This window comes from Nelumbo lutea, chromosome 1 (assembly GCF_056320005.1).
Source record: "Nelumbo lutea isolate HS-2025 chromosome 1, American lotus-T2T, whole genome shotgun sequence".
Taxonomy (NCBI): Eukaryota; Viridiplantae; Streptophyta; class Magnoliopsida; order Proteales; family Nelumbonaceae; genus Nelumbo; species Nelumbo lutea.
In genome coordinates, this window is record NC_142684.1 from 84557827 (window position 1) to 84702005 (window position 144179).

The 144179-nt window shown below is 37.8% G+C and overlaps 6 protein-coding genes and 2 long non-coding RNA genes across 8 annotated transcripts; 5 read left to right on the forward strand and 3 right to left on the reverse strand.

Annotated features, from left to right (window-relative positions):
- The first annotated feature begins 13490 nt into the window (after nt 1-13490).
- Nucleotides 13491-23225, forward strand: LOC148875805 (uncharacterized). Its single transcript, XM_088986112.1, has 7 exons — nt 13491-15856; nt 19562-19652; nt 19785-19942; nt 20060-20111; nt 20768-20850; nt 21008-21101; nt 22209-23225. Exons 1-7 carry the CDS (start codon nt 14147-14149, stop codon nt 22802-22804), a joined length of 2784 nt encoding a protein of 927 aa, XP_088842238.1. The 5' UTR covers nt 13491-14146; the 3' UTR covers nt 22805-23225.
- Nucleotides 23226-33808: 10583 nt separating this feature from the next.
- On the forward strand, nt 33809-34579 carry LOC148875806 (uncharacterized). Its single transcript, XM_088965776.1, has one exon. The coding sequence runs from the start codon at nt 33809-33811 to the stop codon at nt 34577-34579; it is 771 nt and encodes a 256-aa protein (XP_088821902.1).
- A 10231-nt stretch (nt 34580-44810) lies between these two features.
- Nucleotides 44811-46862, reverse strand: LOC148875807 (uncharacterized). The gene has a single exon (XM_088966283.1). The coding sequence runs from the start codon at nt 46151-46153 to the stop codon at nt 45203-45205; it is 951 nt and encodes a 316-aa protein (XP_088822409.1). The 5' UTR covers nt 46154-46862; the 3' UTR covers nt 44811-45202.
- A 15421-nt stretch (nt 46863-62283) lies between these two features.
- Nucleotides 62284-63087, forward strand: LOC148875808 (uncharacterized). The gene has a single exon (XM_088965788.1). It carries the CDS (start codon nt 62284-62286, stop codon nt 63085-63087), a length of 804 nt encoding a protein of 267 aa, XP_088821914.1.
- An 8824-nt stretch (nt 63088-71911) lies between these two features.
- On the reverse strand, nt 71912-72802 carry LOC148875809 (uncharacterized). The gene is made up of 2 exons (XR_016105256.1): nt 72626-72802; nt 71912-72074 (listed from the first exon to the last, which is right to left on the reverse strand). It is a non-coding gene; the product is annotated as an uncharacterized LOC148875809 (long non-coding RNA).
- Nucleotides 71980-75763, forward strand: LOC148875810 (protochlorophyllide reductase-like). Its single transcript, XM_088965405.1, has 7 exons — nt 71980-72758; nt 72883-73018; nt 73247-73563; nt 73684-73779; nt 74321-74858; nt 74955-75313; nt 75406-75763. Exons 3-7 carry the CDS (start codon nt 73510-73512, stop codon nt 75559-75561), a joined length of 1203 nt encoding a protein of 400 aa, XP_088821531.1. The 5' UTR covers nt 71980-72758; nt 72883-73018; nt 73247-73509; the 3' UTR covers nt 75562-75763.
- Nucleotides 75764-87383: 11620 nt separating this feature from the next.
- LOC148875811 (uncharacterized) lies at nt 87384-118193 on the reverse strand. Its single transcript, XM_088965412.1, has 18 exons — nt 117838-118193; nt 117343-117465; nt 117037-117159; nt 116879-116941; nt 96647-96754; nt 96033-96110; nt 93271-93363; nt 92510-92596; nt 91370-91471; nt 91157-91276; nt 90976-91038; nt 90006-90142; nt 89821-89902; nt 89353-89411; nt 89197-89242; nt 87941-88032; nt 87788-87857; nt 87384-87703 (listed from the first exon to the last, which is right to left on the reverse strand). Exons 1-18 carry the CDS (start codon nt 118066-118068, stop codon nt 87632-87634), a joined length of 1749 nt encoding a protein of 582 aa, XP_088821538.1. The 5' UTR covers nt 118069-118193; the 3' UTR covers nt 87384-87631.
- A 21458-nt stretch (nt 118194-139651) lies between these two features.
- Nucleotides 139652-143816, forward strand: LOC148875812 (uncharacterized). The gene is made up of 3 exons (XR_016104329.1): nt 139652-139798; nt 143398-143477; nt 143684-143816. It is a non-coding gene; the product is annotated as an uncharacterized LOC148875812 (long non-coding RNA).
- The last annotated feature ends 363 nt before the right edge of the window (nt 143817-144179 follow it).

The window sequence follows — 144179 nt, forward strand, 5'->3', positions numbered from 1 at the left end:
ATTTTACAGCTAATGGTGACATGACAAAAGAAAGGTTTAGAATAAAATGCTTATTAAACGGCCTGATTTTTAAAAACAATACTCCAAAAGTTCATTACATCTTTTGCTTGGCAAAGGGCACCAAAGCATTTTCAATGACTATCAGGAAAAGAAAAAACAATTAAACCTCTTATTTTCTAAATTCTATCATTCCAAACAGATTGTGTTAATGAAATAGATTGATTATTCATCACCATTTGCACCGGTCACCAGTAATGAGACAGTACCCTTTGTTTTCGAATCTATTCACCAGGCGGCCTGTACGTACTTTGTATTTGTATGAAGGTACAATTCCAGTAAACTGATATAGACATTTCGAGTGACGGAGCGAGAGCCGTCCAAATCCTCCAGGGGAGGGAACAGTACGTACGATGTAAGACCAATCATCATAGGCCACATCACCCTGATGTGTGGGTCCCATGTATACGAATCTGACAGTGTTTCCTGATTGGCCCGGCCCGGCAGTATGAGTGGAACCGTAGGGGGATTTGAACTGTATCTTAAGACTCTTCTCCAAAAGACTAAAACCGTGATCTACAAATTGAAGTTTGTGAAAATAGAATAATTCTTCTCCATATAAAGAAAAAAAGGAAATAGAAAATAAACACATACACCAACCAATCAAGAAACGATAATTTATTAAAAATTCTTTCACCTTCGATATTTCAGGTATATGGCCGCAATGAAAGAAAAAGAACTATGGTTTTCAAAACTGGACCGGAAAAACCGAGAATCAGTTTCGTTTTCCCTAAAAATTGAATTTTCTCTTAAAACCGTTGATTTTGGTCAGTGAATCTTTGAATCGGGTGATTAATTGTTCGAATGGTTTTGACTGTTTTTTATTTTTAATTTTATTTTTAATTTTTTTGTCAAAACGGGCCAAGCGTTTAGTTCCAACGATCGGACTGTTCAACTTAATAGCCGGACCCCTGACCGGTTCAATCTCCAAATCGATTCTAAAAACCATGAAAAAAATATAATGTTTGTTTTTTTAACTAATTCAACTTTTTTTTTTTTTTTATCTTAACTGTTCAACTCAACTAATTCAACTTTTTTAACTAAGAGCCAGATTATTTTTCCAGGACTTAGAATTTAGGGTCCACTTGGTTTGTGCTTAGGATTGGAATTAGAATCGAAATTCCTAGAATGAAAATCAAAATTACCTATTCCCGATGCTTGTATGGTCTAAACGAGAATTAGAGTTGAATTCCAATTGTTGTTTGATTCAGTTGGCGCTAGAATTGGAATTAATCGGAAACTTTCAGCTTTGTATTAGTTCATTATATTATTATTATTATTATTATTATTATTATTATTTATTACAATACTTTTTAATTTATTATTACTTTGATAATACTTTACTATTCACTAATATTTTATTTATATTATGGTTTTGGGTTTTTTGTCAATGCAAGTCCATGCTCACACTGTTCGAACAACCTCTTGCAACCTTACATGATATAAAGCAGAAGTATGGAGATATTCTCAATGCAAAGTTGTAAAGGCAGTTTAAATAGGCTTTGCATTGATTGAAGCCAAACTCAAGGGGGTGCTAGAATGGTCATTTCCCTATACAAGAGAATCTAGAGGTGAGCATTGTTCGGTTAACCGAAAAAACCAAAATTTATTATATATATATATATATATATATAATATAATATATATTATATAAAATATTAAAATATATAAAATCTATTAACATATACATATATTATAATATACATAAATATATTAATATATATAATATATAATATGTATTAGTACAATATTAATAAAATTAGGTTTTAAAAAATTCAGTTTATTCAATTCGATTTTTAATCGAATAAACCAAATACTCACCACTAAGAGAATCCTATTTCGCCAAGAATGGGAATTAGAACCCTATCCAACAGAGGCTGGAATTGAAATGAGCCTTTCCCATAATTTCACACAAAGTTTGAATGTCCCATACTATGTGACATGTGTTCCATCATATACTCTATAAAATGTCTCTGCTTTAGAGTGAGTTCACTTTTGCTATGAGGTACCGTTAAACACAACCTTATGATGTGGGAACTAAGGGTGTCAATGGACCATTTTTGGATTGGACTCAGTCCAGTCTAAAATCAATTTGGATGGACCAATAACACATATTGAATTGGATCTGGTCCAAAATATTTATTAGATTGGATTGGATTTGATTCATCCATAACAAATTTATATTGGATTGGGTTAGGTTAAGCCAATATCTGGTCCATTGATATAAGATAGAATATATGTATCAATAGACTGAATTTAGGTTAAAATCAATCTAAATCAAAATGAATTGAGTTGTTCATAAGAAGGCCCAACCCGACCAAACCGACCAATTCGGACTGACTCAACCCGAGTCGGCCGGGTTTTCATCAGCACCGGTCAGTTTTGGGTTGTACAAGTTCATAAACCGATGGTTCGGGTCGATTTTCAGTTTTCTTGTGTGAAAACCGAAAACCGATCCGAACTGAACCGACTTAGTTCCTACTTAACTAAAAGCTGAAATATCTGAAAATATATATTCCAATATATTTGTATGTATATTTTTGTTTATTTATATATATATATATATATATTTAAAATACATATTTCAGTTTTAAATATATTTTCAGAAAACTAGGTGGCCATGGGGGACATGGATGAACTTAGAGCCGAAACCGACCCAACCTGACTCAAACCGACCAGGTCGATTTTGCTTAACACTGAGTCGATTTCGGTTTCCATCTCAGGTAACCCGACTAGGTTGGGTCGGTTGGAAAAACCTCAATTAACCGACCCAACCCAATCCATGAACAACCCTAAAAATGAATTTGGGGTCAAATTCTGCTGCCACCAGGGGCTGGGGGTTGTGGATATGGGGTGTCTTACGGGGAGCCCATCGAATTCCATTATTTAGCCCAATGAACCACTAAGATGTAGGAAGTATAGGAGATCTGGACTCTTACCAACTTCAGATCTTCTACAAGTAAGGTATGTACAATGGACTGAATAACCTAATCAATAGTAAATATAATGTTGAGATCTCCTGCCAGCTAAACCTGTTTCTAACACTTTCAATATAATCTGACACTGCACATCTCACCATGAAACTGGACCCACATTATATAGATGTGTGGTTTTGAATTATGTTCGAAACCCGTAACTACAATGGGAGTTTGGGGCTCTGTATTGTATGTTTTGTATGAATTATTCATGGCAGATCATGGAATGAATATGAAAGGGGAATTGGGGCAGATCCCAGTATAAACGGGCCGGGCCTATCTTCACCGAGTGAGAAGACAAAGAAAGTACTGTTGATTATAATACAAGTCAAAACATGGGGTTATTTTGTCTTCTGATGCATGTGTTGTTTTTAGGGGTGGGGCACCTTTTATCATAAATTAAATTAAATGAGCCCAAAGTCTAAACATCAATTGGATCCTATGAGATATGGACTACTATGGTTTGATTCGAAAGATTTAGACTACTGTGAATAAGATATCTTCATGGCTGGATATAAGCAGGCATTTCCCTCAGAGTTGGCTTATGCTCCATGTGGTTGCATGGTGGGATATGTACTAAATTATGATTTTATATCACAAACTTCAATATTACTAGCTACCAACATTTTTATTTGGAATATTTCCAAATTAAAGCATGTTTCAACGGCTTCACCCTTGGCTCCTTCCAAGAAGGATGCAACTGCAAGTATTCCCTCGTAGCAAGAGGTCGGATTTGTTGCACTTAATGGCTGTATTAGGGGCTAGCTGCTTAAGCAATAATAGTGCCTTGTTTCATCCATATGCATATGCCAATTGCCAAGCAAAAGAGTAGAATGGTTGTGGGGGTATACACACTTGACATTGATGAGGGGCGTCACTATTGTTTAAATAATTCCCACCTAACACAACCAGCTAAACCAAATAAATTCCGATGGATTGGAAACAAAATCACACACACCAGGCTGGACACCCATCTCAAGTGAACACGCCAATATTCTGTATACATGGAGTCCACATGGATCCACGTGTTGTGTGCATTCGGAATGCTGATGTGTTCACTTCTGATAGGTCGCAAGTCGCATGCATGATTTTGCCTCCAACCCATCCGGTTCCAATCCAAACTCTTGAGTGCAGCAGTGACAATTAGGCTATCAGCTCAAACTTCAAAGAGTGTGTTCAGGGGGCCTTGGAAACCCCTGATAATTACGTGTCTATAAAGTTTACTTTGCATTTGTACGTTCTTGTGTTACTGTTACCAAATGGGAAATTTACATGAGTTATTATTCATGTAAATTGAAGCTCTTGCAATAGAGCTAATTCCACTGGAAACCTTATTTATGCATGCATGTTAGAATATGTGGGAATATTAATTATACTCTCAACAATATTGCACATAGCTTTCTCGCCCATTAGTGGTGTTTGGCATCCGAGCATTTTACAAGCATTTCGTTTTTGCTGATGTGCCATTTATGCCACATCAGTAAATAAATGGAATCGGTAAGAAAATTACGTTTTGGTAGTCTGTTTTTCAAAATAAAAGAAAGAATGTTTTTGCCATTTTGTTCTAGTATTCAGGAAAGGATCCAGGGGTTTCTTGAATCATCGAATTGACAATTCTTGAATTGCATGGTGATCTTGAATCGCTAAGGTGACATGGCACGTTGACATTTGAAAAAGTTGACTTCTTTTCTGAGATGTCATACAATTGTCATTTGTCATTATAAATAAATTATAATAATAAGCCAAATCACTTTAAATGCCCAATCAACCTGCATCTTGATTTTTTTTTTGTATTAAAAAAAACAGTTGAAACGAAACACTTGTAGGTCAGGGCCCACTTATGAAATGCTATGGTGTCAAACAGCAAACACCCACTAAATCTACCCTATTGCCCAATATAAGAGTTTAGAGTTCTGCTTAATTCCATTACAAAGCTTCTATTGTCACTCCTCTTTTTGCTCAGGTTACTATTGAGCAAAAAAGGCAGTGGGCAATGTATAGTATAGCATCTCCCCTCTATTTTGATGTTTCTGAAATCAAACTGAAATCGGAAATCATAAGGTCGAATGGCATCACTAATTGCCATGTCTCCTATCCTTCTTGCTATTTTACTATTCTCAGAAGTTTACCAAAGAGTTCAATGCGAAGCACTTACCAAAAGTTCCAGGCTTCAGTGCTTAACTACGTCAGTGGTCCTAGACTTTTTGCTTGGTGTTAATATTTCTCCGATATAAAGATGGACCAAAAGCTCCTACTTATTAAAGTAGAAATGGGCTTGCTTTCCTATTAGTGACCATTTATTAAGATATATATTTTTTTTTCAAAATTCCACAGCAAGCTTATTTTTGTTCGATATTCAGTGCCATGCAGCATTAATAATCTCCTTTTAATTCATTATTTCCTAAAATGTTAGTTGTGGGATTGTATTCCATGTCAATGCTGAAATAAATCAATTAATACACTAACGAGCAAGCCATCGGTCCACACCAAGCTGAGGAGGGTCCAATTTAGGCTTCTGATTTGAAAAGCAGTAGCCCATGGGAACAGGGGCGGAGCCAGAGGGGACCAGGGGAGTCATGGCCCCTCCTATGGTTCAGAAGCTCCCCACTGAAAAATAATTTTTCATGTAAATTTTCTCCTCTTTCCACCTTCCAACTCAATGGTTGGCTCTTTCTATGGGTTCATCAATATTTCATTTATGTTTTAGCCCCCCTTACAACAATTTTTTGGCTCAGCCCCTGCATGGGAAGATACTTCCTCCCAACTTTCTCACCCACAGAGGCAAACTAGACCATAATAACAAAACCTAATTGTACCGACTAGCTAGACTAGGGTGGCCCAAACACCAAAGCACTGTGACTTTGGGGAAAAGATCAGATTCGACACATCAGGGGGTGGGGAGGGGGAAGGGGGGGCTTCACAGATGAAGTTATTCCCTTGTCTCCAACTCAGATCTGCTGCATGAAAGTGGGTGCCATAACAACCAGGCAAAAAGAGGGTTGGGCATCATAAAGGCCTGAGATCAAACACCAAAACGCCATAAACCAGAAACAAAGTGAGTTCTTGAATAATTTTACCACAAGGTGGATGGATTTATTTTTCTTTATTTCCCTCCCCTCACTCTATAACATTTTAGGATGTAATTAGCTTCCACAATTTCACAGTGTGCTAGCTTGAGCACCAAACAAAAGATTATTTTACATCAGTAAACATGATAATTCTATTCCAATTCAACAATTTTCTCTCTCTCTCTCTCTCAATCAAAAGAGAGAGCAAATCCAACTAACCCTCTCATTTTTCATGTACAACTGATCAACTGAAAGCTCATCCCAACAGCAAAGAGCAGTAAGGTCATGCTGAATCAATTGTATTTAGTGTGTCCAAAGCCCAAAGATATGAAAAAAAAAATAGAAAGGCTCATTATTAAGAATATAATAGATATATGTATATAGGTCTTTTATAAATAATAAAATACTTTAGCCAAAAAAGTAAATAAATAATTAAATAGTGTTACATATACATGGTGGAGTAAACTATGTATTATTTGTTTATGGACCACTTGTTTTATCAATAATAAGATATTTCAATAAAGATCGAATAAATGAATCGTGAAAATTGATGATGGGTACGTAAAATTTTATTTTATTTGAATTAAAGAGCATAGAAGAAATATCGCTAGCTATTATGATCTGATGCTCATCTTTTGTCTGTTGTTATTTTAAGTAAGGAATCCCTTTGAAGCGGAAACAGGCTGTTGGGAATCAAGCCGCGTGGTCTGTCTGTCCCCTTTTTAAATTATCTTTATTTGACCCTACGTAGGTGGTTTTAGATCATCAATGATTTTTATTAAATTAATGCATCCTTTCCGGTGAAAAATTAAACCATAATAAGAGGCTAAGGCAGTGGTAAAGATTTATAATGTGCAGGACTCAGCCAATTAAGAGGGTTCTATTCCATCTGTTTCATGGCATCCCTCTTGCATTAATTTATCCAACCCCCATCGATCTTATATATAAATTTGAAAAGTAGCGGAGTGTAGTGCTTGAGCCACACTGAGTTTGACATGGCAACGCTTTGGAAAACAGTCCTCTCTACCCATGAGCCCATCACTTTAATACATTCCAAAAAAAATAAATAAATAATAATAATAATAAATTAGTTAATTAATAAATAAAATAATCACTTTAAAACATTCCAAGATCAAATGACATGGACAATTCACTAATGCAGACCATCCCATCTGATGGTCATGTGGATTGATATATATATCGCATTATTTGAAAAATCGATATTCCCCATTTCTTAGGGTGTGTTTGATAAAATGGTTGATTTTGTTTTTAAAAGCAAAAATAATAGTAATAATTGTTTTTGCTTTAAAAACGAAACCAATCATGTTATTAAACACTCCCTGGTGTTTCATGTATGGCATATTCCAAAAACCAATGCATATAAGATCATGCAATACTTTCTGTACTTTGAGCCTTGCACTGAAGCTAGCATGCCTAAGAAGTCTTTTTTGCAGATTCCATGAGGAAACTTTATGTATGTACAATAGTTGTGTTTTTGTAAGTTCTTTGTTATGCATTATGAAACACACTGTTTTCTTTCTTTATCCTTAAAATGATTGATTGAGTCAATGTCAAATTTGTAATTGTGATCTATAGGCTGCATTTGATTGCAGTGCATATTTATTCACACTAATGCAAAATTATGGTAATAAAAATGATTGGAGTGCAAATTCTAATTTACTTTTGTTTCAAAACTTATCTTGTTTTGTTTGATTACAATATAAAAGAGACCTGAGACAGAATTAGTAAAACCCAAAACAAAAATAAACTAGATTCTGCATCCTTGTACAAACATTTGTACTACTGCAAACAAACAAATCCATAATATTTTTACATATATATAATACCAAACACTGGGTCTGGGCCCCCAAAGCGACATGTGGGCCACTTTGGCACTACCATCTCAGCTTCCACTTGTAACAATCACGTATAAACAGAAGATGGGCTTATTGTTATCATGTACACAATAATTTATGTAATCAGTACTAATTTTTGTTGGACGTCCATGTACCAAAGTCGGGCCGGACTAAAAAAGGCCGAGGTATCTTAAATGTAGAGCAGCTGAAGTGGTGGCCACAGACGGCTTTATATGTTTGTCACATGACCACTTCCTTTCCTCTTTCTCTCGATCATCCTCACTTTCCGTCTCCGACAGCCCTATCTTGGCTTGGCATAACAAATTACCCTTTCTTGGGGGATTCCTTGGTTCAAAGGTGGTGACTGAATTAATGAAGTGAATGGTCAATTCAGGCGACAAAGCGTGCGGCCTGAATCAGTTGGAAGGGCCACGAATGCCTGCTTGCGAGGGAGAAAATGATGGGGATGGATGGGCCGATGGGTTGAGTAGCAGGGAATGAGATGACTTATACGAGTCTTTAATTTTAGGAGTTTTGCTTGTTAGTTAGGCATTGTCTAAAACAACACTCCCATCGAGGAAACATCGATACCAGTCTAAGCTAAGGGCACTTTGCCCTCCAACAAGGAAATGGAGGACCCACCCTTAAACGTCAACCCCCCAACACCCTTCAACAATCAATTCCATCGATTTTGCCGAACTCAACCCACTACTGACATTTCTTTAATTTCTTAGATTTGGATTCAATCATTGGTTGGATCATTTGATCCAAAAATCATTTAGACAACCGATTCCGTTTTACTCTTAATTTATATATTGGCCAAGATCCATTGATTTGATCAATGACATACTGACCTGGATGATCAAACCATCAATCCTTTCGACCTAGATAATGGTTTATAATCATTTTTATTGTAATTATTTTTCTAATTGTTATTTTTTTTTTAAATTAGAATAAACTGTTAATTCAAACCAAATGGTTAAACCACTGACCCAAAATTGTGGCCAAAGCGGTTCCGATTCTAAGTTCGTTTTTAAAACACTAGATTCAATAAAAGGAGTTCTGGACCCTCACATGAGAATTAGATCATCTGTCTACTAACTACCCTATCTATATTCAAGCTGAAACTTTTATTCATTCTCAGTTTCTCACCTAGTGATAGATCTAAGAGGGAATTTAATTATGAATCCAATTGCGGGTCCTCTCCATCCATGTGCACCACGTGGCCTGAACTATTGTATGTTTGTACCTTATTCTCCCTTTCTCAGTGACGAAAGATGCTTCTTAGCCTTTAGGTAGAGCTTGAGGAAACTGATGAGAGATGGGGAGAGTCCAGAGAGGGGGTTCTCCGGCTTGTGTTTGATTTTTGAATGAAGGTTATTGGGATTCAATGCTCTAAACCGGATTCAATGTTCTCCGGCTCTTTACTCCTCAAGATTGTCACCCATGCTGCCCAACCTTGGGCTGGGCCCACCAACCACCCACTTAATTATTTGCTTAAAAAGACTAACATGACTCTTTGCATTTGTAGTATTAGAGGAAATTAAAAGTATAAAGAAAAAGAAAGGGTTGTTTATTAAAAATTTATCCTGTATTTTGTGTTTATTTTTAAATACCATTGGTAATTTGCAATCATTCATTTAATGGACCATCCACTAGATAACAGTTTTGATCCTAATGTCCAATTGAGTAGATTTAATTAGAAGAAAATAAAAATAAAAATAAAAATATTATTCTTGTTCTTTATAAGACATGGGCAATCATTCTGTTTGGTTATTTGGCTCTATTTTTGATCAATTTTGTTTTCTATACAAAATAATATTAAGGGTATTTTTGAAATAAACAATAATGAGTTCATATGATTGAACATTTTCCACTCAGTTTATACAATAATATTACTATATTCAGATGGAAAAACAAACAATTTTTTAATAAAAAGATGGATTAAGTAAATAGGTTGCAAATTATAGGAGGTATTGTTGTAAAATGAAAATTTTAAGATAGGTTTAAATAAATTTGTGTAAATATAGAGGGTGTTCTAATCAATGACCCAAAAAGAAACTTCTTATACACCCACCGATTTATGGATTTTCAAACTAGGCTTTGATGTGAGAATAGTCAATTAGTCATCAGTCTAACATATTTGTCAACGGGAAAGAAAAGTCCACCAATCCAAAGTCTGTGAAAGTGATGGTTAGACCAACAACCTCGCCATACCCTAAATCCTCATTCATTAGTTGCAGAATTTGGTTTCACCGACAAAAATCACGCCAAAAATTTCGGTTACAGATGTAATATTTGCATTATTTGACAAATATATATGTACATATGTAAATATGTTCCAATTCCAGATCAAATGGCATCCACCATCCAATGATCTAAGAAGTAGTCTGCCACTTAAGCCTATATGATCTGTTTCAATTATTTTCTGTGTGACTGACTGTTGCATTAATAAAATAAGTAGAATGGGTTGAGGAGAGAGCATCCCATGTTTCCCTCGAACCCCTTTTTCCTTCGCTGTGTGCGAGTGAGTCCACCGTCTCCCACCGTCCCTCCCTGATTTCTTAGCAGTTTCTTCCTTTAATTTCCTTGGGTTTTATGAGAGAGAGAGAGAGAGAGAGCTGCATGCTCTCGACGGCCTTCAGTACAGGGATGAGTTGTAATGTTGGGTTAATTATAAGGTTGTGAACAGAGGGTCTCTTGGAATTTTCCTCCCTAAACCCGCAATAATTCAAGATTATATTTCTTAATTAACCTTATATTGGACTTTTCATCCCTGCACTTTTTCCCTTTTAGCGTGTTTTTTGTTGCCATGTTGTTGAGTAACATCTAGACCTGGCAATCGGGTTGGGTGCGTCGGGTTCGGGTTGGGTTAAGGTTTGTCGGGTCGGGTTGGATTTCAGGTTGGGTTGTTAAATGCTAGACCCTAGCCCTAAATGTCTGGGGTAGGATTGACCCATGGGTTAATTCAGGTCATCCCAAAAAATAAAGAAAAATGTCAAAATTAAAAGAATTAACCTTAAAATTCCAAATATAAAATAAAAATTTGAACATTTAACAATTTAAAGAGTAAACAATAAAAAGTAAACACTAAATAGAAAAAATTGAAGAGTGGAAACTTCTAACAATGCATAAATAATCTCAATTAGACTTGACAATCGGGTCAGCGGGTTGACCCATGACCCAGCCCAACCCAACCCATTTTTTTGGGGGTTGGGTTAGATCGGGTCATTTCACATTCGGGTTGCTAAATATGAAACCCTAACCCTATTTTTTTGGGTTGGGTTGGGTCAAATTTTTGCCAGGTCTAGTAACATCTCACTTGCTCGGTTGCTTTCTTTTGATCACATCATTATACTTGCAAGGATTGTTTGGTTTCTTAATTACCTTCTTTTTTTTTTTTTTGTTATGGACAAATTGCTGAATCTTCCCTTGAAGTTTTTGTGGTAAACTGGTAATTGCAATAATCTATGCAGTTTTAACTTTCAAGTAGACCCTTTCTTTTAAAATCGTCTAATAAGAGGCATGAAATTATCCAAAATACCCATACAGTTATTATAGAAGCTGATTTCTACAAAAAAAAAAAAACAAAAAGAAAAGGAAAAAAGTAATACAAACTTTTTGAACAAAAAATGGAGTTTGAAGTTGCAGTTTTACCCTTGATCGATAGATATAAAGGATAAATTTGAAAAATAAATCAATTTCAGAATAAAGATTGGAAGAACTTAAGGCAGTGATTGATATGAAGAAAAAAAATCAAAGAATAAAAATTTTGGTCAAAAGTAACTATATCAATATTTTAGACATTTTCATGCTTCTTATTAGAGAATTCTAACATAAGGAATCTACTTGCAACTGGTAATTTCAATTACCAATTAACCTTTTATTTTTAATTTCATTCAGTAAGTCAAACAAAATCCTCCATCAGATTAATATTATATTTTAATGCGGAAATTGGATTTAATTCACTATTGAAATGGGCCAGATGGACTTGTACACATCTATATTTCTCCTTTATCATTCGGTCTTTTACGGTTGTAGTGCATGATTACAGTCTCAAGCCCCGAAAAATATTTGGACCATTTATTGCTTTGCAATACTGTCCTTACTAGCCTCCCCCCTTCTCTCTCATTTGCTCCCACAGATTTGTAATTAATTCACAAAACAACTGCGTTTTTTGTTATTGATTTTGGAGAAAGCTATTTTGTATTCTTTTGAAAAATAAGTGTTTATTCTAATAAGTATTTATGAGTATTTGGTGAAATAAATGCTTATTTTAAATAGAAGTAGTATATGTATTTTCAAAATGATGTGGCAAACCAAGATTGAAAAAAAAGGAAATAAGCACTTAAAATTAATCCCAAAATGTGAACTTGTCAAATGTAAGTAAACGATTATTGGTATTGATATGGTCTTATCTTCCAATAAGTTAGCTTTAATTACTTTTAATTTCCTCTGATCTGCTTTTAAATTTCTGCAACATCAATTTTCTGTTGCAAATGTCAGAAGAGGGTGGTTGATAAATATTAAGGGAGGCGTAATGGGTGAGGAGGTGGAGAGTGATTATAAATGGCGAAGTTGAAAAGAGAACATTGATGTAGGATTAGGATGGTCCCAACCCAACCAATTAGAACCAACAACCAAGCCGTAGCCCGTAGGGCGTCAGCATTCAGAGTGGAACTGGAAGGTGGAAACTGAACAGTTATGGGCTGGACATCATCGGAGAGAGCACAAGAGCAGATGGGTGGAGGCAGAGATTGAGCTACGGCCTGCGTCTGCGTATGTGTACTCTGAATTTCACCACGGGCTACGAAGCTTCGTAAATAGGCCCAAGCCCATGGCCTGCAAGAAAACCATAAAATATGAATCCAGCCAATTTGGAGTTTTGGACTTTTACGTTGCGTTACCAACTTACCATTGGCTCTACAACCCGCTACATCATATAACTACTTTTTCTACTCCATCAGGCGATCCTGTCCGTCCAAACGGGGCATAGTAGTAAAACAAAAATAAATGTATCTCGTTCATTGGATGGAAGTGGGTCCCATCTAATCTAATCTAACAGTGAGAGTATGACACAAGCAAGGGAAGGGGAACTCAAAACTGGGGAAGGGAGGGCTCCCCACTTCCAGAGAGAGAGAGTAGACAGACTTATTTCTTTCCGGTTTCCACCTCGGGTCCTGGGGGCCCGGGTTGACGTGAGTGTGTTACTTTTGGTGTCTGGCGGGTTTGGGTTTCTTTTCTGTTTCCCTTCTGCCTCTGGGAAATTTAAACATTATTAATTATTTAATTATTTTTAGTAGTAAATAATAAGTGAACTTCTGCGGTTTTGGCTTCACTTTTTCTTCCTAATTATTCTTCATTTGTCATCGGTTTTTCACATTTTAACTTCTTGATTTAATAATAATTAATTCGAAATTAATGAACAAGTTGAAGAAAGACGAGAGGACAACGAAACCATTTCCCTTCATTTCTTGAAAATTTTAATAATTAATTTTACGTATTTAAAATTTATTGAGAGAGAGATGGATTATGGATTATGGAACGTCAAACAGCGGAGACGACACGACCCACCACTTCCATGGTTGATAGTTCCATGTTTCCACCCCAACAAAGAGAAAACAGCATCAACTTCTACAAAACACACGCACCACGGACCCTCTTCCTTCTGCATAGGGCTTCGTTCCTTTCTTTCCGCTCTCTCTCTCTCTCTCTCTCTCTCTGGAGTGTGAAGTCTATCTCTGTCTCTCTTTCTCTCTCCTTCGATCTCTCTAAGCCCAAAGTCTCTAACATCATCTGATCTGAGAGATCATTGGGCATCAACCTCTTTTCGTTAATCTTGTCGGACCTCCCCGAATTTCGATTGGATTTGCACTTCTCTTCTTTTCTCTTTTGTCTTCTCTTTCTCTTTCTCTCTCTCTCTCTCTCTCTCTGCCTCTCGATAACAAGAAAAAGCAAAGAAGAACAATATCTGTGCGTAATCGTAATGGCTTCCCTGTCTCCGACTTTCAGACTATTATGACACCGCCTCTCTCTAAAACTTCATACTTGCTGACTTCAGGAACTTACTTCAACAGTTTATTTTTAATAAACACAACTTGTTCAAACGATCAGGTCGATTAAATAGGTGTTCGTGGGTCTTCAGGCAGACGCATTCGCTGTTGCCGTCGGAAATGCGAATGCCGGAACAATGAGCATCACCGGCGACGAGGAAGAAGAGGAGGAATGCTTCTACGAGTCACTCGATCGCATCCTCTCTTCCTCCCACTCTTCCACTTCGTCTTCCGCCGTCGTCTCTGAAGACGACGAACCCTCCAATTCCCCCAATTATGCTTCTGACCATCCCCCCTTTCCCAGATTCCCCACGGCCGTCTCCAAGTACGACGTCTGGATTGCCGAACCCTCCTCCATCGAAGAACGCCGCAAGCGTCTCCTCCGCGAGATGGGCCTCAGCGGCGATTGTTCCCTCTCCCGCCTAAAATCCTCCAACGATCCCAACCACCAAGGTGGCACCAGCCGTAGAACCAAGGAAACGGAGTTGTTCGGGAGATCTGTTTCTGCCGATCGCTTACCAACTCAACAACACCAGGATGCCTCCTCTCTTGGTAATTCCAATTCGGGCATCGTTCGATCCAAGTCAGACGGTTCCGCCGATTGCACCTCTTCCTTATGTCCTCCGCCCAACACAGATCACTATAATTCTTCCACATTTTCTTCTACTTCAATTCATTCAATTTATTCAATTCAGTCTGTCGGGAACTCCGTTCCCCTTGTACATAATCCTCTTCTTTCTAAATCCCGGAGCAGCGGAAGCAACGGATCCCCTAATGCCAATGTTACCCCTCCCAATAAACCCCCTACCGGGAAACCTTCTAGGAGGGTGGAAAATTTCAGAAGTGATCCCACAAATATCAACCCTAGCCCTAACTTCAATTCCATGACTCCTGTGTCGGCCAATGCTGGCACTACTGGTAGGGAATTCGATGATGATTCGGATTATAGTGGCAACGGTAAGGTCCCTGATCAGTTCTGCACGATTAAGAATTTGGATAATGGAAAAGAGTTTATAGTCAACGAATTCAGTGAGGATGGCATGTGGAACAAGCTTAGAGAAGTCGGGACTGGCCGGCAGCTCACTAGGGAGGAATTCGAGATGTGTGTTGGGCATTCGCCCATTGTTCAGGAACTGATGCGGAGGCAAAATGTAGACGAGTTGAATGTTAAAAACGATGACTCGGAATTGAATGAAAATGGCAGTGCTGGCGGTGGATCAAAGTCAAAGAAGAAAGGAAGCTGGTTCAGGAGCATAAAGAATGTTGCCAGTACCGTGACTGGCCAGTGGGAGAGGCGGAGCAGCGATGAGAGGGATACCTCGTCGGAGAAGGGTGGGAGGAGGTCAAGCTCTGCCACGGACGACAGCCAGGATGTTACATTTCATGGCCCCGAGAGGGTTAGAGTTCGGCAGTATGGAAAGTCCTGCAAAGAGCTCAGTGCACTGTATAAGAGTCAAGAAATACAGGCCCATACTGGATCTATCTGGAGCATCAAGTTCAGCTTGGATGGGCGATATCTTGCAAGTGCTGGTGAGGATTGTGTCATTCACATATGGCAGGTTCAGGAATCAGAGAGAAAGGGTGATTTACTGCTGGAGAGACCAGAAGACGGGATTTTAAATCCATTCATGTTAGTCAATGGTTCGCCTGAACCAACGTTGGTGTCATCTAGTATGGATAACCATTTGGAGAAGAGGAGAAGGGCAAGGACATCAATTAGCCGGAAATCCATAAGCTTGGACCAAGTCATTGTTCCAGAGACTATCTTTGCACTTTCAGAAAGACCTATTTGCACTTTTAGAGGACATCTTGATGATGTGCTTGACCTTTCCTGGTCTAAATCACAGGTTAGCAAACATTCTGTCAATGCTGAAATGTTTCTGCCATTCATCTTAACTATTATTATTGGACACAGTAGTATAATGACTAATCTTAATTTACCTTTTAAACAAATTGCATCAGTTCATCTCAGCTTACTCATTCCTGTTGCATTTTTATATAAAAAATATCCAAACTTTATTAAAAATTTCATCCTTCTTTAGTTGGGTCTTTGGACCAAAATGCAGTTTAGTTGACCTTTTAAATCCCCCCCTATTGGGCACTTTATAAACATTGGCATAGAATAACCTGTTTTACTTTTGGAGGATGTTGTGTAAAATTATTTGTCAAAGATGAATTTCCTATATTGAGGATTCAGTGAATTGACTATGCATATCTGGAACTATGAACATGATGAAACAGAAGTTTGCTTTAGATTGTTCATATCTGGAAGACTGGAACCATAAACTTGATCAAACAGAATGTTGTTTTAGCCTTTTTCATATCCAGAACCATGAATTGGGAAACAGCTTTACTGATATAAGGTAGAGAGTTTTTCCTGAATGCCTTTATTCCTCACCCCTTTATGGTGCCTGGCCATTCAGGAAATTCTCAGCAGACTTAAGATAACCACGAGACCCTTTAACTTTGTAATCATTAATAGCTTTCTAACTAAGGCTATGCATAAGAAACAGAAATGGGATTGATTTGATATTTACCTCATGGAGGCACACAATTGGCAGCACTATTTTTCTTGTTAGAGTAGGTGCTTAGCTTGCTACTAAACAAACATATATCCATGATAATGAGATTTCATGAGCAAATTAGTATAAAAACAAAGTGGTAGCCTAGTCTTGAACTAAAGTCAACATTACAAAGAATGCATTCAACTCAGTCATGGCAGCCGTTACAAAACAGCCCCTTAAAGAAGACACTGACTCAATAGCACTTTCCACTTTATTATTACATTAATTAGAAGCTGACTTTAGGACTTGACAAACTACTTCAGCTGGAAGGAGTCAAACAAAGCCTTAACTTTTAGTTATATATGGTCTGAGTATTTTGACTTGGGAACTGACCAAGATACGTGTAAACGAGCAAAGGTTTTGCTGACTGATTCTGAAATTAATCGAACTGCAAGAAATATTGTGCAAGCACGGTCACCAACATTGAATCTGAATGCTCGTTTCTAGGGTTTTTAGAAACTATGAGCTTAGACTCATATATGGAAAAATCTATGCTGCGGGAAAGACACGATACCAGAAGACTTTGACCAATCAAAGCCCCCTGTGTATATTGATAAATACCACCTGATTGATTACCACTTTTATGATATCGGTTGATTGGTTACAAGTTTTTCCGGTATCATAGTCAAACAACATAGAAACATCATCATCTTTTTCTGGTTGTGGCATAACTTCATTAGGGTTAAGATCCTATTTTTGTTGAAAGTATCAACTTGCTAAAGGGCTTAATCTTTAAGGTTCTCATATAATGTGTATTTGCTCATTTATGTAGTCTGTATTTTTATGTTTTCTTATTAATAATAGATCGATCAGAAAGTTATTGGTGAAGACAGTCAAGAAAAACTAACTCTTTTACTTATTTAGAGCTCAATTCAACTTAACAATGTCTTATCCCTTTTTGGCACTGATTATGTGAAACCGCTCCCATTCCACTCTGTTAAGGGTCATATCTTTTTGTTTTTTCTTTTTAGTTTTTAAGTCTCAAAATAATTTAGGTGCTTTTGTATATACATATATCAATATATTTATCTAGTTATTTTAAAGTTTTCTTTTTCATATTATATATTTTTTTTGGTAAAAATTTTTCATATTATATATAATATGTGATGCAGTGGTCTATGAATCTATTTACATGTATGTCTATCTATGCTGGTGAATATTTTTCTTATAACAAGGAATTCAGAGACAATCCATGTTTTGGGCTGTTTTCTAAATATTGGAATTGCTTCTTGGGCTTGTTCTTTGCCCACAACTCCTTGTTGTACTCCTTTTTAAAATTACTATGTTCACATGTGAGTGAACATAGTAATAACTTACATGTGAACATAGTAATAACTTACCACTCATATTCTCTTCCAATGATCTCCATTAGTTTCCCTTTGGTTTAGGGTATGAGCAGTTTGAGTTTTTCTACAAGGATACAGTTGAGGGAAGCCATTTGTGGCAATTTGCAATTGTCATGTATTTTCATGTGGGACAAAGAGGTTAAACTAGTAAGCAACATTTAGGACCACCCTTCCTAGGGCACCTATATTCTTTTATGGGAATTGAGCATATCATTTTATGTCTTTGAGCTGTTTTTGGGTTATAGCCTTGTCTTCTTAGAGAATCCAATTTTAAGCTGCCTTTAATTTACTAGAAAACTTAAACTTTCTGCTTGTAATCTTTTACTTCATTCTTTACTTTCTAATGTTCATCATTACTGATCCAAAAGTACTGCAACTTAGTAATTTGACAATCACAATTTTGTCATCATGGAATATCTTTGTCCTGGCTAGTGGAGCATTGTGTTAGAACAGAAAATGACCCTTTTTGTTACCTTAACATAACTTTTAGAAGTGATAAAGTTATTTTGTTGGCTACTTGTACTTTCAAAATAACAGTACTTTCACATATACAAGGAATAGCTTTATGAAATTGCGGATAAATAAATATATTAGTTGAATTCTTTGGTAAACATGTATCATGATTGATTAGTCCCAGGCTGAGATCATAAACAAGAGTATATCACTACAAGAATTGAGAAGTTGCAAGGACTGAATAAAAACACTGGATGATGATGATAAAATTTCTATAAGAGTTGCACTGTAAGGACTAAACCATTGCACAAATGTTGTGTTATATACAAATAGACATGCTTTTTTTTTTTTCTTTTTTTGATGAGCAATGCTGAAGACATGTTATATAAATCTATGAGTACCTATCTAAAAGATATATATGATTTTACATGAATTTAATTTATATGGTACATGTTGTATATTATGACATAACACATGAATACAATATTATAGAATTTTATTTGAGATTGTTGACAATTTGGCCTTAGATGGTCTTTCTCCCTTTCAACCTTATTTTCATATCAGGGTGGTAGGGTTCTTGCAATTTCTCATTTTTGTCTGTAATTTCTTATTCAAGTTTGGCTTCAGTAGATAAGTTCTACTGATATTCTGATGGTGCATGTTTTCCACAACTGTATTATTTAAGGACTTGAGGTACACAACATGTAAAGAAATGTCTTTATCACTATTACTGCAAAACAGGCTCAGGATGGAAGCATTCCATCCTTTTATTTCCTCTAACATGTTCTTAATTAGGACATGGTGATCCTCTTGGAATGGAGACTCTATTCAATTCTTATTCCACGGCTACAAACATGCCCCCAAAAAATTTGAAATTTCTGAGATCCATTTATCTGATTTAAATAAATAAGATAATAAAATATACGCATATCTAATTATGGATTGATGATGATATACTCTTAATCTTTTGGTATGAGGAACTCTTACAATGAGAAAATTCATTAAATTCATCATGGGACATCTTGATCCTTACACCAAGCCCCACTTCTGACAGCACCAGCAGTGTCATCCTTGAAAAATGGATACATGAAGTTGAACATTCTGGCTTTCTTAGAACTATGCTTGCTTACTTCTCACTACTGAAATGCTTTACCATGACAGCTTATAGCTTAACTCTTCTCATTTTCAGTATTTGCTCTCATCTTCAATGGACAAAACAGTTCGTCTGTGGCACATGTCTAGCAACTGTTGCTTGAAAACATTCTCACACAGTGATTATGGTAAATCTAGTGAGGCCTTTTTTTTTTTTAAGTTTTCTGTGGTTTTATGGTTGTGCAACTTGTTTGCTTTTTTTTTTTTTTCATTTTTATTTACTAATTGTGTTGCAATTTTGTGGATTTGCCTTGACACAGTGACCTGCATCCACTTTAATCCTGTAGATGATAGATTTTTCATTAGTGGGTCACTAGATAATAAGGTCCGCATGTGGAGTATTCCAGATCGCCAAGTTGTTGATTGGAAGGATCTACATGAGATGGTGACTGCTGCTTGTTATACACCTGATGGCCAGGTCTAGTCATGTTTGATGACCTCATTAACCCTTCAACATACAGGATATGCAATTATTCTTAGAAACAGTATATTGCATTACTATATTTTACTGAAATATTTTTGTTGACTTTTGAAGGGTGCACTAGTTGGTTCATACAAGGGCAGTTGCTACCGATATAACACTTCTGGTATCCCTCAAGAATTTCTTCTCTTTTGCTTATGTTGGTTTTTTGTTCACTATTTTCATTTGTTTGGTGCTTCATTTCACATCAATCTTTGTTAGTCTATTTATGTATGAGGGTAGATTTTATTAATTATATAAGGCTAAAATCCCACATACAGATGATGCTATTAACAATATATTTCACCATAGAATTGGGTGAAATTTGGTTCTGCAACTTCACTCTATGGAGTTATGCTTTAGTCCTTAGTACGTAACTTTTATGGGATATGGGGCCATGATTAGATTAGATATAACTTTATCTGAGTGCTATCGGATTAACTTTTTCTAGATATGGTTCAATTCGGGATCTTTCAGGCATTAATATCTTAGACCCAAAATTTTATTAGATTGGATTTCCATCCTTAATCCAATATCAAGTTAACATGCCACTTGAAATATTTGAACCACAACCTTTTTGTTATTAACGCATTCCTCTACCCAACTAACTGATTCACCTATATAGATGTTCATCCCTGCATAAATGTAAATCATATATTTACATACTCTACAACAACAATAACATGGTAACTTGTCTTCATATATGCATGAATTCTCTTGACTGCTAATCTGTGTATTATTAACTTGTCTTCTTATAGTTTGTTCTCATTCTCTCCTTTCCAGAAAACAGGTTGCAGGAGGAATATGCAATTGATTTACAGAACAAGAAAAAGAAATCCCATCTCAAGAAGATCACTGGTTTTCAGGTAATATCAACATCACTAGATGTGTGCTTCAACTTGTTTGTAAGTGAAGCCCTTATCGTTTGTTATTTCCATGCTTAGACATTATATTTTCTTACACTGTGGAGTTCATACTTTGAAATCCAAGTTTCTTAAATGGCTGATTAATTTCACCGAACAGTTTGTCCCAGGGAGTTCCTCAGAAGTGCTTATTACATCTGCAGATTCACGAATACGGGTTGTTGAGGATAAGGAGTTGGTTCACAAATTCAAAGGTATGGAACTCAAGCTCTGTTTTACCAATGTTTTTAGCTCTCTTGAATGCGTTGTTTCATGCATGGCATAGATTCTACTTGACTCTTCTTTAACGTTAGAGGAACTAGTAGAAGCCAGCGTCTGTTTGTTTTACATTATTATTTTAAACGCCTGTTCCATGCATGGGGAAATATTCATTGACCTGAAATTTTGGTTCAGTGAACTGCAGTAGGTTCAAATTCTAGTATACTTGATGCGAAGCCTGAGTTTAACTAATTCATTTTTCTCATCATATCAAGTTATCAACACAATACTCAATCAAGTTAGGGTTTTAACTTAAGGCCAACATTTTATCTGTTGACATATTAAAATGTTGTGAACAGCAATGATATTTTCCTCTCAGTTCTTTACTGGCTAATATTTGCCTCATTTTGTCATGCTGTTTTTTTTTTTTTCTTAATTTTATTGAGTTATATAGATAGATAGATATAAAGACTTTGTGATTCCCCCAAGCCTCAGCTTGGTTTGGATTATTGCCTTTAAGGGGAGCTTATGTTTCTTTGTTTATTGATCAGGTTTTGAATTTATTATTAACTGCAGTTCAATAATAAAGTAGTAAATATCAGATTTCAACCATTCTTATATAAAACATCCAAATGTTTTGCTCATCAGACCACCAGAATTATGACTTGTAGATGGTGCGATGGTTTGGGAATTGTTCTACAGGAAATGCCTCTAGGTGTGTCTAGGAATCTGATTGGGAAAGAAAAGATGTGGATTTTGAGGCATATCCAGGAAAGGACATTGTAAATCAAAAACGTATTCTGTTAACTAGGAACATTTTATATGGAAAAATGATAGTTATTATTTACACTAGATGTTCATTTATGTCATGAACAAAGAGACGGGAATTTTATGTAATATTTTTTGACAATTCATGTAGTGCCAGAATTTGTCTGTGTCACAGCACAGACACTTCTTCCACATAGAAGAGTTCATGCAACACTGCTTTACGGAGTCATTTTCTTACATTTTCAGTACAGAGTTCATTAATTTTCACCATCAAATTAAGATCTCATGTCTGATTATTGCAAAATGTTGCTTATTTTGTGTTATTGGTTGGTCAGGGTTTCGCAATACAAGCAGTCAAATTTCAGCCTCATTGACAGCAGATGGGAATTATGTGGTATGTGCCAGTGAGGACTCTTCTGTGTATGTGTGGAAACATGAAACTGGATCCCGACCAGGTCGAAGCAAAGGTGTCACAGTCTCACGCTGCTATGAGCATTTCCACTGTCAGGATGTATCTATGGCCATTCCTTGGCCTGGCATGGAAAGCCCCAGTGAATTGCAAGATACTTATGGTGGAGAACAGGATGGTATTGATAATCTGGATGAGGTTCCTGCAGCTAACCATCCACCATCACCAGCCAAGGAGGCTAATGGGAATGAGGGTTTATCATCTACACATGGGTACACCAACAGTCCACTGCATAGTATCATTTCTAGTTCAAACAGCAGTTACTTCTTTGATAGGATATCAGCAACATGGCCGGAAGAAAAGCTGCTTTTGGCAACCAAAAACCTGAGCCCTCATGGCAGCTCCGATTTCTCTAATGGTGTTATGCAAGGTAGAACAGCTTGGCGTATGGTTATTGTGACCGCAGGACATAGAGGGGAAATTAAAACATTCCAGAATTTTGGACTACCGGTTCGAATATAAAGGCACTTCAATTCAAGCCTGAAGAAATGGGCCAGAGCCTGGGTGACTTGGTCATATCACATGATAGGGCCCCCATATTCTAACCAAGCTTAAGCTGTCCAAAAAAATGGTAGTTTTTTTTTTTTTTTTGTGTATAGTCAGATATATGGTGAGGATTGTAATATTTGGGAATTTTCGTCCCTTGCTTCCATGTTTTCGTGTTTTCTGGATGTGGGAGACGTAGAGTCAGAGAGCCAGGAAGAATGAATAGAAAGGCTCCTAAAAGAAAAAACCACACAATGGATTTAGAAGAATCCCAAGGATTAGTGTAATGGGAAATTGTAGAGTCAAAGAGCATGAGAAAAAAGATCTTGGAATTCAAAGGATTCTTTTTTATTTTCTTTTCTTTACATAGAAAAAAAATTACATTTCTGTTTCTCTATTTTGATTGAGTCTATGCCCATACAGTGCAGCAAAAGTTATCCAATCCATTCAGTTACCCTTATTATAAGTTAGAATGGCTATTATAATCTCTCTGAAGTGGTTTTATGTTATCGTAGGATAATTATTATACAGCATTGATTGCTCTTCACTGTTAAGTAGTTAGATAACCTTGTCCTTAGGGGTGGATTGGAACCGAGCTAAGTCGGGATGTTTGGTTATTCAAGCTTGGTTTGCCAATAAATTACGAGGCTTGAGCTTGAGTTCGAGCTTGAGCTCAATTCAAGTTAGAGATGAATTTGAATTTGGCTCAAGTCAAAAGCTTGTAAGTTCAAGATTGATTTGGCTCGAGTTCGGCTGTGAGCCAAATGTTTTATAAAAACAAAAATTAAGAATTATAAAAATTAGTTAATATTATGTGTGCATGAAAAAACTCGATTAAGCTCTCAAGCCTCACAAGTTAAATTTTATTGGGCTCGAACCTAGCTTAAAATTCAATTTCGATTTAGATTTTGAACCAAATAGACGAACTTCAATAACTTGTAAAAAGCTCAAGTTGTAGCCACCTCTATTGGGCTTGCCTCTTATCCCTTGCGCTCTGGGAAATTTTTTTTAACTTGACGCCTTATAGGGAATACGCATAGCACTTAGACCCTTTATTTGGGAGAAGGCAAAGTTATTTCTTTCTTTTTCTGGGCCGGGGAAAGGAAGGAATGATGTTTGGGAGAGGAGGATTATTGGGAGAATGGGTTACCTGTTGAGCTCGTTTGTACCATTCTACTTTTCCAGTTTCAAGTTTCAACCTGCCTGACCTTTGGCTTTGGTCAGAATTCTATATTGGGGTAGTAGCAACTTCTACCAGGAACATCTACCCTGTTGCTGTGCAAGATCAGTGCAATGTTCACCGATCAACCAATTCGAAATCATTTGGAGGAAGAAATCTGGGATTCACCCTTTTAACTAATCGCCCAAAGATTATTCCCCGAAAACAACAAAATACTCTGCAGTTATTTATGATACTACATTAAAGCTATTTTGTCTTTTTACTTAGGCATGTCCCTCCATTTATGTTTAGGTCTCAACTATCAAATAACTAGATTGCTGCTGTTTTTGTTTTGAGGTAGTAATCACCCACTAAGAAGTGGTGGATGTTCTCATATATGGCGCGGAGCTTGCGCTAAGAATCCTCCTATTCCAGGCACCAGGCTAGCTTTGCTTTGCCACACTAGACAAAAACCAAGAATGATTGATTCCTAAGATGAAACTGCCTTGGCATTTTGTTGTTTAAACAAACAAAAAACTTTTCAAGAAAATCAAGAGTTGGTAAGTGCTGTTAAATCAGAGGACAGAGGAACAAATCTATTAATGAATCATTGGCGTTCAATGCTTTTCTCTGTTGCTGTTCTCAACAAGTTAAGACATTTTGTCAAACATCTATATGACCACCAACACGAACTGGGATATTTTTAGTTTAGCTTTTGCACAGTGTTTGAACAAACACTTGTTTACTTGAAATGGACATTCTAAAGGGTGTCAAATAAAAAAAAATGAAAACGATTCATTTCTCCCCTCGGAGACCTGAAAAGACATTATTCAAACCACAAATGGGCCAAAGTGAACACCCAATCCAGTAAAGTAAAAGAAGGAAATCATTTCGTTTCACATGGCATATCCAAACAGCCTGTTGAATAATCCCCATTAATTGCGTTGAGCAGATCATGACTGTCTCCATGCCGGATCTAATTCATCAACCTACCTTCTAGCTATGGATTGTCTTGAGAAAATGGAAAGTGATAATGACACAGATCATTTGTCTTGTGATGGCCTATATCACTATAAAATTGTAAACAGTTATCTGGTGATAGAGCTTACGAGTTGCTAATTTGACTAAGTTACATCTCTTCTGATATCAATGACCTCAAGAAGTCAGGGACGGACGTGTGACCAGGTCATGGATAGACTGTGTCCAAAGGCAAAATGGGCAAAGCCCATGGGCCAGTCTATTACAAAGACGAGATGGGCTAGTGAGAGCACAAGAAGGAATTGGGTTTGGGCCATTTTATGTCTTTTGAAACACATAACCTTTTGAATAACTAGTATAAGAGCACATATCAGGTACATATGCAAGTGATATATGATAATTGGATGGATTAAACTTTCATAACCTTTACGGAATCCAAGGCAAATATCCGCTTTGTAATATAGATGATTAGAGGGATTATTATCCATATTTATGAAAATTGGAGGTGCCTAAATCCCTTTCCCTCAGCGGTTCAACCATTTGGGTCAAATTTATTATTTTTGATATCTCTAATATTATATATTTATCATATTAAAAAATAATTTTAATAAATAAAAATCATTTTTATTAATGCACAATACAGAAAAAAATTAATATTGGACCCATAAACCACTAACTGGGTCAATTAATTCAGTGGTTCAACCGGCCAGTGCAGTGAGTCATTGAACTAGTAGACAATTTTTTACAGGTAAACAGGTTGGTAGTGAAACAGACCCAACGGATGCCAGGTCGACCCATCTGGTCGCAGGTTGAAAACACTGTAGTAGACAATGAGTTAATTTTATAACTACTTTATAAACCACATGAAGATCTTGTAAAGGTTGTTAAATTACGTAATTTGCTTGAACATCGAAATGAATATCAAATTACCAACTAATCAAGTTTTGTTTTTAGCTGCTGTCAATAGAATCTACAAGACCAAAATGGCTCAATCGAATCAGAAGAGTCACACATACTTAGAATCATCTTCACCAGGACTTTCGTAATTTTGTTGAAGCAATTTGGTGGAATTTATGCAAGGTGCCAACTGGCTACTTGGTAAGGTCTAGGTGGTCGTAGTGGGCATTTGGGATCATATTCTGTGTGTACAAGGGTTGGGGGTAATGTGTTTAGGCCTTGGGGACCCCACTTAGATTTCCTACCCACAAACTCTTTCCACATCCATATCCATAAGATACCATTGCCAATTTTCCATGTATTAGGAATAGGAACATCACCCTATAAATATGTTTTTATAACAATTTTGGGTACAGGTTTGTAACTATGAGTATGGATTTGTAGGGGTCTATAACAGTTTATGGGTTCATAAGAGTTTTGTTACTGTTGAATATTAGATTGTAATGATTATGAGTTTGCAATAGTTGGGTATAAGACTATATGGTTTATAAAAATTGAATACGGGTTTTTGTGACAATTTATAACACGTACGTATAGGATGCGGTTTATAGGGGGGGCTACTGGTATACTAAGAGGGGTGGTAATTTTAGATTTCTGAGGTGGATTGCAGTGTATTTGTCCCAATTATTATATTTTATTATTTATGTATATATTTATCTATCTATACTGTAGACATGTGAATTTTTAAGCCAAATAAATGGGTTTAATTTACATGACAGCTTCTTAATTAATATGGGCCTCCATGGGCTCAAGGCCCAAGTCTACATAAATATGTCTTAGTGGCCTAAGGATTTAAGTGTATTAAGTCCAATGTGGCCCATCTCCTATTGACAAGACCACTAACTCCTACATAATGGTGTATGCATGGGAGTTAACCCTAACCCAGCACCCCACTCACATGGATTGGTTAGCTAAGTGGGCTGAGGTGGCAACCTTAATCCTTGGATATAAATAGCCTTGCTTAGGAATAAAGAGGGTCCCTTTCTTTCGGAGAATCACACTGCAAGAAGCTCTTAGACACCAACAATGAAGAGCGTAAGCAACCACAAGCTCCTGCAAATTCCAACAACTACAAGATCAAAAGAGAAGAAAGAAGGGAAAAACTTCTTCATTCTCTACAACACACTTGGATTCAAGTTCTCCCAAGAAGATCAAGCCACCACAAAAGGGCCCTTCTTAGGGAAGCATACTTCACAGCCAATCAAGCATGAAGCCCAGAGTGAAGAAGTCTACACCAAATCTCCTAAAGCACCAAAATCAAGGAAATCTATGACAATACTTCAAAAAGTACGAGAAACACACCAATGGCCAGCGTTTTAACCAAATTCGACTGTTAATCAAAGGTTGCTCACGTCATCGAGTAGAAATCAAAGAGAGTTCATTCCCTTGTTTGTTTTTTATTACAAATTTATTTTTATAATTTGTCTCCATATTTTGTGTTAATTGAAATACACAAAATTTGTTTTGACAAATTTCTGGCATGCCTGGTGGGTCGCTCTCTTCCTCTTATCTTTTGAGTTGACAACTGCAATATTCATCCAATGGCTACCAAGAAGGCTTCAACTTCCTTCCACAAGTCCTCTGGCGTTTTCGGTTCTTCCTACAATTGCCCTATCACACATGCCATGGCGAAATCCAACAAAGCACAGCTAACGTCTCTAGTGGAGCTTCCTACACGGAAAATCACCAAGGCAACTACTCTACAAAAGGAAAGCCTCATCAACTCTCCACACATTGATGTGAAAGGAAAAAAAACACTTCCTCTCAGATAATTAATCTAACACTGGGTCGAGGGCGGAGTCATATTTCTGTCCATCATCCAACTCTTACTCTGCTTCTAGTGGCATCGTACTAGAAATGATGACAGGAGTCGTGACGATGGAAGAATGACTCTAGAAGATGGTCGAAGCTATTGACAACCTCAAGAGATCCAATGCTGAGAAGGATCTCTAGATTGCCTTCCTGATGAACAAACTAGAGATACAAAACCACCAAGCAGTATCCAGTCAAGGACCTTCTCACCCTCCAAGATTCACTCCTCCAATTACTCCCAACCTTCAAGAACAATTGAAGCAGCAACAAGAAGAACATGATCATGTCATTGTGTAGAACGTGATGCAAGATACTACCCAAGTCTCTATTTCTTCTCTGATGGTGCAACAGCTCCAGTACATAATCACTCACACCATAAGGGCTCAATATGGAGGAGTTCCATAGACCTCTCTAGTGTATGCCAAACCATACACTCACCACATTGATGAAATGTGCATTCCAGTCGGCTACTAACCTCCTAAGTTTCAGTAGTTTGACAGGAAGGGCAATCTGAAGCAGTACATAGCCCACTTCATCGAGGCTTGCAACAATACGGAAACCTACGGGAACCTACGAGAACCAAATGTTGAAGCAGTTTATTCGCTCCCTCAAGTCTATAGCGTTTGATTGATACACCGACCTCCATCCAGGCTTCATTGATAATTGGGACCATCTTGAGAGAGAATTCCTCACTCGCTTCTACAGTACACATCAAACAGTTGGACTTCCAGAACTCTCCACTACAAGGCAAAGAAAGGATGAGTCCGTCATTGACTACATCGAGCGGCGGAGAAACATCGCCCTTCAAAGCAAGGAACAAATCAATCAATCCTCTGCCATAGACACATGCGTCCAATGGATGCATTGGGGACTACTCTACAGCCTCAAAGGGAACATGCCTACCACCTTCGAAGAGTTAGCTACGAGATCATGACTTGGAGATCTAGATAGCCAAGCATGGGAATCCCCAACTAAGTGATCCTTGTAAAAAGAATGATGGTAAGAAGTCAAGAAGGACCTTAATACCTCCTCCTCCTCCAAAGGAAAGGAAGTCATGAGCACTACCACTACACCAGTTAAGATCTCTGGCAAGAAGAAGAAGACGAAGATTTATGAGAGTAGAATTTATCATATTTTTATACCAAATTATTATGTCTTTTGTACCAAATTAGCATCTAATTGGACTCATATTTATGTCCAGGGCATGAAAGAAGGCATCAGGAGCAAAGAAAGACAAATCGAATGATTTTTCACAGTTTCGACATCATTCAGTAATCTGAGCCTAACTCGCGTATCCGAACTCCGAATGGGCTAATTCAAGATCCATTGAAAAGATAAGAGAAAAATCCACAACTTTCATGTTTTGGGATTTCGAAGATTCAGCCTAAATCGAAGTTAAATTTGGGCCCAAATTTAGGGCAAATTCGAAGGAAAGCCCAATCCACAGCTGAAGCCCAACTTGCAGAAAAGCCTGGCTAAAGCCCAATTCACAGAGGAGGTCTAATATGAATCCAAGAACAAGAAACTGAGAAGAGTCCTTCCAGATCTAAATTCTTGATGTAATCTTAGAGAGATAAGAGGATTGAGTTCATTAGATAAAAAGATAAGATTAGAATTAGGATAGGACTTTCTATTCTTATAAAGATCAACTTCAAGAGGAAGTAGGAGACCACCCCTTCCCCTTTAAGCTATAAAGGAGGGAGCGGACCAGGTTTAGATATCACTGAATCACTCAATTTTTTATTTGAATCAAGAAGCAAGGAGCAATCAGTCAAGAAGGGTTCAAGAAAGGTTCAAGAATTCAAGAAACTTCAAGAAGAAAGTGGCGGCAAGAAGAGGAGATCTCAGTACCATGGGCAAATTCAAGAGTTCTTTCTTCCCCTTTGTTTGCTTTAATTCTTCTATCATGAACTGATTTGTTTCTTGTTAGGGCTATGGAAAGCCTAACCATGTTAATGAATATATTTTTATCTTCTTGATCTATCCAAGATTGTGATTTCCATATAGTCTATGAATTATTGTGCTTAATGCAATTAAGAGCTTGGCCACCTCTTAATTGATTTGGGTTATGTGAAAGAATTGAGAGAGGAATTCACATAATTGACAGAATAATTCATAGTGTGAATTGAATGGTTATATATATATATATATATATATATATATATATATATATATATATATATATATATATATATACATGATTCATCTGAATTTTATGGTTTTCTTATACTCAATGCACTTCCATCTTGAGAGCTCTACTCGAGAGATCGAAGGGTTACCTAATGGGCGTAGGTTTAGTATATCTCGAGAGAGAATATTAAATAAATTTAGAAAAATCTCAGCTTATGGGAATGACAATTAGTCTTGGATAATCAAACCCATCAATATTCATTACATTGGTTAGGTGGACCAAAAGTCCTAGCGATTTTCATCATTTGCATATTCGATTAGTGATCACCCATGTTTTTATTTTCTTTGTTCCAGTTTTATTTTCAGTAGTTCTTGCTCAATCCTAAATTTTGATTGTCCAAATAATTAGGAAAAACTGTGATTCAAATACTTATTTTGTTAAATCCCTGTGGGAACGATATTATTATACTACTTGATAACTAGTGCACTTGTTAGGGTTATATATTTATAGCTATCAGAGATCAAAGTGAAATCTTTTGCAAACCAAGGCCAAGAGAAGTCTAGGCCTACTCTAAAGGAATTAAAAGAGGGGTATCCATTCCCTAACTCTAACGTTCCAAAAATGCTCAACCAACTATTCCAATCAAAGTTGATTGAGCTTTCATTGCCCAAGCGGCCTGAAGAGCAAGGACATGTGACAGACCCCAAGTATTTCCAGTACCATCGGATGATAAGTCATCCAACTGAAAAGTGCTTTGTCTTGAAGGAAAAAATACTCCATCTTGATGAACAAGAAAAGATCGAGTTAGATCTTGGTGACAATTTTGCTGCTACTAACGTCACCATGGTGACTTTTGGATCATTTTGACCCAGTACCACTACAACCCTCTACAAGTTCTTCCTCCTTTGCTCAAACTACAGTGAGTGTCCAAACCTCAAGGAACTCTGCACCCATAAAAGGGAAGTCAACACCATAGCACAACTTAGCGGATTCTCCTCAAATTATGGAGATTGGGGGCAAGGTACCTGGACCCCCCAACAATGTCTTTTCCTACGGTATCCCTCCTACAAGGGACAATTCTTATTCATTTTATTGTTGATCAAGAGGTGATCATTGTCTATGCTTATCCTGACATGTCAAGGTTCGGAAATCCCGACATCCCAACTCTCTATGAGTTGATGACTGATGACCTAGACTTTTGGGAAGAGTCATCTATTTCATAAGATGAGGTAGAAGATGGGTGGTCCACCTTCACCAGCAAGAAACCCAAGGAGAAGGTACAACACCAACCTGAAGAAATCATTTCAAATGGGGGCAAGACTATCTCCATCTACTCTAGTGACTCAGAAACATCTCCTCAAGACAAGATCAGATGGACTGTCGTCTCTCATCGTAAGAAGGCTATTCGTCCAATTGTCCCTATGTCAACCAGACCAAAGCGAACTAGAAGACGACGAGTACACAACGCCTCCAAGAAGAAGAAAGTTTCAAAGAGATAAATCACCTCAGGTACCACCAACTAGTGAGGAGGAAGTGCTTCAACAGCCTCATCCAACTTCAATAACCCATTGGGAGTTCATGCCAAGAGATTTTTTTTCAGAGGAGCGTGTAACAAGATACATGGTGACAGTTGATGAAGAGGAAACATCGCCATCAATAGAAGAAGCTTCATCCGACGAGGACGAAGACATGACAAGGCTTCTTCAAAAGTACATGTGTGATGAAGAAGCAACAAAGCAACTAAGGGAAGTGCCATCCCACTTAAGTCTCACCCAAGTATTACAATTACTACAAAAGCTTCACTTTTCAATGGCAAAGCAAAGTACCAAAAGGGGACGAATTTGCGGATTGCATGGCAACAATTACCTTCATAGATGAAGATTTACAACTTGGGTCATGTTCACACAACAGACACTTGTACGTTATTGAATATGTTTGTGAACAGAAGATGTCACGTATCCTCATTGATTATGGATATATTGTCAACATCATGCTAATATCCACTATGCAACAACTTGGGATTGACAATGATGAATTGCTGAAGAGCAAGTTGACAATCCAAGGCTTCAACCAAAAGGGACAATGTGTCATGGGCATGGTGCGTCATGAGATAGAAATAGAGGACTTAACATATTCGGTCCTTCTACATGTCATCGATGCTAAGACATCCTACCAACTACTTTTGGGACAACCTTGGTTGCATGAGACAGGAGTGGGTCCTTCAACGTGACACCAATGCTTCAAATACTACCATAATGGAACACAAAAGAAAGTAGTCTTTGATCCAAATCCTTTCAACAAAGTCGAAGCACATTTTGCTGACGCAAAATTCTATGTTGACAAGGTCATTTCAGAAGCTCTTCCGGCTCTATGTCGAAATCTTCCACAATGAAGGTTCGAAAGGAAGAGGATGACACAACACTGGAGAAGAAAATGCATCTTCAAGTGGTAACAAGAAGCATCTACAAAACCATCATGCATCTGCTACCTTTCCAACAACTCCACCATCAACTTCCTCTTCTTGTAACCAATCAGCCCCCGTGCTTCATTACACACCAAAGTTAAGGAGAAGGGAAGGGCAACTACCTTTTGAGGTCATGGTTGCACCAAGCACAGAACCAATATCAAGGAGTGGCATTGGAGTTCTCAAGAAGGATCTTGTTCTTCCAATCTCCACAACATCAAAGTCATCGGTCTCTAAACCACCTCTAAAACAACATCAAGAAGGGTGGTTTGACCCTAATGCTGAGAAGCTCCTCGAGAAGGTAGGTTACAAAGAAGGTGAAAGTCATCAGTTACGGGACCTTGAGTTAGTCATTACAAGTGGACAAGCCTATGGCCTAAGAAAGATGCAAAGAACATCACAAAGTGAAAGTTCTCACATCCCTTAGCAGAATGTTGGCTTAGGATACCGTCAAAATCTACCAACTCAAATTTCATGAAGAAAGGCATCATCCAACCACATCACCGTGGAAGTAGTGGACAAGAAGGAAAATAAGCATAGATAGTGGAGTTCAGTTTTTGATCGGCTAGGAGAACCGAGAGAGACAATCAGTGTTCGATAGGCTTGGAGGACAAGATGCTACTCCAACATCATCTGCTCAACCACAAAGGACTTCAATACTCTTCTGCATAGGGTCCAAGGGTGCCAAAATGAAGAAAAAGGGCCAACAACAATGTCAAAGCCTATAATGCACTACTGCTACGAAGGAGAACTCAGAGCCTCGAAGTATTGTTCCTTCTTGTATGAAGAGGGTGGCGAACTTGGAAATTTCCTCTAATGAGACCTTGATAGTTAGACAACAAACTATTGTCATCACATCTCCATCATCTTCTCAATCAAAGTTCAACTTTTAAGCAGGACAAGACATGGAAGGATAAAGTGAAGGAATAACTAAGGATGAAGACATTGTCTCGGTTAATCGCATCACCCTTAGAGAGCATAAAATAATACCTCCTTAAACCCCCAATACTTATTGCATCAATCCTTGAGAAGTCACTCATCCTATACATCGCTGCACAAGAGTAGTCATTGGGAGCCTTGTTGGCATAAGTCAATGAGGAAGGAAAAGAGAATGCACTCTACTACCTCAATCAGAGACTAATAGGAGCCGAGTTGAACTATTCACCCATAGATAGAACTTGTCTTGCTCTCATCTTTGCCATGGAGAAGTTATGGCATTACATGTCGGCACATACTATCCACCTCATCTCAATGGTAGACTCCCTCAAGTACATCATGACACAACCTGTACTTTTAGAGAAACTAGCTAAATGGGCTCCCTTCTTGTTAGAATTTGACATCATCTATGTTCCACAGAAGGCCGTGAAAAAACAAACACTAGCAAAATTTCTTGTAGATCACCCTATTCCAGCAGATTGGGAGCTCTCTGAAAACCTTCATGATGAAGAGGTTTTCTAGATAGACGTCTTACCAGCATGGATGGTGTTTTTCGATGGAGCAACACACAAAGATGGTGCAGGTGTTGGTGTTGTATTTGTCTCGCCACAAAGAGAAATCCCCACATACTCATTTGTCTTAACTGATCTTTTCTCTAACAACATGGTAGAGTACCAAGCTTTAATCATTGGCTTAAAAATGGCTCTTGACTTGGAAATCCACCACCTCACAGTATATGGGGATTCAAAGTTGGTAATCAACCAATTGAAGACAAAGTATGAGATGCGCAAGGACAACATAATTCTCTATCACCATTATGCAATCCAATTACTGAAGGAGTTAGAGCATGCTACCATTGAACATGTACCCAAAAGTGAAAACAAGCAAGTAAATGCCCTTACCAATCTAGCAACAATCTTAACACTCACGGGTGATGAAACAACAACAATACCCACATGTGAAAAATGGATTCTTCCCCCTAAGCCACCTCAAGAAGAGACAGAACACAAAAATAATGTGTTTTCTGTATTTACTATGGAGGTTCAAGACTGGAGGCAACCCTTCATTGACTACTTGCATCATGGGAAGTTGCCTGAAGATCCCAAGCATAGAGTTGAGATAAGGCGTCGAGCACCCAGCTTCCTATACTACAATAACAATCTCTATAGACTCTCCTTCAATGATGTCTACATGAGGTGTATCCACGAAGATAAAATCCAAAGTGCACTCGACCAAGCACACTCTAGAGTTTGTGGTACTCATCAATCAAGAGCTAAGCTCCATGATTGCCTTAAGCGGATGGGCTTCTACTGACCAACAATGGTACAAGACTCAATGGAAGACACCAAAAGATGTCAGGCATGTCAATTCCATGGAGATTTTATTCGCCAACCACCAGAACCTCTACATCCTATAATTGCATCGTGGCCATTTGATGCATGGGGACTTGATGTGGTTGGTCCTTTGCCTAAGTCTTCTCGTCAACACCTCTTCATCCTTACAACAAAGGATTACTTTTTCAAATGGGCTGAAGTAGTTTCTCTTCAAGAAGTAAAGAAAGAAGATATTATCAACTTCCTCTGGACTCACATTATCTACTACTACGGTGTTCCACGTTACATAATCACAGATAACGGGAAGCCATTCTCAATAGCATTGGTGACACAATTTTGTGACAAGCTTGGCATTAAGCAGAGATTTTCAACCATGTACAATGCAGTGACTAATGGACTTGCAGGAGCCTTTAACAAGACGCTCCTGGCCCGCATGAGCCTAATTTGTGAATGGCAAAAACAAAAAAAAAAAAAACCTTTTTGCATTGTAATGCTCCTAGCCCACATGAGACTAAACTATGAACAAAAAAACAAAAGTCAAATATGAGAATTTCTCTCTTAAAAGAAAAAGAAGGAAACATCAAGTTCATTTCCAACATCATGTAACTACAATGTAGAGGTTGTTTCATTTACAAGAGAAAGACTATTTCTTGGAGTTTTACATAATTAAATATACTTCTACAAAGAGCATTGGATGCTTTTACAAGTTGTGTTGTCATGTAACATTGACTTGCACCTCTTGCTTGCTGGTTGCCTTCAATTATTTCAACTCGCCATGCTAAGCTTTTCCACTGCAAGTGCTTCACTATCTTCCTACTGCTTCTTGCTAGAGTATTGTCTTTGAAGGTTAAGGAAACGTGTTGCTCTACTTTCTTTTATTACTCTTCTATTCCATGTCATTCCTCCTTAAAGGTATAAGACATTATATCAATGTGGAGTTTCTTGTTGTCAGCAGAAGTCATGTCAACTGTGATTTGAATCCTTTGGTTGCTAGAAAATGACTTGTTCAATTCATATGCATCACCTCAATAACTAGATCTGCCAATTTCCGCCTCCTTCTATTTCTTAGTTGGAGCATGTTTAACTCTATCTCTGTAAGAAATGTACTATTCTCCACATAATGACGAGGAACCAACCTCTTGGACAAATGACAACATGTCAAGATGGTAGACCTCTTCAAGAACCTTGTCGCTATGGGCAGTTTGGTCATAGACATCCACTCATGTGTGTAAAAATCTTTGCAACAAGCTTCCTTAAAGAATTCAAGAGCAATCTCATCCCTTTCATTTAAATGAGTGATCATTTTGTATGATCTTCCAGAAGACCAACATACTCTTAAAAGAAACAGAAAGCTCTAGCATTTTATGATCCATGACAACTCCTTTTGGTTGGAGAGGTTCAAAGAGCTCCTTCTATTTAGCTTTGTATTAACAACGAGGACTTGTCAAAAGGTTCTTCAAAAATAAGCACTAGTGTGTCGAGCATTCTACAAGGAAAGCAGAGAAATCATCCATTCGAAGTTAAGTCTCCAAGGTTTGTTAACCTTCCACCTTAAGGCAATTTCTTCTTTCATGGAGGATGTATAGAAGATGACAATAAAATCAAAGAGAAGAAAGCTTTGTGCATCAAGTCCTCTAGGGAAGAAGTTCTATGCAAGCTAATCCCTAAATCCAAGGGACCTCGGACCCAAAAATCTACGAAACTCTAGACCTAGGGACCCCGGACCATTGAAGGTCTACAAGGGCCTATTGTTGATGAAGCTCCGCATGTTGTCTCTCTGGTGAAGAAACTTTATACAAGCTAATCCCTAAATCCAAGAGATCTTAGACCTGAAAGTCTACGAAGCTTTGTACCTAGGGACCCCGGACCATTGAAGGTCTGTGAGGGCCTGCTCTTGATGAATCTCTACATGGTGTGACTCTCTGGTGAAGAAGCTCTATGCAAGTTAATCCCTAAATCCAAGAGATCTTGGACTTGAAAGTCTACGAAGCTCTGGACTTAGGGACCTCGGACCATTGAAGGTCTGCGAGGGCCTGGTACTGATGAAGCTCCGCATGATATGAATCTCTGGCGAAGAAGTTCTATGCATGTTAATCCTTAAATCCAAGAGACCTTGAACCTGAAAGTCTACGAAGCTCTGGACTTAGGGACCTTGGACCATTGAGGGTCTACGAGGGCTTGCTACTGATGAAGCTCCGCATGATATGGCTCTCTGGTGAAGAAGTTCTATGCAAGTTAATCCTTAAATCCAAGAGACGTCGAACCTGAAAATCTACGAAGCTCTGGACTTAGACCATTGAAGGTCTACAAGGACCAGATGTTGATGAAGCTCCACATGGTGTGACTCTATGGTCTATGCAACCCCATGTAAATAGTGATATCATGGCACATGCACACCATTTCATGTCAAGACCGGAAAAGAAGTCATAGCCATAGTCTTCTTGATCTGTTCAATCAATTAACAAGTCCCATCTACTTCATCAAGTTACACCGTAGCATGTGATTCAATGTTTAATTGCCTCCCACCTCATCAAATTCAAGCATTAATGCTATAACAGTAGATGCCATGATGAGGAATGACAAATACATGAAGAGAAGGTACCATGCTGATGTGTTCAATAATAACCTACGTTGCTGATCAAAGTCCTACCTATTGACTTGGTACAAGATCACCACTCAAGCCTATGCGTGTTTAGATCATTCCTGCATTGGAGACAGTCAATTTACAAGCCTTTGTTGAAGTCTTTGTTCAAAGAGAGAAAAAGAGAACATCAGAATAGCACAGGGAGGTGGTGGTTACTAAAAACTAGTAATCCTCTGGGTACCGCTCCATCACTAGTGATAAAATTTCCCTATGTAATAGACAACAGTTTTTATGACCCAGCCAATGGGGTTGGTGAATGGTAACACCATACAGTTTGTTTCTTGGAAAGAGATCAGCTGAGACACCGGATCGAAAGCCATTTTTCAGCATTAACGTCTCAATTCTATGAGAAGGATATGTATCCACTATCCAGTAAAAGGTTTCTACCATATTTGTCTTAGCGTGAAAGACCCATTTTATGCAGTTGAAGTCAAATGCAAGAGCCCTACCGGTACAGATTTCAAGGTTATAAGACTTTAAGTCAAAGTCGTGGATTATAAGAAGATGAGGTTGTAGAGTTGCCACAAAGTAGGGCTGTTCGTAAGAAGGCCCAACCCGACCAAATTGAACAATCTGGACCGACCCAATTCGAGTCGGCTGGGTTTTCATCAGTACGGGTCGGTTTTGGGTTGTGCAAATTCTTAAATCGATGATTCGGGTCGGTTTCAGTTTTCACTAAAAGAAAATTGAAACCAACCCGAACCGAATCGACTTAGTTCCTAGTTCAAACATGAAGTTCCAAAACCCATTAGGCCACCTAGTTTTTGAATGGTTGCAAGAAACTTTGGATTAGTGAATAGTGATTAATGAACAAATTTTGTGATTAACTTTTCATTTAAATTTTATCATAGGAGATAGCTGAAATGATGTTCAATTTATGACTGTTTTTAAAATTAGCAAGATTTTATTACAATGATGAACTTAAAACCGAAACCAACCCAACCCAACTCAAATCGACTAGGTCGGTTTTGCTTAACACTGAGTCGGTTTCGGTTTCTATATCAGGTAACCCGACCAAGTCGGGTCGGTTGAAAAAACCACAATAAACCAATCCAATCCGACCCATAAACAGCCCTACCACAAAGGAAAAGCCAAAAAAAAAACAAAAAAAAACAAAAAACAAAAGATAAAGGTGCAATTAAAACATTCATGATCATATAATTGAATTGCATGGAGGTGTTGTTGCAACCTCAATGGGACAGTCCACAGTCCACAGTCCATACATACCGTTGGAAAGTCAAGAGTCATTTTAATTATTTCTCATAATGATATATACTATTGTATGAGTACAGAGAGAGAAAGAGAGAGAATACCTAATGGCTAATGCAACAAAGAGAAGCTTCAACTAAAGTTTCCATGATGGTGTATTGACGGCTCAACAGCTTCGGTCTTCAAGGCTTCAACCAAGTATAGATGTCCGTTACGTGGGTTCAACAGCTTCAGTCCTTCAACCTTTGAAAGTTGCCATTAGAGATAATGTATCGATGGCATACTGAGCTAGGCTACCTTTCCTTTTTCTACAGCTAAAACCTTAAAGAGAGAAATCATGGCTCTGATGTATATCTATAGAAGATAAAGTATTTGTGTCATGTTAGGAGCCCTACTTCTTTCATGACTCCCCAATTGACGAGCTCAGTAACCTTCGACTGGGAGATGGCCTATCAAATCAATGTACGTGTCGCATGCGCAAGAAGAATCTTCTTGTTGACGGACTCAATCAATCAACCAAAGATGTGTAAAGTGTCAACTCTATTAAGAAATTGTAAGTCTTCGATTTGTGCTTAGGGGAAAGTGAATACGAATTGTGTCACTCCCACAATCAGAGCCATGATTGTAAGGGACGGAAGCATTAAATACTGCATGAGACCACCTCTTCTTCATGTATCATACTTCGTTTGCAACATCCAGTATTATAGTCATCACAATTTATGGGACAATGTGAAATTTCTGCTTTTCTTGGACTAGAAGTCAAAGTCCACATTGAGCATTTGTTCAAAGAAATATACTTGACCAGAAACCATCACTACACTATCGTCTGGAGGCCATTGCAAGTGGTCAAATGTTCATGTTACTATTCTACATCGGAATCAACACCGTCAAAGGCATTCACATTATACGAATGCAAGGTTGCAAGAGGTTCAAACAATGTGAGCACGGGTTTGATTGACTGAAGTCAAACTTGAATCTTACATGCATCTTAATTCAGAAACTTCAATCCATTATTTTGGAATAAAGTCTAATATGCAGTGTTAACTTCAGGCTTGTGAGTTATATCAGAATCATCCTAAATAACCAAGTCAAACAATCATCCAATATGAAAATCAATATCGTCGAGGATATCAGCGTCGTACGGAGCTCCGTCACCTCATCCTCAAGGGGGCATTTGTAGACATGTGAATTTTTAAGCCAAATAAATGGGCTTAATTTACATGACAATCTCGTAATTAATATGGGCCTCCATGGGCTCAAGGCCCAAGTCTACATAAATATGTCTTAGTGGCCTAAGGATCCAAGTATTTTAAGTCCAATTTGGCCCATCTCCTATTGTAATAGGGTGGTCCTATTGGCAAGACCACTAACTCCTACATAATGGTGCATGCGTAGGAGTTAACCCTAACCCAACACTCCACTCACATGGATTGGTTAGCTAAGTGGGATGAGGTGGCAACCTTAATCCTTGGCTATAAATAACTTTGCCTAGGAAGAAAGAGGGTTCATTCCTTTCGGAGAATCACACTGCAAGAAGCTCTTAGACACCAACAATGAAGATTGTAAGCAACCACAAGTTCCTGCAAATTCCAACAACTACAAGATCAGGAGAGAAGAAAGAAGGGAAAAGCTTGTTCATTCTCTACAACACGCTTGGATTCAAGTTCTCCCAAGAAGATCAAACCACCACAAATGGGCCCTTCTTAGGGAAGCATACTTCACAACCAATCAAGCGTGAAGCCCAAAGTGAAGAAATCTATACCAAATCTCACAAAGTACCAAAATTAAGGAAATCTACATCAACACTTCAAGAAGTGCAAGAAACACACTAATGGCCCTCGTCTTCACCAAATTTAATTGTTAATCAGAGGTTGCTTATGTCATCGAGCAGAAATCAAAGAGAATTCATTCCCTAATTTGTTTTCTTTATTACAAATTTATTTTTGTAATTTGTCTCCATATTTTGTGCTAATTGAAATACACGACATTTGTGTCGACATATACATGTATACACGCATGTATATTTTATGTCAAAAATTTTAAGTTTAAAAACATTTTTTCTCAAACATAATAATTATGATCTTTTACACATAATATGCTAATATTGAATTAACATGAATTCTTACGGTCTAAGAAATAAATATGTTTGACAAATGTAGAGAAATCGAACCAACCTGAGCTGAGACCAATCCAACCCAACCTTAACCCAGGCCGAAGTTTTAGAATTGGGAACTCAACGACTTGGGTTGGGTTAGGGTCGGGTTAGTGATAATTTGTAACAATAAAACATCAGTTTGTAATAGTTGAGTATCGACTGATAGGTACATATAACTGATTATGCAACAGATAAAATAAAATTTTGCCAAGGCATAAGACCTGCTATTGTGATTTATGTCACATATTGATTGCGGAGCTATGATTGCAGTTAACATTGGATCCGGTTGTTATTGGAAGCAATTCATTAGTGATCCAGTCCGAATCAATATTGTGATGTACTCTATATAGTTTGGCCCAATCCAGTCCAATCCAATAACCATAACGGATCATCCAAAGCTAACCCATTGGCATCCCCACAAATGGCATATCCAACCGCCCTTGCATGATGAATATCAATTACAACAGCGTGTTTTTTAAGAAGTTCACATCTACACCCCATTAGGGGTCGCCCCACCACGTCCTACGGTACATTTCTGTTGTGTATTGAGAATATTTCCCAATGATTATCAAAATTGATGATGTTATCATCAGGAAATGTTTTTAATACACGACAGGAATGTACTATGGACGTTGTGAGATGCAAATCGGAATTCTTTTCTAAGTAGTTGACTTACTTTCTTTACTCTACATTGAGTGCGACCCACATCTGCTGCTGCTCACTATACTGTGTATAAATCATTTTATAATCAATCATGAATGAATATGCGAATGTTTCATATACAAGAATATAGGGACTGTCTAATGCATACAGTCAAAATTTTCTCATTAGGTCAGGTCAGGTTAACATGTTTGTATGATGCTTTATTTTATTGTTATCGTAGTTGGACAAAAGTGTCTAACCATCTCTCGAACCTTAAACTCTAAACCCATAAATCCTAAAACTAAAGTGTAAAACACATTTGATTGGATAAACATGTCCTCCAATTCGACAGGAGGCAACATTTCATTTTAGTGGGGTTGGGGCAAGAAGGCAACCATGATGTACGAGAAGCCCACTGACATTAACATGAGACAAAGGCCACGCATTTTCCATTTACATGGACTCAATTTCATGCCTCTTCAAATTCCCAAAGGGCCAATTCACCACCTAAGCTACATGGTAATTGTAAAACAGCAACCCTGCACATTATTACTTCCACTCTCCCACCTTCAATTCAACAATTTTACATTTCTATTCTTTTTACTCTTGTTTATCTCACAAATGACTGTCAATGATACCTGAAAATTTGCCCTCAAATCTGATATCTAATCCAATTAGTTTGCATTGACATGATGTATTTATGTTATCTGATTGGATTCAGATTTTGTAATTTTCATTTGATTAATAATCGGATTTGATTTCATCCGATACGATTAAATTTTATATAATTATATTTGAAACTACAAAAAATATATATTTTTTATATATGGAGTTATATAATAAATTTAATATGTTATATTTACATTAATTTATTATATATAAAAGTTGAAAAAATCACTTTTTTATTTTTTGTATTTTAAAAAATGAAAATGAAGTCGGGTTAAATCCGAATCCAATCTGAATCCGTTAGAATTCGAATTCAATTCCAATATCTTCAAATATGATCCGATTTGGATGCAATTTTTTAACGAACGGATGAGATTTGGATTTTACTGAATCCGATCCGATTACAAGGCTAATGTGTGTATCGGCTTGTGTATGACATGTCCATTTTCTTTTAAATTTTCAAAAAAAAAATTGCTATCAACTGAATTAGGGGAGAGAAGCCAATGTTAGACAGTTTTGTATACCCTTAGCTTCAATCCAATTTGATGTACTTTTGACATTTAGTGTAAATAAATAAAGTGCATGTTTGATTCATGTTGTTTGGTATATTTCTGTGTACGAACCTAAAACTGGACACTTATAAAGACTCGTGTTAATTTTAAATATTCACAGCCATTGGATAAGTCTGGGGAGATTTATCCTACCAAGATTGATACTGGTGTGCCACCAAGTGTTGGGATGGCTTGTCTCGGCCACTAGTGTAAGACCCAAGGCACATGCAGTATGGGATTACATGAATTCTTGAACCGGACCAGATTTCCAGTATTGCCCTAGACCTTGGAGACAGATGGGCAAAACTGGAAAGTTACACCTGACCCCTAGACTCGATTACGACACTTCACTAGGTGTCGGATCGGACTGTCTTTGATATGTCAATTAGTGAGATCCTTAGCGGGGGTCAAAACCTGGGCATGTTGGGGCAGTCTAAGAATTCATCTGAGTGAGTGATCATAGTGACAAGATCAGCCCCTTTGTCGGACAATGGTAATGATCGAGAATGCACTCTCTCTGATGGAAACCAAACTGTCGACAGTTGATTTCAATCGTTGGAATTTTGTTTTACAAAATTAATATATATATATATATATATTATTTATTTATTTATTTATTTATGTATATGTATGGTTTCAAAAGGTTTGCAAATGGTTTTAATTCCCGGGATCCATGTGAGTAGAGAGTGCGGCATTGTTCCTTACAGCCGAGGGAGAGGTCCTCTCTTGTCGGGCAGTGCTTGATCATTAAGCGCTGAGAGGTTAAGTGTAAGACCATTTAGGATAATACCTAATGGGCTAATCTTGCACTTGCCCACAGTCCCTGGGTTTTTATAAGATGGCTTGGCTCAGGGACCACTTAATGTAAGTGTTGGGCCCATAGGGTCCATGTGATGGGCTCAGGGGGTCACTAAGCTTTTTAGTGAATTCGGTTGGGGCCTTGTAATAAAGGCTGGGCCGAACTCATGTAGCTGATGTGTAGATCAATGCTTAGGTCCCACGCCATACAAAGATGCCCAACTGGGCAGCAGATTGGAAACTAGTTAAACATTGAACATTTAATGGGCCAAAAGCCCATTACGAGCTGGGCTGATATGATCACCCATCTATGGGGCGAATCTGATATTAATGTTAGTAAAAGGATTGGGCATTTAACCTTATCCACTCTGGGAGACCAAATCAAATCAGATTTGAATCTGGTAACCTTCTGATAAGATCAAGAGTAAACTAACTTGATCTGCAGATAGGATTAAGATAATCCCCTATCCAAATATTGATTTGGATTGGGATAACTCCTAATTAGGAAGTTTTCTTAATCAAGAAGAAAGGAGGAGAAACCCAAGAGAGAAATATCAGATTTCGAACCAAGGGTTTTTGAGTAAGCAAGAAAGCTTTCTGCGAACAGATATTAGATCTCATAAAACTCCAGAGAGAAGAAAAGTTGTTCAGCCATCTTCGTCCCAGGAGTTCTCCTCCAGCCGCCACCATTCCCTCTTGCAAGATTCGATCTTTGCAGAAGAAAGAAGTCAAGAAATCAATTCTTGACATCAGTCTTGCAGAAAAGGCTGAAAATGATTCGGTGTTCAGAGTTTCCAGTGGGTTTTTGCAAAGGATCCAGTGTGTAGGACGCACCCTGCTAGTTCCGTTCCACCCACAGCTGTGTCATCTTCAGCAGGAGCGGATCTTGGTGTCTTCTTTGGGCGTGAACACCAACTTTGGGAGATACTGTTTCTCCGGATCAGGTATAATCCTCCATTTTTCTTTAGGTTCAGATCTGGTTCGATTATGGTTCAAATAGAATCCTTGAATATTGTATTCTAAATTTAGGGAATATGATTCATAGTTCGGAGAAGGTAGAAAAATTTTTGAAATTCGCCCACCCATTCCGCACCCTTCATAGCGTCCATTAGATGGATCCTACCATTCTTTCAGCCAAAGTGAGTAGAACGGTGATTTTTTTAAGCAAACCGGCGAGTCAACTCGACCACCCTATCGGGTTTGTTTGGGCAAACTGATTCTTCTGCAATTACCCGTCAGCCTTCAGTTTGGCCCAGTTTCTCGAGTAGATTGGCTGAAGTAACCAACGAGTTAGTCAAAAACCGGCTCGATACCTAGCAAGTAATTAATAACCGGCCGATTCTACCAGGTATCGCATTGTTCCAGTCGGATCGTATCGCCCAATATCGGAGTTATAATTTCGATAATCTACTAATTTAAGTTCCAACCAACCAGTCAAAAGTCAAAACCTGACTTGTTTTTCCCGAATTCGGGTTTGTCAAAACAAGGCAATCAAGGAAGAATGGATTGAACAGAGCCTCTTCAACAAGGAAAGGAAGCAGAACCGTGGACATTCAATTCTGAACATTTTCATTTCTCAGGCTTTGAATCCTGGAGTCCAGACTAATTAAAACAACAAAACAGAAGAAAGGGATGAGAAAGTGAAAATCCAAACAATGGAAAATTGAATCTATGTAAACAGGAAATTCGAAAATGTACTTCTATGTATGTCTACAAAATACAAGAATTTAATCACCATCACTCAGCAAGCCCAATCTGCTTGCAGAAAGAGACATGGACGGTTGTACTGGCCTGAAGCCCAAACTAAAAACGACAGCTTCAAACAGTCGATGTCTCTCTCAATTAAGAAGAGCTCCCACATACACCCAGAGAAGGAGAGAGAGAGAGAGAGAGAGAGAGAGAGAGAGGCTTCTGCGTTAGAAACTAAAATTTTCTCTGTTATTGCTGTTGGGTGTCTTCCCTAGGCTGCTTAAGATCAGCGGTGACGAATGAAGTTAAATCGTCCCAGCTCCAGTAGCCCATCGAATCCATGAAACCACTTGTCACGGGTACCTGCCACGGCGGTGTCATGGGCAAGCTGGTGTTCGTCATGGTAATGGTGGTGGTGGTGATGGTGGAGTCCTCGGCGGTTTCAGCTTCTCCGGTGTAACCACTATACACATTTGATGGTTGAAAGCCTCGGATAAAAGAGGAGGATATTGAAGAGGGGTTGTTGTCGAAGGAGCTTAAACTTGTATATGGAAAGCTGGGCGTAGGAGGCAAAGACAACGTTGAATCCAGTAAGCTGTTGCTGTTGATGTTGACGATGTCGCTGTCCTCGTTGTTGCTCACCTTGCTACTATAACCAGTCTGCGAAGACAGCAGTAGCGACGATGACGACGATGGTGGATGAAGAAGAGCCTGATAGAGGATATCAGAGATGCTTTTCGAATCACCAAGAGCAAGAAGAAGATGTTCTTCTTGCAGCTGCAACTTCTGTTGAGCTTGAATTGCTATATTATTATTAGTACTGCGACTTAGACGACCAGTGTTGGAGGTGGTGGTGGTGGTAGTGGCGGAGTTACTGGCAGTGGTGGTTGTAGGGGTGGTCTTCAGCCGCTTATTCTTGTGTCCACCACCAACGGGAACGTTACGGAGCGTACCTCCATTAGTCCAGTGTCTCTTACAGGCCTTGCAGAAATGACGCGGCTGCGACCGATTATAGTTGTTGTAGTAACAAAACTTGGTGTTGGTAGAACCGCACCTGGGGCACTTCAGCGGGGTCGGCTGCTGTTGCTGTGTCACCTCAGGAGGCTTCGGAAGATCCAGAGCTCCAGCCTGCAACAAGCTATGACCACCCCAATCCAACTCCAACCCATCAACGGACACTTGCTTGGAACTCAAACCCATGGCTTAAGAAAACCAGACAGAAGACGAAGCGATAATCGAGTACTGTTCTCTCTTGTTTGATCTAAACAAACCAAACAAGCAACCAACCTTTGATCGGAGTGCTAGAATATAGATCAATCTGAAGAAGAGAAAGGGAGACAAGAACAAGATTAATCTTGGGCGTAAGATGACCCTCGGAAGAGACCCAACAACGGTGCACAGCACAAGTGGATGATTGAACTAAACAGTTGGGATTCGGATGAGAAGAGAGCATGTCGGGAATCTCTAAATCCTAATCTATCTATCTGTAAAGGGTTGTGGAACGGAGTGGGGAAGAAAGAAGATGACCCAAACCCAAACCCACTCGTATGGTCTATAAGAATTCTGTTTGAATAATATATTTGTGGGGTGAGGATGTACTCTGTGGTTAGGGGGTGAGCCTAGCAGAAGATCCCAAATTATGGACCATGTTTTAAGTTTTTAACCAACCTCTCTCTCTCTCTCTCTCTCTGATTCCTCCCTCTCGCCCACAATTTTATAGTCAGACCGCAGAGTACACCAGGCCAGAGTTACTTAATCCTTAAGGACTTGAGGTGAAGGTGGAGAAAATGGGGCAGGGGCCAGGGGAACCAGGGCCTGACACGTGGATGTATGGCCCACAGAGCCCTCAGTGCCTCCCTTTCCATCCTCGGTGCTTTAGGCTTAGGGAAGGACGTATAATCTATTAAAAGTATATAATAATCAAATATAGTATTAACTCAAAGAATTAGGGTATTTATGAAAGCAACTCTGTTGAGCGTATGGATATATGATACTACGGAACAGTCGAAGGTCGCATTCCGTTTTCTTTCTTTGCAGATTGTTAGTGCGCTACAACACAGCGAGACAAGGACTGGGGCTCGACAGAGACCTTTGGAGAGAGAGAGAGAGTCGGTGGGGAGCCATCAGCGATGGATTGGCTAGTGGGTAAGTGGTCTGTTGTGTCGACAGTGAGTGGGACCCTAGAGAGGGGTGGCGAGAGTTAATAGTTGTCATCACGTGATCCCTTGTATGATTGTATAATAATAAGTGGCTATTATCATTCTCAGCAGGTGATAATAAGTTCAGACTTAAGGAGAGAATTCAGCCGAGACTCAGAATTTTTAGGCTAAAGTACAGTTGCGGTAGTGAGCTTGGAATTGATGCTAATTTACGGATAGATATTAGTGTATAAAATGAAGTTTTTTGATATTTTAAATATTTATAGGTCTACAGTAAAATTAAGAAATATGCATTGAGCCTGTTCATACTTTTCCGAAACTTGAAAGTGAGAGAGGGGGAAGGTAAATAGAATTCTACGCATATCTACTCACAATACACCACCCCCTGAATTGAAAACATCTCCCCTCCATGAGATGTTCTTTATGTATGGCTGTGATGTTATATAGGTAGATATGGACAGAATTTGTGTGGGTAGGAAATCCGGATTTGGATAAATCACGTGTATCTAATTGGATTGAAATTTAGCCACTTAGGTATGATCCATATGGAGTATGGTATATTGGAACGTGGGTTTGGACCACGGTCCACAGTACTCTTCTCAGTAGGGAGTTCAGGTTCAGATCAGAGAGGATAAAAAGAATAATAATTTTTATTACTATGATTAAGGTTTTAACATTTAAAAGTAAATCTTCATTAATTTAAAAAAGGATTAGAGAGTATTGGTTGCTGCATAAGGCCAGAAGCTGTAAGCATAATGTGAGTGGGTGGATTTATGTATTTGAAGGTCGTGTGCGTAGTTTCCACTACATAGAGTATACATATGTAGTTTGCATTAATAAATCATCTGCCATTTAAATACAAAATTACAGAATCCTTAGAGTTTGGATCTTTTAAAATATTGATAGGGAGGTTAAGGTGGCGTTCAATAAATCTGAAAGGTTAAAAAGATATTATTTGTGTCTAAAATCTAAAAAGAAGTATAAATGCTTTTTTATTTTTTAGAGGTTTTGAATATATAAATTTATTTGGGTTGGATAAAGGGATTATAGCTGATAAGGGCAATTTTTGGGTCTTATTATCAATAAAAATAAATTTTTAACATAATTTTTAAAATAGAATAACTTTTTTTAAAAAAATATCAAAAAATGATAAAAACACTATTCATCTTCTTCCTCCTCCAGCCTCCCCATATTCTCTCACACAAACTAATCGGACACTCTTCACTATTCTCTCTCTCTCTCTCTCTCTCTCTCTCCACATTCACCTCCAACAAGAATAGCAAGAAGAAGGGTTCCAGCATATCTTCGATGCACATCCACTTCACATGTATCGGCACTGGAGGCTATTTGGTCTTCAACAAATTGGCAAGAGAAGAATGTGAGGAAAAAGAAGCTGAAGAACACACAGAGGAAGAAAAGCCATCATGTCACAGAGACGTCTATGGGGAATCCAACTCCCGTTGTAGTTGTCCCTGATGTTTGGTGCTCTCCTAGGATCGGTTTCACAACCAATTCTACGTCAATCGATTGTGTTGTGTTGAGACGTCCTATAGTGGGAAGAAGGAGGATTGATAGTGAGAGGATAAATCACAAAGAGGTGTGCCTCCTGTTTATGTTATTCGTGGTTTTTGTTCATATATTGAGTTTTCTTTTGGGATTATAGTTGATAATGGCAACTTTTGGAAGCTTCACACAGAGATAGAAGACATACACCTTCTTATGGATTTGGACAGTTTTCTCCACCTAAAGAATCAGCTTGCGATTAAAGCTTTGACTGAATAAGAAAGAGGGATAATAAGGGTTTAAGAAGCAGCAATGAAGCTCTTTCATGACCATCAAAAGGAGGAAGAGGAGGAAAGAGAAAGATAGAGATTGGAGGTGGAGAGATTTGTTGAGTGGTTTGAAGGATGAAGGAGATGAATAGTGTTTCTATCCTTTTTTTTATATTTTTTAAAGAAAAAGTTACCCCATTCTATAAATTATGTTAAAAATATTATTTTTATTGATAATAAGACCCAAAATTTTCCCTTATCAGTTATAATCCATTGGATAAACCTTCAAAATCTGAAATTCCCTAACTTTACTATTCTACCCCTAGAACATACTATTTGATAAAAATTGTAAAAAAATCAAAGTGCCATGTTAATATTGAATGAAATCAATGTTGATAGGCAAAACAAATAAATCTAGCAATGTTATTTAGGCAGGGAATGAAAATAATGAACAAGAAAGAAAAAAATGAAGATAAAAAAAAAAAAAAAAAGAAAAAGGAAATAGGGGGAGAACAAAATTTACCTAGGTCGGGTTTAGCCTAACTGGAACGATGCAGCAAAGGAATTGCAAACAATTTCTACTTCAGATTATTTGTCTTCAATTGATGATAGCTTCTGTGGATTGCAATCGAGAGATTGGTGGAAGAAGAGTGGGCTTCTAGATGGGAGTTGCTTCGACTGATTTAAGGATGCAACCTTGGACGCTCACCGCTGCTATTGTATGCTGAGAGCTCTATTCACTGCTGCTGTCCAGATGAAGAAGATGAACGGGTCGTTGGGGGAGCGTGGGAAAGAATGAGCAAAAAACAAAACAAATAAAGTGACTGGACAATGGAGGAGAGAGAGAGAAGAGAGATTGGAGAAGAAGAAGAAGCTCACCGCTGGAGAGGAGAAAATAGATTGCCGCTGCTGAGAGTTGCAGCGGCTATCGAAAACGAAAAGACAGAGGAGGCGGAAGCCATGGGACCAAAGAGGAGGAGGAGGAGGAGGAAGAAGAAGAAGAAGAATGGTGAACTAGATGATGAACGGTGCCCACTGGAGGAGGAAGCTCATCGCCACTAGTTTGCCGCTGTGTCAAGTGGAGAAAATGAACAGTGCTCGAGAAACACATATGTTTAGTTTAGATCGTTTTAAGGGTATTTTAGACTTTCGGCCAGGTCTGAAACGCATCTACAGCATTCAACCCTGGCGTATGTCTTAATAGTTCAAATCTGAAAATTCACTTCCAAACAGCTTTGACGTCTGAAAAGTAACATTTTCAAATTTCAGACATCTAAAAAGTGTTATCAAATGCCATATAAATTGCTCAATCGATAAATTAACCATAATCTTCATGTTTATTTGTTGTTATATTAGATCCAAGAGTAATTGGAGAGTGGATAAACAATTTACCCGTGCATGCAAATGAGAGTAATATATAAGGTACTATGTGTATATATTAAAATTAATGCTTGAATCGGACTTACATCAGTATGAATCAAATGCACATATCATATACGGACTTTCTGCTGTAAATTTGGTTAATAAAAACCCATGCATATGCATCGCACATGAGGCCCTACTAGTACATGGAGTTGTGTTAGCTTAACTAATAGTTGAAATTAGAGTCAACTTCACTTCAAAACTCAGTGCAGATGATGTTGACCCGTAAATTGGAACCACCCAGCTGGTGGGTTAGTGATAGATCGATCAGCAGGCTGGATTAGTAGTAAGCATTAAGGCTGTGTTTGGAATCAGTGGAAAATGTCATCAGTATATTTTATATCTACATTAATGAAGTTTTACACTGAACAGTTATAATTAGTGTAAAGCTTTATATTGATTTTATCGATGTAGTATTTACATTGATAATCGATGTAAAACTTTACATTTATATGATGAGGTTTAACACTGATTTACAATATAAAACTTCACTCCTTCCAAATATATATAAAACTAAACCAAAATAGAATTTTACGTCAATCAATACTATGTACTTTTTCTAAACGCAAATAAACTGAACCAATATAAACATTTATATCGTTCTTAATTTATACCGATTCCAAACACAACCTAATTGAATAAAGGGGTTAATATGTATTTGTATAGAAAGCCAGCCAACGAGCCAGGCAGATAAGAGAGTAGGTGGTTTTCAATACGTGTGCATATATAAATATAATTGAATCTATCCTTATTCCTTGGCCGACAATGGTTGGGGTCCAGCGACGCAGTCACATGCTTGTGGGGTGAAGAAGACGCCCATTAATTACTACACTTGTTAGAAGTTAGAGACCACATACATTTGCTGTCTAATTCTTGTACTCATACTCACAGATGCATGGGCAGTTAAGTTTATATTAAGTAGCATATATTATTTAGATGGTTATGTAGCGGGAATAACAACGGGGTGGGTTCAAGGCAAAAATTATATTTACCGTCATTGATTCCGACTTCGAAATAAATCTGTTCCTGACCTCGGTTTTCAATGGGATAAAAATGACTATGGAGATGGCTTTTTCACTGAGATCCCAGTTTATGAAATTTTTAAATTAAAAATAATAATTCTTTTTTTAAATATATTTTAATATATAATATAAATAGTATTATATAATATGTTAATATGGTTGGGCCAGTTGTCTCCCATCACAATCTCCTTCCCAGACCTGGTAGGATCAGAGAAACCGGGGTCGGGGGAACGTGCTATTAGAAATTTGCCACCCTATTAACCCATTAAGATAAACGGGAGGTGGGGTGTGCTACAATTGATCGGTTAGGTGAAGGTGAAAAGAACTGCTCCTCACCTACGGCACCTCACATCGACTTCCCAGGTACATTCCATCGTGTTTTTCGAGAAATATTCTCAATACACGATGGAATGTGCCAATTCCACTTGAAGCCGCGCGCCATAAGATGGATTAAGTATTCCACATTCAGAAAACCACATCGTTGTTGTTTTAATTATTTATTTGTTACCATTAATATATATATATATGGTTAAGACAATAAAGAATGGCGGGGTCTCTATTCTATCACCTGCCCCTGCAGGCTGCGCCATCATTCCTTCACATCCTTTCTAGCAAGAATCATTCCTCCACTTTCAAAACCGGTAAAAATATTGTTCTTTTGGTGATTATAATTGGATTATTAGTGAAGCAAATAATAATAACATGTGAAGAAGAATGGTCTAAGAAGATGATATCCACGCGTCGCTGCTCCACATCGATCTGTCCATTAGTTAGTGATACCAATTGACAACGATTCTTCGAGACTAGCCATGATCACGAAACACTGCCCCCACAAATCTCTGGTACAAGTTCAATGCACTTGATAATTGATATTATTTCCTATTAGTATATTGGTATATGTTGGCACCTCACAACCACCTCACAGGCGCGTCTCATCGTGTATTAACAATATTTTTTTATAAATAATAACATACAAGTATAGGAGATGTTTTCCATATAAGTGGGATCAGATTCGATTTCTTTATTATAAATTAGTAAAACAAATCCGAGATGCACCTCCAAAATAGTCATATGGGATGCACCTCCATCACCGTCCACACACACCTGGGCCCCACAAATTGTTCCTCTTGGATGGTGATGGAAAACCATAGGCTGAATGACCTTTCTGCTTCTGGATCTCGTTCTTTGGCAGTTAGGCATGTTCATTTTAAATAAATTTGGTTCCACACCTCAGCTTGGCACCTTGTCAACTAAGGGAGACCTTAGCTCGATACCTCGCTTGTTAGGGAAACCTCAGTTCGACACTTCAATAGCTAAGGGAAACCTCGGTTTGGCACTCTAAAAATTGAGGGAGACCTTGGCTATTTGAGAGGCCTACAATCATAGGTAGTTGAGCTCGAACTTTCAAGCTTTTGACTCGAGCCGAGCTCGAGGTCAAGTCTCTAATTCGAATCGAGCTCAAGCCTGATAGTTTATGAGCTCAAGTCTCATTTTTTTTTTCTATTTAATCATCTATATAAATATATTACTCTGAAATGTGTACATAAGAAGACCTAAGGATGAGGGAAATGGAATCTAATAGTATTTTTTGCCTTTTTCTCTTAGAAATTACAAGAATGCCATTCTCTACCAACTCTCTCTCTCTCTCTCTCTCTCTTGCTTTTTTTTCTTTCAAATTACAAGAATGCCACTCTCTCTTGCCATCTCTCTTTCTCCATATAAATTACAAGAATGTCACTCTCTCTTCAACTGAGGGAGACCTCAGCTCGGCATCTCGACTGCTAGGGGACTTGCAATCAAAGGTAGTCAAGTTTGAGCCGAGTCGAGCTTAAACTTCTGAGCTCAAGCTCAAGTGTTTAATTCAAATCGAGCTCGAGCTAGATGACACCTCAACCACTAAGGGAGACCTCGACTCAGCACCTCGGTTACTAAGGAAGATCTTGGCTCAGCACCTCGACAACTGAGGGAGACCTTAGCTCAACACCTCACGTCTCTAATTTGAGTCAAGTTCAAGCTAGACGACACTTCGACCACTGAGGAAGACCTCAGCTCGACACCTCGGCCACCGAGGAAGATCCCAGTTCAGCACCTCGACAACTAAGGGAGACCTCAATCAACTTGGCACCTTGTCAACTAAGGGAGACCTTAGCTCGACACCTCGCCTGCTAAGGGAACCTCAGCTCGACACTTCAGTAGTTGAGGGAGACCTCAGTTTGGCACCTCAACTCCGCACCTCGGCTGCTTGAGAGACCTACAATTAAAGGTAGTCGAGCTTAAACTTTCGAGTTTTTGACTCGAGCCGAGCTCGAGCTCGAGCTCAAGTCTCTATTTCAAATTGAGCTCGAGCCTAATAGTTTATGAGCGAGCCCCTACAACGCAGGGTCCCCTCTGCTAGTAAATTAGTAAAACAAATTTGAGATGTACATCCAAAATGGTCATATGGGATGCACCTCCATCATCGTCCACACACACCTGGGTCCCATAATTTGTTCTTCTTGGATGGTGATGGGAAACTGTAGGCTGGATGACCTTTCTGCTTTTGGATCTCGCTCTTAGGCAGTTAGGCATGTTCATTTTAAATAAATTTGGTTCCAACATTCTTATGTAATGTAATTTATTCAAATAAAAAGAGAGAGGCAGGAAGAGCAAAACATTACCTGTGAGAACCGGGGGAGACAAAGAAGGATCAGCTAATTAGATGGGAAATAGTTTGTAGAAGGAAGGAAGATGGAGGGCTAGGGTTAGGGAGGCTAAAAGAAAAGAACCAGGCTCTTCTGGGAAAATGGTTGTGGAGATTCTCGAGAGAATCAGATAGGTTATGGCATAAAGTGGTTGCTAGTATTCACGAGCTCTCAGAGAATGGGTGGGATGCTAAAACGTCTAGCAAGGCTTCTTGCTTTTCACCTTGGAGAGTGATTCAGAAATGCCTTCCTTCTTTTCTCAATCACATCAGACTCGACATTAACTCAGGTAACAAAATCAAATTCTAGGAGGATCTTTGGGTGGGTGAAGCCCCATTAAAGGATTCCTTCCCTTCCTTGTTCACCCTATTTGCTCTCAAGGGAAAGCCAATTTCTGAGTTCTTGGTCCCCTCTCCCTCAATTAATGGGCTTGGATGGAATCTTGGCTTTCGTAGAAATGTGAGGGATATTGAATTGGGCCTTGTTTCAAACCTTCTACACATTCTTGAGGGGGTTTTCCTTGACATAAGTAAACAAGATGATAGAATTTGGACTCTACATCCATTTGGGGTTTTCAGTTGTGCTTCCTTTTTCAAGTCATTGCATATCTTCTCAACCATTTACTCCCTTCCTAATCAAATAGATCTGGTGTCATCCAATCCCCCCCCCCCCACAAAGTGAGTGTTTTTGAGAAAGAGACCTAGGTGGTGACTTACCCCAAATTGGTGCTGCTTGTGTAAATCCAATGGTGAACCTGCTCTTCATTTGTTCATTTCCTATCCATTTGCTTGTGTTATTTGGGATTGGTTTTTTTCTCTTTCTAGGTGCAGGTGGAATTCTCCGAACTGTTTGGACAGGTTGTTTGATGGCTACATTTTCAGCTGGCCAAAAAGGAGGGGAAGACTGATGTGGAGGTGTACAAGAGCAGCAGTAATATAGACCTTATGGGAGGAAAGAAATAAACGTATTTTTGAGGAAAAGAAAAGGATCAAATAACCATTAATTGAAGGGATTATGGAAAATGTGGCTTTCTGGATGAAGACAATAGAGTTGTTCTCAGCTTATTGATGATATATTATGGAACTGGAGAACAATTGCAGCCTCAACTTCAGCAAAGCGGAAGGCACTAAAGGACTAGAAACCCCCAGAGGTAGGATTCCTGAAATTAAATTTCAATGGAAGTAGTTTTGGGAATCCAGGGCCTTCTGGAATTGGAGGGGTTTTAAGAAATGAAAGCGGAGTGATCATGAGAATGTACTCATGCCCCACTGGTGTGGGTGACTTTGTAACAGCAGAATTAAAGGCAATAATATATGGGATGCAAAAATGTATGAAAATGGGGATTCGAAAAGCTAATAGTTGAAGGCGACTCCAAAATAGTAATAAGTTGGTTAAAACAGAATGAGAAGGTTCATTAGTTTTTCAGAAATAAAATCAAACAGTTTAAGAGGTTCTCAAGGGATATGCGGCTGATATTTTAATGGACTCCTAGGTCGGCAAATGGCCTAACTGACCAACTAGCAAGGGGTAAATAGGGTAGAACGCTTTTGGGCTCAGTTCTAAGATTGATCTTCAATTTGTCTTTGTATTCTATTGTTGGTAGCCGTGGCTGCCCTTGTTTCTGTACTCTCTTCTTTCTCTAAGTTGTAAAATTTGATTTTAATTACTGACAAAAAAAAAAAGAAGAGAAGAACATTATCAGCGGGAGAATAAACAATTTATCCATCCTGCAAAAAGTATAAATTAGATGAATAACTGATACCCTCCGAAAATTTTATTTATCATAAAATCCATTATAATAGCATATAAATATAGAGATAACAATCAATTATCCGTTTTACCAATTTACCTTCCCGTAATACCCGAAAAAAATGACGAGACTCTATATATAAGAAGTCACCACGCCAGATGAGTGAGATAGAAAAATAGGTTTGGAATCGAATTACATTCTCATACAAAACGTCCGTTCCTGATATAGCCACCAGGCCACCCCTCCAGCCCATTGTTTTTGTGCTTTCAGAGTGATCCGACCCGCTATTATCTTTTAGCCCAAGTACCCAACCAACATTATTACACGGGCAGAGAGGCAGAGACTTAATTAGAAAGCTAACTTGACAAGAGATTCATTCTCACTATATAACAAAGCAGAACACGCAAGTGCACAGTTGGAACACCTTTCTGCGTATTCCAACCACCACCTACAATCCAGCTTCCATATAACTTGCTAGTTTCAATCCGACATAGATCTGGCCCAATCCGACCAGCCACTCTGGGTCCAGGCCCAGGTCCGTGTATTTGATCATGAATCGTACTGGCAGGTGTGGTCCATTCCGTAGGGGCTACCCAACATGGTGTGGACTGTGGATTGTGGAAGTGGCGCGCGCGTGAAGACATGATGGCCACCGACCAGAATATATACAACTCAAACCAAATATACCACATTACAGTGCAAATTTATTTGCATTCATATAAAAGTAAAACTGTAGTAGTGCAAATGGTTTTAATGCAATTTTTTATTTTGATCGCAGTATATATAAAAGTAAAAAATTGAATTAAAACTTACCCTCCTATATAAATAAAATCGAACTGCAACCAAACCTAATATTTGTCTGATAGAACCACTAAAAGAGTAAGAAAGAAGAAGTCAGCAACAAATATAAAAAAAAAAATTCAAACTGACCGACAATTGCAAGTACAACACGTTCTTCCTATATCACTTTTCCTATTTGACAATTATACACTAATAAGAATAATCCTCATTAATCTGATATTATTAAAGAAAATTTGTAATTGAGAAATATTCGATGGTTGAAGCCTTGAAGGTGTATTAATTGTTTGAATATTAATTCGTGATCATGGCACGAGGGGTTGGTTCTTGGTTGGTCCAATTGCAACTTTGTTAAAGAAGAAGAATATTCCCTTTTGGGTATTGGACACTGGAGGAGAGCTTATTTTGTTTTGTGGCCATGCGAATCAAGCAGAAAGCTGAATCAAACTATGGCATAAACCCAACCATCTCTCTCTCTCTCCTTTCTTTTCCTGAATCGTATTTTTTTTTTCAAGTGTGGAAAGATCTTGTCGAGTAAGGTATTTAGGTTTAGGACGTGACTAGGACAGTTGTTGAGTTGTGGAATTGGGTTTTGATGGGGATATGTGGGGTACTGTCTTTGACGTGGTCTCAAGGTCTAGGTAAGCCCACATGTACTGCATCTGACGTATACAAGTATAAGATGCTGGTGATCCAAGGGGGGGGCCTTAAATTTCCACGTGCTAGAAGTATCCCGGCATTATATATCCAATAGTTGGGTTAGAAAGATTTAAACGCAACTAGAGGTGGTAATCTCTCACCCAATTCATCTAACATTTTTTTCTTCTCTGCTGGCCACTTAACAATTCTCTCTCTCTCTCTCTCTGGTGCAATTCATGGGTTTAAAAATCGGTCAGGGAATGAATAGCCATTGTTCCGTCCATCCTCACAATTCTTAGTTCTATGGTATAATTGGGGTAGGTGTCAGTTCAGAATTGATGTTAATACATGGACGGGTATTGACATTTAGGGTGGAGGTATTTGACATTTTGAATTATTATAGATGTATAGTATAATTCAGAATTCTGAGGTAGAGTGTAATATACTTATTCGATTATTTTTTTAATCTTCACCTAATCTAATTGTTAGCTTTTTGAGTTCAATCCACCTCAGAAATCATAATATATATAATTGGACAGTTTGGATCGGTGTAAAGGGGAAAAGATTCTCAATTTACAGGGGTGCTGTTTATACATTATAAGGGATGATAAATGCATTTGGAGAATTAATAAATGAACTTTGAGGTGGGGTGGGCTATAAAAAGGTCTTTTTTATGGAAACCTAATTGCTACTTAGTATTGTTAAATTAGATGGTATTTGATTTTATTGCCATTTATCAGAAAATTGATGCCAGTTCAGCGTTAAATAAACATTTCCTTCAATTGGCTCTGAAATTTCATTTGATTAAACCATTTATCAATAAAACCATGGTTTTCAAAACTGGACCAGGCCGGAAAAACCGGGACCGGTTACCTGACCAGTTCTGTTTTTCCCCAAAACCATTGATTTTGATCAGTAAACCGTTGAATCAGCCAGTTAATCATTCAAACCGTTTGAACGGTTGACTGTTTTTCAATTTTTTTTATTTTTTAAATTTTTTATCAGAACAGACTGACCGTCTAAATTAAATGGTTAAACCGTTTGACTCAATAACCAGACCCCTGACCGGTTCGATCACCGAATAGGTTTTTAAAACCATGAATAAAGCATTTTTATCGGGTTATGTGAGAATCATCATCCAATAAGTGTTATTTTAATGTTTCACTTATGTGACGCCTACCTTTCATAAAGTGACAAAGACCATTTTTAAGAAAAATTCATACAAAACGTTCTTGTGATGAACGACAAGGATATGGTTCAACTCAGGCTGTGATAAAGTTGGGTTCAAAATTTATGATTCGTCCAGGAAGCCAAGTTAATTAATTCAAACATGAAAAATGATGCTGGTGATTCGTTTTTGATTGAAACATTGGGTTGATTGGGTCAAGCGTAATTGGTTTGAAGTCAGAAGATGGACCAAAATGTGAGGTCGAGAATTGATAGTGCCTGTCAACATGACCGTCTTGATACAAGCATTAAATTAAAGCATACCTGGTTTCAAAATAAGGACTAAAACCAGTCTATAGATGCTCATTGTTTTTGATGAATACATGGCATTAATTTCATCCGGTCGAGGATATAATAGACATTAATATGTTAAAAATTAGAAAAAAAAAAAAAAAAAAAAAACACTAAAACCTGAACCCATCTAAAAATTTTATTGGATACATTAAACACACTTTCTTTTTCACATTTGCTACCCAAAGATACCGACATGCCGACAAGAGCGAAAGAATATTGCAGGCATGTGACAATGCAAAAGATAAATACTTATAAGAGTTTAAAGATAAATACTTTAGAAGACATTTCAGCAATTTACCATTTTTATTTAAATCCCAATATTAAAAGTAGAGAGAATTTCCACCTCTAATATTTGTCTTTGTTAAAAGGCAGACAAAGATCACAGAAAGCTAGACAAAGAGAATATAAGGCCAAAGGTTGGGTGTGGCGGGGTCCCATAAGCCATAACTTGCTTGCCATTTATAACATAAGCTCAACGTATCAAGGCCTCGATTCAATCAATGGGTTCTATCATTGAAAATAAAATGATTAACCTGATTACACCATTTAAATCATGTGTTTTACTCTACACATGTGGAGAGTAGATCAGAATAAGAGTGCTTACTGAGGTCGATCGGATGGGACAAACTGACAAACAACTGAGAAGCTCATTGGGTCCCTGAGTCACTGGTTCAAACGTCCAATTGATCAGTCCAAGTGTGACAACATTAGTTTCAGCTTCAGCCCAACAAGGCAAGAACTGATGATGTGAGCTGGGGAAGTGAATGCATCACACCTGGCGATTGGCAAACCCAAGAGCTTCCCTTTAAATGGAAGGACTAGGTTGGCAATATCATGAAGTCATTCCTTTAAAAATGTTAAACTATTATTTGATGCAGAACCTGAACTTTGGAGTTACTGCTGGTTCGACAATGCATAGGCTTCAAATCTGCAACTACAAAAGTGGTAGCTGAGTTATCCCGCCAATGAAAAAAAAAAAAAAATTAGGGGGGACTACAACTTCATCAGTTGGCTCAGTCAGAATTAGGGCTGAAATGGAATTGAACTCTAATCGAATAGATCAAGTTTGGGTTTGGATCTCAAGGTAAGTTCGAATAGCTATTAATTAAATTCAAATTCAATTAATAAAAAGTTTGAATCGAAAACTTATAAATTTAACCCTATTAACATATGTAACATATACATACATATATAAAAAACATATTTTTATGTTTCCTTTAATACAAGGTAGGGATCACATGTGTGTTACCTCTAGCAAACAAACAAGACAGAGTCACATCTGAATTTATACTTGGCCTATTTACACTTTCATTCATTTACCACACTAGTGCAAACCAAATGGAACCCAAGGATTGATTTCATTTGGTCCTAATCCACAAGATTGCACCTCCCTTGAAATCAGGGATAAGAATTAACAACTGTCTGATGCTTTATTGTCTAATACCTGACCTTGCAAGTTGCAACGTGCTTCCAAATGAATGTGACTTGTTTGGTTACATGCTAGTGGAGCTTTTCCCCTTTTTCTCCCCTTTCCAACATTAATGTAACCAAACTTAGGCATTGAAGGAATAGGTTGGCATGTTTGCAGAGTGTAGACAAGCAACTTCATGAGGTGCACTGTTGCTTGCATACCTCTTCAAAATGTTCTTCCTAGTCCCAACTATTATTTAAAAATCTTTGAGTCCGTTTGGTTCACAGTCGCACTTGGAATCGGAATTGGAATGGTCTATTCCTGTAGCCTGTTTGGTTCAGACAGGAATAGGAATAGGAATAGAAATTTGAATCAGTAGGAATAAGATTTCATTCCCAAGGAAGGGGAGGGAATGACCATTCCCTCAAATAAGGGAATGTCATTTCACCAAGAATGGGAACGGGGTTCTGATTCCACCCAACCAAATAGTTAGAATCAGAATAGCCCATTCTAATTCCGATTCCATATCCCTATTCCTGCGAACCAAACAGGGCCTTAACAACTTAATTGTGGTTTGATTTCTTAAGGCTCAGTTTGGAAAAAGTGTAAATACAAATATATACAGTGCAAATACATACAAAATACAAGGTTTTGCACTCTACACATTTCTATTTACACTCTTTCCAAACTGAGCCAAATACATAATATACAAAAAACAAGGTCATGCAGTCTATATATCTGTATTTGTACTCCTTCCAAACTGAGTTTAAATACCACAAAAAGCATTTGGTCACTTAAAAAGTTTGTACTCCTTCCAGTCTATATATCTGTATTTGATAGCACCATTTTTGTCCTTCTCTTCAACACTTTGTTAATTTCAGGTAACAAAAGGCATTTGGTCACTTAAAAAGTTTTTTTATCATTAATAAAGTGAAAAAGAAATTGTTATAAATAGGCTCTTTATAGAACAGATTTTTCATTATTCAATTAGGAAGAAAGCATTAATGAAATGCTTTTTTTTTTGTTTTGTTTTGTTAATTTAAAGCAATATTACATTGCCTGAAAAGGTAAATGGGCCCTGAACTTGCATTCATGAGTTTGTTGTCCTTACTATAAATTTTAGCCTGTGGGCCGCTATGGACCAATTTTGAAGCTCCAATACGTAAAATCTGGACAGCCCATTCTTGATGGGCCCAACAGGCCATGGGGAAATGGCTGGAGTAGTTGAAATTTTGAAATAGAGGAAACATGGACCTGGCAGCTTTACATGGACCTGGCAGCTTTACACCGCTAGCTATCTCAATTCTTCACCGTGTCCAAATAAAAGAAACTGGGAAGCTGTGTGGCGATTGATGAGCTAAGCCCATGAGGATTATAATTTTTTAGGGCCATTTGATTCATGGGAATAGGGATTTGAAATCGGAATCGGTTGGCCCATTCTGATTTTAACCATTTGATTGGATAGAATCAAAATCTGATTTTCATTCCTGGTGAAATGGCATTCCCCTGTTTGAGCCTTACGAATGAAATCCCATTTTAGTCGATTCCTATTCCAATTCTAATTTCTGTCTAAAGCAAAGATGTTATAGAAATAGATCATTCCGATTTCAATTCTAAAGGATTTTGATCCCGATTCTAATTTAGATTCCGATTGCAAACCCAAGGGGCCCTTATTCTATTAGTAGTTTGTAGAAGCTTCAATTACCGGATGATTTTATAAACTTTGATGGGTTAAATATTAGAGACTAAACCAGCACCTCACAAAGTTAGTCACGATTAGCCAAACCCAATTGCTAGTCAATTGACATTGTAACAATCATAATGAGTGTCTGGGAAACCCCAGTACTTGAATTTAACTATTTGAATTTATGCCTACTATGAGTCAAAGATTAAATGATCAAATTACCTTATTTGAACTTGTCTGATCCTTCCAACAGGTCCCTCTAGATCAAGATCCATTTGGATAATCTCGACAAGGCTTCCTTGGTGTTGCCTGTTTTGATTATCGGCACCCCTTCGATCTTCCACTTACATCAGTGGGAGATCCTAGACAAAATTTTCTTCTCTCAGAAAATTTTCCTTTGGACTTCAGCTTGCATACATAGATCTCACAAAAATTAGTTCAATCTGATTAAACTTTTCTGCTAAAGTCAGCATGGCAAACAATATTGTGCAACAACAAGTTGCAATTACAGCAAGGCTTGAAGATACACCAAACCCGTTCTACCTTCATCCAAATGAGAATCCATCTCTGGTGTTAGTTTCACGAGTCTTATCAGGACCGAAATTTCATTCATGGTTTAGGTCTATGCGAATGGCTTTACTATCAAAAAATAAACTTGGTTTTGTTGATGGAAGCATATCGATTCCTTCAAAGGATGATCTCACTTATCCAGTCTGGCAAAGATGCAACACTATGATATATTCATGGTTAATCCGTTCCTTATCACCTTCAATTGCCAAAAGTATTTTGTGGTTAGATAATGCTGTGGATATTTGGAAGGACTTATATGATAGATTTTCTCAAGGAGATGCTATAAGAGTCTTAGAATTGCAAGAAGAAATTTATAATTTCCGACAAAACTCATTGTCTGTCACTGATTATCACACCCAATTAAAGATTCTATGGGATGAATATGTCACTCTTAGACCTATTCCAGTCTGCACTTGTGAGCCCCAATGTTCTTGTCAAGCACTCAAAGATGTTAAGAAAGCTTATCAGAATGATTACTTTATCAGATTCTTGAAAGGCCTCAATGATAATTTCTCAACAATTAGGTCACAAATCTTCTTGATGGACCCTTTGCCCAACATCAACAAATTGTTTTTTTTAGTGCTTCAACATGAGAGACAGTTCAATAATCCTATGATTAAATTTGAGGAACCAGTTTCTGTGTTCTTGGCTCAAGGACAAGGATCTAATTACAATCGAAGACCATTTGTTCCACAAAATTCGTAGCAATCTCAGAGACCTCCTTCCTCTTCTAACTCTAGTTCAAGAACCACTAATTCAATAAGGTCCTACACTAATACAGGATCCAAGCCAATCTGTAGCCATTGTAACACTCCAGGACATACAGTTGAAACTTGCTATAAAAAGCACCAATACCCAGTTGGCTATAAAGGAGGAAGAGGCAAATTTGGTTCAAGAGTTGTGCATGCCAACCAAGTTTCTTATAACAATGAATTAGCAAATGAAGGCATAGATGTTTTAGATTCTTCAATTCCTAACTCCACATCTAGTGTCCATAATGGATTCACTTCCGCCAATAGTATGGCCACCTCTCAAATTACTCAGGATCAATACAATCAGCTCATGAGTCTGCTTCAACTGGTCAACCTTGCTCCTGATTCTGCATCAACTCCTTTCTCCATACCTCAGGTCAATTAGTTAACATCAACATTTACTTCAATTGCCAATGAATCAGGTAAATTCATTCTTTCATGCATCATTGATAATAATAAGTCCTATCAAACACAATGGATTCTTGATAGCGGTGCCACTGATCATATAACCAATGACTTATCCAATTTTTCAACCTATGCACCTATCACAAATACACATGTAGTTCTACCCAATAACCAAAAGGTTTCAGTTCCTTACATAGGAACTGTTATATTCTCTTCCAATTTGGTACTTCATAATGTTCTTTATATATCTCATTTTTCTTTCAATCTCATATCTACTAGCAAGTTTACTGATTCATATCCTTATTGTCTCATTTTTCAACACAATCTGTGTATCCTTCAGGATCATCAACGTTGGAAGACGATTGAACTAGCTAAAAAGATTAATGGCCTCTACAGGGTTGTCCTACATTCTGTTTCTCATAATTCTTCGCTTACTTGTAATTCTGTCGCTATTCCCTTTTGTAATAAGCCTAATGCCACTGATATATGGCATTTTAGGATGGGGCATTTGTCCAATACTCGATTGAATCTTTTGAGAGAATTGGATCATACTATTTCACTACCATCTTCAAATTACTGCTCTATATGCCACTATGCCAAACAAAGAAAGCTCTCATTTCCCATCAGTCAATCTACTTCTGCAAACTGTTTTGATCTGATTCACATTGATATATGGGGCCCCTTTTCCACTCCTTCCTTCTATGGCATAAGTATTTTTTGACAATAGTTGATGACAAGAGTAGATATACATGGATATACCTTATGAAAAGTAAATATGAAGCTAGACAACATATTCAAAACTTTTGTCTTTTGATTGAAACTCAGTTTTCTACAAAAATAAAGTGTATTAGATCCAATAATGCTTTGGAATTTAATATGCCTGATTTTTACGCTTGAAGAGGTATAATTCATCAAACTACATGTGTATATACTCCTCAACAAAACTCTATTGTTGAGAGAAAACACCAGCACATTTTGAGTGTTGCCAAAGCCCTCAAGTTTCAATCACAACTTGCCCTTCCCTTCTGGTCTGACTGTATTTCTCATGCAGTCTATCTAATAAATAGAACTCCTTCCCCAATCATTTCAAACAAAACTCCATTTCAACTTCTTTACCATACTACTCATTCATTTGATCATTTGAAAGTTTTTGGATGCCTTTGCTTTGCCTTTACGCTTGATACAAATAGAAGCAAGTTTGATACTAGAGCTGATCCTTGTGTATTTCTTGGCTATCCTTCTACAACTAAAGGTTTTCGTCTGTATAATTTCAGAACTAAGAAGGTCATTGTCTCAAGAGATGTTCATTTCCATGAATACTCTTTCCCTTTTTACTCTAATCCCCTTTTAACAGATAATTCAAACTTTGTTCTACCAACAGAATATGAAGTTCCTTTAGTAGAACCCTCTCCACCTTCCTTTACACCTTCACCTACTAATTTTCCTTTCCTTAATCCGTCACCACCTCTTACCACTTCAGATAATACCACCATTGATTCATCCCCTTCTACTAACATTTCACCAAATGCCATACAAAGTACACATCCTGAAACTCAACCCAAAAGATCATCCAAACCTCATACACTTCCGTCATACCTTGACCAGTATCACTGTCAAATACTAAATCTTAAAGTCAATTCTATTTTCAAAACCTCTAACCCTCACCCCATATCCTCTACCTATTCCACTCACAAATTATCTTCTTCTCATAGGATCTTTGCTACTAAAATCTCTCAAACCAAAGATCCTAGAACTTACAATGAGTCTATAAAATCGCAATGCTGAAAGGATGCAATGGCACTTGAAATCAAAGTATTAGAACAAAATAATACTTGGGTTTTAACCGATTTACCTACAGGAAAACGTCCTATAGGTCGCAAATGAGTTTTCAAAACCAAGTATCACGCCGATGAAAGCATTGAAAGGTATAAGGCCAGATTAGTTGCCAAGGGCTATACTCAACAAAATGGCATTGATTATCTTAATACTTTTTCTCCAGTTGCAAAAATAACAACTATTAGAACTTTACTTGCCGTTGCAGCTATTAAAAATTGGCATCTGCATCAACTGGATATTAGTAATGCCTTTTTACATTACATGAAGAAGTTTACATGACCCTTCCCCAGATTTTGAAACATATGATCCTTCTAAAGTGTGCAGATTAACTAAGTCCATCTATGGTCTTAAGCAAGCAAATAGACAATGGAATAAAAAACTCACCGATGCCTTGTTGTCTCAAGGATTCACTCAAGCAATTTCTGATACATCTCTATTCACAAAATAAACCGGTTCTCATTTTTTAGCCTTGTTAACTTATGTTGATGATATCATTTTGACAAGTGATAACATTGATTTGATAAATAAAGTCAAAGAATTCTTACATGATACTTTTAAAATTAAAGACATCGGCCAACTCAAATCCTTTCTTGGCTTAGAAGTTGCCAGATCAACGACTGGCATCAATCTCAGCCAAAGGAAGTATGTGATTGATCTCTTGGAGGAAACATGTTTTATAAATAGCAAGCCAGTATCTACTCCTATGATTACCTCTCAAAAACTTGATAAAGATACTGGTACCCCTTTACCAAATGTTACCTCCTACAGAAAATTGGTTGGAAAATTAATTTATTTATGCAATACAAGGCCATACATTTGTTTTGTTGTCCAACATCTTTTTCAATTTCTGGACTGCCCTACAGATCTTCATATGCAAGCCGCGCATAGAATTCTTCGATACTTAAAAGCTAGTCCTGGCCAAGGAGTGTTCTTCTCTACTTCATCATCTCTACAGTTGAAAGCCTTCTCATGTTCAGATTGGGCTTCATGCCCTAATACCAGGAGATCTATCACCAACCACTGTGTTTTTTTGGGAGATAGTCTAATATCTTGAAAATCGAAGAAGCAAAAAAATGTTTCAAAATCTTCCTCTGAAGCCGAGTATCGTGCACTTGCTGCTGTTACATGTGAAGTTCAATGGATTATTTATTGAAAGACTTGCAGATTCCTCAAGTTGCCCCTGCTCTTGTGTTCTGTGACAATTGATCAATTCTTCACATTGCTCGTAATCCAGTTTTTCATGAGCGTGCAAAACATATTGACATAGATTGCCACATTGTACGGGAAAAGTTGCAACCTAGTTTGATTCACCTAATGCCAATAGCTTCTGAAGACCAATTAGCTGACTGTTTCACTAAGCCCTTGCCACCTCACTCATTTAATAGTTCAATCTGCAAGCTAGGCATTCAAAATTTGTATGTTCTAGCTTGAAGGGGGATATTAGAGACTAAACCAGCACCTCACAAAGTTAGTCCCGATTAGCCAAGATTGACTAACTAAGATTAATTGGCCAACCAAGATTAATTATGAATTAGCTATGAGTTTGTTAGGATTTTCTTTTTCCTTTCTTCCTCACTTTTGTTGTATATAAACCCCTTCTTTATTACTCTTCAAATTAACAAAAAAGCATTATCTCTCTACAAATTCCAATATTAAAGGCGAGATGACAATTGACACAAAGGCCAGGCTTGAGCTGCATATTTCAGCCGGCGGGAATGTGTGGTTCTAATTTTAAGGCCCATTAGTTACCGGACCAACATGTAACTCTAGCCATAGAATAAAGCGAATCCGCGTTCTGTGCACTGGACACGTGAACCCTCCAGGCTCCAATCACGTTCGTTGAACCACATCGTCTAGGAAATAAAGTATAATGTTAACAGTGTTAACATGGGTTTGGCCGTTCACCAGACAAAAACCGGCCATCGAACCAGCGGCAACAGCGAGAGCTCCTGCGATAAGTCGTCTTCTTCTTCTTCTTCTCTCTGCTGGTCGTGATTGATCAACTACATGCATATTCTCTGAACCAAAGTTGGCTGGTCTCTTCTTTCCGAAAAAGAACAAACTGCTGCTTTGAGTACCGAAATCAGCATTTAGACCCTCGATTTTTTATGCCATTCTGAATGTTTAATCATTTCTCTCTTGCCCTTTTTTTTTAATTTATTTATTTTGCTCATGGACTTTGGATCTAGCTAGAAACTCTTGGCTTTCAAATCAATCCCAGGCTTCAACACGCCCTGTTTTAAACCAGAGACAAATTAAAAAGGAAAAGAAAGAAACTGAAAAAACAGTGAGCTTGATTGATTGTAATATATACCTGAGCATCGAGCAAGGGAGTTCCAGCGACCTTCGCCATGGTAGGCAACGTAATTAATGAGTATGAGATCCTCTTCAACAGTCCATGGACCCCTCCTCAGGTCTATCTCTTCTTCACTTTGAGTTCCGGAGCTACAACTTCTATCATTAGCATCCATTCCCGAAAATGGAAGAGGTTGATCAACAGAGAAAAATAACTAGTAGTTTGTTTGATTGAGAGTTGAGAGAGGGGGGATACAGAAAGAGAGAGAGGAAGAGAGTAGGGGGATAGAGAAGTGGGGCTTTTATACAAGGTAGAAGATAGATGGGATTGAAAAGAATAAATAGATGGCATGTGAGAGAACATATCGCCGGTGTGTTACGGTTCAAAGCAGGCTTAGCCTTGCCTACGCTTGGCAGGCTTACGTTAGGGACATGCCCGTCATTTTCGCTTGTAAGACTTTTGGGATAACTGATGTCATCTTCAGGTAGACCACCGAAAGCTTAACGTACTCTTTGAGGAGGGGTGGTCGACCTCCTTGGGTGCCTAACCTTGGCACTCCTAGACCATCATCCCCTTGCGGGGCGGCCCTGGTTAACGGCTAGCATGGCTACCAGGGTTCCTCATGGGCGCACACTAGCTCATGGGGACAGTGTTGGACCGGCACTGCGCTGTCGACACTCAAGGGAGGCTTGGCACGCGGGCCTGGCTCAAGCATGTCCCTACACCTCGCCAGCCCCTTGCCCAAGCTGATTGAGCTATCCCGTTGCCCCTAGCGCACGGGTGGGTTCCGGCCCAAGCGGTTGCCTACCATCATGGCACACAGGTGCCTGTCATCATCGGCATACAGGAGACCCTACACGTCGGTGCCAAGTCACCTCATCGGCGCATGGTCGCCTTCCATGATGGTTGTCCCCCTTTAGCACGTAAGCGGCGCCTCCCATGGACCGGTCTGAGCCAGAAGAGTGCCCCGGCCATTGGACTTGAGGTCATGATCCAGTGCTACTGACTTTGGTGGAGCCATCCCATCGGGCAACTCCTAGCCTCTAAGCGCACAAAGGCTTGTCCTGGCCTGCCTTGGCCAGGACGCCGCACGGGTTTCTTCCGCTGTAGAATTATCCCCGTGACAGTTGGTATCAGAGCAAGTTGGCCAGTTGCAGCCGCAGTTGGTTTTCAGCAGATTAGCCCAGAGCCAATTGAAGCGGTCATTTCGACAAGCAGCATTTGGTGGGGTGCGGTTCCTAGTCACCTCCACCCAGGATCAAGCATAATTCAGATCAGGCCTGGCAAGAGGCCATTTCATAGTTTGTGGCCCCATTCCAATGACACTAAAACAGCTTCCCTTGCGGTTGCAGACGCTCTGGTTGTTGTCCTCATGCGGTGGCAGACGTGTGAGCCTTGATGGGAATGTGGGTACACTGCCCGAGCAGATTGTTTATCAGGCCTATCAAGAGGCCATTCAATGTTCGCGTTCCCATTCCAATGACCCTAAAACAGCTTTCCTTGCGGGTGCAGACGCATTGGTTGTTGTCCTCATGCGGGGGCAGACGCGTGGGCCTTGTTAGGAATGTGGTTACGCTAGCCGGCCCTACACCGGCAAAGTATCAGGTGGACATGCTCAGCTTTCAGGTTGAACACTCGCAGCAGCAGAAGCTTATCACAAGGAGAGTGCATGTTCGGCAACTCATGGGTAAAAGTTGCCACACTCGCGTTTGAAGCGGTCAAGTCTCCTTGAGGCAGCAGCAGTGGGGCCCCCTCGGAGTGAAGATGTAGCCCGAGTCGGCGAGGCGAAGCGTAGTTTCGAGGGCCCAGGAGAGCATAAGCCATGGCTAGGTTTGAGTAACCCGCACAGGGCGAGGTGAAGTCTGCAGGCCAGCATGGTGAAAGGGTACCCAGGTCATCGCCAACATGAGGAGTAGACCTATCAACGTGTTCGGTAGCATCACTGAAAAGCTACCAAGAAGACGGTTGAGCCTTGAGGTAAGATGATACATGGGGTGGACCTCCGCGAAGCACCACACACATTTCTTCGAGGGCCCTTCTTTCACAATTCAACGGCATAGCCATTGCGCGGTTTGAGTAACCTCGACACTGGGGTGAAGTCCAGGCAGGCCGGCATGGTGAAATGGTTCCATCCCCATAAATGGACACCAATATAGGCAAGACCCGGGCTAGCCAGACGAGCCCTGGAACTGGCAAGGAAGTGGATGGCGCGGGACACAGACGCCCATTCACGAGGAAGACCCATTGTCGAGGACAACAATGGATTGAGTGGGGGAGCCTGTTACGGTTCAAAGCAGGCTTAGCCTTGCCTACGCTTGGCAGGCTTACGTTAGGGACATGCCCGTCATTTTCGCCTGTAAGACTTTTGGGATAACTGATGTCATCTTCAGGCAGACCACCGAAAGCTTAACGTACTCTTTGAGGAGGGGTGGTCGACCTCCTTGGGTGCCTAACCTTGGCACTCCTAGACCATCATCCCCTTGCGGGGCGGCCCTGGTTAACGGCTAGCATGGCTACCAGGGTTCCTCATGGGCGCACACTAGCTCATGGGGACAGTGTTGGACCGGCACTGCGCTGCCGACACTCAAGGGAGGCTTGGCACGCGAGCCTGGCTCAAACATGTCCCTACACCTCGCCAGCCCCTTGCCCAAGCTGATTGAGCTATCCCGTTGCCCCTAGCGCACGGGTGGGTTCCGGCCCAAGCGGTTGCCTACCATCATGGCACACAGGTGCCTGTCATCATCGGCATACAGGAGACCCTACACATCGGTGCCAAGTTACCTCATCGGCGCATGGTCGCCTTCCATGATGGTTGTCCCCCTTTAGCACGTAAGCGGCGCCTCCCATGGATCGGTCTGAGCCAGAAGAGTGCCCCGGCCATTGGACTTGAGGTCATGATCCAGTGCTACTGACTTTGGTGGAGCCATCCCATCGGGCAACTCCTAGCCTCTAAGCGCACAAAGGCTTGTCCTGGCCTACCTTGGCCAGGACGCTGCACGGGTTTCTTCCGCTGTAGAATTATCCCCGTGACAAGTGGGTGATTTCTGTTGAAAAGAGAACACAATAAGCCCCTTGTAAGAAGAAGAATAAGAGGAGGCCAGGAAATGTATTGCCAAAGTTCTCGCCGTCGCCGCCGATGGCCGCTGGGTCGGATCACTTGCTGTGGTGTGTGGGTAGGGTTCGGTGGTCGGTTTCTGTTCCATGTTAACACCGTTAACGTTATGCTTCTTTTCCCCTAGATGACGTGGTCGAACGTGATTGATGGGTTCACGCGAACTTGAATAAATCCCATCCAACTTAATCATCACATCACCACTGAATAAAAGCCCATCCAAGCGTCCATTGGAATGCCCCTGGGTTGTGGCATGGCTCTTGCTACACAAGAACATATCTCAGAGAAATGGAGGTAAAACATAAAATATGATTTGGAATCCAAAACACCTATTTGATGGGTTGGTAGTTGCTGGTACTTGGTGGTACCCACCTTGAACTCACATGGACGCATATCACCCCCCCAGCTGTATTTAGTATTTGCCCATTACCTGTTATCAAGCCCAATTCTTTGATAGATTTGGGCTCAGAACCCCACATCTTCGGCGAGCCCAGTACTGAAATTTGGGCTCGAGTCTGGATAAAGGCGATTATTGATCTTGATTCTTGAAAAGAAAAATTGAAATACGCTAATTGGATTTGGGCTAGTTTTGGGAGTGCATTGAATAAATGTTAATTCTAATAAGTAGTTAAAAGTGTTTAGTGAAAAAGTATTTATTAGAATAAATATAAAATTTGGACTTGTCGAAAAGTATTTATTCTCATAATAAACACTTGTTTCGGGTTTATGCCTTGGCCTTGAAATAAGAAGATGATTTGATGTAGTATGAACGAGAGAGACTAGACTACGATAGCCTAGGCCAGTGGTGGTTGCAGGATGGAGGGTTGGATTGGATTGTGATTGGAAACCCATCCTGATTGTGATCGTGATCGTTTGTTCTGAGATCGGTCAGTCATTCAACAAACAACAATCAATCTAACTAGGTGTCCTAGTGGTACGAACACTCGATGCGATGACAACCGCGGTCAACTGGTCAAGAATCAAGTTGAAAATGGGTTTTCATGAAAGAGGTCCGTCTGATTGTCTGAAGAAGAGATAATGGACTCGAAACAGAGCATGTGGGGCGTTTGCACTTGTTTGGTGTGTGCCGTGGTGCATTCCATTCCCAATAAAATTGTAACACGTCACGTTTCAGCTAAAGTGATGGTTTGCTTCTTTTAAAGTAGGAAACAGAAAAAGAATTTTCTTTCTTTTCTAATGCCCTCTCCCTATCCCTTTCTTTCTTTCTCTCTTAATCTCTTTCTCCATCCTCTTTGTTCCTCCCTCCATCGTCATCTCTGAACCAACGAACCTGAACAGCCATAACAACAAAGCTACTGAAAGTCCAAGACTGATCAGTTGTTAATTATAATTAGCAAACTGAACTGTACATAGTCAAAATAACAATACAGGTAGCCTAAAACACCTTGATTAACACCTCTATTGTTGAAAAAAAATTCAAGCAATCTAAAATGTAAAATCCCCCTATTACCAAATTCAAGCGGGTTTTTTTCTCAAGTTAAACAAAAACATATATGAAATACTTGAATAAATATTTTCCACATAGAAATAACCCAAAAGATTTTTTATGAATTAATAAGATAGAAATAAAGTCTTTAAACCTATTTTGAAAAGAACGGCCAACAATAGATCAAAAAGTTTAAAACATTACAGAGTAGACCGATCACCAATATCAAAATACAAGTAAACCACAAAAGAAACTCAAATATGAAAAAAAAAAAAGATTAGAAAAAAAAAAAGAAAAGGAAAAAGAAATCAAGAGTTGAGAAACGAAATGGTGCATCAAGCAATGAAACTTTTCTAAAGAAATTAATAAGTTATTCATGGAGGCTTGATCCCTACCTAATAGATGCGGAAGGAGCGATGAGACTTCCCAATGCTACTTAACAGTTTAAAATAAAATTCCTGCCGCATGTCAATGCTTGAAGATGAAAGGGCGGTCTACAATCGTTTATGGTGTTTGTGCAGCTCTGAGGTTCGGTCTGCAAAAGAGTTCTTTGCCTTGTTCTCTCCTAACTCTCGAATTGTTTTTTTCTATTTTATTTTATTTTATTATTATTACTACTATAAAAGTATAATGGGCCGTTTAAATTTCTCAGACAGGTGAGCTGGAGGGTCATACAAAGCATGACGTGTTACGATCGAGTGCAGGAAATCCGACCTCATTTGTGGGGCGCTGGGAGCAGATGTGAACACGAAAGAGAACACAGAATTGAAGCTGAAGGTGATGGAGAAGTAAGTGTCTGCTTGTCCGCTTATCCCCCTCCTCAAACCACCACATTTCAGATTTCACCGTGTGTCCGTGTCAAAAGACGGAGCATTTATGTATAGAATGGGGTATTTGACATTTTAAATTTTTATAGGTTTAGAATGGAATTCAGAAATTTTCAATGGGCCTATCCGTATTTTCCGATTTTTTTTATGTTTTTGTTTTGACAAATAACCAGGAAATATCCGTCACAGCCTCACAGGTATCGGAAGAAATCCGAAGCCTAAAATGTGATTGGCAGTGGTGGTTGATGTGGCTGTCTCAGCGGCCAATAATTACCTTATCCTTCTGCTTTCGACATCCAAACTACACAGTAGGCACTATATATAAAGCCCATCTAATCTAATCTCCCAAAAGTTCAGACACTCCTCTCGAGCTAAACCATCCCAATTGGGTTGCCCTTGACAAGCTCACAACACTCTGAACCAAGCACTCGCATCTTCAATCTTTGTGCCCAATGGCTCTCCAGGCAGCTGCTCTTCTTCCATCTGCTCTCTCTGTGCACAAAGAGGTATGTTAGTCATAGACCCATTTGTTAGATGCTTCTTACATTCTTTCTAGGCACCCTCTAAATCATAGTTTTCTGTTTCCTTCTTTGACCCGTCTTGTTTTCTTTCTCTAATCTTGGCAGGCAAAGTCTAATGCATCTCTTAAAGACACAGTGTTCTTTGGGGCTTCTCTCTCAGACCATCTCAAATTTGATTCTAACCCCACAGCGAGAACAAAGGTACAGAGCCCCACTCGCTTCTTTTGATTTCATTGTTTGTTCTGTTGTGTTTGTTTAGACAATGAATTGGTTTTAATTTTTTTTACTGAAGTTCCGAAAGAGGAATGTAAGGTATTGTTTCCTTCCAACTCACCCAAAGTTTGTTTCACAGTATATTGATTTAATCCTCTTAGACAAGTACTTGCGTGTATGTTGTTAATGGACTGCCGCAGTTTCTGAGAACTAATGGTGAATAAATAAATAAGACTTCCTAAAACCAAAACGGTTTAATAGGCCAAAGGATTGTATATTAATCTTTAGTTTGTATGTATAGATAGCTTTTTGTGGAAATAAGTAATTAATGGACTGCCGCAGTGTTAAATGTAGTTACATGTTATGAGCTTTGGATGATCACTGCTATTTCATGCCTGTATTGTTCTTCTCATTTGGACTATAATTCCTTTTGTTCATCAGTTCATGTTTTCAATTGTATTGTTCCTTCTTAGTTGAAGTTTACTCCCTTAGTCTGTTTACTCATATCGTCAATGAGCTAAACTTGCAGATGGAATTCAGCCAAGGAAAGTTATCAATTGGACCCATCAGAGCCCAGACAGCAGTTACAACTCCATCAATGAACCAGGCTGCACAGGAAGGGAAGAAAACGCTGAGAAAGGGGAATGTGCTAATCACTGGAGCCTCATCAGGTCTGGGACTAGCCACAGCCAAAGCTCTAGCTGAAACAGGGAAGTGGCATGTAATAATGGGCTGCAGAAATTTTCTGAAGGCAGAGAAAGCTGCCAAGGCGGTTGGCATTGCTAAAGAGAACTACACTGTGATGCACCTTGATCTTGCATCCCTCGATAGTGTCCGGCAGTTTGTAGATAACTTCAGGCGATCAGGCAAGCCACTTGATGTGGTAGTCTGCAATGCAGCCGTCTACCTACCCACAGCTAAGGAGCCTACTTTCACTGCTGAAGGGTTTGAACTCAGTGTTGGGACTAACCACCTTGGACATTTCCTTCTCTCTCGTTTGCTGTTGGATGACCTCAAGCAGTCAGACTACCCATCTAGGCGACTCATTATTGTTGGATCAATTACAGGTTTTTTACCAGGCATCTTTAAAAATTTCTGTCTTTATCAACCATCCAGTGATAACAAATGTACTAAATCTAGTTGTGATTGCTGTGAACTCACAGGGAACACAAACACCTTGGCTGGGAATGTCCCCCCTAAAGCTAACCTTGGAGACCTTAGGGGACTTGCAGGAGGCTTGAATGGAATCAACAGCTCAAGCATGATTGATGGGGGAGAGTTTGACGGTGCCAAGGCCTACAAGGACAGCAAAGTCTGCAACATGCTTACCATGCAGGAATTCCACAGGCGTTACCATGAGGAGACTGGAATTGCATTTGCTTCCCTCTACCCTGGTTGCATTGCTACAACTGGTTTATTTAGAGAGCACATCCCCTTGTTTAGGCTCCTCTTCCCTCCCTTCCAAAAGTACATCACAAAGGGCTATGTCTCAGAAGAAGAAGCAGGCAAAAGGCTTGCACAGGTCAGGAGAACATCCAAAAATAATAACAAGTACAAATTTACAAATACAGTTAACCGTGATATGTGTACTCAGTAGCTGTGTTTTTGATTCAGGTGGTGAGTGATCCAAGTCTGACCAAGTCAGGTGTATACTGGAGCTGGAACAAGGACTCGGCCTCCTTTGAGAACCAGCTCTCACAAGAAGCTAGCAATGCAGACAAGGCGCGCAAGGTGTGGGAGATCAGTGAGAAGCTTGTTGGTTTGGCTTGAATGAGCACCCAAAGAAAAGGTTCTTACTGCTGACATATATTTGCCATGGGATAGGAGATCAAGAAACAACTGGGTACAAAATGAGTTATCCACCCCCAGGGTTTGGATGTTTTGCTGTTGTTGTACGTTCAGCCTCCTTGTATACAATTAGAAAATCTTGAGTTACTTGGAGAAAATAAAATTAGTTATTCATTCTACAAAAGGTGGAAGCATCAAGCACCCTGAATCAAAAAGGAAACCAACTCTTCTTGAACCACTTTAGCTAAAGATACAAACTTCCATATGGATCGAAACAAACTCTAACTTGATTCTTGAACCACTTTACCTCAAGATACAAATTCAATAGAAGGAATTTCCAAATTCTCGTCCATGGAAGAGTTGCAGATGAGCAACTACTGGAAACAGGTCCAGGAGCCTTTACCAAGTGTGCCCCAATAGTTCACACATTTAATGAACTACTGAAGTATTTGTTTCTTATGTGCTTATGGCTTATTTGTAGTCATTTAAAAAAACTCTTATTTATTTGAGTTTTCATAGCCCATTCATACGCATCTTACTTTTCCCACTATATCCATGCATATCCAAAGGGCACCTTAATGTCTCTTCAAATTCCATTTCTGCTACCAGCAAAAAACATGTGAATACAGTGACAGCAGGACATCCGACTGCACATCAGGAACATCTTCCCAATGAACAACGAGATGTTACCAATGAGTGGCTGGATGCCATGATGTCAATGTAGTAACATGCTTTTGCTGACGCCTGGCAGCAGATCCGTTCCCATTCCATTTCCAATACTTCGAACTTTGGGCTCAGATGAGATCAGCACCAGTAAAAGTAAAGCCCCTAAGCACGCATGTTAATAATCTCACCATTGTTGGATAAAATGTAAACGCCCAAGGTAGGCAAAGATCCCATTGTAAGACTCAAGGTTTAAAATATCAACACCCATGACACTAAAAAACTGCATACCAATAGGTCGATTGATATTTACAGATACGCTTATTTGGGTTATTAGTATTAACAATTCAAACTGTTAATATCTCCTAGCTCTTAATATTTCAAATTTCAGTGATTTTTTATACCAATTCAAACTGCTAAAATCCGTTCGAACAGCTTCCATAGCCTTGCATCAGGTATATCTCTGTACTTCTATGCTTTATTTCATTACGAGATATTCCCAATGCAAGGCTATGATGGCTGATATGCTTTTTTTTCCTCTATAACACCAGTCTTTTGAAGTTTCTAGAATATTGACTGATCCATCAGAAACCTGTGAGAATAATTGAAAACCATCTGAATTTCAAAAACTCAACCTGTTTTCAATGACCCACCCAAATGCTGCTTTATCACAAAACATAAAATGACAATAACAAGGTTCGAACATCCTAATGAAAAATAACACTACCATTGATCCACCATGCTATTTGTGTTTGTTTTCTCTTTTATTTATGTCTATACTGATTCATTTTTAAAGGAAAAAAAATGAAGTAACAATGACTCACCAAAGCGACAGCAGGACATCCATCCATACATCGGGAACATCTCCCTAATGTCCCCAATAAATAGGATGTTCATTGAGTAACTGGGTGCCACGCTGTCAATGTATAAACATGCTTTTGCTGGTGCCTAGCAGTAGATCCATTCCCATTACATTTCCAATACATTGCTTTAGAATAAAAAAGAAAACAAACAAAGGTAGACCCAGCGAGGGAGAGCTCTACATTTCCAATACTTTGAACCTGCCTACATGACATAAGCACCAGTAAAAGCAAAGCCCCTAAGCATGCATATTAATAATTACACTATTGTTGGATACAATGTAGTAAACAAACTCTTCCGACAAGAAATTAGAAATGTAAGTGCTCAAGGTAGGCAATAGAGATTACTCTTATAGAGATTTCTATTGTAAGATTCAAGGTTTAAAATATCAACATGCTGGCAGTGATATCAATGGACTGGTTTTGGATTGGACCCTGTTCAAACTAAAATCAATTTGAACGGATTGGATGGACCAATAAGACATATTGAATTAAACCAATCCAGAGTCTCCAGACTAAATGATTCAAAAATATTTGTTAAATTGGATTGGACCTGGTCCATCCATAATGAATTTATATTGGATTGGGTTGGATTGAGCCAATATTTGGTCCATTGATAGAAGTTAAGAATATAGGTGTCAATGGACCAGGTTTGGGTTAGAATTAATCTAAATTCTAACAAATTTGAACAGATTGGACGGTCAAGACATTGAATTGGACCGGTCTAAAATGGTCAACAATATTCATTGGATTGGATTGGACCCTGTCCATTTGTAATGGACCCATTTTGGATTAAATGAAATTGGACCAAATCCGGTCCAATTGCCACCCCTACACATGTGATAGAAAAAATTGCATATCAATAGGTCACTCTTTTTTATTATTTTTAATTTAATATTTATAGATGCACTTATTAGGGATGATATTACCAATTCAAACTGTTAATATTCCCTAGCTCCTAGGCCCTGTACATTTGAGAGCAAGTTTGGGAGAAAAGTTGGTCAATAGAAAAGTTGATCAACTTTCCCATGTTGTTTTACTAGTGAAATGTGGGCTTCATGGAAATAAAAATTTCCCTTGAATAATGTTTTACCCAAGGAAAGTTTTTTTGGCAAGGAAAGTTTTACCCACCTAGGAGATAGGTGGGTAAATTACCTTGGTCATGGAAAGGAAAATTGACAAAACTTTGTACGAGTGGTACGACTAATGTCTTTACTAGAATTAAAAAAAATAAAAAAAACTAGAGGTCCTTTAGAAAATTTAATCACTTACTTATCTAACAAAAAAAGGCAAATGTACTTACATGTTAATGTTTTCATAGGTAACACTTATTCGGATAAATACATTTACCCAGGTTAAACGAATAGGGCCTTAATATTTCAAATTTCAGTGATATTTTATACCAATATGATACACAAGATGCAATATGATGTATATCGTGTTAGATAGTGTATGCCCTTAGCTCCAATCAGAATGATGTCCATTATGACATTTAATGTAAATGAATAAAGTACATATTTGATTCATGTTATCATAGTGTGTTTCTATGTAATACCCTTAAATTGTATACGTATGAGATTCGTGTTAGTTTAGAATCTTCACAGCCGTTGGATAGATCTGGGGAGATTTATCATGCCAAGGCTAATACTGATGTGCCGCCAAGTTGGTTGGGGTAGCTTGTCTCAGCTGTTAGGGTAAGACCTGAGGTGCATGCAGTGTGGATTTTCTTGAAACCCTGAACTGGACCAGAATTCCAGTATTGCCCTGGACCTTGGAGATAGATAGGCAAAACTGGAATGTTACACCTGACCCCTAGACTCGATTATGATACTGCATTATGTGTCGAATTGGACTGCCTTTGATATGCCAATCAGTGAGATCCTTAGAGAGGGTCAAAACCTGGGTATGTTGTGACAGTTCGAGAATTCATCTGAGTGGGTGATCATAGTGATAGGATCAGCACCTTTGTCAGACAAAGTGAATGATCAGGGATGCACTCTTTCTGATGGAAACCAAAGCTGCCAGCAGCCGATTTCAACCGTTGAAATTTGTTTTGCAAAATATATTTATATAGAGATACACACACACACACACACACACACACACACACACACACACACACACATATATATATATATATATATATATATATATATATATTATAGTTTCAAAATATTTGCAAAAGGTTTTAATTCCCGGGATCTATGTGAGTAGAGAGTGCAAAACTGTTCCTTGCAGCCAAGGGAGAGGTCATCTCTTGTCAGGCAGTATTTGATCATTATGGGCTGAGAGGTTAAGTGTAAGACCATTTAGGGTAATACCTGATGGGCTAATCTTGCATCTACCCACAATTCTTGGGTTTTTATAAGGTGGCTTGACCCAGGGACCACTTAGTATAAGTGTTGGGCCCATTAAGAGCCCATGGTGATGGACTCAAGGGTTCACTGTTTCCTACAGTGAATTCGGCCAGACCTTGTAACAGATGTTGTGTTGAACCCATGTGGCTGATGTGTAGATCAATGTTTGGGTCTCACGCCATACAAGGATACCCAACTAGGCAACAGTTTTGAGGATATGTGAGCACATTGACTTAATGGGCCTAAAGCCCAATTCGAACTGGTATAATATGATTATTTAAAGAAATGGTGGTTCTGGGATTTAGACTAGCAGATAGGACAACGAGTTATCCCTATATACTCAGAGAGTCCAGATCCAAATAAAGATTTGGATTATGAAACTCCTAATAAGATTAGGAGGGCTGATCTTTATCTACGTATAAGATAAGGATTTATCCGTATCTCTTAAAGAGAGTCTAGATTCAAATAAGATTTGTATTAGGAAACTCCTAATGGGATTAGGAGAAGCTCTCTTTAAAGCTATAAATAGAGAAGGGCGAACCCTTCTACACCCAATCAGACTACTGATACAAGAGAGAAGACAGTTGTAGTTGGACTGACGCCATCTTCTGCTCTTGCCTTCTTCTCTTGCTACCGCCATAGTTAGTCCGATCTCCACCTGTAGGAGCGATCAAGAAGTGTTCTTGATATCAGTTTTGGTGAAAAACTTATCTGAAGTCGTGCTTACTCACCCTCCATCGAATTCTTGCTGAAGAGTTCGATTCTTGCTAAAGAACCACCTGCTGATTCTGCTCCACCCTACGCTGTGTCATCTTCAGTGGGAGCAGTCTTTGGCGTTTTTCTTGGGCGTGAACACATTTGTTGAGAATTACTGTTACTTCGTATCAGGTACATCCCTATCCTACCTTTTGGTTTCAGATCTGGTCTGGTTTGGGGTTCAAAATTGATCCTTGAAAATGCAGTTTTCCAAAACAGGGAATGTGATTCCCATATGGGAGAGAAAAAATTTTAAAATTTTACCCTACCTACTTGCAGGGTTTAGCTATCCATATGATGGATCTCTCATCCCTTCATATTGATACTTTAAACCTAGACCTGATTAGATGGTCAGATCATAAAATCAAGAACTAATGGCTATTTTTGTTTTTCTTTTAACACCCAACAATTATTCAAGTTTCTAAAAAATCGACTGATCCATCAAAAACCCATAAGAATCATTGAAAACCATCTGGATTTCAAAAACTCAACCAGTTTTCAATGACCCACCCGAATCACTGCTTTATCACAAATCATAAAATGACAAATCCTTATGGAAAGTAACACATTACTATTGATCAATATATATATATATATATATATAAAGGAGAATGTTTCATTGAATATGGTTGACGTCCTCCATAAATGGTTATGTCCTAGGAAGAGGTCGAGCAGGTCATGTTTAGTGCTCTAGAGCTCTAGATGTTAATCTTTTTTCTGACACATTTACGAAACGTAAAAACATTGGTATTCATGCTATTAATAGTAGCCCATTCAATCCCACCCCTTTACTCTTTGCTATGATTGTATACAAGTTTAAGGGGGAGATGGTTTGTTGTAGTGCTGAGTGGTTGCTTATGACCTTGTGAAGGGCTTGCTCCAAGTTCGTGGAAACATTACCCAAAGAACTGGAACTGGTATTTTGACTTTGGGAAAGGAATGCTCTTTGTGTCCTATTCTCTGCTTCTTTAAACCCTAAGACCAGAATCTCCATCTTCACCCTATGAAAGCTCCTCAAGTAGCCAAGAAGATAACTATTACTAGCTTTGGATGATTCTTGATCCAAATTTGAAGTCATGTCTTACCTTAAAGTGGAGATTGGGAATAATGATTTTGTTATGGCTGGTAATCCTGGTTTTTTTTTTTTTACCTATTTCGATTCTCTCTTTATATTTGTATCAAAGTTTCCATCTATTCTGATTCGTTTTTCTGAATGATGTTTTCTAATTTTTTATTTTTGTCAGTTTCAGTTGGAGTTAGGACCCTACCTTGTGTTGCATTAGGTATCATATTTCTCATGGTTTTTAAAACCAGACCGGATTAGACGGCCGGACTGGAAAAACTGGGAACGAGTCACTTGACTGGTTTCATTTTTCCCCAAAACCACTTTTTCCTCTAAAATCGTTGATTTTGATAAACAAACTGTTGAATTGGCCACCGGGTCCATTTTAGAAACCATGATATTTCTTGATTATCCTTTGTAGATTGAAGAAAACTGACTTATTTTATTTCATTTATAATAAGCACTTATTTTAATGAATACTTAAAAGAAGTATTAAGACTACACAATAAGTAAAAAATAAGCACTTATTCTTGCTTTACAAATAAGTCTGGAATAAGTGTTTATTTCGAAAATAAGAACTTTAAAAACAAGCAACATTGGAGTTCCTTTTTTAAGCACTTTTACAACAAGTGCTTATTCGTATTTATTGGGACGATATAGTCCCTTAAAACATTTCACAATTTCCAAACTGCCCCCACAAAGGTGAAAATCCTCCTCCATTTGCCCAAATCGAGCCGTGCAGCGACGACATCAAGCAAAGGGCAACCGATGACCTCTGAAATGGCTGAAAACTGACTGGTGGGTGGGTCGTTTTCCACTTTCAAACATTCCTCTTGCATCTAATCTCTATATTTCGTTGTTTTTTCAAGTATTTTAACGCATGGGTCGTTCTCTTCTCTGCGGTTGTTTTTATTCAAATCTGAACTTTAGGATGGAAAACCCACTGGAAACTCGTTGGCGACCATAGGTAAGGCTTTCTAATTCTAGAACCTTGATCATTTAAGGGCTATTTACCTTTGTTTGGAATATTTTGGTGAAAACAGATTTTTTTTTCAATTTTTCAATGATATAAACCAAAAAAATGATGTAATGTTGTATGTGTATTTGGTTGTATAATTGTTTGTATGAATAACTATAATTTGGTAGTCGTTTTTTGTTGAATATTATACAAATAATAGGTAATTTCCGAATTTTTCTTTATTTTTTGGAATATTAATATGAATAATTGGTGATATCCATTTTTTTTTAATTATTATTTTATACGTGTGGTGTTCTTCCATATTTTTTTCTTCTTACATAGTGCATATTTGTATTTTGGAATAATATATAATTTATGATTTTTATTGGTTCTTATGTTATAAAAGTATTTTGAAAGTACTTTTTTATAAAAATTGTTTGTTAAAAGTGAAAGTATTTTATAAAAAATTGCTCTTAGATAATACTTTTCAATAAATGCCTATCAAAAGTTCATTGACACATTTTATTTCATTTCCCTAACAATATTTACTATTTATTTATGTTATTATTCATTATATTTCGTATATTGTTGTTGTTGTAATTCTTGTTATTATTATCACCATTATTATTATTCTGTGTTAATGCCACATGTGGGCCCATGTGACACTCCACATGCGTACATGTGGATCCTCATGTGTCTCGACGTAGTGATGTGGCAAGTTCCTTTGAAATATACAATATAATATGAGTAATTCAATATTTATATGAATGTGTGAAAGAAGGGCTAAAAATATCATTTCTGCAAAAATAAGTATTTATTTGAAGAAGTGGCTCGCCAAACCTCAATAGGTACTTAAAATAAGTATAAGTGCTTTAGTTTTGGGGTCGCCAAACAGCATTAAGTACTTGTTCAAATAAATACTTCATCACCAAACATAGCCTTCAACTCCATCAATGAAAACTTTTGGTGGTAGTAGTTCAGACAATTGATGGCTCATTGTATTTGAAAATTTTGTCACTCATTGTTCAATGGCCAAAAAATTTGTAATAGTATATGTAGAACAAGTGAGAACAATGTGGATTTGAGGGACAAATATAAAAAAACCGATATAGCACTGGGTAGGGGCTCTTTTGGTTTTGGTTATAAAAGGTCAATAGATGTTGTTTCAGCACAGAAATAAAGTATAGTACAATGGAAAGAATGGTCTAAGAAATAACAAATATAACGAAACCAAATTAAACCATGCAATTCAATCCCATTGATTCACTTTGCACCACAAGTCTCTAATGAAGTAATGGATTTCAAACTTCTATAGGAAGACAAATGAACAATAAAAATCCAAGCACATCAAACCAGCTGGGGCATGTTCAATTGCATTGTTCTTAAATAAAAAATTTCACTTTTGGTAGTTGGTTAATGCAAAAGTTTTTGGTGTCTCTACTCTAGGATTCGACAAACAAAGAGCTCTCTTGATAAACCTACACTTTGATATTTGAAGGTATATATTGACTTAAAACACTCATAGGATTAAAACATGTAAAGAGAATGAAGAAAAGCTCTCTTCACCTAGGACTAGAGCTTTCTTCCACCTCTCTTTGTATAAATTGCATTTTTCCAAGGATTAGGGGAATACTGATCTTTGATAACCAAAATCTGAACGCCATGGACAAACTAAAGAATATCTCAATTCTTGACATGTAGAAAGTTTGGGTTATGGACTTGGTGGAAATATTCAAATCTCATTTACCATGTGCATACGATGTTTTGGGTCATTGTCCTCCTCCCCCAAATCTCCACCGTCCAAATCTCCCCCAAATCTCCACCATCCGATCATAATTAAATTGAACGATAAAGACAATTCTCATAGCCTTTGGAGGCTTTGACCTTTATAGTGTTTGGTATGTATAGAACATTAATTTCCAACTTTTGATCCTATTAGACCTGAAATATTCTACAAAATTGACTAATGGTTTGGTGGCTATTTTGTTTAACTTCCATACTTGAGATCCCTTATACTTTTAAATTTCCAACTTTTCACATCTTTTTCCACTTTTAGTAATTGCTCATATTTAATCCACCTTGTCAGTAGTTCATTTATTTGGTTGTTTCGCTTATTTTGTGCATTGCTTATGGTTTGAAAGTTGAATTCCATAGGCTTCATATAAGAATGTCCTGATGTTTATCAGGGTATCTTGGTAAGAATTTCTTGATGGTTATCAACTTAAGAAGATCAGAATTTTTCTTTCTATTTCGAACACTTCTAATAAGGGCAGTGCGTTTTCTTATTAGTTAGGAATTGTATTTGCATTCTTATTACTTCCTGTTTTTTTTTTTTTTTTTTTGTTTGCTATGATAATAAGACCAGGATTGGTTTTGCTTGAACTACATCTAGGAGTGATTTGCAGAAGCCCAAGTATGATTCTAGGCTCATGTCTCTCTTATTATTATTCATTCTTTTATGGATTCTTTTTGTTTATTATTCCTATTTTTATGAATTATTCTTTTTAGTTATCCATCTCTTGAAGTTTGTTTTGATTGGTACGATTTAAAGATGGAAATGCTATTAATCCAAGCAAAGGGAATGATTTCTCATTGCAAGCAAGAAAAGGTTATTCTAGTTCTCTTGAAAAATATAGAACCTGTAGTTTCTTCTCTCTCTAAATTGGTATTTTCAGCAATAAACATACCAAAAACCTTAATTAACCCTTCCACGTGGATTTCACTGTAAGATTTTAACCCATCTCTTTTAGTATTAGGAGAAACCTAATAGGTACTCATAATCATGAAACTGGGCATAAGACTTTAAATGATTATCAGAAACCCTATTGAGTTGTTTACATTTGTACTAACATGCAATTCTTAAAAGATAAGCCTTAAATGTCTATCTTGACGATAGTATTTTTCATTTTTAAACAGGGTAATATTTAATTTTCTCTTTGAATTTGCGATGATATTTCATACCTCAACATTTCGTAGAAACATTTTTTTGTATTATTTAATATATAATTGTTTTATAAGACTTGAATTATATATGAACTTTCGTCTGTGCCAAGATATGAAAATATAGTGAAACATCACCATCAATGTCAATGTCAAATACCCATGAGTTGAACAAGATATGAATTACAAAATTTGTATCGAGTCCTGATCTCCTGCACCCTGGATACTGTACTTCCGCTCATAATCTGACGCATCAGCAGCACATGAGTTGAACAAGTGACTTGCCCAAACAAATAAACAAGCTTAGTAGGCGTTTGGCATCAATGTAGTTTTTTCAAAAAACGGCATCGCATCAGTGCCACATCAGAAATCCGTATTTTGAGAAAACGTTTGTTGTTTGGTTAATTGTTTTTCCAAAAAACATTTTCTCAAATCACACCTTGAAAATCAGGAAAGTTGTGGTTTAAAAATACACCTATTTTGGTGTTTTCCCATTTTTTCTACTATTGTGTTGACATGGCATTGAAAAATGTCTCTGTGGCAGCAACAGCAATGGTACTAAATAGAAAACCTGAAAAAGCGTTTTTCGAGAAAATGTCACTAAAGAAACAATATTGGTTCCAAACACTACCTAATCCTCCATTAAATGGTTTCTCCCATTTAGAAATTTAAGTACTTAAAAGTTTAAAACAAAAGAACAAAATTGAAGCTTTTAATATCCAATGCACATAATACATAATTCTGTGAACAGAGCAGGAGAAAGTCAGGAACCCAATTCTATAGAAAGAAAGTTGGGGGGAAAAAAGCACGAAACCTATTTCGTCTTTTTCAGGAAGGAATTTCCACCATACGACCATCTGCCTTTGCCCAAAAAACAAAAAGCACAAGTCTGTTTCTGTCTTTTAATTCTTGAAGACCCTGCTTTTCTGCACGCTAACCTAGGTCAGGTGTTATCTACTTTGTAAAGTTTCTACCACTCAATACGTTTTCTCCATGGAGCTTCAATAACCCGATTTTTATGGTATTTCAAGAAATATATTCACTGAAAGAATTCCACGCAATCAAAATCGTTGAGTAGTCCATTAAAATCCCTATTGATATTTGTGTGGGCAGAATAGTGCCTTGGGCAACGGCATTTGTGAGTTTAAATAGCATTTGCAGCACTTACGTTGAAAACTGACCTTATTTTGAATGCCCACCCCACTATTAGGTGAGGGTTCTAGATAATAGATTCAACGGTTAAATTCCATATTTTAAACAATGGTACAACAGAGACGGATTGGGGAACCTAGAAGCTCTTATTGGCCTCGAGACTCGAGAGGTATGAGAGTTTTTGAACATTTTACTGAATAATGCCGAAATTCTTGGAAGAAAATCTCTTAGCTCAACCTACTGGAAGGGGCTACCACGTTCAGACGGAAGGATAAACATATATATTAGCAGAAAGGTTCCCTTGAAAGATTAGGCAACCACCATGTAAAGAAAGAAAAACAAAAAGATATTAATCCTCGTCATCTCGCTGTTTTTGAGTAGCTCCATCTTTGTTGTCATATAAAATTGGGTATGTTTAAGCCCGAAATTAGGCAACATGGGCAAGAAGGCACCCTTGGAGGGTCACCTCACGCAATGACCAAGCAGTTTTTTACACTATTACAAAATACTTTTATATTCATAATTTTCTAAGATTATATTTATAAAATAGGCATTATTAAACTAAAATATTCATTGTATTTTCTTTTTATTATTTTTTTATTTGTTAAGACTTAATCAACACAAACATTGCTTAATGTTGTATTAAACCCTCAAAGATTTCAAAACCTGAACCAGTAAGGAATAACTTAAAATTTTGTCCAATCAACACACTTCTTTTATTCCTATAACAAAAATAAGGGTTCCCCTATATTTTTGAATTTTCTTTTCTTCCTTTTCTTATACTCTAGTATACTTTTCTTATGAAAATTATGGATAGTTATTAAGAAAATATGATTGTGAAACTTAGGCTATGTTTGGTTTGAAGGAAAAAAAAGGTAATGCAGGGAAACCTATACAAGATTTGTAAAGGTTTCACTTCCTTTCTCCTTCAAACCAGACAACCTTAGGGAACAAACCTATTACATGAAAATCCATCACCTAAGGGACAAGGCACCTCCCCTTGGCACCTTGAAAACTATGCCTAAAAGGTATATTCAAGTCTAAAACTCGGGGTCTGTTAATAATTGCTAGATCTTAGATGCTTCCTTTGCATTAAACTTCAAATATTCAAGGCATTACAAATATTGTAGAAAACGAAGACAAATTACAAGGAAACAGTAAAAAGACCACCACTTCAATAACTCCTTTAACTCATAGGAGAGTACATGAGGTTAGTTTGAATTAAGTCACTGATTAGATGCACTCCCCAACAATGAAGAGTAGGGATAGCTGAACCTGATAATATGAATAAATTTCAGACGCACTAAAACTTGAAATCCTTCTTCTTTGACTTTCCTTCCTTTTCCTGCATCTTCCGCTTCCTCTTCTTCTCATTCTGCACAAATTTCTTCTTTGTTGTAATTGGTTTCATTAAATTAACCAACAAACAAAAAGAAAGCAAAAGTTTTAAGTGCCAGACCTCTGCAACCATGTCGCTGAAATCCTCCCGCTGGCTACGCAACTTCTCCTCCTCCCGTGCTTCTTCATACCTGCAAACGGGTTTGTATGTCAACAATCATACCTAACGTAGAAAATCAGTATTAGAGGAATAACTGCCAGCCGGGACTCTTACTTTGCAGCCAGGACGTTGTCCATAACTTCCAACTCTTCTGGTTGTAGAGTGACATCCACTTTATCTGATTTTTGACCCCGTAGCAGATCAACCTGTAGAAGCAGTTTAATGAAACACGGTAAACAATGCATCAATGCAAAGAAGACACAACAATAAGAAGGCAATTAAATAAACATGCAATATGTCCTATCTGGTCTAGTCAGCGTAGACCTGTCTGCCACCAATAAATAAACATGCAGAACCAGTCCTGAACCAGACCCTGGAAAGGTTTCTAATAACACATTCTGACATTCAGGAACTGATCAAGTATACCATGAGAAAGACAGGCATTAGACTGGAGGCATATCTTTGCAATGTGGTGACATATAGTCAGTCCAGGTCTTAAATAGTTCAGAACAACCAAAACCAATGCCAACCCAATTATAATCAGGATATAAGACCCAGACCTACATAATAAGGTCGAATCAGGTTGGTTCTATCAGGTCCACCCTAGGCTAAGCAAAACGGTATAATAGCATACAAAACATTGGTATGGAAAGATATTTATACAAAACACAATCAGGTCAAACATGTCAGACAATTGATCAGATAAGGTACATTAAAAAAACAGTATCCAAAAAGAAAAGGCAATCAAGGTTCACAGTAGCGGCCCGTATCGGCTGATACATATCATTCCAGGACCCCTCTGATACGCCTCTACAGTGGGTGTATCAGGGGCCTGACCGGTTCAGGGGGTGGAGGAGCTCTAAAACGACCCCCCTGAACTGGTTTTGAAAAAAAAATAGACAAAAAAAGTAAGAAAAAAGTTGTCAATTCGCCCGATACGACCCTACCAGCGTATCGGGCGTATCGATATTTTGAACCTTGAAGCCAATGACAAGATGCTCCATAAGATTGATAAACCCCATATCCATCACTATGAAATCCAGATTTCTCTATAGACACATCCCTTCCACAATCCAGAACACATGGGGAGCAACCAGAATTCATAATGGCCCTAGATACCTAGGGACTGACTTTACTGAGAATAGAAGATTATACCTTTCTGCATTTGTGAAATTCAATATAAGCAATTATTGATCAAAAAAAATCAATATAAGCAATAACAAGATCCATGGCACTACCCCTCACAGGTTTAAAATACTAAATTTTGTTGTGCATAATAGGTCCCCAAGATGCTTCTAGGTTTATCAGTATAAACATAGTAGTTACCAAGAAAATCAATTTTATGTCTAAGAACCACCAAACATGCTTACCCTCTTTGCAGTTGTTTTGTCCTGGGTTCCAGTGCCAATAACATACCTGCATCCAGGAAAATCCTAAGATTGTCAGAATCTACAAGAATTAAAATACCAACACAAACACTTAAATCTGAGATAATGAAGAGCGTGGCTTCATCCCAAAATACATACGTGTGTGTTGTTCCAAGCAAGGTCCCTGCAGCAATCCTTTCTTCTTTTTCTTCAAGTACCTTGAAGAAGGAAACTTGACCAATAAGAAGATGCATAATGTTTAAAGAACACAAAATCAAGAAAACCGCATATAAAAGGGATGCAAGTCAGACAGCTTCTATCAGTTTGGATGCTAATACAAACAAAACTAAAGAAGAAACCAACTGAACTCTAACTAGATCCCAGTTAAAAACAAGGTTAGGTTAAACCATAGTCCAATTTGATCAGGTAAGCAACCTCCTTTTTTATCTTATAACAAAATAACCTATTCCAACATTTGAATATGGAAATATAAATCATGATAGAGACTTTACAGTTGGCCTCAGGCATCCAAGCTGGGTTATAGGTCAGAGCTCAATTCAGATTGGTCCCAACTTACAACCAAGTTGCATCCCTTATGAAGATAACTTCAGCTGCAGATGTACTCACCTGGTATAGAGGCTTCTCAGGCTCTTTTCTCTGTTGCTTTCGTAGGTCAATGACATCAGGTGTCTCCACCCCAGTGGGAGTGCTGAACAAAAAAGAAATGATGATATTTTATGATTAGAAGAAATGGTGATAATTCAATTACTAGAAATTGTTATGACAATGCCCAGAGATAAGAAACATAGTACCTTGAGAGACTATCTACAGATTGGATGCCAGCCTCCAATTCATCTTCCTCTATTTCTTCTTCCTCTTCTTCTTCTTCTTCTTCTTCCTCTTCTTCCTCCAAGTCTCCCCAGTGCTTGGTCCGATCAACGGGTTCTTCCTGAATACACATCAATACTGTTGTTTAGAAATACTCATTTCAACTAAGAACAGCCCAATCATTCTGTTCTTTTTTATATATATAGGACAACATAGCAGGGGGTAACCCCTCAGCCAAACCCCAAGACCCCCCAATCCTGGTGAAGATGGGAATCAATCCCAAGTCTCAGCTATAACCAGCCAGAGATGTACCAACCAATCCAGTTGGCTACCTTCAACAGTCCATTCAATGATTCACTACTCATTTACATTTTACTCAAATGTATCAAATACTCAAATAGTCATCTGACTCAATAAGAATTTATTTTAGGAGTCTTCTCATGTCTTACAAAATCCTTTTTTCCAGCTCAAACAAAATGCATACAGGAAAATACCTCATAGTTAGACCCTATTCTCAGGACTGGTGGGAGTGGGGGATTCCACAAGGGCAGAAACCCTTGCTGCAGTACAAAGAATTCAGATCGCCAACCAGCTTGGGGTGGAGCATCCCCTAGTTGAAGGGGACTCTCAGGTGGTAACAAGGTGGCTCCTAAACTTGGATACCACCATTTGGGGCTACAAAGATCTCATCAAAAAAATAAAGTGGTTAACCAGCAATATGAGAGTTGAGGTAAACTGGGTTAGTAGGTCTGCTAATTCTTTGGCTGATGCTTTAACCAAACAGGGGGTTTATAGGGAAGATCTTTTTTGTGCTTCTATGTAAGTTGTTATTAATTTGGAAATCTATACTTAACTAGCCCGGAGAGGTTGCAACTCATGCCTTTCCTTGGGGACTTTGTACTATTGTCTATTGCTAATTAATAAAATTATTTCAACTATCAAAAAATAAAATACCTCATAGTTAGGCTCTTCTTGCTGTTGGACCCCGAAAACATCTCCATACAGAGGGCGTCCATACTATACACAGAAGAATGTAGAAATAGTTAAATTAACAAATAAAGTAATGCCATATAACAATTTCTATAAAATTAAAACCTTGAAGAAAGGTAGAATACTCGGACAAAAAAAAACTCACTTCATCAACAGGAGGTTTACCCCAACCTCCAGGATGATAACCAAAGCTAGCTCCAAGAGGAATGGGGGCATTCAGACCAGGAATTTTCAGATGTGGATAAGATGGCGGAGGACCATATCTCTGATCATGGATAACTTATCAGCTGGTACGAAAACAAAAGCAGGAAAATAGTTGACAAATCAAATCCATATAAATTATATTAGCTCAACCAACCTGCATGTTGATAAGCCATGGAGGAGGAGCACCTTCAGGCATACCAAGAGCCTCTTTTAGTTCCTGTGAGAGCATACCTGGCTTCATCTCCCTCAGCTTCACCTGTAAGTTTAGTAAGCATTAGAATTAATATTTTTTATGCTTCTTAATAATAACACTATCAACCCTAATGCCAAAAGAAGATTTTGCTGCAAAACCACAGAAAATATGTGGAAACATATGTGGTTCAGAAACATGTCTCAGAAAGAAATCCTCTTTTTTGGATAATTTAAAAGAATTCCTCGTTGGGGGAATGGTAATCCTACTCTGGAAAGGTAGTGATCTTTTGTCATTTCTATTACGTGTCCATGAAATATGGTATAACTACCAAGTACTAAAATACCCCCCATGTAAAAAGACAATAAATACCCTTGACAAGTATATATGTAAAAGCAATGCTGATATTAAACCTGTGATCCAATAATCCTACTCGGGAGTATGATTACTATTCCAATTCTTATTAATAATGAATAGCAAAAGCTCCTATACATAGAAGATGCTCAAGTGGGGGAGGAAATACACATCATCAAGCTTACCAATATCCAAACTGATTTTATACAGGAATACAATTAACCAATTGACAGAAACCCTTGACCTGAAGCCCCCGATACTAAAGTAGTTCTTCCTACACCTTCCTTTGCTAAAGATTCAGCAAGTTCCTTTCTTTCTTTCTCTCATTCTTTCTTAGAGAAATTAAAGCGGATATTATATTGACATCAAAAGAAATAAAAAAATTGAACAAGTATAGTGCATGTATACGAGAAATTCTACAATGGATGAATGGTTGCAGAAGAAACATTTATCTTGTGTATCCTGTTATATATAAGTAACAATTAGAAGAATATACATACTAAGAAAGTTACAAGGCACTCCACTATTGATAGAAACAAACTGTTTCAGCTACCAAAAGCCTCTATACTCACAGGTATTAGCCCCCTAAAAGAATCTTATCATCTCTAACAGAATGGTGGATAAGTAACATAGACTTGGTCAGAAACCTTAATTCTGTCTCTAATTGAGTAACATACCAAACATCTAGTTTCATAACAAGTAACCCCCCAACTTGCAAGCTCATTTGTAATAAGAACAATGTGAATATACCTCAAATTCTTTCCCTTCATGATAAAGATCACCATGTGTTGTCAGCTTTGGTTTTGTCTGATATTTAAAAAACGCATCATGGAGAACCTGCACACAGAAACCATATCCTTGAATAAGAACATTTGAAAGAGCATGGTCATGAAAGATTGCCACTCCAGGAATGGATCTGATGAGGAAACAGCAAGACTATGAGATGACAAACATGCTGGAAAGGGGAGACCCATTCATTCAGAGGTCAAGAATAGAGCAATGGCACAAGAAATCACTGGTAACAAGAGTGATCAGTGATGTCTTATATAGGCTTCAATTTCTGCCATAGGTGCACCAGCATTGGCTCAACATGCAAGGATAAGAGTCAAGAACAGACAAATATAAAAGGATTCGACTATGATGCTGGAAAAACTTATAACCAATGAACCGGTATCATAAAAATGGTAACAATCGGATAGTATTTATCAAATTCATGGGGTGTTGATTGGTCAAGCCCCAAAATAAATAGAAAACAAGAGATTGAGGACCAGCGCTGACTCAACATGCAAGGATGAGAATCAAGAACAGTAAGATATAAAAGGGTTCGACCATTCAAATATGATACTGGAAAAACTTGTAACCAATGAACTGGTATCATAAAAATGGTAACAATCAGATAGCATTTATCAAAATTCATGGGGTGTTCATTGGTCAAACCCTTCGATATCATGTCTTTTCCAGCAGCACAGATTTTCCCAATATAGAAAGGAAACAAGAAATTGACGACAAACCTGATAGTCAATGTCCATCTTTCCCATCTTTGGTTGCATGCGTTCACGTTGTTTCTGCTTTAACTTCTTACTGTCCTCTTTTTCAATATAAGCCTATAAAAGATGCCATAAAACTAGGAAACAGGTTAGCATATCACAATGAAAATACAAGAGATTTCCATCAGCAAGGCTAAGTTGAAAAATATCAAATTCCAATTTTCCAATTTTCTCAAAATCAAAAGGAAATCTTAAAATTTAAACCCTTTCTATGCACCATATCTAGTCTAGTAATTCAAAAACAGCATGAAACCAACTTTTTTTAAAGGAGGAGGATGAAATAAATTCTCCTATTCTTCACAATCAAAGCCTTCTTATTTGAATTAAAATTCATTGTTTTTAAATATTTAAGCTAAGTTATAGTGCAGCAAAGAAATCTAAAATTACAAGCCCATTGAGTTTTTTTTGGAGTTAGCATAAAGCACAAGATAACAAGACACTAAATTAGGGAAGCAGGATAATTGGTTTCAGGATGAATAGGCAGCCCAGGTGGGAACGAAGATCAACTAATATCCCAGGTGATACCTAGCAAGAGAAGTAAGGGCAATTGCAACTAGCATACCAGACAGATGTTGTATTTCTTTATTTTTTAATTGTTAAAGCAGCTTTCACCGATTAAAAAAAATTGTTAGTAAGCTTTTGTATTTTGTCTTTCTCATCTTTGTATGATAGTCAGTTATGAAGTGTATGTTGGTGCTATCATTGATTTAAAAGGCGTGCCTGAGGTGTGCCTAGGCGCACAGGCGAGGCGCATTTTGGGGTATGCGCCTCAGCCCAGGCATGCACCTTTTTTTTAATTTTGCGCTTCTTGCTTCTTTTGAGTCTAATGGCTGGGCAGGGAGCTCCGCCCCTGGACCCCCAACCACGCCCCTCGAGGCAAGCCTGAACAAGTCTATGTTAAGGTCTGAAATTCTTATTTCTCACATAAAAAATAGTGATTTTATAAGTTTCATTGCCTTCTAAGAAGATATTTTATTGCAATGAATGAATGAACAACATTAGCAACTAGGGGGTTCTCGGAGCCTAACATAGACTTGTTTGGGTTGATGATGTTCATTCATTCATTGCAATAAAATATCTTCTTAAAAGGCAGTGAAACTTATAAAATCATTATTTTTTATGTGAGAAAATAAGAATTTCGGACTCTAACATAGACTTGTTCAGACTTGCCTAGAGGGGTGTGGTACAAAGGCGACTCATAGAATCAAGAATGCAATACATTTTACATCACATTAGCTACTTGAAGTAATGCAATTAAGAAAAACGAGAGCTTGTGGGTTTTACATGCTTGAAAATGCTTTATATGTTTGCTTTTATTTTTAAATTTTCATTTGAATACGCTTTACATGTTATGTTTATGTATTTTAATTTTAGACAATAGGTTTTTTTAAATTTAAGTTTATATTTTTTATTAACATTATGTTTAATATTTTTTGAATTTTTTGCATTTTTTAAATTTTTTTGGCATTTTTTGAATTTTCTGACATTTTTTATTTTTTAGCTTTTTTTTTGTAATTTTGTGCCTTGCTTAAAAAGGTGCACACCTCACCTTGCGCCTCAAGCGCAAATTGGCCCTTGTGCTTTTAAAACACTAGGTGCTACCCACCACTAGTTGGGGATGTTTCTTGTATTCCTTTTCTATAATCATAACTAGTAAGTACCATCTTGCTATTGAGAAAAGAAATTAATTTAGAAACTAAAAATAACCTACATTCACATCATAAACATATAAACTATTTGTATTCTCTTAACATAAATAGCATAAATACTAATTGGGGAAGGAACTAGTATTTTTGCATTATAACTAAAAACCTTTTTAATAATACCATACACCTTTTGACATTTAAAAGACAAATAAGAGGAGGGAGGCTTGCTATCGATGGTTTTCTAATTCGATTTTATAACTTACAACCAAAATAAGTTAGCCCATAAAATTAAAAACATGATGTTCCTAAATCAAAATAAATGGCCCACAAAAGCAAGCACTTCATCTCTCTTTTTTTTTTCAAGATATCTCCTTATGATGACTTCAAATGAGGTTAAAACTCATACACTTGCCATAAGTGTTAAAGCATCAAATGCCAACTAGTTTCATCAAAAGCACTGACTCGAGCAGTCAAGGTAAAAACATTTTCCCATGTTCACTAGCTCCTTCTTCTCCGGATTTCTCAATGTAACTTCATAAAATTGCTGGAAAGAATATTATGTACAAAGTGATAAATTAAATATACTTAACATTCCTAAGATCAGAAAGCGAACACATTAACTGCCTTCCTCATTCCTAGTTTCCTAATTCCTCCATTGTAGTTCTCAAAGATAAGTGCCGTTTGCTAAAAACATTTTCCCATGTTTGCAGGCCGCTAATAACAATTGCATTTCATCAAAGTAATCCTAAGCCTTCCAAAACCATTCAACATCTCCGAGCCTTTAAAAGATAAAAGAGTACAAACTTAGTTACAGGTCTGTGCTCTATTGGTACTTAGAACCATAAAACAAAATTTCCAGTTTAGAAGGAAACCAACTAAGATTTCTATCACTATGAATGTACTTAGCAATTTCCCTTTTTTCCTTTTTGGCCTTTTAGAAAATAATATGGATGTAAATAAGGAAATAAGATTGAATTAAATTCAACATAACTCAAGAGGTGAAATAACCTAAAGAAGTAAAAACAAGAGTGCTTGCAAATTAGACTCTATGTTAACAAGTTATTAAGCTTTGCGACATACTTGTCTTATTTTTTCAATTCCTGTTGCAGCAATGAAGTCAGGAAGTTGGAAAGGCTGCTTTTCAATACCACGCTTTCCCTGCAAGAGAAATAACAAATACATGAAATAGCTGAAAACAACTAAAAAGATATCATTTCTAGCATTAATGCAAAATGTGTCTACAAACAAGAATTTTAAAGCCCTTTTAACAAGCCCAGGATATCTGCAGTGTCAAAAAGGAAAAGATTCAGTCCAAGAAGTATTCGCAACAAAAACAACACTCATGCAGAATTGCATAGCAAAACCATAGTTCCCCAGCCAGTCAGTTCTTCTACTGCATGTAGAACAAGCTATCTAACCTAGGCATTTTATTTTGTATGCACAAGTAGCATCACACTCCCACCCACCCTAGAAAATATTTTAAAAGAGAAACCATTCAGGGGTCCCCCTCAGCAAAGACCACCAAGTCCTGGCTCCATGATTGTTACAGCCGCTCCCCTGCAAGAACCACATATACATATAAGAGGAGTGAAACCATATCGACTTTATCTTCCCTCACCCTCTTCCACAACCCCTTATATTGTATTCCTATCAAGCATGCATGCAAATCTTTCTTGCAACAATGCAAAACTCACCTGTAAGAATTTTCTCTTTTGGCACCAATGCCTTGGCACAGGAACAGTATTCCGGTATGATTTCAAATACACAAGCAACTTTGGATCTGCAGCTGTTGCATCCCATACCTAAATAAAAGCATTCCATCAATGATGAATTAAAAGGTTGATAGTACCAATATGAAATGCAAGAGAATATGCAACAGATGCTAAAGAACTTCAAGAAGGGATGTGATATGACATTGTTTTAGTGCATTAAAAGGCAATACCATGGTCTTCTGCCAATTGAGAACAACTTTGAGAGGTTACTTTAGGAGAGGTTACTCTGTATCCATTTTTTGGCTCTTCAATCTAACTGGCACATCCCCAAAAACAGTGATGAGCTGCTATTTGGGTGAAATACTAAAGGATTAAACAAGGCAATATAGCACAGGGCTCCAGACCCTCAATAATTATGTTGGCATATGGACTGAACATATTGCACCGATCATTAACAATAAATAACCCAGTAGGATGAAGCATTAAGGGAATAGGGACAAAAGTTCAGGGTTGGCCATCAGCACAGAAGGCCGTCAGGAATGCTTCACCACACTTTATACTCCTTGCGAAAAGAAGGGGACTGATAGAGAGGGAACAGAAGACTGTAGGTTTAGAAGGGAGGAAAGAGGAAAAGAAGGCAAATTTGAGAGGAAATGTGGAGGGATATTCAAGGGGGAATGGGACCGATAGAAAGGGAGATGGGGAGATGGGTGAGAGGTTTGATGATGAAAGCCCAGGAGTAAGTTGTGACCCTAAGGATGTTGGTAAAGAAGGAGAGAATGGTGCAGAAAGAGGCTGTGAGAACTTTTCAAGAGCTAAAGTGGTAGTAGGAATAGTTTTCAAGGCGTCTAGGCGACACTGGGGCGCCTAGTCACCTAGGCGATAAAAATTTTATAATATGAAAAACTGACTTTTGGCTAGTTTCCTAGTTTTATATACCATTCAGCATGTATGTTAATTGAAAATATAGCATCTCTTTATTAAGAACATTAAATTTCCTCTAAAAATGTGGCAAATCCAATGATTTAAAAGGCGCGCCTGAGGCGCACAAGCAAGGCGCATTTCGGGGTATGCGCTTCGCCTAGTGCGTCTAGGCGTACGCCTGATGCGCCATGCGCCTCAGTCCAGGCGTGTGCCTTTTTAAAATTTTGCGTTTTTTGCTGCTTTTTTAGTCTAACGACTGGGTCGGGGACTCCGTCCTCGGACCCCCAACCATGCCCATTGAGGCAAGCCCGAACAAGTCTATGTTAGCTTCGCTCGCTCACCGAAGCTCCAAAAACCCCCTTTTTGCTGATGTTGTCCATTCATTCATTGCAATAAAATATCTTCTTAAAAGGCAATGAAAGTTGTAAAATAATTATTTTTATGTGAGAAATAAAAATTTCAGACCCTAACATAGACTTGTTCGGGCTTGCCTCGAGGGGGGTGGTACAAAGGCAACTCATAGAATCAAGAATGCAATATGTTTTACATCACATTAGCTACTTAAAGCAATGCAATTAAGGAAAAAAAAAGAGATTGTGGGTTTTACATGCTTGAAAATACTTTATATGTTTGCTTTTATTTTTAAATTTTCATTTGAATATACTTTACATGTTATGTTTATGTATTTTAATTTTAGATAATAGGTTTTTTTTAAATCATTTATTTTAAATTTTAAGTTTATATTCTTTATTAACATTATGTTTAATATTTTTTTATTTTTTTGCATTCTTTTAAAAAAAATTGGCACTTTTTTTAATTTTCTGACTTTTTTTATTTTTTAGCTTTTTTTTTTGTAATTTTGCGCCTTAGGCGCAAATTGGCCCTTGCACTTTTAAAACACTGGGCAAATCATCACATCTAAAAGATAAAAATCTTTTACATATATTAATTTCATTATTTTCAAAAATAATACTATTGTAATAAGTATTTAATAGAGCAAATTCATATTAATCGGCAGCTAAAGAAGGTTATTAACTTTATATGATAAATATTCAAGATGGAAAGTAAAATAGAAAAAAAAAAAAACAAGGATGGAGGTTCGGTTTTATTTAATTAGAGAGAATAGAAAAAAAAATAACTTTATTATTCTATTGTTTCTTTCCCCTTTCTTTTCTTTTCTTTTCTTTCTTTCTTTCTTTCCTTTTCTCTTCTCAAAACCCCTTGATCTTTTAAATTTCAATAGTAAAATATTAAAACAAAATATAACTGATATATATAGCATATAATAAAATGTATTAACGCATACATTAATAAGATACAACAATATAAATGATATTATAAAAGGCACCCGCCTTGTCATTTTTGTCACCTAGGCGGGCGCTTAATCGCCAAGAAGGGCACCTAGTTGCTAAAAGTCAAGGTGTTTGGGCGAAGCGACCAGCCAAGGGCGCCTAGTCGCCTAGGCAACACCTTGACAAATATGGTGGTAGGGAGGTTGGGAGTCAAAATTTGGGTCGAAAAAGGAGTATTGAGAAATTAGATGGTATCGGGGGAGAGTTGGAGGTGGTGAAGAAACCTCGAGTTGCAAATAAATTTTACTTGGTGCATGTTACTAAAGTTTTCTCTAGATTGAAAGAGGGCCTGAACAGCCTGGTAGGGCCTGGTCCAACAAACAAACTTAAGAGGGTTTATAAGAGAAAAAAGATTCCAAGACTCAAGTGCTAGATGGTGCAGCGACCCATGCGTCAGTTGCATCTGAGAATAAGGTTGAGTTAGTTGCATCTGAGTTTTAGGAAGAAGATTTTCTTTCAGGAAGAGTTTTGGAGTGTGTGTGTGTGTGCGTGTGTGTGTTTTATTTCTTTAGTTTGTTGTAATTGTGTAGTGTTTGGATAGTGTTTTTGGGTGGTATTTTGACAAGGGCAATTCAGTGGCTGAAAACTCTAAATCTCTTTGATGCATACTCTTTCAATGACCTATGGAGAAGCTGGTTAGCGGTGGCTAATACTTCTACCAGGAAGGACAGATATGTGGTTGAATGGATGCCACCTGGGGAGGAGTTTATTAAGCTGAACTTTGATGGGAGTAGACAACGTAACCCTGGACCTTCAGGTATAGGAGTGCTGAGAAATAAAGACAGTAGCATTATATCTTTATATTCAGGTCCTGCAGGTGTTGGAGATTCTATAAGGGCTGAATTACTTGCCGCTGTGCAAGAAATAGCAAGCCAGCTAGGAATAGAGTATCTGATTATTGAAGGGACTCCCAGGTGATAGTGGGTTGGTTGCAGGATCCGGACTCTGTGGGGCTTTACAGATCTTCTCAAAAAGGTTAAATGGCTAACGAGGAAAATGACAATCAGAATTCAGTGATTAGGCAGATCAGCAAACTCAATGGCTGATTCACTTGCAAAACAGGGGGTTTCTTGGGCTACTTTATTTTGGGCTTCTGTGTAATTTCTTTTGAACTTATAATTTTGTAACTAGTTGTAAAGGAAAGGCCACACCTCGTGCCTTTCCATGGGTTGCATGTAACTCTTATTTGCTGGATTAATAAATTCTTACTCATTTATCAAAAAGAAAAGATAGTGTTTTTGGGTGTTGGCTCATCACCCACTGATGTTTGTATTATGTTTTTCCTTTAATGATTTTTTCTTTCTACTCTTTACAAAAAAAATAAAAAATAAAAAAATAACTTCTGTGCTTTTGAAAGTTGCTTACAAAGGAAAATAAACAATACTTCATTTTCTTACAGAAAGAGAAAAGTGGGGGAATTAATTAGATAGAAAAGAAATTATGCAAGGTTGGTAGAAGTGTAAAAGGATCTGAGTAGTAGGGATAGGGGCATAAGTGGTAGGGGAAGGAAGATTCGTGAAATTAACCATAGATATGGTCCTTCGTCCTTGATGAATTGGAATGACAATGGCGGAAGAAAGATTCGTGAAAGCAACCAAGTGGAGACAAGTGCTGCAGATTGAGGCGAAAAAATTGGTATTAGAAGAACAAAGATTCAAAGGACAATGATCTTTAAAGATTAGGGAGGAGAGAAGGGCTACGGTTTTTCTGATTGGAGATGCTTTGCAGTGGTTACAAGGATTTGTGGATGGGGCTGTACGATCACTGAAGAAGCAGGGATGGAGAAGTTTGATGTCATTTTTGGACCGGAAATATGAAGTTATCCTCAAATGGAACCAGAAGGGGTGGTTTGTTATAGTAGTTGAGGAGTTTCAGGGAGGGAGGAAACAGATGATATGCCTGCCAGAAGGAAAGAAAAGCAGGGGATGGAAGTTGTTTACAGAGTCCTTGCAGAACTTCTTATTGTTCATTGAAGGAGGTGTTAAGGGTGACAGGAAAATGGAGAAAGTGGATGTAGAGCAAGATCAGATCTTCGAAACCTGGACCTCATACCCTCCAAAAAAGGAGAATATCTCTATGGCTATCGCGAGTTCTCAGTCTGCAACTAAACTTGCGATGGAGGTGGAGAAAGGGGTGTGGGATAACAGATATGTTATCACCTTGCAAAAAAAGGTGAACAATTGGCAGGGGATTCTAAAGGCTGTGAAGGAAGAGGTTCACATTGAGGCAGCGGCTCCACTACTCCCTTTCTGTGAAAACAGGGATCTCCTAGACGTCGGGGAACAGAAGTTGGAACTGACAACAATTAAAACAGGGGAAGGCATGGCACTTGTCGAGCGGTGGAACATGTCATGTAATGAGATTGAAATCAACGATCTGCAAGCTGACATGAAGGTTGCAGGTCTTCCGTTCAACCTCTGGAAGGAGGAAGTGTTCGAAAAAATAGTCACAGCTCTAGGAGGCAAGCTGGAAGGTTACAGTTTTGATAACCTGTTTGCCGTGAAGATGAGAATAGCCGGGGTGAAGCCGTTCTTAATCCCTAGATACTGTGAACTCCTGGTGGAAGGCAGGTGGTGGCAACTGTGGATTGCAACGGCAGTCGAAGCATCGCTGTGGCAGGGAGGTCGAGAGCTGGAAGAAGGAGATGAGCTGGAAAGGTGGTTTCCAGGTGGCAACAGGAGAATGGAAGGGGTGGATTCGACAAAGGGGGAAAACAAACAGTCTTTCTCAAAAAATAAAGAGGTGGGGTAGCATTATTGGCAAATTTTCAAATAATTTTAAATCAGCCCCTGGAGGAGCAAAGAAAACTCCATTTGTGGAAGTGGTTCGGGCGGGACTTGGGTCAGAACAGGGCTGTGGATTAGGGCATGGAAAAGCCTGGTCTGAGTCGGTTGAGGTGTTGGACGGGTCACATGGGTCGAAGCACAATTGTAATGACCCACGTGACAACTTAAAAGGTCGCATGGGTCGGGGGTAAGGAGATAAGCTATAGACCGATTATAGATGGCGGTTGCGGTCTATCTTCTTCTCAAATGGCCCAAATGGCGAAGGAAGGTGGGGGAAATCTGCAAAGGCGGAAAATGGACAAACAAGAAAGTTTACAGTGGATTCCACGCCGAAACAATGGGGACCCTAGTTCTCTGTGAACAGAGAGGCCGAATCCAAGATATGCACGGGAGAGAGCAAAAGAGAGAGAGGAGGCGGATGAAGGTTGGGTGATGTGTAGTGATGACGAAGAAGAATCAGATGATGGGTAGATGATGGTACCAGTATTGGTAGTGTGAACGAGAAAGATGGCTACAGCACAGATGACAGGGGAGGGTGGGACATTGCGTAGCTATTTCGGGGTGACCTAGAGGACGATGGGGGCGGCTAATAGGCGACCAGGAAGGTCAGATAGAGGAAGGAAGAAGCTCTGGAAACCATGAAACAAGCAAGGCTGAAGACTTTAAGCGAAAAAACCTATACCCAAGGCCCCAAGATTGTGTAAGGCACAAATAAAAGGGCAAATCAGGAGAACCTGAAGCAGAGCTGGAACATACCAATCAGGGGTGAAACAAGGGTACAGAGAAGAGATCACCATATTGACAAAGGGGCAGAAGGACTCTCCCACCAAGCCAGTGAGACAGATTTTGACCAACCTCGAGAACTAGAAAGGGAGGCCGAGAACAGTCCTAATCCACTTTCCCTCTCACACCCAGGTAACCAAGTGAATTCGGATTTTGCTACTAATGCTTTCTCAGTGTCCTTTGTTCCAGATCCTGCTTCCGATCCATGTCTCGAAACCCATGTATGTGCCGCCAATCAAGAGGGTGGGGTTTTTGAGGTTTTGAAAAGGGTTGTGAAGAACAATGGAGAGGAGTGGGGCGGGAGATATAGAAATGAGAAGGTATGAGAAATTATTGAGAGAGTATTTAAAGAGGTGGAAGGAGAGGTAGCATGGAGAAGTGGTGGAGAGGAGAGAAGAGGGGAGGGTTCACTGGAAAAAGAAAGGAAGAAAAGGAGGGCAGGGAGGGAGAGAATAATGTGGAGTGCACAGTGGAGGAGGGAGGAAATGTGATAAGGGGGTAGGATGGAGAGAAGAGAGGAGGGGAGGGTGTAGAGGGGAGAGAAGGAGAGGATGATAGGGCTGGAAAGGAATGTGGAGGAAGGTCAGTGGAGGAGGAACCTAACCAAGAGGAGTTAATAGCAGATTTTGTGGGGAAGTTGAGATGTAGACTAGAGGATCTGAATGTGCTGAAGGAGGGGCTACAAAAGAGGAGGAGGGAGGTCAGAACAAAAAAGAGAAAGTTGAGTGAAGTTGAAAGATTGAAAAGAGATGTGGAAGGTGGCAAGAAGTTTGGGGCAAAAGGGGAGAGAAGGAAAGGGGGAAAGTAGCAGGTAGGTGTAGGAGGGAATTAAGGAAAGAGTGAGAATAAAGATACTAAGCTGGAATGTGAGGGGAATAGGAAGTGTGAGGAAAAGAGCAACAATAAAAGAGGTTAATAAAGAGGTATGACCCAAACATCGTGATGTTACAGGAGTCCAAGAGGATGAAGTTTAATGATAGATGGGCAAAGAGTGTGTGGAAAGCAAGGGGGATTAGCTAGGTGGTAGCCCCCTCTTGGGGTGCTTCAGGGGGGATAATGACCATGTGGAATAGGGGTGTGGTAAAAGGACTGGAGGAACTAATTAGAAAATTCTCGGTTTCCATTAAGTTCAAACAACAAGAGGATGGATATGTGTGGGTGCTCACAAATGTTTATGGGCCAAATGATTATAGAGAGATAAAGGAATTGTGGGAGGAATTGGCTGATATAAGAGGACTGTGGAATGGGCCTTGGTGTGTGGATGGAGACTTTAATGTGATCAAATACTCAGAGGAAACAAATAAGTCCAATCAGAGAGTGACAACTAGCATGAGGAAGTTTAATAGGTTTGTGGATGCCTTCGAGCTTAAGGAGATACCTCTACCCATAAGACATTTGCCTGGTCAAATCTCCAATCTAGACCCATATGTTCTAAGTTGGATAGGTTCTTGTTTTCTTTGAATTGGGAAGAACATTGGGGGAACTTGGCATCTAGAGCCCTACCTAGGGTGACCTCGGATCATTGGTCCATAGTGATTTGCAAGGAAGAGAGAAGGAGTGGAGGACCTGCCCCCTTTAGATTTGAAAATACGTGGTTACTCCATCCCGGGTTTACAAATAGAGTAAGGGAGTGGTGGATTGAGTGTAACCCAATGGTGGTATGGGAGGGGATGATATTTCATAAGAAGCTACAATTCTTGAAAGCCAAGATCAAGGAGTGGAATATCTTGGAGTATGGGAGGTTAGAAGAAAGGAAGAGAAATCCGATGGACCAATTGGAAAGCCTTGACACTAAAGAAGAAAGGGGAGAATTTGGAGAGGGGGACAATGAATTAAGAGGTTTGAGAAGACAGTTAGAGGACTACCTACATGAGGAAGAAGTAAGTTGGAGGCAGAAATCTAGGTGTAAATGGTTACAAGAGGGGGACAGAAACACTAGGTACTTCTACGCTTTGGCAGATGGTCAGAGAAGGAGAAACTTCATTTCCAAATTGGTTGTGGATGGAATTGAGTTAACTCAACAACAGGAGAAGTTTGCAGAAGGGGTTTGACTTGGAAGAGATTAAGGAAGCAATATTTTCTATGGATAGAACAAAAGCTCCAGGGCTGGATGGGTTTACAATGGCTTTCTATCAGGATTGTTGGGATATTCTGAAAGAGGACCTTCTACGGGTCTTTAAGGAGTTTCGTAGGGGTGAACTCCACTTTCATTGCTTTGATCCCCAAAAAGAAAGAAGCCTTACACCCAAGGGATTTCAGACCAATTAGTCTGGTAAATAGCCTATACAAGATCATTGCAAAGGTGTTATCTTTGAGATTGAAGAAGGTATTGCCAAACATAATTGAACAAAATCAAGGTGCTTTTGTGAGTGGAAGATAGATTACTGATCAAATCCTCATTGCTAATGAGAGTGGAGTGTTTCAAGAAAGACAAGAAGAAGGGAGTGGTTTGTAAGCTGGATATGGAGAAGGCATATGACATGGTGGGTTGGGATTTTTTAGGAAAGTCATGTTCAAATTGGGGTTTGGGGCTAGATGGTGCAAATGAATCATTGGGTGTGTTAGGAATTGTCATTACTCAGTGCTAGTGAATGGGACAGTGGTAGATCTCTTCCCAACCATTAAGGGTATAAGACAGGGCGACCCCCTATCCCCCTTTCTGTTTTTACTTGTTGCTAATGTGTTGGGGAGATTGATTCACAGAGCAGACTCTAGGGGCCTCATTAGAGGATGGAGGGTTGGTAGGGAGGACATCCCACTTACTCACTTACAATTTGCTGACGATACGATCTTGTTCTGTGAAGGAGGTAATGTGAGGTTCATCAGAAATTTGAAGTTAGTGATTCAACTTTTTGAGCAAATGTCAAACTTGAAAGTGAAATTTGGGAAAAGTTGTGTAGTGGGTATGAATATGGAGGAGGGAGAGATTAGGGAGAATGCAAAAGTGCTTGGGTGTGAAGTTTCGGCTTGGTCGTTGAGTTACTTAGGCTTTCTACTAGGTGATAATTCCAAGAGTGTGAGTTTTTGGAACCCGGTGGTGGAGAGGTTTGAAAAAAGACTTGTTTCTTGGAAAAAGAATTATCTCTCCCTAGGTGGGAGAACTACACTGATCAAGGCCACGCTTGCAAATTTACCCATTTATTTCCTTTCAGTGTTCAAAATTCCAGTGAAGGTTTCTAGTAGGTTGGAGAAATTAATGAGAGATTTCCTTTGGGAGCCGGGAGAGGAGAAGAGGGACCATAGAATGAGCTGGAAGGTGGTGACTAGGAGTATAGCTTGTGGAGGTTTGGGACTGGGGAACATTGGAAAGAGGAACTCTACCCTTTTGAAAAAGTGGTTGTGGAAGTTTCCTTTGGAGCAGGAAAAGCTATGGGCTAGAATAGTGGCAAGCATACATGGGATGGAGTAAAACGGATGGGATGTTAGAATCAGAGCAAGGACCACAAGTAATTCACCCTGGAAAGCCATTCATGATTTGTTTTCAGTCTTCTCCCCACTTGTCAGGTATGATTTGAATTCTGGTAATTGTATAAAATTATGGGAACAAACTTGGATAGGGAATGTTCCACTTAAGGACCAATTTCCCTCTGTGTATGCTCTCTCTGACTTTAAGAATAAGCCAATTTCTTTCTTCATCACCCCTTCCTCCTCTAGTCTTGGGTTTGGATGGAACATGGGTCTAAGGAGGGTTGTGAGAGACTCTGACTTCCATAGTATTTTGAGCCTCCTTGACCTTCTTGATAATGTTTTCATTTGACCCCTCTAAGGTTGACTCCAGAACTTGGACCCCAACCGCCACAGGCTCCTTTTCTTGTGTTTCCTTCTTCAAAGTCTTATGTCAGCCCACCAGTCCTGCAACCTCCCATTTCCTAGTTTTTGAGGTTTGGTGCAAACCAATTCCTCCTAGGGTTGGTAGTTTTTGTTGGGAAGCCTATCTGGAAAGATTCAATACTGGTGATTTGCTTCAAAAGAAGAAACCCAACACATGCTTGTCACCTCATTGGTGTGTTCTCTGCGATGGGGAGATTGGTTTTCACTTACTGGTGTCGTGCCAATTTGCAAGGTCAGTTTAGGAATGGGCTTTTTCTATTTTTGGGCATAGGTGGAACCCTCCATCAGACTTGCAGAGCCTTTTTTTTCCCCTTCTTTTTTCAGGTGGCACATGAAAAGGGGAAGGACTATGTGGAGAAGATTGAGGGTTGCAGTATACTAGTCCTTATGGGAAGAAAGAAACCTCAGAATCCTCTCGAAAGAAGAGAGAGGAGATGAAGAATTGAGGGCAGTGATCCATATCAGGGTTGTACAGTGGTTGAAATTCTTTAAAGCTATTCACAAACTACACAATGGATGACATGTTGAGGAAGTGGGGAGAGATTGCAAACTGCATGAAGCCTAAACCAATTGTGAAGGTATCTTGGACCCCCCCACCAGCCGGATTCCTAAAATTGAACTTTGATGGGAGCTGTAGGGGGGATCCTAGACAATCAGGGATTGGGGGTATTTTCAGGGATGAGAATGGGGTCATTTCAGCCATGTTCTCAGGTCCAATTGGAGTGGGGGATTCTCTTAGAGCTGAGATCCTAACAATTATGGAAGGAGTTCAGAAAGCTAAGGAAATGGATGTCAGAAAACTCATAATTGAAGGGGACTCGAAGGTGGTGATAGGGTGGCTAAGGAAAGACAATTGTGGATTATGGAAATACAACAATGAGAGGAGAAAATTCAAGTGGCTGGTGCGGGATATGGAAATCAGGATGAGTTGGGTCAAAAGAACAGCTAACTCTATAGCTGATGGGCTAGCTAAACAGGGGATAGAAAGGGATGTAATGTTTTGGGCTAAGTTGTAACAAATTGCTTCTTCTTTTCCTCTTCTTTCTTTGAGGACTTAAGTTGTTTTGGAAGATAAGAGTGTTTGTCTTCCTTGCTGTAACCATTCTTGTATTCTTGTGATATTTTAGTAAAATTGCTGAAATTGTTATTGATCCAAAAAAAAAAAAAGAAGAGAAATTGTGCAGGCTTGGGAGCAAAGGAAAAATGCAAGGAAGAACTCAAGTTTCTTCATATACTTGAACCAGTGGTCGTGGTAAATTCATAATTTCTATGTGACTTTAATCTTAGATTTTGGTATTTTAAGTTTTCTCAAAGTACTTTCTAGTTTATTAATGTCTTAGGAATAGGATTAATCATCTTAAAACAGTCAAATTAGTTTAAAATGTCTTATTATAGAGTTTTTAGAATTTTGAGAAGTTGATGCAATCACATTACTTTTCCTTCAGTCTACCACATAGTTGTCAAGGTGACGCCTTGACGACAAGGCACCCTTTGAGTCTCGCCTTGCCTAATTGCCAAGCAGTTTTGTACTTTTTATTATAAAATACTTTTTGATTCTTTATTTTTTGACATTATAATTATAAAATAGGCATTATTAAACTAAAATACTCAGTTTGTGTGTGTATATATTAATTTCTTCTTTTCCTATAACAAAATAAGGGTTCAGCCCCTATATTTTTTAAATTTTCTTTTCCTTCATTTTCTTCTCATGAATATGTTGATTTTCAATACTTTAACATGAATTATATACTTTTCTTATGGAAATTATAAATAATTATTAAGGAAATATGGTTATGATACCTAGGGAACTACCCTAGGATCTATGTTTTCTACATTAAAAAAAAAAAATTCAATTGCCTAGGCGACAAGGCGCCCCCTGTCACCTAGCCTCGCCTTAGCGCCTTGAAACTACCATTCAGGGGTCAAAATTGTTTCATTTGTGCAGTTTTGGTGTAACTAAAAAAGTTATTGAGTTATCTATCCAACAAAATGGTATAAACCAGACATGTAATGAGAGAATTATACATCATTTCAGTAATAGGTGTATATCTGGGAATGGGATTAGAAAGCTCGTACTTTTGGGTCTACTTCGGAGTTGCCTTTTGTATGTGTAGTTTTAATAAGACCAGTAATGGTTAGAGTTGTTTAAATGTTTAAATTTGTTTTAGTTTTAATACAATTAAGAAACAATTCTAGTCAGTTTCTAATTCAGAATTGAACCCCTACAAAGGAAAGCGCAAGGCATTGAATCTATAAAAGGCTTTGTTGTAATTGAAAATTAAAAGAGTTGATTTGATGAACAAAAGTCTGGCCTAGTGAGTTCTAGTTGCAGCTAGCTCTCTCTCTCCATTTACTTCCTATATTAAAAGAGTTGATTTAAGAAACAGTTCTAGTTTTGCTATTCTTCCTAATGTCTCTCTACTGTATGTTCTAACAGAAAGATTAGTTCCTTCTTCCTATATGTAATCTCTCCCTACTGTATGTTCTAATAGATTTCCTTTTTTCCTAATTTTAAAGTGTTTCTTTACAGAAATATAATTTGGTAGACAGAAAGCTTCTACCTGCTTCTCCATCTGTATCCATCATCAATCACCCAAATTACCTTCCTTTGCCCTAGAAAGCGCACCATCAAATCTGAAAGTGTAGGATCCCCTACCAGCCCACCATTAAGGTAAAAGAAAGTGTTAAAATTTTTCAATTCCTATTACAGAGCATCACTAATCCAACCAAAGGTGAAGACTAAAAAAGGTTTGAGACATTAAGGCCCTGTTTGGCATCCATCCAAAGAATCAATTCTGGCGACTCTTTGGATAAGAATGCCATTTGGTTGTAGTAGTTCTCCAAAATATATTCTATCTGGAATAGAATCTTAAGATTTTGGCCCATTTCCAAGTGAAATATAAATTCACTTCTAATATGGATGGATTCTCGGTGGAGATGATTCTCGCCACGTCTCTATTAAAGTTACGAACATGTGTGCCATATAAACTAACATATGAGAACATGGGTTTTTTGGTCATTTCCACACAAAACATAAACCAAATTTGAAAAAGAAAAGCCCAAACCATCATTTTTTGTCTTCCTCCTTCAGTTAGCAATTCTCTTTACTACACCTCTGCTCACATGGGTTTTCCCTTGTGTTAATCTGTGATTAGCAAGTTTTGCTATTCTTCTCCATGTTTTTTTTCAAATCGTTATGACGTTGGCCACATGGTGATATGAGGTCAAATAATATATCTGAAACAGTTATTTTCTGCATTTTAATTTTCCTTATGTTTAAAATCATCGTGGACCAAGATTTACCCCACCTCAAAACTTAGTTTTATAGTTCACAAACAGGGAAATTGTCATAAACCCATTTTGCAATTTGTGAAAGTTTATCACTATGATCAGGAAACATGTTAATGCTGAAAGTTTTCCAATATCTTCACAGAAGACAAGATTTATTCAATATCTTCGCAATCATTTGAAACCTGGATTCTTTTACAAATAGTTGAAGAGTTTCCTAATTGGTTTGTTTTTCTAAATCCCATTTGCAATCGTTTTTTATATTGGATAGAATTGACCTAAAAAGCCTATAATGGCATTTTTCCAAATCCCATGGTTTCACAGTGCACTGAGAAACAAGAATCAGATGAATATCCCAAACACCTATGCAGATTCTCTAGATGAGAATTTTCAAAATCCATTCTTTTCTGGATAGTTTCTGAAGATGAGAATTTCCAGAATTGATGCCAAACAGGGCATAAATCTGGGTGTAACAAATAAGACAACATGTGCTCATCCAGTGTTTTAAAAGCGCATGGCGCAAAAAAAGCGCAAGGGCCAATTTGTGCCTCAGGCACAAGGCAAGGCACACACCTTTTCGAAGCAAGGCACAAAATTACAAAAAAAAACTAAAAATCAAAGAAAAATGTCAGAAAATTCAAAAAAAATATTAAACATAATGTTAATAAAAAATATAAACTTAAATTTTAAAATAAACGTTTTAAAAAACCTATTATCTAAAATTAAAATACATAAACATAGCATGTAATGCGTATTCAAATGCAATTTTAAAAATAAAACCAAACATATAAAGCATTTTTTTATGAATAAAACATATAAAGCATTTTCAAGCATGTAAAATCCACAATCTCTTTTTTTCCTCAATTGCATTACTTCAAGTAGCTAATGTGAAGTAAAACATATTGCATTCTTGATTCTATGAGTCGCCTTTGTACCACGCCCCTTGTGGCAAGCGCGAACAAGTCCACATTAGGGTCTTAAATTCTTATTTCTCACATAAAAAGTAATGCTTTTATAACTTTAATTCCCTTTGTACCACGCCTGAGACGCACCTTTTAAATCACTATGCTCATCAAAACACATGCATACACACAGTCGCACACAAAAAAGGGATTTAGGAAACACCAATAGAATCCAGGAAACAGAGATCTCTACAGTCCAGACAACAGAACTTGATGAAAGAAAAGTGTAGAAAAGAAGCAGCATTTCTGTTCCTGCCATCATCATTGGAAAGGTAGAAGAATAATATTCTACAGCTCTTCTATTCCTTTCATTATGTTATGTGAAATTAGTAACATTACCAAATTACACTATCACTTGCAATTGGGGAACACTCCATTGAGTACTACCCTTCCAAGACTACAAATGTTCCTCCCCAAGGAAACTCTAAGCATTCTTTATAGCCCATCACAGAATCTTCATCTTTCTCTAAGGTGCAAGGCGCAAAAAGAAAATAAAATAAAAAACAAAGGGCATTTTGCACCCCAAGGCACAAGGTGCACACCTTTTTGAAGCAAGGAACAAGTTTTTAAAAAAGCTCAGAAATGCAAAAAAAAAAGTAAAATATTCAAAAATAAATAAAAAATATTAAAATAATATTATCAAAAAATACAAACTTTGTTTTTAAACTAAGTGCCCTTTTGAGAGGGCTTTTGGGATGCAGCTTCTAGTGCTCCAAGTTGGGCCCACACAAGAATGCCAAAAGCTGTGTTTAGTAAAAATGTGGAAGCTTATCACCATGTTCCGGACGCAAGAAACGCAGCTGAAATAGGAAGCTATCCCAGGTAGCTTCTCTGGAACACAGGTGCTCAACCACCACGGTTGAAACAACACACCTCACCTCCAATGCAAAAACCCTCCCAAATGGGCTCAAAACGTTTTAAAAAGCCTTCTAGCTCAAACTAAAAGACATAAACATAACATATAAAACATATTCTAAGTGAAAATGAAAAAAAAAATAAGATCAAACATAGCATATAAAAAATATTCAAACACTCGGCAATACAAGCATGTCAAACTTTTGGCTTTTTATTTCTTTCCCCAATTGCATTATTTCAAATAGCTAATGTGATATTGAACATCTTTCATCCCAGGCCCTTCAGGTATTGGGGGGCCCATTAGAGATGAAAATGGATTCATTATTGCTCTGTACTCTGGTCCTGTGGAGGAGGGTGATGTGGCAAGGGCAGAGTTTCTAGCTGCAGCATATGGGATTGAGAAGGCTAAAGAGTTGGGGATTAATAGACAGATCATCAAGAGAGACTCAAAAACTGTGATAAAATGGTTGCAGAAAGGGGAAGGGGTGACATGGCGGTTGAAGAATGATTTCAGAAGATTTAAATGGATGTCAAGGAACATGTCAATCCAGGTGGTTAGGAGATCTGCCAACAGTTTGGCAGATAGATTAGTAAAGCAAGGGGTTCAAAGAACATATATGTTTTGGGCACATTTGTAATTCTGTTCTGGGTCAGCTTACTAAGCTTATTTCTTTTGCAACTTCTTAGTGTATCCTAAAGCATTTTAATTAATGATTTTTTTTCAAAGCTATTGATCAAAAAAATATTAAACATCTTTCATTCATAATTCTACAAGCCACTTTCGTACCACGCCCCTTGAGGCAAGCCCAAACCAGTGTTTTAAAAAGTGCAAGGTGCAAAAAAGGCGCAGAGTTCAATTTGCGCCTGAGAAGCAATGCGCAAGGCTAGGCCGCACACCTTTTTGAAGCAAGGCACAAAAATACCAAAAAATGCTAAAAATCAAAAAAATGCCAAATTTTCAAAAAATAAAAAAATATTAAACATAATATTAATAAAAATTATAAACTTCAATTTTAAAATAAATGTTTTAGAAAAACTATTATCTAAAATTAAAACACATAAACATAAGATGTAAAGCATATTCAAATGAGAATTTAGAAATTAAATCAAACATATAAAACATTTCCAAGCATGTAAAACCTCTAATCTCTTCTTCCACTCAATTGCATTACTTCAAATAGCTAATGTAAAGTAAAACATATTTCATTCCCGATTCTACGAGCCGCCTTTGTACCATGCCCCTTGAGGCAAGCCCAAACAAGTCCATGTTAGGTGTTAATTAACACCTAATATGAACTTGTTTGGGCTTGCCTCGAGGGGCGTGGCACGGGGGCCCGGGGGCGAAGCCCCTGGCCCAGCCGCTATGTTCAAAAAACACAAAAAAAAAATGTCAATTTTTCAAAAGGTGCACGTCTGAGCTGAGGCGCAAGGCACATCAGGAGCACCAGCGTGCGCCTTTTGAAAGGGTTGTGCCTAGGACCTAGGCAAGGTGCATACCCTAAAATGTGCCTCGCCTGTGCGCCTTTAAACCACTGGCCCAAACAAATCCACGTAAGGGTTAAAATCCTTATTCCTACAAAAGAAACAATTTTATCATTTTAGTTGTCCTTTCAAAAGGGCTGAACCTTGGACTAAGCAAGGTACAAACCCTGAAATTAACCTCACCAATGCACCTAGGCATGCTTTAAGTGCCTTTTAAAAACACTGCTTACTCTTTAAGTCCATTAGGGAAGTCACAGCTCCCTCTTCAATATCTTCAAGTAGTCACACCTCTCTCTTCAATATCTTCATATCTCCCTTTTTGGGATCGAACCAGGAAAAGTATGTGTTTTCTCTTCCTTTTTCTTGGTCATGTGCCAATAAATCACCTGGAAAAAGGGTGCTATAAGCTTGTTTTCGGTCCCTTGTGGTTGTTGATCATGTGATCCTTCTGTACCCAGGTTGGTGGGTTGTGTAGGTCTGGATGACCTATATTTGCAATAACAACATAGTTGGGCATTGTCTTTGATGACAGGAGTATCTGTGTGCCTTAGATGTTTGGTATTCATAGAGCCTATCCAGACCTTGATCTGTTTTCTAACATTGTTTGGTTTCCAAATCAGTTTCAGAAGTGTTCCACTACCTATGTTGTGTGTGGACAGTGGTGATTTTTTTTTTTTTTGCTGGCTATGTAACTGAACTGTAGAATCAGTCATTGTTACCATGTTGTCTGAGGATTCAGCCACATTCAGTGTGTCTGTTAGCCATGGTGGAGTGAGGGGGGGTTCAATATGAACTTCCCCATGCCTGTTTTTCCTTTCGATGGACTCAAATACCTAGAGTGGTTGAAGGGAATTAAACTATACATAATAGCAAGGGGGAAAATAGGCTACGTAAATGGAAGGAGCCGAAGTCTATGTGTGCAGAGCATGTTAAGTGGAACCAGAAGAATAGCATCATAATGTCATGGCTTTTAGTTTCTATATTGCCACAAGTCAAGAAAATTTTTATATGGGCAGAGATATCCTGTGAAATTTGGGAAGAAGCTAAATCTACACATTCAGAACAAAGGCAATTATGAAAAAATCTATTAGTTGCAATTGATCAAAAAAATCTATCAGTTGCAAGCTGAATCCTTGACTTGTAGACAGGGGGAGATGAGTCTCTCAGCTTATTACTCGAAATTGACATCTATCGGGAAGAAGTTGGATCACTACCTAAATATGGAATGGAAATGTGATGTGGATGCCAAGGCCTACAAATCTCTGATCTCTCAGCAATGAGTTGCTTTCTTTCCTCTTGGGGTTGAATCCCAATGTATGAATCAATCGGGGTACAGATTTTACGACGTAAAGATCTTCCTTCAATTCAAGAAATGTATGCCTTGGTGCAATCAGAAGAAAGTAAGAGAAATGTGATGAACTTCGGGGGTAAGCTAGTTGCTTTGGCAGTTAAGGGGGGGTGCAAATGCAAGCAATGGAAGTTCCTTCAAAAAGAGTGATTCCCAGAAAAGAGTAGATGATATAGATAAGCTTTGGTGTACCCATTGTCCGCAGAAGAGAGTAGATGATATATACTTGTTGGGATCTCCATGTGAGGCCCAAGTGAGCTCATGACTTAAAACAAGAAACTAGAACAAAACAAGAAGCCTAATCAGTAAGTTCGAAAGAAGTATAATTCAGCAAACATGGCCTCTCAAGAGCACCAGTCTATAGGTTCCACCATGACTCATGATCACCCTTCTGGTTTTGATCCCAAGGAAGACATCATTAATTCATTCCATGATCATCTAGAGTTGTATGATAGATTACTACCTCCTCGACTTCATTTTGTCTACATTAGGTAAATCTGTCACAGCTTTCCATGTGTCTTCTCATTCCTCACATTCCCCCTAGATTATAGATTTTGGAGCCTCAAACCATATGGTCAAAAAACCATATCCCTTCCTTTCATCCTTACCCTTTCTAATGTCTTGCATGTTCCAAAATTGCCTATAAACCTCTTTTCCGTTAATAGTATTAAAAGTTTATTAAACTGCTAAGTAACATTTTTCCCTTCCTCTTATATAATACAAGATTTGGCATCGGGGAAGATGATTGATAGAGGCAGCATGGCGGATAGTCTATACATGCTGGAGAACAGAGTTGATCTTGCAATCACTGAGTCTAAGAGTCAGTCTAGTATCAAGCCAATGTGTGGCATAGTCGTTTGGGCCACTTACCTTTTGAGTCTTTTTTTATTAGTAAAAAGAAATTACAGGGGTTACAGTTTATGAGTAGACTCGGCTACCCCACTAGAGTGTATCCACTATTAAATTGATTTTTCACTCTTACAGTTGAGCCCAGAAACAGTGATCCCTGTTCACCCCTTGTTTGGCTAGCTGATTTGCAAATCCATTTGCTGCTCTATGGGTCCACTGAATTGAAAGTTGCATGTCCTTGGATAGACTTTTAATCTTCTTGATGTCATTTCTGAATATCCAGGATGTGCTGTCATGTTGTTTTAGCCAACTAATGATAACTTTGGAATCCCCTTCCACAACCAACCTTTCCACCCCCATCTCCTTAGCTTTTTGTATCCCATATACCATTGCCTTCAGTTCAGTTGTAATAGAATTTCCAATTCCAATGGGACCCGAATACAGCCACAACACATTTCCTCTTTCATTTCTTATAACCCCTCCAATTCCAGATCTTCCTGGGTTTCCAAAACTGCTGCCGTCAAAGTTCAATTTGATAAAGCCCGGTTCAGGGGGCACCCACTCCTTCAGGATCTTCTTTTTTGCCAAGGAAGAGAAAGCAACTATCCTCCAATTCCTAATCATATCATCCACTGTAAATTTTGAAAATAAATTCAGTGTTTTCACCCATGAGATCACCTTTATCACAATAATTTCTATCAGTTCTGCATTGCATCTTTCCTTATCTTCAAATAATCTCCGATTTCTTTCCTCCCAATAGTACCCATAGCACCGCTGCCCTTGTGCATCTCCACATCATTCTCCCTCTTCGCTTTGGCCATCTAAAAGTAGATGGCACAAACAATTTTTCTAAACTCATCGGGGTGTCCCACCTGCATCCAAATAGGTAGAAAAACCAATCCCAAATGCCACTTACCTTTTGAGTCATTAAAAATCTTACATGTCTGCATCCATGTCTTGCTTCTCAGCTGAATAAAAAACACTTCTGAAAACCTACAGAAACCATACAAGGACCACATTTGTACATTTCTGCATCCATATCAGAGAAGCAGATAATGCTGCATTCTCGCTGTAACTTGTAAAAACATACATGGTGGTTGTATTCTTCTGATAGGAGAACACCACAGGCTAGAAGGAAAATTTTATGAATCATTTACAAGGCTAGAAATTCTAAGAGCAGCCACTCTTTGAATATGCATTTTGACTTTCCCATGCTCATACCTCAGCTTCATACAACATTGCTATAGTTGGGACAAGGTTTAGTCAAGTTGAGTTGAGTGATTGTCTTTTCTACTTATGGAGCAACTTCTCAGGAATCCACTGAGATAATGAAAATTTTGATCTAAGAATTGATAGTTGGTCTTGCAAAACCTTGCTCTCTTGTTCAAAGAACCATTTGACCATTATAACAGTGACAAAAATTCAAGGCAATTTCTGCGACACCGGAAAGGTGTGATACTTAAAAGTTTTTAACCAGTCAGAAACCCATGTGAAATTGAATTAGTACCAGTTGATTGTTTATCGATTTTTCGGGTAATGATACCTTTTTAGACGGATATATATTTCTAGGTTCATCAATAAGAAATGTTTCTAGAACAAAAAACAAGATGAAAGCAGATATGCTAGTCCTAATGGTTATCAGTTATCCAAACTTTAGAAGCAAGAAGGGGAAGGCAAGCATGAACCCCATAAGTGATAATCAATGCAGAGACAAAATAATAGAAAATATGCAGGCATTCATTACTCAACCATACCTCAACAACATCAGGCCTTGAGCATATTTGTTTCAATTCAGCAATCTTCATTCGGCGTTGGAGCTAAAGGAAGACAGCTCAATTCATTAGGTCCTTGCATAAAAATGAAGAGAAAGAAGTTAAACCATCTAAGTGATAATTATATCAACTAGTCGAACCTTTTTCTTTTTATTTGACATCCCTTTCTCCTTCTGCTTGTCCTGCTCTTCCTCCTCTGAATCTGAATCCGTTTTCTTGTTAGAGGCTGCATTCGCAGCTGCTTCGTCTTTTTTATCGCTTTCCTGAGTTAGAATAAAACACGGAGTCATCTATTTAAAATATATATATATATATATATATATATATATATATATAGAGAGAGAGAGAGAGAGAGAGAGAGAGAAAGAGAGAAAGATAACAGAGAAACATCCTATGAGGCTACGATTCACATTTAACAAGTTTTCTTGTAACTACATACTCCATACCTCCGTGGTAGCAGCAGCATCGCCGAAGCTAAACTTCTCGAAAACCTTTTTAAAATCTTCAAGTAAGTCGTCCTCTAACTCAGCCTTCTCCGGAACGTACTCTACCTCCACTTGTTCGACAGCCTATGGTTTTCAATATTAGGAGACAAAAGAGAATAGTTAAAGTGCATTCTCGAATGACCAACAACCGATCTATCAAACGAGAAGGCGAAAACTTTATAATACCGGGATCTTGAGTCAGATAAACTATAGATTTGGATAGCAATCCCTAATTTTTCTGCAAAATCCTAAACCTATCTACTGCAGACCAGGCTACAAGAATTAACCAAAACGCTTCTATCTATTTATACACTCGGTAATAAAACCCTAACGTGAAACTTGAGGATCAAGATGAGCTTAAGTAAGGAGAAGTTTGGTTTTGTTAAAATAAATGAACATAAGAAAACGGCGAACAAACAAAAAGACCTAAATAAAGAAAGAACAAGATAAAGAAACCTGCTGTGGATCGGCGTTCTCTTTGGCTTCATCTTCGGCGCCTTCGCTATCGTTGGCCAGGACATCAGAAGACGCTTGGGATGGTTTGTTTTTCTTCTGCTTTCGTCTCCGCCGACGCCGCTCGCTCTCCTTCAATTTCTTGTTGTTGTTCTTATGTTGCAAATCTCCATTAGGGACTCCATTCGAGTGTGCGAGAGTCTCAGAACTCCCATTCGCGGGCTCTGCTGTCATCCTTGCTCTTTCGGCTACCAATTTACCAGAAAAACTCTCTTTCTCTCCGTGCGAGAGATTGATGGTAGCGGCCCGCGGAAATGAAAGAACAACTTACAACCTCTTCGCTTCGGCACCAATATCATAATTGGGTAATTACAAAGACCTCCCTTGTAGTATTGGGTGACTGACAAAGGCCCCCTTAACTTTCGCCGTTAACAAATACCCTTCTGTTAGCGTTCTGTCATTTAACTTCGAAAAAATTCTTATCCGACTGTTTAAAATTTTCTAAATACCTAAATTACTTTTTTTAATTTATTTTATCCTTTAATTTACGGAATCATCTTATTTTTTATTACTTTGTCATGCACATTGTCTTTTCTATTGAAGTTAAACTGAAATGGTTAAGACAAAATCCTGAGCTTTGGAAATATTATCAAGTTAGTACGGAACTTTCAAACATAACACCGTAGTATCCAAACTTTCAAAAAGTATTAAGTTAGTCTCTACCATTAATTGATGAATTGATCATGATGACATGTGCAATTAAAAATTTTCGAAAATGTCAAAATTAATCTTCACTGTCTTCTACCTTAATGCTATTGCTTTACTGAGGCTGCAGCTACTACAGCATTGAACGAGTGTTAAAGTGGAACCCAACCCCAACCAGCCAATAGAGAAGAAACTAAGCTTTTGGGTTAGCTCAGGGCCTCTTACCTGACTCCAAAGAGAGAGATTGTTCATATGCTCTCGAGAAAAAAAAATGAAAAAGAACGATTTCTATGTGGCTTCAAACTGCCACATGAAAAAGAATTATTTAATTTATTTTCAATAAATTATTTTTTTAAATATATAAGTATAGCTCGAAAAGTTTGTTGATATTCTATTATTCATGATCTGGAAGCAATCGATTCCAATGATCAATTATGGAGACTTTGAAATGGAAATTTTGTCTAGCTTAATGACGCAAAGTATTTCTGCGGTATAATTTCAGTGATCAGTTCTGGAACCTTTGAAATGGGATTTCTGTCTAGCTAATGACCCAAATAGATTTCTACTAGTCTTAGGTTGGGATTGTTTAGGAAAGATTCATTAAGGTAGAATGAGGTTGGACATGAAATGAATGTTCCAAAAATTCTATCATTTTGTAAGGTTTGAGAAGGTAAGAGCTAGAGGCGAGCAATATGAGAGAGGGGAGGGAAAAACAAGAATGAGAGTGTCTGTGTTAATGGTCCAAAGAAGAAGAAATGGTGAAGAAACAAAATAATTTATTGCAAAAGCAAGAATTCCCTGCAATTGTTAATGGCGTCTTTTCTGGTCTCTTTGGTTGAGATTCCTCCTTCTTCTTTGGCTTGCCTATTTTTCACGTTTTTCTTTTTTGATTTGTTTCTGTTTCCTATGGTGTTGGACGGTGATTCTAAGAATCACTCATGAAAAGGGAATCTAGAGAGAATTAGGAGAGGCATTGGGATACCAATCAGAAGAATATTAGATGATAAGTGAAGGATATTTTTGTCTCCTTACATGATACTTGATGTTTGTTAACAGTTTTGGACCAACTTGACACTTTTTGAAAATTTAGATACTGTAGTGACATGTTTGAAAGCTCACATACTAACTTGACACCACCCCCAAAGTTCAGGGTACTAAAGTGGAATTTTCCCTAAGATAAATGCAACGGTTTTGGGGCAATAAGTAGAAACACACCTGAAGTGCGAAACATGGAAGAAGAGGGCAATTTTCTTTGCATTTTGCTTAGGGGTGCAACTTGGGTGGGCCCTACCCGAGCCTGAACCGGCCCAACCCAGAATTTTACACAGACTGGGCTTGGATTTTTAGTCATCGGGCCCAAGAAGTTGGGCTTTTTTATTTTTCGAGCCAGGCTCGGGCCTAGCCCTTACGTAGCCCGAACCCGGCCCAATTATATACATTTATACATATATATGTATATATGTAAATGTTGCATACATATTTACATATATATACATACATATTTGTATATATAACATTTGCATACACATGTACATATATACATAAATATATGTATATATATTTGCATAAATACATTTATATATGTATAATTTTAGAGTGGGTTCATTGACCAACCCAAGTCCGAGCCCAACCCAAATGCATCAAATTATAGGGTGAATTGGGCTCAAGTTGGGAAAATTAGGCTTGACCCCAGGCTCGGGCCTTAAGCCCAAATTTTAGGGCCAGGCTTGGGTTGACCATAAACCCAGCCCAACCCGCCCGACTTGCACCCCTTTTTGCTTTCCTTTGTATGGAGAAACAACACGTATGTTTGAAAATTTGTTGACCTTGCCACAAAGTTCTTCATCAATCCACCCAGTAGCCTTGATTCAATTAGGTAGTTTTATCCATTGAATCTCATATATAGATCTACCATTTCAATAATTATATTTCAAAAAAAAAAATCATTTTATTCTCTTAAACCCTTAACCCCCTCTATAAAATATGAAGAAACGGAGTGCATGGATGTTGAGACTAGGGATGACAATTTCTACCCTACCTAGTGGGTACCTGCCCCTGCCCTCCTTAATAGGGTGAATTTTTTTGCTTGAATAATGGGTTTTGGGATTCTACAACCCATTCAGGTACAAGTAAGGTATAGTATTGGGCTAAACCCAACCCTCCCATACTAGCATGTAGTTGGAAAACACAAACTTCCTATACTAGGCCTTGAATTTTATAATATTTTAAATTTTACATGAAGGGCACTTGATTAATTTATGCGTTTTTTACATGCCTTAATCAAATAATTGAAAATCTTGTTGTTCATTTGTATTATTTTACTTATTTATTACTTATTATAACAAGAAATAATAGGAAATTAGATGTAGGTTCTAAACCCAACCCACCCCTACCCTTGAATGTGGAGAGGGTTTTGTGTTTTCATATGTGGGGAGTTTTGGATTCTCAAAATCCAATCCACTACAGGTTTTGGATGGGTACGGGTTGTGAGGTTTAGGAAGGTGGGTAGGGTTTAGAATTTACAAAACCTGTCTCATTGCCATCCCAAGAAGAGACTATAGCGAATGGTCTTGAGATTTTCATAATAATTTTGACAAAGAGCGCATTTTGGTTTTTGACTTTGCAAATGACATATTTGAAATTACTATAACCTAATTTTTGTTGTTTTGTTTGGGGTTCTCAGTTTTCAAGTTGCACTAGGAAGGCATATTTTGCTGATTTTACTATGGCATTATCATAAGAATGATTGCCATGTTGTTGGGTCAAATGGGATTGTCTTGAAACTAAGGCCCCGTTCGCTTTTCGGTAAGCTACTTACCCGGGTAAATGCAGTTACTTGGGTAAGTTTTTCTTGGGAAACACTTACCTGGGTAAGTGCACTTATCCATGTTCTTTTATTTGTCATGTAAATAAGGTAATAACCATTTTATCCATAAAAATTCATTATTAAAAAGGGCATTTTTGTCTCATTCAAGTGTTGGCAACTTTCCCCCTAGGTGGGAAAGTTATTTACCCACCTAGGAGATGGGTATCACTTATCCAGTTACCCAGGAAAATAAACTTTCCTTGGCCCCACATAAATCTGAAAAAAAAAACATAGGATTTTTGGTCAATGGGAACCAAAATCCCATTGACCAACTTTCTAGCTTAATGACTAAAGGGGTATTTGTCACAATCTAAAAGTTCACAGGGGTCTTGTCACTGACCCCATAGTACAGGGGATCCTTATGATTTTTCAATGAGAACCATAAGGTTGGTCCTCCTCCCTCGAAGAAAAAAAAAAGTGTTTATTTAATGTTTAATGAAAAAGTGCTTCTTTTAGATCAGGTAGCAGTAGCACAACGTGGCGGGTCAATATGGTTAGACAGCAATAAAGTGGTTTTTCAACAAGTGATTAAATTTTTTTTGCATGCTTGTTCTTATTTTTTGAACCTAACATCAAATAAGTGCTTAAGGCTATATTTGGTGATTAAGTGGTTGTTAAAATAAACATTTGTTGCACAAGTGCTTATTTTAACAATAAAGTTGTTTGGTGACCCATTTGCCAAATCACTTAGGTGGAGATGTTTGATGAGCTAGTATTTCCACAAGTGATTATTTTATTATAAATGACAATTTTAGCCCTCATTTCACCTATACATATAAAATTGTAGGAGGTGTAAGGCTTGGGTGTAGGTGGTCTCTTTGAAAGACAGAGAAAGGTCTCGTGAGTAGGGGAAAGAGAAACTTTGGATTAAGGGTGCTGGAAGAATGGGAGAACTCGGGGTGTCCTCGACAGTACCAAATAGCAGATGCTTAGGATTCGATGATCTCTAATATGAGGGGAACTCTATTTATGGAGGAGATCCTGAGATCCTAAAAGGTAGGAGATGAGGATATTCGCTCCGTGTCGGGAAAGGGATTATTTGATTCGTTGTCAATTATTGGATGCGTTGCTGGGGTGTCACCACGTCTCGTGAGGATCTTCTCAAGGATTGGCTTTCCCTATCCTTGAGATCCCTCATTACTCACGTGTGCTACTACTTTTTTGCACGTTATAACTAATCCTATGTGGCATCGATGACATCACTGTTTGGCGGTTGGTTCTTCGTCGATTCCATGTGGTGGCTCGCAAGGTCCTTTGCTATCGTGGGTCCGCATGCCTCTGGGCATACGCGGGCCTCGCCATGGGCTTGGCATGCATCCCTTCTGACTCGTTGTCATGAACGGCCTTGCGGGCTGTGAGTTCATCGCACACCTTATTGGGCGTAGCTCCACCGCACACCCAGGTGGGCTTGGGACCCTCGGATGGGTACGATTATGGTTTCTTTAGGTTCGAGCATTGACTGAACTCAGTGAACCACGGGTTTATCGCGGTTTTGCGATATGTATTGCAAGGTCATCGCAGAGGTGATGTGTGTCGCAGGTTCATCGTAACATGGGGGTTGGTTGCGAGCTGCTCGCATGTGCTTCTGTGGTGTTAATCCTAATGTTTGGGTGTCTTCTGAGTGTCTGAGTGAGTGGTGCATACCTACAAAAACAATGCTTTTCACACATATAAACAATTTTAGCCAATGTGGACCCACACGTGGACCCAAATCGAAAAAAAAATCAATAACAATAATGATAACGATAATAATTATAATAATAACAATAAATAATAATAATAAATAAATAATAAAGTACATAAAAAAAGCAACAACAAATTTAAAATAAATTATGGCAATAATTTTTATTCATATTAATAATAAAAAATTAAATGAAAATTCGGTCTAATGAAAATATAAAACAATTGCAAAAAGAAATTAAAGAAAAAGGATAACAAATTTTCTTCATATTAATAATAAAAAATAAATGAACTTTGAGTTTAATAAAAAAACATGTAAAACACATCACAAAATTTCAATGAGAAATTTAAAAACAAGTAGTTTAATAATAAAAAAATAAAGATCGTCACAATGAAGCAAAATAAACTCACATAAATGAAGCAACCACAAGAATGTAATAAGAATTTAAAAAATGGAAGCAAAATAAATTCACACATTCACCAATTATTCACATTAAAATTCTAGAAAAAAAATGAAGCAACATTTGGAATATGCAAGAACATAACAAAATAAATTCACACATTCATCAATTATTCACATTAAATTTCCAAAAAAAAAATGAAGCAAAATTCGGAATATGCAAGAACATAACAAAATAAATTCACATATTCACCAATTCACATTAAAATTCCTGGAAAAATGTAGCAAAATTTGGAATGTGCAAGTACATAACAAAATAAATTCAAATAATTACATAATATTTCTGTAATATTCAACAATAATGAGAAAAAAAATCATAGTTGTTCATAATATGCATCATTTTTCAATCCATATAACTAAAAAAATAAAAAAGAAGCGACTTTCACTAAAATCTACACACATGAAACGTTTTGGATCGCAAAAAGCATAAAAAAAATGGAGTGGAAACAAAGATGATTGACTATAACTGAAAAAACGATCCACCCCACCCACTTTCGTATTCAAAGTCATCGCCGATTGCCCTCGGATATCTTGCCGCCACTGTCCTGTTTGAACTGGGTGAATGGATAAGACAAGGGTTTTCTCCATTTGTAGGGGCAGTTTGGGCATTATGAAAATTTTTAAGGGACTGGACCGTTAACAATTTTTTGAAGAAGCACATGTTCCACTTAATGCGTGATCCCAACACTTTTTTTAAGTACTTATAAAAAGAAGTACTTCTTACCAATGAAATCAAACAGAGCCTAAAAATAAGCACTCCAAAACTTGGGTTAAAACTTAAATTCCTTGTTTTTTTTCGTTAAAAGGTAAGGCTGAGATAGTTGATATAAAATTTAAATTGAAATAATGTAACGCTTATATGTAGACATCAAAATTTAATGGCCCTACTAAAAAAAATAATAATTTTTTTTTGTAATAAAGTTCTATTCATATATGGTTTAAAATCTTATTGAAAGACAAGGAGTAGTTGTATGAATCCAATGTTCTTTGAATATGTTAATTGATAAAAATAAATAAGTAATAATTACAATCGTAAGAAGTTTAGAGATTAACATTATGCAAGAAGGTGACAATCATAGAACTATGGAAGTTAGAGGTTGACAAAGAAACAAATAACATTTTTTTAACCAACAAATAAGATCAACCCACAAATTTACGCAAATAATGTGAATTGTGAAAAATTCTGGAGTATAATTGTTCATACTGATTTAAGACATCTAAGCGCCATGATATGTTACATGGGACAAACGAATTGAAAATGCCCCTGGGAGAAAGAACCTTAAGCAAAAGTCACTTTCGCAATTGCAAAAACCAAGGTAAGAGAAACACAACCCCTTTTCTTTGAATCTGTCCAATTTAATTAAAAACTAGTGGATGACCCTGTACTAAGCACGGGGAATCAATAATGTTAAATTTACATTATAGAATCAATATTGTTAAATTTATATTTATTAATATTTTAAATAATTATTTAAATTTCAAGAAATATTTATTTCAAAAAATAGCTTTTCAATAATTATTAGAATATGGATAATTTTCTTTTGTTATGATACGTAGAGGGTTAATGATTAACTGGGATTAATAGAATGTAGGCAGAAGTGGTTGTGGATAACCACTTTTGCATTTTTTTGCATTTTTTTTAGGAATGGATTGAATGTGGTGGTAGTGGGTTGTGGGTTTTAGCATAAACTTCTCAGAAAATACCACGTGTCCAACTTTCTAGAAAAATGAGAAGGTCATGTGTCTGGTAGTAGGTTGTGGGCTTTAGCGGGAATTTCTCAGAAATTGCCACGAGTCTAGCTTTCTAGAAAATGATAAGGTCACTTGTCTGAATGGTGGTAGTGGGTTGTGCGCTTTAACATCAACTTATCAGAAAATGCCATGTGTCTAAATTTGAAAAAGCCACGTGTCTGAATAGTGGAGGATGTAGCTGAAAGTCTTCCTTTAATATATATATATATATATATATATATATATATATATATATATATATATTTATAACAGATTTCTCAAAATGGCTATGTGGCACTAACGTTAACATGCTAGTGTTTTTTGAGAAATTTGATAAAATACAGAAATAAAGAAAAATGAAGAAATAGAAGAACATAAAAGCAAAAAACAAAAAAAACTCAAAAGCTAGAAAAATATGATCATCCAAACCTCATCCCAACTATATGGATCAACTACATGAATCATGTTTTGCCATTCCATTCTGTTTAATAAAAGTAAAGAAAATACAACAAAGAAAAAGGTAATGTAAAAACACTAAAAAAAAAACATCATATTACCACACCATTATCACTGGATAGAACCTTTGATTTTTCTTCAACCAACTAGAAATATGGACATCTATATTTTAAAGATAAGAGGGCTGCCTATAGATTTATATCATAGTCTAGAAGTTAATTAAGTTCTCTTTTTTCTCAAACAAGACAAGATTTAGAAGATGATACGTGATCAGGAGCTATCAAGATGCACAACAAATAACAACTTCAATTGGGTCCACAAAGATGCCCAAGCATGCTCAAGAGTGCATAGAAAAGTAAAATGCATGCATGTACATAAGTTATACACACAATTAGTTGCATTATGGAGAGGTGTGGAGAAGGATTTATGTGCTGCATAAAGAAAAAGGACTACAATGAGACACAATCTCCATAGCATTGAACAGAAAGGAAATACATCCAATGGAAAATTATCGGGCATTATCCCAAAAGATGTAAAGATGGGATACATTATTTTGGGTGGAGAAGAGAAACTAACTGTATTTGGATTGAACATTCAAGAAAACATTTTAGTGCATATAGAAACTGATTCTATTCATTGGTACTTTTGAATCAGAATCAAAAGGTTTTCTACCCCTTGTAGAGATGTAATTAAGAGAATATCTACGTGATTTTTCGAATGGGGATTACCCAAACAACACAAAAACCCAGTTATTAGTCTAATTGGGTGAATTATGTTATGTGAGAAATTATACTAAAAAAATTTTCACTAATATAATTTTGGCACGCCCATTGGAACCCATTCTCCTTTTCATCTCTGATGAAAAAAGTTGAAATGAAAATAGGCTAAAACTAAAAAGAATGGTGATGGTTCATACAATATCCTTATATTTGTATTGTGCCTATACAGGAAGAACTCATGGCACCAAAAGTAATTGTTCACTACCTTGAACTGACAACTGCAAAAAAGGAGAAAATGGGAGCTTAAAGAAGCCTTCCTATAAAGCAACATTCACTGTGGATGTGAATCCCCTTGCTACTACCACCATGAACTCAGTTCCTAAGACCGAGAAGAAGATTAAGAGGAAAAAAAAAAGAGAAAGGTCACTAAGACCTCTTCTGCAAGAAATAGCATACGTATACAGGTTATGCTCAACTCTGCCAAAATGGTTGGTTTTAAGCCTCTAAAGGCAAAGGTAACCAAGAAGGTTGCCTCATCAACCTTGAAGATCAAGCTTCTATGTCACTTGCTGGTTTTGCAACAAAACAATCACAAAATCAAAATAAGACATGGAAGCAAAGAAATGGGCATTCATATCAGGATATATGTATGCAAAGCAAGCAGAGATCTTTTTCAAGCCGGGGGCATACACCGTGCCCACCGAATAACTTAGACACTATAGAGGACTCATCACAAGAGCGAAGGCTCGATTATTACATAGCTGAGAGGATACCTTAAGTGTAAGTTCAGGCAGTCAATTAGAATCAACTGATGAGATGTCCATAGTTCAAAAATTCAACTCGATACATGAAGATCCCGAATCATTAATTCAAGACATAGAGTCTATGGAAGAGGTATCTTCTCTGTTTTAGGAAAGTGTAATCATTGCAGATGACCAAGAACCAATTTCTATGCCAGTTCTTGTAGCAGACACTTCAAGCCTAGAAGAACAAATCCAAGATATGCAACGAGGATTGGTTGAAAAGGATGCTGAAATTGCATCCCTAGCTGCACAATTGGCATCTCAAGCTAGAAGTAGGGGTAGTTTATTCCAGTTCCTACCCCTACTTCTCAATTGGATTTAAAAGCATTGATTGCATAAGAAATTAAGGAGTTTCAGGCATCATTGACTCTACCAGTCCTCGGATATAGGAAATCGTATCATGCCCACTATGATACACTCCCATTTCCTTCAGGATATCAAAAGCCCAACTTTGAGAAATTTTATAGAATAAATGGGTCTCCCCATGAACATTTGGCCCATTTCTATTATGCATGTGGTGAATTAGCAATGTCTGATGCCTTATTAATAAGGCAATTTGTGCAATCATTGAAAGGAGCAACTTTTACTTGGTACACACAATTAGCATCAGGATCAATTATCACATGGGATGATATGCAATGTGCTTTCTTAGCACAATTTGTGAGCGCCAAGAGGAAATTATCAATTATAGACTTGGCTGAAACGAAACGGAGGCCAAATGAAAGTGTAAATGAATTCATTACACGTTGGAGAAACATGAATCTTCAGTGTGTTGAGTAATTAAAGGAAACTTCAGCAGTACAAATGTGTGCTAACAATCTCTTGCCAAAGATTGCTACTTTTGTAGGTACAACAGAATCACAATCATTTGATGCATTGGTCTCTAAAGCTAGCAATGTGGAAAGACAAATTGCTAGGGAAAAGATTGTGGCACGCAAGCCTAATCCTCCTTCAGAAACTAAAAAGGATGGCAAAAAGCCTGTAGGCAAAGGAGAGGCCATGGCCACCTTTGTTAATGTTAAAAAGAATGATAAGGCTAAAGGAAAGGATGTTCCTAAGCCCATGACTCTGCAAGAAAGAAGGGAAAAGAAATATTCCTTTGAAAATGAAGATGAACAAGGAATTTTTGATGACCTTATAGCAGCAAATGCTATTAAATTTTCAAATCCAAAGCAACCAGGTGATGTCAAAAGACAAAGGATCCAAAGTATTGTCCTTATCATAGGATGGTAGGCATCCCTTAAAAGATTGTTTTGTCCTTGAGGATATTATCCAATCAATGATAGACAAAGGGGAAATTGAATTAGCCAAACCTCCTACAAAAGAGACTACTGCAACTACTAACAATATTCTCTTGTAGAAGAAAATGCTCCAATTATCTCTTATTTATATGAATTAATAGTGTAGCTAAGCATATTATGTTTTGATGACTCCTCTGCTTCAAAGAATGAAGAAAGTTGGTAGACAATTGTTAACAAAAAGCCAAAAGGAGTAGTTAAACCCTTAAGAATAGAAAAGTCTACCTCTCCAGGTATCACTTTCAGGAGACATAAAGTCCCCAAAAATAATAAGAAAAGAAGGTCCAAAAAGAAGCCTCAGATAATTTTTGAGGATGAATATGAACAACCCCAAAAGTTCCTTGTTACTCTAAAGGAATATATTCCAAAAGAAATACTTGATGAAGTGAAAATGGTCTCAACAATGCCATGTCATTTGGCATCTTGTCAAGAAGAAGATGTGTCTATAATGCAAAATGAGGTGAACCAAATCACCTTACAATATAGCCGACGCCGTATTCCTTCTACACAAGAACCTTCTTTAAATAAGAAGGCAATTGAAAATGCTGATAACTCTACTACACAAGTAGAGATTGAAGAAAAGGAGGATAGGGAATTTGTTATAGAAAATGGGACAAATAACTCACAATTAGAAACACCAATTCGAGTCTGTCCTATATGAGAAGCTAGAATGCGTGTCAAGTATGAATTTTTTGTTCACTTGAAGTGAATTCCGGCTCAATTAAGTGTTTATGATGCATTGCAACTTTCTCTAGATTTAAGAAGGGCCTTGGTTCAAGCATTATAAGATCATGAACAGTTCAAAGATAAAGTGAATCAAGTGGAAACACAACCAAGTTACACTAAAATGTGTGCCTCATGTATGGCATGCATTTTCTTTGATGATAAAGATTTACAGCTTGGAACAGAGTATCATAACCATCCCTTATATGTGTCAGGCATAGTGGGTAATACCCATTAATCGAGTACTCCTTGATTGTGGATTTGTAGTAAATCTTTTTCCCTTGAAGACACTATTGATTATTAGTATGACACCTCGCCAACTATCTCCTTTACATCTAACTATTCAAGGATTTAATCAAGAAGGATAAAAGACAATTGGCACTGATGCCTTAAAAGTTAAAATTGGGGAATTGTATTCAGATGCCCTATTTCATGTTACTGACACAGACACCTCCTACAATGTCCTCCTAGGATGCCCTTGTTTGCATACATATGGAGTAATCCCATCAACACTCCATCAATGTTTTAAATTCAACAAAGGTGAAGAAATAAAGAAGATTATTGTTGACCCAAACCCATTCCAAGGAGAAGAGGTGCATTATGCAGATGTTAAATTTTACAAGACTATTGATCTATCGTTGACTTCTTCAAAGAAATGAGTCATAAGAAGTAGCGTGAATAGGAAGCACAAACATTCAATGCATGAGGGTCCACCAAAAACCCCAAAAATCAAGATTGCCAGAATCACATTTGAAGAGCCAAAATTTCCAATTGACTCTAAACCTAAAATTGTTTTTAGGTACAAACCTAAGAGTCAAAGAAGCTAGGGGCAAAAAGTCCTCACATCACTGCATGATTCTATGACAACATTAATGACAAGCTACACATGTCCACTGAGGAGGATTGATCAATCAATCCTACAAACTCAATTAATAGTATCAACTTCCCTTCAAAATAGGAAATGGAAAAATAAGAGGATTGTTTTCCACAAGTTTAAGCCCTTGTCATTTATGGCCATGAATAGGCACAACGACAATCCTATTTGTAATGATGTAGCATCAACTTTAGAGGTTTCAATACTCATATATTGTGAAATGGCTATTTTTAGTCAAGAGGAAATAAAGCATCGAACCTCTATGTTCAAACAACTTGGAGACTTAAAAGATGTTGAGCATGAAAAGAAACGAGTTTTTGTCTTCAGACTCATATTATCATCCTAAGATATTGGCAAAAATAGTAGGAAAGTTGTAGAAGAGAAGTGGCAACCTAACATTACCATTAAGAAGTTGGAGGAGGGTGGAGAATTCAAAGCAGAAGTCAATTACATCTCCACCAAAGAACCTCAATTTGTAGATCTAGGAGGACAATGTACGGATCTTATTGGGAATTCTACTACTCAAGTAGAAGTAGAAGATACAAATATTGACTATGATAAATTTGAACAAATGGAATCTTCAAAGGAAGAGGAAACTCAATCTATTGAAGTTCCTGAAGGTGAAAGTCTTGAAGAAATCAATGAAGCTCAACCGGCACCACAAAAGCTTAAAGATGGAAGCCAAGCAACTATAGATGAGCTTCAAACTATTAAAAACCCCAAGCCCATTTTTGTCAGTGCTCTTCTCACCAAGAAAGAGTTGGCATCATATGAATCTTTACTTAAAGCATACAAGGATGTCTTTACTTGGGGATATAAAGACATGCCGGGACTAGATCCTAATGTAGTTGTACATAGATTAACTGTTTCTAAGGATAAGCGTCTTGTAAAACAAGCTCAATGTCGCTTTAGACCTGAGCTTATTGTACATATTGAATCTGAAGTTGACAAGTTAATAAGAGTTGGTTTTATCAGAGAAGTTAAATACTTTACATGGCTTGTTAATATTGTGCCTGTTAAAAAGAAAAATGGACAAGTCCAAATTTGCATAGATTTTAGAGATCTTAATGATGCATGTCCAAAAGATGAATTTCTACTACATATTACAGAATTTCTAGTGGATGCTACTACAGGTTTTGAAGCATTGTCCTTCATGGATGGTTTTTCAGGTTACAACCAAATTAAGATGGCTTCAGAAGATGAAGAGCTAACTACTTTTCGAACTCCAAAAGGAATATTTTGCTACACAGTTATGCCATTTGGCTTGAAAAATGCTGGAGCTACTTACCAGCGAGCCATGACAGTCATATTCAATGATATGCTTCACAACATTGTGGAATGTTATGTTGATGATCTAGTGGTGAAGACTAGAAAAGGAGAACATCATCTAGATGATATAAGAAGGGTTTTTGATAGACTTCGAAAACATCAACTTAAAATGAACCCCTTGAAATGTGCATTTGGGGTAACTTCAAAAAAATTCCTTGGATTCATTGTGTGAAATTAAGGAATTGAAATCGATCTTGCAAAAATTACGCAATCATAGAAATGCCTCTTCCTTGAAATTTATGAGAATTGCAGGGTTTATAAGGAAGGTTAGCATATATAAGGAGGTTCATCTTCAATTTATCTAGGAGATGTTAGCCATTTTCAAGGCTAATGAGGAAAAACACACCCTTTGAATGGGATGAAGCATGCCAAAATGCTTTCCAAAGCATTAAAGATTATCTACTAAAACCTCCTATGCTAGCAGCGCCTATAAAGGGAAAGCCTTTAATCTTATACATTTCAACCTCATAAAATTCTTTAGGGGCATCATTGGCTTAAAATAATGATGAGTAGAACCTTAGTAGGAGCAGAACTCAATTACTTCCCAATTGAAAAGATGTGCTTAGCATTAGTGTTTTTTGTTCAAAAATTAAGACATTATTTGCTTGCACACCCAATCTCATTAATCTCAAAGGCTTGTCCCTTAAAATATTTGCTTTCCCAACCGGTCTTAACAGGAAGACTAGCCAAATTGGACTATGTACATGTAGAAGATTGCAATGTACATCAAGATGTCCCTAAGATGGTAGGACACTTAGAAGAGTTGGGCTATTACTGGCCCACTATTATATTGGATGCTATCCTCATCCTGAGGAATTGTGTCACTTGTCAAAGACAAAGGAATTCACTACAAGAAATTGCAGATGTGAGCATGGTCACAGTTTATCAAATTGAGGAAGATACAGATTAGAGGCAACCTATCATTGAATATTTACAACATGAAAGGTTGCCTACTGACTCAAAGAAAAGGATTAACATATGACAACGAGCCCCTCGCTTTACATATTTCGGGGATACCCTATATAGAAGATCCTTTGAAGGAATCCTACAAAGGTGCTTATCTGATGAAGCGACAAAAAATGCTTTATATGAAGTCCATTTTGGCACATGCGGACCCATCAAGTTGGGCCAAAATTAGCGGATAAATTAAAGAGGCTAGGTTATTATTGGCCTACCCTGGTTCGAGATGCAATAAAATTTGCATCTTCTTGTAAACTACACCAATTACATTGAGATTTCATACATCAACCACCAATGCCTTTTCATCCTACTACTCTATAATGGCCATTTGAAACTTGGTGATTAGATGTGATTGGTCCTTTTAAACCACCATCTTCTAAGTTACATTCATATATTTTGGTTGCCACGGATTACTTTTCCAAGTGGGCAGAGGCAATTCCATTAAAATAAGAGAACAATAAATGTTGCCAACTTCATTCAAAACCATATCATATACATATATAGAATTCCCTCCAAAATTATATCGGATAATGCCTTGTACTTTAAGTACAAGGCCATGATAAAGTTAGATGAGAAATATAAATTCCAGCATGCCAAATTTGCAGCTTATAACCTTCATCAAATTGACAAGCAAAAGAGATTGGCATGAACGCCTCATTTAAGCACTTTGGGCATATCGAACAATAGTGTCGACAACCACTAAATGCACACCTTATAGTTTGGTATTTGGGGCAGAAGTTCTTCCTCTAGAAGTTCAATTGCCTTCTTTAAGGATTGCAACACGTCATACATCCAAAATAAAATGTAAAGATAAGATTTGTTGAACTTGAAGCTCTTGATGAGAAGAGACTCATAGCTCAACAAAGACTTGAAGTCTAACAAACCCAAGTTGTAGGCGCCTTTAATAAAAGGGTGAGATATCGGTCATTTGCAGTGGAAAGGTTCATACATCATCACTAAAGTTTTCCAAAAGGGGGCGTATGAGTTATTCAACTCTGAAGGCCAAATTAGATATCCTTGCGTGAATGGAAAATTCCTTAAGTGTTTTTATGCTTAATTAAAACCCACCAATGCCTCTTATGTGGTTAAATTGATGAGAGAAAACCCACCAATTGCTCTTTTGTGGTTAAACTAATGAGTAACACCACCATGTCCGCACGTGGCTAAATTGCTTGGACAAACCACCATGTCCATATGTGGCTAAATTACTTGGACAAACCACCAATGGTATCAGTATGTGGTAAAATTGCTAAAATGCCCCACTAATCACTCTCATGTGGTTAAACTGTTGGAGCAGCACATAAACTACGTTGGCTTGATCCCTAAATGTGTACATAGGCAGTCTAATATATAGGTCCAACCACGACATTAATCTAAAACATATATTCATTTGAATATCAATGTTATTATAAATGTTTCAAGTATCTTTAAAGAGTTGGTGCCTTTGCTCATATAAGCTAAGTAAATTCTCATAACCAACCACATGAGCCTTGTGGGCTTCCATTTGTTCCTCTCCAGCTTCCAATTTGTGAGCCTTCAATTGAACTTCTTCTTGTTCTTTAGCAAGCTGATGTTTTAGACTAATGACATGGCATTCAGCTTCCTTGAGCTCAGTAGACAAATCAATCATTCTTGAAGCTATCTCAGAACATTTCACAACCATGTCAGCCTGCCTCTCATGAATAGCATCAATGCGGTCAACACATTTCTTATAATGAGAAAAGCTTCTCAATACTCGAGTTCATCTATGCCTGAGCCTTTTGCAATTTCAGCCTGTCGGGAGTGAAGGTTTTTAGCCGTAGATAAAACTTTAGTCACAATATGACATAATTTCTCCACGCTCATCTGAAGATCAAGTGCTAGAGTCACCATTGGTTGAAGTACAGAAAAACTGTTATGGATCTCCTTACCCTTAAGGATCAATTCCCGGAGGGGGGGGGAGAGTTGTGTACAATTTCCAAAATTTCTTGGAAGCTGTGATTCACAAACTCTGTTATACGAGACACCATGTTCCCAGGAAAGGTAGCAACAGGAGCACCAATATAGTCCTCATTACTTTCTGAGATAGGTAAATTATCATCAACATGCAAAACACTTCCAGCCTCGACATTTTTCTCATTACCTTCTAAAGAAGGTAACTCATCATGGATACATGAGGCTTCTCGCATATGGCTAGTTTCAAATTCAATATTCTCCCCATTATCTCTTGAAGAAGGTAATATATCTTCATCATGTGAAGCATCTACCTTTTGATTACTTTCAACTTCAATGTTGTTCTCATTACCTTCTGACGAAGGTAGCATATTAAAACCTGGAGGAACATCCTTAGAAATATCATCAACCAAGGTTGCATCATGCATGGGAGAGGGATTCTCTAGGGACTGTGACAATTGTTCTTCGTCTTCCTCTAATATAGGTGCAAGCATGCTAAGAAGGTCTTGACCTTCAAAGGCATTCTCTCCCTGAGAGAGAGAGAGAGAGAGAAATGAGACCTAGAGTAAGTGGATGAACATGTGTGAATTTATAATAATAATAATAATAATAATAATAATAATAATAATAATAATAATAATAATAAACTTACCCTTGGGAAATCATCACGAAAATTCTCCAAGTCAAGAGGATCCTCCTCTATTTCATTAGTTGAAGGACGCAGATATTGAACTCGCTTAAAATAAATGTCAGAATCTTCTTCTGAATGATCAAATGCTCTCTTAGAGTTAAAACCCTCTCTAGTAGGAAGGTTGGAATTTGAAGCAATCTCCTTAGAAGCGATAGTTCCCTCAATAAGACAACTGGAAACATCTTTTAAAGGACCAGGGACAACTTGATTACGCAATTGGGGAGATTTATTCTTTGGACCAATAACATCAATTATGTGTTGCACTGAATGCTTAAAATATATGTGTGAGTTTCGACTCCACCATCTTGCATATGAATAGGTAATGCAAACTTGGCAATTCCTTTTTGGTGCAACAAAGTTGATACCAAAACCCTCCGCAAGGACATGCACCTAAGCTTGTGCTAAGTCATTAAGTGATCGGCTGGACCTGTCTGCTACTGCAAAGGATAATCGGTTATAGGGAATAGCCTGGTCATAGCCAAGAAGACGAGCAAACCTATTTGGGTAATAAGGCTCTAAGATTGTCTCTGTACCAACTCGAACCAGTAACAAGCGGGAACTTATGCAAATCAGAAACTCAAGAGCTTTCCTCCCCAAATTCTTATCATTGAGTTCAGTATCCTCATTCAACCCAGTATTAGTTAAGCGAAGATGAAAATTGTTCGCTTGGCGAAAAAATTCCTGAGCAAATCGACTACTCTTTGAATGAGAACCCATAGAGATGTAGCGGGACATGTATGGGTAAAAACGTGGGTACTCCCTATTGAGGCGTCGTCCAACAAGGTTTGGGAAAAATTCTCCCAACCAAGCAATTACATAATGGATGGGAACGTGAACCTTAGCATCGCCTGGGCCCATAGGACAAATGGCTGTTATGTTTAAAGCATGGTAAATATAACCTAAAACAGTTGGAGCAAGAGAGACCCTTCTACCCAAAGCCATAATTGGGGCCATATAGAAAGTGTGGGCCTTACAACTCCCTTTCCATGAGGAAAAACAAACATGCTCAACCATAAGGATAAAAAAGCTACCAAATCACACTCTTTGGAAGCTTTTAAAGGTAAAAGATCTTTCTTCTTTGGAGGTGGTTTCTTCTTTCCATCTTTTTTCGAAGAAGAGTCAATAATACCATACACCATTTTTCCCCTATAGAAGTAATGAGTATAGGAAATAGCATCAGTCTCATGATGCTCACAAAGTTGGGCATATATCTATAAAAGTTCTGTGATAACGGGAGAATAATGTAATCCCCCTTCTAAATCCAATTCCTGGAGAGCACTATTTTGCGAAATAAACTCTTCATATGGTATGCCAAGAATAGGTAAACCACACAATCTTCATATCCCACAATGAAATTCCCAATTCTCCAAATGGTGTATGCATAGTGTTGGTTGCAGGACTCCAAAACTCACAAAAAGCACGTCATACCTCCTGAGTTCGATTGTATGAATATCTGGAAACACCAACTACACCATATATGTTTGTTGCCAATAATACTTTTTCATGGTCTCTTATAATGATTTCTGTCTATTCCTTCAACAGGGGAAAAAATTGAGCACAACCCCTAAATTGAAAATTATTCCATCGAATTCCTTGCTTTAACATGTGACAAAAAGTAGGGCCTTTGCTTTCATCCAGTGGTACATTCACTACAACACCGGAACTAGTCTCAACCTTTTCCAACAGTAGCATATCTAAAGAATTACCACTAGAAGTGGATACTTCAACTTAATAGAAGCGATGTATTTTTCAAGTCTTAAACTTCCTAAAGGAGCACTTGCTCGAGGCGTCCACGTCTCTAAAGTCTTTTCTTGGGGAAATGACATAAACCTCCTACAAGAAACATATCTCACCAAAATAGGCCGAATATTCCCTTCATTTTCTTGTTCATCTGGTGCTCTTTCGTAGAAAATAGGGGTGACTTTGGGTACATCTGCCATCTGAATAATTTCATGAAAGCAAGATAATGTTAATGGTGAGATCTGATTGAGTATATTTCGATTTAGAGCCTTTAACTTTGACATTTACCTTGAGTCTAATCTTTATAGGTTCTACATGATGATCTACACTTAGAGATCATCAGAACTTGTACTTGATTTTAATCATTTTAATCTTTGATGGTTTTATACGATGATCTACGCCTAAAGATCATTAGAACATGTACTTGATTTATAACATTTTAACTCTTAAAAGGTTCTATATGATGATCTACACTTAGAGATCATCAAAACTTGTACTTGACTTTAATCGTTTTAATTCTTGATGGATTCTATGTGATGATCTACGCCTAGAGATCAGAACTTGTACTTGATTTTAATCGTTTTAATCTTTGATGGGTTCTATGTGATGATCTACGCTTGGAGATCATCAAAACCTGTACTTGATTTTAAGCATTTTAACTCTTGATATGCTCTATATGATGATCTACACCTGGAGATCATCAAAACCACTAATCCCTAATCATCTATACCTTGATTGTTATATGGGTTCTTAATTTCCAATGATAGCATCAAAACCATTAAAATCTTTTTGATCTTATTTTTAATATGATTTTCGTTTTTTATCTGTGATCTATACTTGGAAATCACCAAGTGTCTTGAGCCTAGAGATCACTAAATGTCTTGGGCTAAAATAGTTTTACCCTAATATTTTAGGGCAACCTTGAACATTCTCAGGGAGAATGAAAATGTTTGTAAAGCAATGCAAAGTGCAATGTTAAAGATCAAGTTAAGTCTCTTTCATTAGTGGTTAAAAAAATCACAATTATAAACTTCAAGATTAGGGGAATATCAGAACTGAAATCCTTTCAAATAGAACCATATTAAATGATCTAAAGGGTCAGCCTTTTTGCTATAGACAGAAGTCAAAATAAAAAAAAGAAAAGAGGTAGAATCATATCCAGCCTTTTTCCTATTAACAACAGTTAAAAAAAAAACAATCATGTTCAACCTTTTTTTTAACAGTAGTAAAAAAAAAACAGATCAAATCCTATTTAATAGCTTTAGGATTCAGTCTTTTTTCTGTTGACAGAAGTCAAAGAAAAAGATAAAATCCTGTTTAATGATTTCAGGATTCAATCTTTTTCTAGTGACCATAGTCCAAAAAAAAAAAACAGTTTGAAATAAAAAAAGGCAATCCTATTTAATGGTTCAAGGATTCAACAGTAATAAAAATAAATAAATAAATAAAAGAAAATAAAGAGAGGTTATCTATTTTTTTAATCAAACAAAAGTTTAACGACATACCTAAGATCTGGAAAAGATTGACTCAATAAGGCTGAGTTTCTCTTTTTCTTTGTTGAGTCTTTCCTTTTCTTTTTTCTCTTTTGACTGGAGTAATGAGATAAAGAAGTTGGAAACGTGCTAGCGCCTATATTTATCTAAACAGAAGTCTTAATCATAGTGGGACTTTTGTTTACTTAACTAATGGACAGCTGGCCATCTTTTAATTTGTTGGGCCTTTCTTTTAAGCCCATAAAGACAAGTGTAAATTACGGGACCACACTTTAAATAGTGGTCCATACTTAACTTATTTAAAAGCTTTTAAGGCCCATTAACATATTACTAAGGCCCATTTACATTAAAAGGTTGTAGGCCCATTAATACATAGCTTGGATCAACTTCAATTTTAAAACATGGGGCCACACTTTATGTATGGGCCCACATTCACAAGTTTCTTAAGCCCATTTAATTATACCATGTAAGCCTTATATAAAAGTTCTTTGGGCCCATTAGATAATTGGCCATGCTTGAGTCATATGGGCCATTGGAGGGGCTTTTTCAACTTTAAGTCTTAATCAAGTCTAATTCACAAAAATCTGGCCCAATCAATTTAAAAATGGATTGAGCACTGCAACCTCAAGCTATGTTTTGAGCTCACAGTGCTCAAGGGGGCACTGTTAAGTCCTTAAATTTGTTGGACTGGGAGCAGATTATTAAGATACTCCCAGTTACAACTTAAAAAGAATAATAATAAAGAAGAGAAAATGACTTTCTTATAAGCCCAATCCTATTGGTGGGCTGAAACATTTTAATAAAGAAAGGGCCCTGCAGTCTAGTTTAGTGAACAATAGGCCCTAAGTTATTTGGGCTTATCTATAATGCAATAAACATTTAATGGGCTTGCAGTAGAGCCCATTTAGTGGAACAACAGGCCTTAGAAGAATAAATCCATTTTAATTAATTTCTTGTAAGGTGTCCCACTTATTTATGAGGGAATGCCACTTGTCCTATTCTAATAAGATGATTATTTTCCCTTCTTTAACCACTTGAAGGGGGGGGGGGGGACACATGTCACCATAGGGGAGAGAATTATTTTCCCTCCTCTAAACATTTGAAGTGGGGGGGGACACATGTCACTGTAGGAAGGAGTTATTTTCCCTTCTTTAACCACTTGAAGTGGGGGGACACTTGTCACCCTAGGAAGAATGAGTTATTTTCCCTCCTCTAACCACTTGAAGTGGGGGGACACTTGTCACCTTAGGAAGAAAAAGTTTTCTTTTCCCTCAACCCATTTTAAGTGAGTTAACACTTGACATCCTAAGAAAAGAGGAGTGGGGAGTTACTTAACCACCTCATTCCTCTATATAAACCCCTTTACTACAAGGAGAAAGGGCTAATGCCTTTTTTGTTGGATATTACTAATTGATTTGTAGGATTTCTAGTATTAAGAAACAAGTGGGAAGAGAAAAGAGATGAAGATTGGTGTGGAGAGCATAAAAGAAAAAGGAAGAAGAAGGTAGGGAATCTTGTGTTCTTCCTACACTTCTTCAATATGATACTCCTTGTGCTTCTCACATTCACATGAGATGGAAGCCCATATTCTATCAATTCCTCTCACTCCTTTCTTTCTTCCTTTTATTTTTTTTTCTTTTCTTCCTTGTTTCATATTGAAATACATGTAAGGAAACAACCATCTATAACCTTGTTCATGAAACTTGACTGATTGTGGTTCCTTACAACCTACTAGCCTATGTGTGAGGGGAAAAACCATCTATAACATTGTTCATAAAACTTGGCTGATTATGGTTCCTCATAGCATGATAATGAACACAACCATAATTTAAAGGCCATTTGTAGCCTTATTGATGAAACATGCTTTTTATGATACCTATTTACTTGTTATGCATACAATGTTTGTTTTTTATATGCTAGTTTTTTCTCAAATAAAGAGGGAATATATACCAGAATTTTCCTGTAGAAAATTTATACTCAATTTAGTCTCTATTCATTGGTACTTCTGAATCAAAATCAAAAGGTTTTCTCTGCCCCTAGTAGAGATGTAATTAAGGGAATATATACATGATTTCCCAAATGGGGATTGCCCAAATAACAAAAAACCCAGTTATTAGTTTAATTGGACATGGAGATTCAATTAAAACATTTCTTACTGCTTCCACCCAAATCAACCGCCCATGCTCTGATCTGGGATCTAATTGCTTCGGTTTCATATGTCATCCAATCTTCATAGAAGACGAATCATTTTCAACAAAGGTACGTATTGTTTAAGATCCGTATAAAATGTACCATCATAGTCTTTTTCTTTTGCACAATAGCTGCACCGTTATGCTTTGTGTTTTATTTGTTTATTCTTCTTTTCAAATTTTGCTTAGACATTGTTTTAGTCCTGACATAAAATAATTGCATAGTATTTTCTTGTTAAGTTGCAAATACTTGCATCAATTTTGTGTTGGAGATATTCAGAAAGTTGCAAAAATATGAGAAATGTAGGAGAGTCCAGGTGCCAGAGGTGGTTTTTTGAAACTAAGGATGACGTAGAGAATTTTATTTGGTTGGTTTGTAACGTTGTTGAGAAAGATGTGGTGGTCCTGGTGGAGCCATGGGTCTCTAGGGGTATAGGTTGGAAGAAGACTAAAATGGGATTCTTGGCAGCAGTGATTAATAGTGGTAAATACAGAATGGGTTCAAAAGGGGGTCAGCGATTGCACGAAGGTTGATAAGGCTACCTCAAAAAGCAATAGAGACAGAGGCCATAGTGTGATAAGGAGAAATAATGTCCTATTGACTGGGTGCTTGCTGTTTCTTGATTCTCACCTAGCTTGTAATTGGAGAGAGTTTGGTTTTGTCATTGTAGTTTTATCATGATGTTAGGAGTTCTTGTTTAGAAGGATGGATGTTTTCTTTTTTTTTCTCTCTTGGGTGGTATTTATTATGCTTCTTGTTTACTTAGTTTCATCATTAATAAATTCTTTTAATTTATTTTAAAAATATTAGTATTCTCAGAAACCTACAAATGCTTATGTGCTTAACTTAAATGAAGACCAAGTTGTGCAGATTCATGACACTGATCACAAGCCTTTAGAGATCTAAGTTGATGACTTACTTTTTCAACTTATACCATATGTTTTGGTTTTAGGTGCAGGAAATTCCATTATCTTGGATAATGGGGCACCCATCATTCTACTTCTATGCTTTCTATGTTTCCTAGTAGAATATCTGTTACTTCCCCTCCACACAGAAAAAAAGAAAAATCATTAGCTCAATCAGGCACTTGGATCAACAAACATGTAAATTCTGATTTAATGTGTCAACTGATGCCATTAATCTGGAAATAACTTCAAATGTTAGTAATATGAACAGTTATATATATATATATATATATATATATATATTTGGTAGAATTAATAAATGTTGAAGCTGAAGCCAAAGGCAACTAGAGGAAGGAGATGTAGAAAGATTTAGAAAGGAAAGGTGGATTCATCACGGGGTGAGAAGTCAGAGAGAAGGAAGAGTGCAAGCATGAAGGGAAGAGGCAAAAGGGGCAGCAGGAAGTAAAAATGTCAGAGATTGCAGGATGCAGATCTCTGATGGTTTGATGGGGGTAGATGATGTTTGTGATATTTTCTGGTGGTTCATGTTGGATGTGGTTATGAACATTTGTGTTTTGGTTTGCTGGGAATTCTGTTTGTTTTCCTTTGTTTTTGGCATGTTCCATGGTTGTTGTATAGTGCTTCATGTATGGGACTAGGGTTGACAGGAAGTGGCTAATTTTTACTGTCACTCTTTTGTCTTGTAAGGTTTCTGGTATTTTGTTGTTTTCTTTTATGCTAAGGTTGCGTATCTCCTTATAATACAATTTTGAATTTACTTTAAAAAAGGTTGAAGTCTTAGGCTCTTAGCATTGCTAGAGAATGTTAGAATATCAATAGATTTGACTTGCATAAGGTGGAGGTAGAAGGGGGCTCCAGTGCTACCATTGGGTTGCATAATTCATTTTCTGCTTATCCTTAGAATTAAGGGTGTCAATGGACCAGTTTTGGATTGGACCCCATCCAGTCCAAAATCAATTTGGACAGATTGGACGGACCAACAAGATATATTGGACTGGACCAATCCAGTCCAAAATGTATTAGATTGGATTGGACCTGGCCTGTCCGTACCAAATTTATATTGAATTGGGTTGGATTAAGCCAATATCTAGTCCATTGATATAAGATATGAATATATGCATCAATGGACTGGGTTTGGGTTGAAGCCAATCTAAATCAAAATGAATTTGAACAGATTGGATGGTCCAGACATTGAATTGGACCGGTCCAAATTGATCCAAAACATTCATTGGATTGGATTGGACCTGGTCCATTTATAATGGACTCACATTGGACTGGATCGGATTGGACCAAATCCAGTCCAATTGACACCCCTACTTGGAACGTCTCTTGAATTTCAATTTAAGACTGGAGCCTTGGAATGTCCATTTATAATGTCTCTTGATTCCAGTTTTCTAATTTTGCTAATAACCACGCTGGCTTGTTGACCTCGGTGCCAGAGGGTTGAGGGATTCTTTGTTCTGTTGCAATGTTGATTTTGTAGCCTGTGCATGGATCAATTATGTCAATTTAAGTGCAGGGAAAAAAATTCTAACTACGCTTATATAAATTTAAGTTTTCAGGTCTGAACATAAGAGTAGAGGTTGCTCTGTTTTAGGATCTGTAAGCTAAGGATTAGAATTTGGGTTCTTATGGCTGGTTAAGAGAAAATCAGAAATTAAGGTGGGAAGAATTCTGGAGGCACATTCCCTGGTGACCCACCCTTTATGCATGAAAAAAGAAAAAAGAAAATGGCCCATAAGTCCTTGCTATGTGCAGAAAGACTCTTGATAAACTGAACTTAGCAAGAAGGTGAATTACTTTCTTGGTCAATAAATTAATTTCTCTTCCAATTGTTTCTTGATTTTTGTCTTTATTTATGCCCATATTTTTTAATCATGGTTACTAGTTCCCACCCTTGGTGAGGCCTTACTTTGTTGAACAGGAAGCCTCATATAGTGTACTGGCAATGCTTTGTGGTATCATCTTACCCTATTGTCTATTCCAGGATTATTCAATGCAGCCTCCAACCCAGGAACTTGTCCGAGATTTGCATGACAATAATGGACATTTCATCACATATACCGTGTAAGAATTCTTTTTGTCTATAATCTTCTAGTAATTATAGTACTCATCATCATTTCTATGACTGGTAATTACAAGGTTAAAGCATGTGGTTTCTTTGTCTGATTAAGCTATAGTTATCATAATTGGTTTAAGATTGTTAACTTACAACAGGAGACTCCTTAATACCATAGTTTCAATGACACTGTCTTCCTTGTCATGTAGGGCAGTCGAAGCGACACCTCACAACTGGTTGGAGTTTGTTTGTGGGTGCAAAAAGGCTTAGAGCAAGTGATGCTGTTTTTTTCTTCCCAATCAGTGAAAGGAAATTCCATTAATATAAAGAGAATTACAGAAAGCAGGTGATGCTGTTCTATTTATCAGGTAACTTATAATTTTTATACATTAATGCTTCTTGGGTGGGTGAATTTTTCTGTATTTCATGGATATAAAAAAATTCACCATTGATATCATAGCTATAACTTGAAGTCCTTTTCTTCTATCTGCTTATGCTATGATTTAATTTTCAACCACATTCCTGTGGTAACATCATGTGAATGATGAACCAATTAAGGAATGCCCAAGATGTTACTACTTATGCCAGTGAACCCATTTTCTAGACCTACTAAGCTGAAGGTAAACTTAGTTGATAAGCTTTGTCTCACTTAATGCCTTGGCATGGGGAATAAAATGGTAGCTATTTGGTTGAGTAATGAGAGTATCCAT

Excerpts from the sequence above, each read along its gene's own strand:
- LOC148875806 (XM_088965776.1), top strand. The coding sequence starts at position 33,809 with ATGGTGTTTTTCGATGGAGCAACACACAAAGATGGTGCAGGTGTTGGT.
- LOC148875811 (XM_088965412.1), bottom strand. The coding sequence starts at position 118,068 with ATGACAGCAGAGCCCGCGAATGGGAGTTCTGAGACTCTCGCACACTCG. Across the intron at positions 116,942-117,036 it reads TGTCAAATAAAAAGAAAAAG|CTCCAACGCCGAATGAAGAT; the intron begins GTTCGACTAGTT and ends GTCTTCCTTTAG. Across the intron at positions 87,704-87,787 it reads TCAGCGACATGGTTGCAGAG|AATGAGAAGAAGAGGAAGCG; the intron begins GTCTGGCACTTA and ends AAATTTGTGCAG.
- LOC148875805 (XM_088986112.1), top strand. The coding sequence starts at position 14,147 with ATGAGCATCACCGGCGACGAGGAAGAAGAGGAGGAATGCTTCTACGAG. Across the intron at positions 15,857-19,561 it reads TTTCCTGGTCTAAATCACAG|TATTTGCTCTCATCTTCAAT; the intron begins GTTAGCAAACAT and ends TCTCATTTTCAG. Across the intron at positions 19,943-20,059 it reads GTTATACACCTGATGGCCAG|GGTGCACTAGTTGGTTCATA; the intron begins GTCTAGTCATGT and ends TGACTTTTGAAG.
- LOC148875808 (XM_088965788.1), top strand. The coding sequence starts at position 62,284 with ATGGCAAACAATATTGTGCAACAACAAGTTGCAATTACAGCAAGGCTT.
- LOC148875807 (XM_088966283.1), bottom strand. The coding sequence starts at position 46,153 with ATGGGTTTGAGTTCCAAGCAAGTGTCCGTTGATGGGTTGGAGTTGGAT.
- LOC148875810 (XM_088965405.1), top strand. The coding sequence starts at position 73,510 with ATGGCTCTCCAGGCAGCTGCTCTTCTTCCATCTGCTCTCTCTGTGCAC. Across the intron at positions 73,564-73,683 it reads CTCTCTCTGTGCACAAAGAG|GCAAAGTCTAATGCATCTCT; the intron begins GTATGTTAGTCA and ends TAATCTTGGCAG. Across the intron at positions 75,314-75,405 it reads CAGGCAAAAGGCTTGCACAG|GTGGTGAGTGATCCAAGTCT; the intron begins GTCAGGAGAACA and ends TTTTTGATTCAG.